This window comes from Passer domesticus, chromosome 6, assembly GCF_036417665.1.
Source record: "Passer domesticus isolate bPasDom1 chromosome 6, bPasDom1.hap1, whole genome shotgun sequence".
NCBI lineage: Eukaryota > Metazoa > Chordata > Aves > Passeriformes > Passeridae > Passer > Passer domesticus.
Genome location: NC_087479.1, coordinates 73,053,809 through 73,196,653, shown reverse-complemented (window position 1 = coordinate 73,196,653; position 142,845 = coordinate 73,053,809). Strand labels below are relative to the sequence as shown.

Sequence of the window (142,845 nt, the reverse complement as noted above, 5' to 3'; positions counted from 1 at the left end):
CTGTCAGTGTTGTCTTGGTTTACTGCATTGTTTATTTCATCTTTTTATTTGTTTCCCTAATAAAGAACTGTTGTTCCTGCTCCCATATCTTTGCCTGAGAGCCCCTTAATTCCAAATTTATAACAATTCAGAGGAATGGGGTTTACATTTTAGATTTCAGGACAGGCTCCTACCTTCCTTGGCAGACACCGGTCTTTCCAAACCAAGACAGGGAGTGACATGAATCTCTGCTTAATAACTGGTTTTGCTTTAACACAGTTACTTTGAAATCACTTCCTAGTATATTATATATGATATGATATGATATGATATGATATGATATGATATGATATGATATGATATGATATAATATAATATAATATAATATAATATAATATAATATAATATAATATAATATAATATAATATAATATAATATAATATAATATAATATAATATGAGTTACAGCTGTTATACCTAGGAGCAAATTTTTCTGATTAAGATAATATTGTTTAATCATTACCATAAGAGATAATATATATTTATAGAAATAGCTCTGGTCTGCCGTCTTTAATCCCATGGGACAAAGTCTATAAAGCTTTCCTTCCACCTTTATAATTCTTTACATACAAAATCTTGAAAGTCTGGGACGGGGATTGGAAGCAGCTACTCCAAAGCTCCTCTCACAAGAAGGATTTTAGAAAGCTTGGAGGTCCTTGCAGGTGTTTGGGGAACTGTGGGGGCTATTGGGGGTCCAGTTTACTTCCCGATTAACAGAAGATAACTGCCCTGCCTCTGACAGATGGCAAATAGAATACACACATTGTTTTTCAATCCAGAACAACAGGATTTCAAATTAATAGAATGTAACATAACATTGCTGAAATCTAACAATAATGAAGTTTAACTTTGCTTAATCTTGTCAACCCTGAATTTGCATTAAGTTAAACATCATAGAATTAAAAATTAATATCCTTAAATGTTATACATACAAAAAAATTTAACTTATTCTGATGCTACTAAGGGAAATAAGGCACTGAAAAAGTTGAACAATCTGAGATGGAAATAACAGCATGAAGGATTTACTGGAGGGATTAAAAGGATGTGATAAGTATGTCAGGTTTTTATGTAATTTAGTTTTGAGAGAAACCCATGGAAGCTACAAATTTTAGGCAAGCATGAATTTACAAAGACTTTTTAAAGTGCAGTTTTATTGAAAGAAACAACAATGTGGAATTTGGCAAACTGCCCAGCAAACCAGCAGCTTCTTGAAATTGTATTTAGTGTGATTCCAGATGGTAAATTTACCAGCATTTCTGTTAAAGTGCCTCTGGCCAGTGCCGTGGTGGGGGGGCCTGGCGGAGCCGCGCCGGGGGCTCGGGGGAACCGCGCCAGGAGCAGCCGAGCCACGCACCCCAAACCGCCCGCGGCTCCCCCTCCTGCCCCAGAGCCTGTGAATGTGCCTCCATGCCAGAGGAAAGGGGCAGGAGATCCCCCAGTGCATCCCCAGCAGGACGGCATCAGCAGCGGGGTTGTCCTGCAGCCAGGGCCGTGCTGGGCTGGGAGATGGAGCAGGAGAGAGGGGGAAGGGGGCACTGACTTCCTCCTCACCTGCCTGAGTGTCTTGGGGCATCTTTCTCTTCCTTGCAGCCTTCTCCTCCATTGGGCCAATATTTGGGAATGGGAAATCCTGGTTTGGGGAAAAACAAGGGATGAGCACAGTGTGTCTGAAAGGCCTCTGCCCAAGTCCATTTCTAGAAGTCACCTGATATCAATAAAAACCTTCAAAAAGCAAAAGTGAATCAAAAAAAGCCACCAGGAGTGTTTCATTTCCATTCTCATCCCTCTGGGGTTCTGGTGGTCCCCTCTCTCATGGCTGCCAAGGATCCCAGAGCACCTGGGGATCCCCCCTCTCCAGGGTCCTGCTTAGGGATGCTGCGGGGTTTTGGGGTCCCAGGGTCCCTCTCTCCAGCCTCCCCCCAGTCCAGGCACTTGGGGCTCTCTCCTCTCCCCATCGCCCTGTCCTGGTTTAGGGCAAATTTGGGAGAAAACCTCCAAAAGGCATTTCCTCTGGAAAGCAAATTCAAGCAGCCTCTTCCCCAATCAGTTTGGGAAAAGATTTCCTTGGAGAAAAGTGGAAAAACCCTGTTTATTTAACAGACAAAGCATTCACGAGCACAGCAAATGACCAATATTAAACAATAAAACCTCTTGCCGCTCCAAAAGAGATGACAAACTCAGAAAATCCCTCTGTGGGCTGTAGCTCTGCTCACTCAGTCTCTTATCAGTCTCTTCTCAGTTTCTCCAGCACTGGAAATGCTGTGGACCAGGCTCGGACCAATGGGCCACAGGTGGAGCTGCCAGTGCTCTTCTGGATGTTCAGAGCAGGTTTAAACAGCTCTAAAGTAAAAGAAAAACCACAGTCCAGGGCACTTATCTGCCTTAGAGAACTAAAAACTAACTAAAACCAAAGGAGAGTCCTGTCTTGCTGTCTGTCTGTCCAGCAGCCAGAATATGGAGGAGTGCAGTTTCTTAAAAAACTTGCTCACTTCCTCCCTCCCTTCGGTCTCAGAACCAGCCTTAAAGGTGCAGAACTCATTTCTGGGCTAAAGACATGAAGAGGGTATGAGCATGATCCCAGGTTCAGCCCTTCTGGGGGTTTGGGGGTGTCTCTGTCCCTCTGACCTCAATGATGTTTGGGTGCGGTCACATCAGGGCTGAGAGGGACAGAGACCCCCCCCGGGCTCCCCAGGGATGAGAAGGTCAGAGAGACCCCCCAGCCCCAAGCACCCTCAGCGGTGAGAGGGACACAGAGCCCCTGGTCCCCAGCCCTGCACAAGCATTCCCTGAGGCCAACGGGATGGAGAGACCCCCGAGCATCACCCAGGGCAAGGGGACAGAGACCCCTGAGCATCCCCTGGGCTGAGAGGGACAGAGACTGCCCTGAGCATCCCCTGGCACAGGAGTGACAGGGAGGGAAACCCCCCCAGGCATTCCCTGGAGTGAGAATGATGGAAACCCCCTGTGGAATGGCATGGGGTGACAGGGACAGGAACAGCCCCCACAAGCCCCTCCCAAGCATCCCCCAGGGCAAAAGGCACAGAGACCCCTTGAGCATCCCGTGGGGACTGGACAAAATAAACTAGGCAGAAATCAAATTCAACTCTGCATAAACCACTTTCATGAATATTTGATTTTCCCACAAGTCGCATGTCATGAAAACGCAAACCAATCCCAAGCATTAATAAACTGGCAATAGAAGCAAGTGTGTGAAAATTCCAAGTTCCATCGGTTCCTGCACAGTTCCAGTTCAGCTGCTGGCAGGTTCCCATAAAAGAAAAGTGGAAATTCAGCCCAGTACAGATTATTAAAAGCAAGAGAAAGCTTTGTGTAACTATCACAAAGGTGACAGGGATGAAGAGAATAATGATTCTCACATTTGGCAAAGCCCCTAAGCCTGTGAATTTGGGAGTGATTCAGGAAGTTAGCTACCTTAGCTGGGCTTCCTGTGGCACTTTAGCAGCCTTGTGTTCCTCACCTTGGGGTGAATGAAACTTGTCAGCCTCACTGGTAATATTTGTTCACTTTTCTCCAGTGATTTGAACAAACTTTCCAAGGAATGACAACAAAATATTTTCTTTACACTGGCCACACACAACAGCCATTTTCTGCATCAGTTTTCCCATAAGTTGCTCAGTGGAAGCTGCATCCAAGTTTCCAAGGGTTCCTCCGGAAAGAAAGAGCCACAAGCTCCTCAGAGGAGGGAACCATGCTGTTGTCGAAGGCACTTGGGGTCAGAGAACAGTGCCCTGAACTCACTGTGCCAAAATAATGTTGCAATCTGGTTAATAAAATTGTTTGAGAGATACCTCTGCCCCAATTAAGGTGCTAATGAGACCAAATTTAAAGTAGATTTTATTGACTGTAAATGTGAGGTAAAGAGAGAGAGATGAAAAGAACGAGAAAATGGGGGAGAGCAAGAGACAGGGACAGAGAGTTTCACTTGGGTGCGGCAAGTGTGACATTGTCCCCTGTGTGCATGGCCTTCTCGGGGTGGGGGTTTTACACCTGAGCCAGTTTGGGTAAGGGGGGTGGTGTTCACCCCCCAGCAGGGATTACCCCACTGTTTCAGGTTGCAGTGCAATATGTAACCAAATGCATGTTTTCCATCATCATCTTTACAAACTGTTATAAACAGGCGGGGCAGTGTTCTTTATCTCTTCCATGACTCAGCCCTGATAACGCCCTCCAGGGGCTATCTTCTGTGAATGGGCCATTGAGTGTCCCTGCAGGACTGATAAAATGACATCATCCCATTGTGGGATGCTCTGCCCAGGGGGAGGAGCCAAGCATTCCTACCTGGATATAAGCTGAGGCTTACAGCCCCAGGAGCACCTTGCCTACTGGATTCCCAGAGGACAAGAGCTCCATAGGCACCACTGGACTTTCAGAGGAAGACCAGACCCTTCTCCAGGATCACTGCTTCGACGGAATCAAGTTCATCACTGCAACAGGACTGCAGCCACCATTTAATGGGACTGCTACCAGCACCCTGACCAACAGGGCGTCAGCTTACATCCTGACTCTGCCCATTTAAGGCAGTGTTTCTGTATCATTGCCTTGATCTCAATTTTCTTGTTAAATTGTAATTCTGGCTTAAAATCTCCCCCTGGTTTGACCTCAAACCAGTACAAAACTCAATGCACTCATCCCTTGTTTTCCTCCCAAAACAGAATTTCACATCCCAAACCCACTGCCAGATGGAGGAGAAGGCTGCAAGGAAGGGGAAGATGCCCCGAGACACTCAAGCAGGTGAGGAGGAAGTCAGGGCCCCTTTCCTTATTTCTCCTGCTCCATCTCCCAGACCAGCATAGCCCAAGGCTGCAGGACAGCCCCACTGCCAATGCTGTCCTGCCAGAGATGCACTGGGGGGATTTCCTTTCCCTTCCCTCTGGCACGGAAGCAAATCCCATCCTCTCCATGCCCTGTCTTCCTCAGACAACCAGCTGATAATAGAGACCAGGGAGGACAAATCCCCATGGCAGAACCTCGTGGAAGAGGCAGATTTGAGCGGCTCCATGGCACAGGAATCTAACAAGGAGGAAAATTCCCTGAGATCCCACAGGAGGAGGGGCTTCAAACCCAGCCCAGGGTGCTCTGAGGAGGAAAGACCCACCCTGAACCAGGAAGGTGGACAGAGCTTCAGGCAGGGATCGGAGCTGGTGGTCCATAAGCAGATTCATGATGGGGAGAAGCCCTACAAGTGCTTGGAGTGTGGGAAGAGCTTCAGGAAGAGCAGCACCCTGATCTGCCACCAGATGATCCACACTGGGGAATGGGCCTACGAATGTGGGGAGTGTGGGAAGGGCTTCAGCTACAGATTCACCCTTGTGACCCACCAGCGCATCCACACTGGGGAGAGGCTCTATGAATGTCCTGAGTGTCAGAAGAGATTTCAGACCCGCTCCAATCTCCTCAGGACCAAAGGATTCACACTGATGAGAGGCCCTTCCTCTGCCCCGACTGCAGGAAGGGCTTCAAGCAAAACTCCCACCTCGTCACCCACCTCTCCACTGGAGAGAGGCCCTACAAGTGCTGCACCTGTCAGAAGAGGTTTCACACCTGCTCAAATCTCTGCCTACAAGAGTGGATTCACACAGAGGAGAGGCCCTTCTGCTGCCCTGACTGTGGGAAGGGCTTCAAGAACAACTTCACCCTCATCACCCACCATTGCATCCACACTGGGGAGAGGCCCTACGAGTGTCCCGTGTGGAAAGAGCTTCACCCAGAGCTCTCACTTGACCAGACACCAATGGAGTCACTGGTAAGGGAAGCCCTGCAAATTCCCCAACTGCAGGGAGAGCTCCATGCACTGCTGCAGCTTCATCCCCCATTGGATTACCCATGCTGGTCAGAGCCCTGGTGATCCATGTTCCCAGTGATCCATGCTGGGAAGACACCTGTCCCTCCTCCTGCCCCTGAAGATGGCATGATGTGGGATTGATGAACATGAGGTTGTGGCCATGGCCGTGACATTCCATTCACTCCCACCTCAGGTCATTGCCACAGGCAGGAAAGGGACTCTCTCTCTCCCCTTGAGGAGAAGGGTGTTCTTTCCAGGCAGGAGGAAATTGTGTCCGGGAAGAGACAGTCAGCTGAGTTGTAGTTTTCCATTTCTCTTGTCCCTTTTGTTATGAATATTGTTGCTGTTCCTGTTTGTTCCTGATCTTGTTGCTGCTCCCAATAAATTGTTCCTATCCTAGCCCAGGATCTTTGCCTTCTGTGCTTTCCATGGGAGGCAGGAGGGCAGCAATCGGCAGCGCGGTTTTAGGGGCAGCAGGAAATTGGGGAATCCCATTCCTGAGCCCTGCCCTGTGGAAACCAAGCATACCAGCTGGTCCCAGTCCTGGCTGCCATGCTAAGGATCAGATTAGTCACAGGCCCTCAGAGGGGTTCCATGGTGACTTTCCAAGAGTCTCCAGGCTGTTCAAAAGCTGGAATGTCACAGACAGAGACAAGGGCTCCATGGAGACCTCCCCGGGGTTTCTGGGGATGGTAAAGAGCTTCTGTGGTCAGAGACAGTCACAGTCAGAGGATGTCACATGGTGACATCCCAGGAGACCTTGGGCTGCAAAGGCACTGATCTGTCACAGGCACTCACAGGGGCTCCACGATGACATCCCAGGAGTCCCCAGGCTGCCAAAGAGCCGGTGTGTCCCAGACACTCCCAGGGGTTCCTGTCATGTGCAGTTGGAGCTTCAGGCAAAAGCTTTAGTTCTTTATTGGAGAAACTCCTGCTGACTCATGATGTGGAGAAATGACACCCAACACACACCATGGATCCTCAAACCCCTGCAGGGCCCCTAGACTTCTAAAATTCCTTTTAATACAGGAGACTGGGATAGGTTGGATCCAATCCCAGCCCCAGACTTTTTCAAAGGTGTAAAGGTTGGACAGGTAGAATGGAACCTTAATGCAATTTGTCCCACAGGATTATCGATGGAATTCTAGATAAATTTATATAAATACAGCTCTGATTGATTCTGATCATGATTTGACAGAATGGTTTGTTTACACCACAGATTAAATTTTAAAAAAGAGAGTAATTTACTCCACAGAATAGGAGCTATAACAATTATTAGAATATAGTGATCTAGGAAGCAATTTTATGTCAACAGAGCTTGCTGGAGTTGTTGGAGCCCGTTGCAGGCAGAGCCTCCTGCTCCAGCAGGAACTGCCTTTCCTGTGCCAGGAGCAGGGCAGGTCCCGCTGCAGGAAAAGCCCCAGGCCAGCCCCAGCACAGGGAAGGGCTCGGGCACAAGGGCAGAGTGCCGTGCTGGGAGCTGTGCCAGGCAGAGCCTGAGGCACCAAAGGCACCTTGGCAGCAGCAGCTGCTTGCAGGGCATGGCCAGAAGCCTCCCTTGGCAGCCCGGCCTGGTGGCCAGCACTGCAGAGCTGCTGCCTCAGGGCTCATTTCTGCCTGGGCTCTGAAAAGCCACTTCTGCTCCAGGAGCCTGCCTGGGAAGCCATTGGCCCCAGCACCTTGGGGACAAGATATGAATGACAAAACTCTTCATGCCAGCAGAGACAAGGCAGGGGCAGAGGAAAGGGCAGAGCCAGGCCCAGGGGACAGGGCTGCCATGGTGATGGCTGTGAGGTCACTGCCCCTGCAGCAGCCTGGCTGCCCTCAGCAGACATTCTGGCCAGAAGCTTTGTGAGGGCACCCAGCACATCAGAGAACCCACACAACAGGAATTCTGTGCTTGGGGATGAGAGGGTTTCACTGGGTCAGGCTGCACAAAGCTGCTGATCTTGGAGTAGTGCTGTGATAGGGATTCCACTTCTCTGGAAAAAGTTGCTGTTTTGTGCCACTCTCATCATTGTAAAATATTTCCTCCTTTCAACAAAGTAAATCCACCCTCATTCAGTTTAGAAATATTGACTCTTGTTCTGTCACTGCAAGATTTGGAAAAAAATAACTTTGGCCACTATTTTTCCATTTTCACAGATCTTGATGAGGACCCAAAAATCTCCCAAGATGGGGTTTGGAGGCCTCATCACATAACCAGCAGGAGGAGGCTGATGGCTCTGGGCTCAGAGGTGTTGAGACTGAGGACAGAACAGGAGTTGCCTGGGAGGGATTGAAGGGTGGTTTCAGAGAGGCTGGAGTTTTTCTTCATTGTATAAAACAGAGAGAGGCACCATGTGCAGCTGGGGTGGTCCAGACTGGACACCAGGAGAAAGGAATTTCCCTGCCAGGGCAGGGCTGTGGTGCAACACATCCCCCAGAAGGAGCCTGGAGCAGCCCAAGGCTTTGTGTGGCAGGCAGAGGCAGGCAGGAGGCAGAGCTGTCAGCAAAGGAAGGGGCCAGCCAGGTGGGGCAGCGGGGGATGAGGAGCCTGCAGGGACAGAGGCCAGGGCAGGGACACCGTAGGACAGCCTGGGCTGCACAGGGCACAGGGATGGGCAGCAGCTGCCAGGCCCTGACAGAGCCACCTTGGGCAGCACTTTGGCCATGGCTGCTGGCCCTGGGCCTGAGCCAGGAGGGGACAAGTGACCCTGGCAGCCCTGGAGCCTCATGGCCTCCTTGTCCCTGCTCAGCAGCCTGGCAGGGGCTGCCCCATGGTGCTGCCCTTGGCATTGCCCATCCCCACATCCCAGAGCCCATCCCGGGAAGAGCCCTGAGCGAGGAGGGAGGGATAGGATCGGCCTGGCCAGGGGCTGGGGCTCAGGCCTTGGGCCTTTGCATTCCTGAAACACATCCAGGTTTGCTCAGCACCAGAGACACCTTTGCCTTGCTTGTCCCCAGCTGTCATGACTGCCTCCAGTGTTCTGCTCTCCCTGGAACCTGGGGACACTCTCTCAGTCCTGTCCCTCACAGGATCTATTTAAAGTACAAGAACCTTCAATAGTTCAATCTCACTTTGAGCTCTTGAGAAGTTCTTTGAGCACACTCAGAGGGACTGGGTGTGATGCAAAGAGCACCAAAGCCCCAGAGGGTCATTAAAGTCCTGGTGCTGTGTCTGTGCTGCTGAGCTGGGCCGGGCTCCTGGCCCAGAGGCAGCTCCTGGCAAGGGCAGCGCTGCAGAGAGACAGCTCTGGCCAGGAGAAGCTCAGGCAGGGCTGGGGCACTGCCAGGGCAGCTCAGGGACACGAGCAGGGCACAGCCAGAGCTGACAGGGGCTCAGCACTGGCAGGGGCTGGGGGATGTCCCAGAGGGGGCTGTGTCACAGCGGCATCTCTGGGCTCTCACAGAGCCACAGAGCAGCTGTGATGTCAGCAAGGGGCTGTGTGACAGCACAGAGTGGGCTGTGTGACATCACCGAGGGGGTTGAGACATCACAGAGCTAGCTGTGACATCACAGATGGCAGCTGTGTGACATCAGAATGAGGGTTGTGACAAAGAGTGTGACATCACAGAGCAGCTGCGTGATGTCGCAGAGAAGGCTGTGACATTACAGGGTGACTGTGATATCACAAAGCTGCTCTGTGACATCACATAGCAGCTGAATGATAACATATGGAGGCTGTGTGACATCACAGGAGGCTGTATGAAACCACAGGTAGTCTGTGACATTACAGTGTCTGTGTGACATTACAGTGTCTGTGTGACATCACAGGGGGCTGTGTGACATCACTGGGGCTGTGTGACATCACAGGTGATTGTGTGACATCACAGTATCTGTGTGACATCACAGTATCTGTGTGACATCACAGGGGCTGTGTGAGGTCACAATGTCTCTGTGACATCAGAGTGTCTGTGTGACATCACAGTGCCTATGTGACATCACAAAGGGGCTGTGTGACATCACAGGGGGCTGTGTGACATCACTGGGGCTGTGTGACGTCACAGGGAATGTGTGACATCACAGGGGTTATGTGACATCACAGGGGCTGTGTGACATCACAGGGGCAGTGTGAGGTCACTGGGGAGGTCACTCTGCCCCAGCCCCCCTCACAGCTCCCCCAGAGCAGTCCAACCCTGCTCGTGCACAGTGGGGTCCCCTGTCCCCCCGGGTCCCCCCGCCCCCGGCGCCGCAGCCTCCCCCAGAGGATGTTCCACGAGATCAACCCCAGAGCCTGACACGGGGACGGGGGGCTGGGGCTGTGGGGGTGGGAGAGGGGCACAGGGACCCCCCAGCAGTGTCTGTGTGTCCCCCAGGGCCAGGGCCTGGGCCAGGGCTCCTTCACCCTGTTATAGATACGTATTAGAATAGTGGCTTTTCTCAAATATTAAAATGGATTTTATATGTGTGGTGCTAAAGTAACTTTGTTCTAAAGACATAGTTTTTATTTCTGTTGTTAATTAAGCTTAGCGAAATGGCTGGTTGTGTTAAAATGCCTGCTTGGATGGGATAACATCCAATGAACACAGGATGAGGACACCTGTACAGATCTGCCAACTGTCAGCACTCAGCGTCTGAAGGCAGAGTGGAGCAAGGCCCAAAAACTGGAGGTGATAAGAATGGACTGAAACCACAGCCAAGGAATCTGCATGCTCTAAAAAGGTGGATCCAAGGAGGAGCCATGCCAAACAGTTCTTGGAACATGTAAACTAGTTTAGGGGAAAGTTTGCTGTGCATGAGGGTGTATGAATATGCAACAGGCTGATGTAAGGGAAAAGGTATTTAAGGGGTGTCCCCAAAGGTAACAGGGTGCTCTTGGCTGAGTGGTGTAGGTATGAGAGCAGATCATGCTCTTCTCAAAGAGGTTTCCAATCCAAAGTTACGCTAATTAATTTCTGCATTAACACACTTAATCTCCCACAGAAAGCAACCTTACCATATCATGCACGTGAGGTCACACACCAACCTCCCAGGTATCATCACAGGAGGGAACAGGGAATTACATGCATTGGCCGTGGCAATAGAGACTGCTAATGTCCCTGAGATCTTTGCCCAGGCAAAGTTGTCACACTCATTTTTCATCAAAATGTGCCTGCCCTTATCAGAATGTTCAAGCTCTCAAAAGATCAAGCAAAAGCTATTGTTGCCACATGTCTGAACTGCCAAAACTACCAGATACCATCTATGGGCATGGGAGTCAATCCCTGAGGCCTGAACAGCTGCCAGCTGTGGCAGACAGATGTGACCCACTTCCCACTTTTTCGGAAATCAAAATACATGCACGTATCGATCGATACGTTTTCAGGAGCAGTATTTGCACCAGCTCATCCAGGAGAGACCACACAGCACACCATTAAACATTTCTTCCTTGCCTTCGCTACCCTGGGAGCACCAAAGGAGATCAAGGCTGATAATGGACCTGCCTATACCTCCTGTAAGTTAAAAGAGTTCTTCAGTCTGTGGGGAATAGAACACAAGAAAGGCATACCTGCAAATCCCACAGGACAGTCCATCGTAGAAAGGACACATCAAACCCTCAAAAGAGTCCTCAATCAGCAGCGAAGAGAAACAAAAATCAAATCTCCAGTGGAAAGACTTTGCAAGGCTCTCTATGTCATCAACTTCCTGAACTGTACAACATCAGAGCCTGACCCCCCAATACTTCACCACTTTGCAAATACCACCCAAGCAAAGCTCACAGAGAAACCACCTGTGCTGGGGAAGGACCCAGAAACACATCAAATTTCTGGGCCTTTCCAGTTGATTACCTGGGGAAGAGGGGATGCCTGTGTTCTACTACCATCTGCTCCTGGATGGTACCCAGGAAAAAACATAAAACCATACCTAGGCACTGCAAAAGCCACTGCCATAAAAACTGACAAGAATTCCCCAGAGTCAAACACAAGACCTCCTCAAAACCAGACCAGTTCTGCCTGGAGACGAAGACATCGCCGAATGTCCACATACAGAAGAAAAGACCATCCCATCACAGGACAGCAGACAAAACAGAAAGCTGAACAACATTCTGCTGCAACATGTTTACTGCCAGACACAGCCTGAACACAAAATTGTTCTCTGAATTATATGTTATTACTCCTTTTTACCCTAAAAACCCATATTATTCCCCTTTCTCAACTCTTACCAAAAACCCCTAACCTTATACACACCCCCCCTCCTTAGCTTATGGAAAAAGAAAAAAAAAAAAAAAAGAAAAAAAAAAAAAAAGAAAAGAAAAAGAAAAAAGGGGAGGGGAAGGAATGGAGGAAAAGAACAAGGGAGAAAACCCTAACCCTCCCCTCCCACCATCAAGATAACAAATTTTGCTTATATTCCCTATCAGAAGCCCCATTCCTGTCCAGAGATGAAAAATGTCTCCGTTGGTGCTGTCCTCACTGCTGCATGGATGTTCCTCACGTACCGTGTGCCATCAGCTGGATTAGCCCACAGCCTGGCCACAATGTCTGGGTAACCTCAGCAAGGACATTCAAACAGGATAACATGTGCTTATCCATGGGAAGCATGGATAACCCACTTCCCACATGTCTGGTAGGAATTCCCTTCGCAGCCGATGCCTGGCCCGTCTATAACTCAGAGCTCCTCCTCACCACAGGTAAGAGACCCAACCTGGTGGGCACCTGGGACCAGTGGACAAAAATGCTGCCCAATGCTCTTGAGGAACCCCAAGAATTGGACCTGTTGGGCTCCTCCAAGGCAACATACTGTGTCAAATTTTACTTTAGACATCCAAAAAGTAATTGGCCAGAAATTGACCAGACCAAAACCAGATACGGGAAAGACACATCACCAATTAACAAAGCCTATAACCCTCCTGATTGGTGTAATTACACTGCTCGTGTGATCTCTGTATCCTCTCTCCATCCCAAAGAACTACCCAAGGGAACGTTTCTCATCTGTGGTGACTGAGGATGGGCTGGAATCCCCTCATGGCTACAGGGAGGTCCCTGTACCCTTGGAAAACTTTCTACCCTCACATCAAATATAACCTTGCTACATAACTGAAAAAAAGAAAGTGAATGAAAATGGCACAAAAGATCCTACACAGAATTTGATGAAAATTGCAACCCCAAATTATACGATTGGAACAAACCAAAAAGGATTGCTGTCTCCCTATTCCTACCATGGGTAGCTGCAGCTAAAGCCCTTGGTGAAGTGAATCACCTTGGGTGCTGGCTCAGTAAGCAAGCCAGCGCTACATCGGCTGCCCTGAGCGATCTTTGAAAGGAAGAAGAAACCACAAGACATGCACCACGTCAAAATCGAGCAGCAATTGACTTCCTGCTGCTTGCCCACGGACACGGCTGCCAAGACTTGGAAGGGATGTGCTGCTTCAATCTCTCTTCACATTGGGAATCCATCCACGCAAACATCCAGAAACTGAAGGAACTGGTGAAGGACTGAAAAGCAGAAAACAGCCCAGACTGGGTCAATGACCTTTTCAGTCAGTGGGGATGTACAGGATGGGTTGCATCTTTGGTTAAGGGAATGTTGTGGATTTTCCTTGTAATTGTAATTGTATTAGCTATGTTCTCATGCCTTTTCCATTGGTTTAAAAGAACTATAGGGAAGGCCTTTTTTCTAAATACAGAAAGTGGATTTGTAGCAGGCCTAGGGCCTGCAATGCCTCCCTGGTGTTCAGCAGCCTAAGACAGGAAATGTCTGGTCATGATGACTGGACCTAAGAATCCCCTCTTCCACCCTCGGACCCTTGCTTATCTCTCTGTAAGCCCAAAGGGCACTTTTGCCTCGACCCTCACTATTGGATTGTTTCTAAAACTCCTGTACCCTATATAAAGCCCTACTTCTGCCCAGTTCTGCAGAAGAGCTGTCCCTGAGACCTTCTCAGAAGACATCAATAAAGACATCTCTGTGGAACCTCACACAGCCTTCTCCTCTCTCTCCCTGTGTCTGCCAAAGGCACACAGCAAGCCAAGAGCTGAAATCACAAATGAGCTGAGAATCACTAAAGAGCTGATCTCAATAAAGAGCTGAGCTTGCTAAGACTGCCTGCAGCTCTGGAGCCTGCCTGAGGGGCCCGGACAGGTCGTGCTGAATTGGACTTCTCTGTCTTGGGCACCCACGGCAGCCGGGGCCGGGGAGACCCCGAAACGCCGGAGTCGCCTCAGGGACAAGGTGGGCATCGGGCACAGCTGGGACTCCATGGTCTCACACAGCTTTCCCAGCCTGAATGATTCCATTAGTCTGGGATTCTATGAAGGGATGATTCAAAAGAGATTTGAACTCCAAATCTACCATACACAAATATTACAAAGGTCAAAATTCACATGAAAGAAATTAAAGATGATTCTTTAAGATTGAAATAATCGTATGTCAATGTTGCATACAGGTAAACCCTATAAAAGAAGAGCCTTGTTACCCTTGTAAAATGATGGCTCCGGCCTGCTGCTTGGGCTAAGTACAGCTAACAGCTAGCCTGACAAGTTCCTGTGAGAAAGGAATTTGCACCTGTGAGAGGAAAGACTTCTACCCACATCTTCTATGCAGGAGACAAGAATGGAAACATCATTGGAGAGGAAAGGTTTTGACTGACACCTAGATGAGCAACTACTAACCAATGAACTGAGTTGCACTAAGTTACTAACCAATTAAAATGAAACACAATGCCTTCAGAAAACCATAGAAATATGAGCTGTGATGAAATAAATGGGCAGGAGATCTTTCTCCTTTTTAATGCCTTTATTAAGAAGAATCAGCTCAGGTGGGAAGAAATCGACGGGTTGCGCCCTCGCCGCCGCTGCTCCCAGGCGTGGCACGAAGCAGGAGGATGATGCAGTTTTGTCCGCTGGTCTGCAGGCAGAACTGGGGACTCTGTCCTCACGGGAGAGTCGTTGAGTCCTTGGTTTGTTGGTTTAGAAACCCGGGGGGTCTCTTTAATCAGTTTCTTTTCAGGTTAGGGTGAGAAATAAAAAGATTCAAGCAGGTACGGGACAATGCTCCCATCCTTAGACGTCACTTTAAGTCACTTATTGGCTCGTGATTTTAGGGGTTTTTCTTATAAAAACTGTAAAACTGTAAAAATCCAGGGTGCACTGCGTTTCTTATTTGCATGCTGTTTCTGGTGTCACTGCCCATCTCTTTACCCTGGAGGGTTTCCCTTGGTATCTTCTTGGTATGCAGCTAGCATCAGGGAAACAACCAGTTAATCACCTGCCATTAACAGGTATTTGAAAAGCTTTCCTTCGGCAGCGAAACTAAAGGAGGCTGACTCGGTCTGGCTTGGTTTTTTTAACTCTGAAACTTAAAAAAAATACAACTTTCTATTCATAACAGTTCCCCCCTATTTTTCTTTGATCAAGCTTAAGCTTGCATCAACTTATAATTTTTGGCTCATTAACATAGAATTTCCTATATTTTTTATATTGATTATACATTTCCTCAGCACTTGGGTGATCATATTTACTAAGCTTCATTACCTTTTTTGTTTTTTTCAGGTTAATTCTTTTAGAGATCCTTAGGTTATTCTGTACAGCAGATGTCACTATTTTTGTTAAACATGGAAATAAGAACAGACTAACAAGTGTACCCACAGTGAAGGTTATAGTTTTCCAACTTTTTTTGAAAATCCATAGATTATCCCACCAACTGGAATCAAGTGTAGGAGTCTTTTGATTTTGTAAATATGCTAGTTCTTTTATTTCGTTTAAAGTGTTTCTAATGACTGCTACAATTAATTTGATTTGATAAACTACTGTTTTGGTTTGGTTGAGTTGGTCATTAATATGATTAAGAGCCAATGCTGTCTGACTAGATATTACTTCCAATTCTGATTGTAGTTTCAAAATTTTGTTTAACATATATTGTTCCTTCAGTTTTGTTTTTCTCAAATCCTCATATATAGGAACTCTTAAACTTGATCCAGATTCTTTGTGTATTATAAAGACAGTTTGTTTTATAATTCTAATGATGCCACTACTAGACCAGCCTCTTGGCAATTCAGTGGATGTTGTGGTACCATTGACCCAAAACAGGCGTTTAGGGGTTTCCTGAAAGATATTAATTTTTGTCGTGCCCTCCCAATATTTAGAAATACTTTTTCCTTTTACTAGATTTACCAGGTTTGCTTCAGTAGCATCACGTTCAAAGCACCACCGGGTTTCTCCTACAGGGTGCTCTCTCAGGAGTGGCTGCCTAAAGGTGGCGGTGTTCTGGGTCATCCAATATATTTTCTTATTCTCTTGATAAAAGATCAATTGGGAGAGGTTAACACCATTGTTGTGGACTCTCAGCAAGGAGCTTACTTCTTTCTCATAGAAAGGTTGGTAGTACTCATTGCACAGCTCTCCTGGGCTCTCCAGAGCACCACCAGCAATCAGAGCCAGCACTACTACCCTTCCCAAGAGTCCGGTATGGGTCATCTTGCACAGCCTGCCCACCCGGCCTTGCCTCTTGAGGATTTTACTGAGAAGAAGTCTCCAAGTTCTTTAGAGTCTCTTGCTCCTCTGGTTAAACCTCTCTTGATCTGTCCCTGCTAATTTGGTCCCTCCTAGGGGAGCACTCTGGAGAAGATTAACCTGGGGTCTTTGGTACCAAGTTGGGACGACTTAACCAGAATTACTTATTAACAATTTTTAACTTTTACAAATTTCTTAAAACACTTCAAGACATGTTATGATTCTAAACTTTTTTCTTACGCAGTTCATCAGTCTTTTTGAATGTCAATTTTAAGTCATTTGGTCCTTTTATAATAGTATACTCAGCTGAATTAACTCCTGATGCAGTTGAATCTTGTCCTGAGTTAGAGTGTGAGGGTGGTGTAGAATCTGGTCCAATACCAGAGGGAGACACTGACGAATCTTGTCCAATGCCCGGGGGTGAGAGTGGTGTGGAATCTGGTCCAATACTAGACACTGACGAATCTTGTCCAATGCTCGGGGGTGAGACTGGTCCTTTAATTCTCGTAATGCGAGTCCAACCTTTTTCTCTGGTTCGCACAGCCGAATTAGCGATGAGGAGTATCTGAAAGGGGCCTTCAAATTTAGGCATTAATGGTCTATAATTCCAGGATTTTATTAAAATCCAATCTCCTGGGTTGATGTCGTGTGCTTTTGTATCAAGAGGGGAGGTTTGGGGGAGGTATCCTCTTTTTCTAAGTCCTTCTAGAGTTCTTCCAATTACTTCTAAATATTTCCTTGTAGCTTCTTCTCCTTCCAGGTAGTCTCCTGTGCTATAGGGCGTTAACAAGAATGGCAATCCGAACATCATTTCACAGGGTGAATCCCTATATCAGACCGGGGTCTTGTTCTGATGCGCAAGAGCGCTGGGGCAAACACTTTAGCCAATTCATTTTTGTTTCTTCGATCAATTTAGTCAATTCATTTTTGAGAGTTTTGTTCATTCGTTCCACCCTCCCAGAACTCTGGGGGTGCCACGGAGTATGCAATCTCCATTTTATTCCTAAAACTTCAATTATATTGTGCAATGTTGAGCTACAAAATGTGGACCTCGGTCTGAGTCTATGGTATTCACTATTCCGTATCTGGGGATAATGTTTTCTAAGATTACTTTTGCTACTACTTGGGCTGTTCCCCTTTTGGTTGGGAAGGCTTCTACCCAGTGAGTGAGATGATCTACTATAACTAGTAAATATTTGTATCCTTGTACTGGGGGCATTTCAGTAAAATCTATTTGTATGCTCTGGAAAGGTCTTAGAGTTAGTTCTCTCCCTCAAGGTGTTACTTTTCTCATGACTTTCTGGTTTACTTTTTGGCAAATTAAACACCCTTTTGTAATTGTTTTTGCTAGGTCATATACGCTTATGCACAGGTTATTTCTTAGGAAATACTCACATAGTCCTTGGACTCTCCAGAGGGTTAATTTCTGTAGTTCTGTTAGCACCATCCTAGCAAGTGCTTTGTTTAGAAACACCTGTCCGTCAGATATTAACCACTCCCCCATATCCTTTGATGTAACTTTAAATTTCACAAAAATATGAGTTCTTTTTTTTCTTTTTCCCTACTCCAGTGTGGTTTCTGCTTAAAAAAAACTTTTACCAGATCCTCTGGTCTTAAAGCTGCTTCCTTTGCTATCCTGATCAGCTAGCAAAGGTTTCACAACTTTAGGCTAAACAGTCTGGGGGGGGGGGGGGGGGGGGGGTCGTCCAGTTGCTCCACAGTAATAGCAGCAGCTTTCACTCAAAGGGACTCGAGGCCTCTCCATGCTTCTTGCTCTTGATAGTAGACCCCCCCACTCTTTTGTGGCCTTGTAGTGTAGGAAAGAGTTGTTTGCTCCTACACTTTCTCTGGCTATAGCAAGCATGATCTTAGCTTTGGCCTTTGCTTTTTCTTCTTCTCTCCTTAAACACACTTTCAATGCTTCCCTCAATAACTCATTAATGTCTTTTTCTTGCCAATCCTCAATCTTTTCCAGTTTTCTCCGTATATCAGGCCAAGATTTAGTAACAAAATGGAATTTTAGTAGCATTCCACCTTCGCTGGTGTCCAGGTCTGTTTTGGAGTACAATTGAAAGTTCCGCCTCAGGTGATTAAGCCAAATGGCAGGAGTTTCATCTTTCTCCTGTATACCCTCAAATGCCAGTTTTGTATTAGTTCCTTTGGGAATTGATTCTCTGATCCCCCGAATTATCGAAGACCTGTACTCCATCATGGCCTTCCTCCCTTCCTCCTGGTTAGGATTCCAATTGGGAGCCACTAGTGGCAATTTTTCTTCTCCTGATGGCACTTGGGGCCCTGGACGGTTGTCTTTTTCCCAAATTCTTGTGCTTGCAGCCCTAATCATTCGGGACTCTTCTGGGGAAAATAATATATTTAGAATGGAATTCATCTCCCCCCAAGTGTAGAAATTTGGACCTAAGAACTGATCCACTTGGTTAGCAATGCCCACGGGGTCTTCAACTCCATTCCTTAACTCCTTCTTGAATCCTCTTACCTCAGAAGCAGTTAGAGGAGCATTTACAAAACCAACACCTCCTGCTACTCCTCCCATAGGAACTTCTCTAAGGGGAAAAAGTTTCTCTGCCTTGGAGGTCTTGGATCGGGTACTACAGTATGGCCCATCTTCAGACACAAGATTGTTCACTTGAGGGGTAATAGCATTAACCTGGACCTGCTGTAAGTCAACGGCTGAACCTGGTGATAAGGGGTTACTAGATAAGGAGGAATTTGTGTCCCAGTTAGGAGGAGGTGGAGGGACTGCAGTAGGAGGGGGAGAAGAGCTTGGGTGCATGTTAGGTGGAGCTGGAGAAGGGGTGGAGCATGCAGCAGGTGTAGTCGGTATTAGTGGTGGTGCAGAAGCAGCTGAAGGAGTCGAAGGGGGTGGTGAGGGAATGGCCCCCATGGCAGCTGGGAGAAGGGCTGGATCTGCTATTTGAGGTGCTCGAAGGAGAGGGTTATAAGGTGGAGGGGCATCAGGAGGCAAGTAGTCTAGGGGGTCCCACCTTTTACCAATTTCTTTAATTCTAGCATCTCCTCTTTCATTCTCTTTTTTCTTGCTCTGCACTTTACAAATTTGCACTCCTTCTTTCTGTATAGCATTCAACCAACAAGCTATATACAATAATTCCTCAGCATCAGTATTTTCTCTAGCCGTCAGATAATTACTCAGCTGTTGACACATCCACTTGTCTTTTGTCCCACACCATGGCCATCCTCCTTGCACTTCTAATTCTGGCCACACTTCTGAACAGTAATGAATCATCTTAACTTTATCTAATCCTTCTGTGCCTTCTATAAAGTCCCATTTCTCTAATAGTTCACCTAGGGGACTGTGGGGAGGTATATTCTTCAATCTTTGGCCACTTTTTTTACTACCGCACCCTCCCATATTTTCTGCCTCTAAAGAAATCACAAAGATGTCTTTTTTTCTCTAAAGGAAATATATCTTATTTAAGAAGTCTCAACCTCCTGCCAAAACTCCAATTTCACTGAACCTTTTTGTCAGGACTTTGTTGAGACCTTCGCCTTCCCTTGCTAAGACTCAACAAACAACCAAAACATAAAAAAAATCCTCGAGGTCCTGACCTCTGAGGTTCGCCTGACCTCCTTCGTCAGGACTTAGAGAGACCTTGGCCTCCTTTGCCAAGGCTCAAACAGTCAAACCTCGAAACCCTGGTTTCTGAGGGGTGCCTGACCTCCTTTGTCAGGGCCAAACTGCCTGATATCCTAAATCCTAACTTCCTTCGTTAGGACCTGTATCAGAGCCTTTGGGATGCGTGACACTCACACAGCTATTTCCTCTGCATGCCCGGAGGGGGGTCCTCTTTACTCCTCTGGAGGCGCCTCAATCACCAGTTCCACTCGCTTCCCCCTGTTCCCGGCCGGCCCCCTCGCGGGGGTGCGGAACCGCGGTACTGAGGGGTCCTCACTCGCTTCGAGGGGCCGAGCTGCCGGCCCTCGTCTCACTCACACACACTCGCTCGCCTCCCTCTCCCGCTGCCGGATATTCTCACCTATCTGGTGCTGCTCCGTGTCACTGTCCCAAGCCGATCTTCTCTGGTCCCGATAGCCAGCTGTCCTGCAGGTCCAGGGTGGGCGGCCGTCCCAGTCCTGGTGTCCTCTTCAGGCGTGGCTATCCCAGACAAGTCCCCCAAGCTGAAATAAATGGGCAGGAGATCTTTCTCCTTTTTAATGCCTTTATTAAGAAGAATCAGCTCAGGTGGGGAGAAATCGACGGGTTGCGCCCACACCGCCGTTGCTCCCAGGCGTGGCACGAAGAAGGAGGATGATGCAGCTTTGTCCGCTGGTCTGCGGACAGAGCTGGGGACTCTGTCCTCACGGGAGAGTCGTAGAGTCCTGCTTGTTTGTTTAACACTCCGGGCTGTCTCTTTAAACAGTTTCTTTTCAGGTTAGGGTGAGAAACAAAAAAGGTCCAAGCAGGTACGGGACAATGCTCCCATCCTTAGACGTCACATAAGTCACTTGTTGGCTCGTGATTTTTAGGGGTTTTTCTTGTAAAAACTGTAAAACTGTAAAAACCCAGGGTGCACTGCATTTCTTATTTGCATGTTGTCTCTGGTGTCACTGCCCATTCTCTTTACCCTGGAGGGTTTCCCTTGGTATCTTTTTGGCAAACGGCCAGCATCAGAGGAACACTAGTTAATCACCGGCCATTAACGGGTGATTAGAAACTTTTTCTATGGCAGCGAAACCAAAGGAGTCTGACCCGGTCTGACTTGGTTTTTTTAACTCTGAAACTTAAAAAAAATTACAACTTTCTATTCATAACACTCAGTGTGCGGGGCTGGCAGCTGTGCCCCTGCCCGCTGCTGCACCCAGAGGCGGCACGGGCTCTTCTCCAGGCTGCTGTGGGCCCGAGCCGGGTGCCCATGGAGCCCCGGCGCGGCGGGGCTGCGGGGCGGCCCCGCGGCTCCCCGGGCAGCAGCCGGCCCTCTGCCCCCTGCGGAGCTCGGTGTCAGCGGCTGCTGGCCGCGCCTCAGGGCTGTGCGGGCAGGGGAGGCCGGGGCTGGGCGCAGGGAGCGCCCGCCACAGGGGCTGAGCCCGCGCCAAGCCTTCCCTGCCGCCGCTCTCTGCAGCTGGCAGAGGACACGAGCCGATCGGCCGAGCAGCTGCGCCGGGCCCTGAGCTACCTGGAGAGCCCCCAGGAGCCCCTGCGAGAGGCGGCCATCAGGTTCACGGGTGAGCCCCGAGGCCGGGCTCCCTGCCCGGCCCGCCGCAGCTCGGCCCCAGCCCCGCCCGCTGCCCCAGCAGCGCCATCCGGGCCCGGCGCCGTGGAGCCCCGCCTGGCCCGGGCGCTGCTGCCGCCCTCTGGCAGCCGTGCCCTTGGGCGGCAGCGTGCGGCAAGGGCCCGGGCTGAGCCCTGCCGGGCCAGCAGGGCGTGTGGCCGCAGCGCTGGCAGCGCCGCTGGCAGGGAGCTGTGCCGCTGCCGCCGTGACAGGCTCTGCCTTCACAGGGATGGCCGCGCGCTACCTGTCGAGGAAGAGGGAAGAGCTCCAGTTCCACAGTCAGGGTGAGTGAGGGCAGCGGGCTGGCAGCGGGGCTGCCAGGGAGAACTGCAATGCCCGGGCAGGGAGCTGCCATCCCTGTCCCGGCTGCGGTGGGCTTCGCTCCCTGTGTGCATGAGGGATGGCGTGGCCAGAGCACACAGAGCGATTGCAGGGGCACTGCTGGGGGGATTTGTGGCCAGCGTCTTGTGGCTGATCCCGTGGGCCCCTCCCCTCTTCCGGTCGATAGAAGAGCTGAGTGGGACACCCTTGATGGATGTAGTGGTTTTGCTTTGCCAATTTAGGATTTCCTGGCCAATGTGCCAATTGCTGTGGTGGGTTCAGTGCTGGTTAATCAGCAGTTCGCTCACCAGAATGTATTTACTCATTTCCCCTTTGAGACAGGATTAAGAGAAAGCCAAAGCAGGCTCGAGCCTTTAAAAGGGTATGAAGAACAATTTATTAAGAGAAACTAAAAGCAAGAGTAATAAAAGTCAAAACAAAACCTTCGCAACACTTCTCCTCCCCCTACAACCTTTTCTTTACCACTGACAATGTAAAGAGACCAAACCAAAATTTTGAGTCAGTTTACTACCTCTGCAATAGTCTTTTGTCTCTTTGCTTAAGGAGAGAAGTCCCTCTTATTAATGTTATGGAGACTTTTCCATAAGAAAACAGTTCTCTCGTGGCTCTCAATTTCCATGAATAGCAGCCACCCAGGGAAATGTGCAATGCTGAAATCACTCCCATTTTCCACAAGCTTTTCCCACAGCTGGGTTTATGTGGCATGTCAACTTATAGGGTACTGTTTTAAAGCTGAGCTGTTCGAAAGCAAAGTTCTTGTTCTCTAAAATCATCTTCATCTCTAGCAAGAGAGATCTTCTGTTCCTGGGGACACAGGATCTTCATCACTCTTCTCTCCGTCTCTGTTGAAACTTCTCAAAGAATCACAGCTACTTTAACATCTGCTGACTTTAGCATGGAGGTCTTTGCTCTATACCTACCATTTGAACACTTTTCATCTCCCCATACCTTCATGCGTTATAGGGAAAAAAGTATCATTCTCCTGTTTATGGAGGAGAATGATACTTTTTTCCCTGTAATGGGAAGAATATATAATACAGCAGAATTACAAGAGAATTTTGGCCTAAAACTAAAGGCATCTCCTCATCTTTCCCGTCTAGGACTTGACTTCTTCTTCACGGACCTCAGCCAGGCCTTGGCTGGGCCAGCAGTGTTACCTCCTTGTCGGCCAGAAGGCAAAAGAGAAAGTTCCCCGAGTTTCTTTTGTTTTTAAGATGTGTTTTTCACAGAGGCTTTTGTGTACAGCTTTCCAGATTATCAATTCCCAACGGCAGCCATTGATTGGTTTCCTAGCAGACACAGAGGAAGCTGCCAGCAGCTTCTCCCAAAACATGACGTCTGGGGTGCACAAAGCAGCACACCTTGGCAGGAGGGTCTCCTAGGATTCATGCAGATGTGGGTGCTGACTGTGGCTCTCTTCTTTGTTCCAGCCATTTCAGTCCCAAGGAAAGACACTAGTCCGTCCCACTGAAACCTGAATATTCACGCCCGGTTTGCCAGAAGAGCTGAAGAATTAGGTCCATCTTCAGGATGCGGTGAACCAGTGTCCCAAGAACAGCACCAGGAGACACTGAACAGGACACCATCTCCCATTGCCACTGGAGCTCCAGGCACAGCTGATGATTGGAACAGCTGAGCCTGTGGGAAGCTCGCATGGCTTCTGGCCTTTCCCTGCCTGTAGATACCTCCCTCCCTCCAGCCCTCAGACACTGCCCATTCCCTCTTCCCCTCCCATATCACCCCTTGTTTTTGGATTTCATTAATAAACGGTTTGGCTTCTTCACTTTGCCTGCATCCCTGTGGAGCTGAAGCAGAACAAATCCGGGGCCCTGGGACACACAGGCCCCTGCTGCCGCTCTCTGCCACGCCGTGTTTTGTGCACAGGAACGAGGGCAGGTCAGGCTGGCACGGTCCCTGTGCAGAAGCTGCAATTCCACAATCCTGTGCAGTTACAGATCTTGCTGAGCACACGGAAGGCCAGAAGTGGCACAAGGAGCCTGTGTGTCAGGAGTGAAGTCGTGTCTAAGGCTCTGCCACATTTGATCTGCTGGTGTGCACGTCAGCAAGATAATGAAGAACAGACAGTGAAGGAAGCCTTATGGTTGAACTGGTGGGAATTTGACCCTTAGGAGACAATGGATTGGTCAATCGATGGGAAGTTAACCTGTGAAAGAGGAACAACACCCAATGGAGCTGTGTTTGGCAGGGAGGTGGCATCACAAGCCATTGCAGCCTCTTCTCACGCGCTGGCCAAGCATGAGATGACGTTATAACAGGAAAAACTCCGCTCCAGAGGAGGAGATGTCAGGCCTGGTTGTGGGGTGGAGGGATGAGAGGGACAACATGCATGTCCTTCTGATGGAGGGGATGCCCTGAAGGTGGGTGGCCTGCCTGCCCCTCCCAATGAAGCACCATGCTGCATCTCCTGCTCCTGCTCAGTGGCTTTTCACCATTCCAGGGGTTGGTACATATTCTTTGCAAGAGCAGCTGATCAAACAAAACTGGATTTCCAATCACAAGTACAATTAAGTCTTTCTGCATGGGAATCCTCCAGAACCTGTGCCACCCCTGATTTTAGAAGAGCCAATCTGAGGATGCTCTGAACCCAGCTGAGAGGGATTCCATGGCAGGCATCCATGGAGAGCACAGGGGCTGGGAATGCTGGAAGTTTTCAAGAATAGCTTCCTGAAAGCACGGCAGTGCTCCATCCGTGCACAGCAGGATCAGGAAGAGGGCAGAACCAGAGACCATCCAGGCTTAACAGGCAGCTTTGGGTGTGCCCAAGAGCAAATGAAGCAGCACGGTGCCCCAGACTCGGACACGCGACCGTGCCGGTGCCCAGAGCGCTGCCAGGCAGTGCCGGGATCCCGGCTGTGGTTCTGGTCCCCACAGGTGAGGAATGGCAGTCCCAGGCTCAGCCCCAGGCAGAAAGCCAACCAGGTGAGAGCAGAGGGAGGGCACCCTCCCAGTCTCTCTTGGCCATGGCTGCAAAACAGTCCCTGCTGCTTCTTCCTCCGCCTGTGTTTGGGGTGTGCTGGTGGCAGAGGCAGCCAGCTTGTGTTCTGCGTTCCAAAGCCCGTTGGGAGCGGGCATGAAAAGTGCAGTGTGCACAGCAGAGAGTCCTGGAAGGTGCTGGCAAGAGCGTCCTGCGGGAACAGGGCTCTGGTCCCTGGCCGGGAACAGCCTGGTTTTAGTGCCGAGAGGACAGGCAGGAGTTGAGGCAAGGGAAGAGGCAGTGGGCAGCTTGTGTTTGTAGAGGGCCTGGGGCTGCACATCTGAACCTGGAAACACACTTGGGGCAATGCCAGCTAGAGCTGGAGTGCCTGTCCTGAAAGGACCTGAAGTCATTCAGCCTTGCCAGCGTTGCTTAAGGGTGTGTTGGTGTTCCCCAGGAAAGCTGCACATTTTGGGAAACGCCTTTGGAGGAAAGGGGCTTGCTTCTCAAGGAAAGTGCTTCCCAGGGAGCGCCCAGTGAGATAGGTGCAAGTTGTTCCCCTTTGGCTCTCGGTGCACCTTTCAGTCCTTGAGGCCCATTGCTCTTGGCAGAGGGGCAGAGGAAGGGAGAAGGCAGTGAAGAGCAGGTTTGGCATCTGCCTGGACCTGCTGACACCAACCCAAGCAGCTGCAGCAGGATGTGTTACCCCCTTTGCACAGAGGCATGAGCAGGAGCATCTCTGTCCAGCCATGAGCCCCAAAGCTCTCTGAGAGCTGTGAATTAAAAGGCCTTTACACACACACTTGTCACATCTTCCTCATCTGCTGTGTTTCAACTCTTGGCAATAGGCATTTGCCTCCTGCTTGGTGGGAGCTGCTGTGGCCCAGGGCCAGCACAGAGCTGGGCTGGGTGGGCCAGGCAGCGTGGAGTATATGGGCTGATCTGGGTGTGTCCCTGTCCTCAGAAAAGGCTTGCAAGGTTTGCCTCCCAAGGTTCCTACTCATTGGCCCTCCCTGTGCATCTTGCAGAGAACATGGTAGGCATTTCTGGCAGCTGGGCATCAGCAGGGCTTAAAATGGGGGCATGTTGTGGAGCAAGCCCAGCTGAGATCCCCTGAGAGGAGCCCAGTGCTCCTTGCTCCTCTCTGCTGACACGTGAGCCTTTGTCTGGTTTCGGGGTGGCCCTGGCTGTGTGAGGGGGCTGCTACGTGCACACGAGACAGCCGGTCCTGTCCCGCTGGGTGCCAGCAGTGCCTCGCAGCAGTCCTGCATCCACGTCAGGATGCTAGCCAAGAGAGGCCCTGGAAGGTGAGGCACATGATTTTAAGCTTTTGCAGATATACACAGGGGATGGCCAATGGTGTTCCCTCAGGATACAGCAGTCCTGAGGGGTCTCCCTAATTCAAAGAAATCCTCAGATAAATGCATTATCTGCTAAAAGCCCTTTTATTGAGCTGGTAGGAGGGCAGGGGTCTGCACCCTACCAAAATGCTTTTTGGCCACGTATAAATTTCAGTGGGTTGATGCAGAAATTTGATAAAAAATACCATCCATCTTTACCCTGCTGAGGTGATTGCATAGGCAGGGGGTTAGAAATACATTCTGTCAGATTCCTGTACTTGAAGCTGACGTCCAGGCGCTGGCCAGAGCGGTCTCCATGCCCTAAAGCAGCACTTCTTCCTCATGGCTTCCCTGCACAGGGCTCATTCCCTAGGTGCCCTTTGCTCTCCTGCTAGAATGTGTCTAAAGCTTTTTTCAAGTCCCTCTCCTGTCAAGTTAGGCCCACCAGGTTTTTCTCATGCTAACTGGTGCTAAGTACTTACCTGTGTCTGTGCTAAGTACTTGTTTGCTTATGTGAATTTCTTGTGCTTATGTCAAACAAAGGCCCTCTTTCATTCTCCTCTTTATCCTGATGCAAATTCTTTTGCAAGATCCTCTGGACAGTCCACAGTCGTGGTTTGGCCCGGAAATGTGTTTCTGGAAAGGTCTAAGTCGGGCCAATCAGTGGCCAAATTCAAAATTGGCATGTGATGTAGCCACTGAGGATCTGGATACGCCTCTGAGAACACACGGGGGTTAAAAGCAGGAGATTCCCAGAGAACTTCCTCTTTGGGAATCCGGCGTTGGTGAGTAGAGTCTGACCTCTCCCCTGCCCAGCTGTGCCTGGGTGGGGGAGGCCATGACGGGGAGGAGGCCGGGAGCCCCAAAAGGTGCAGAGGTGGAAGAGAACATGCAGGGGTTGATGAGACTTGAGATGTCTGGGCAGCCCCCCCCGGAGAGAGGGACAGAAATTGTGCTGGCAGCTCAGCCGGCCAGAAGCAGGGGATGCGGCAGAGAGAAGGTGCCCTGCAGATGTGGGAGTCCTTGGGCAGGCAGAAGTGAAGATTTTAACCCCTTTGTAGACTAATAGAAACCTTACAAATACTGAATCCTCCTGAATCCGAATGAGGTGAGAGAGAGATGGGAGATGAAATGGGCAAGCGTGAGGAAAGCTGGAAGAGGTGAGAAGAATCCTGGGTGGAAGAGATGATGGAGTGGCCTTGGGCTGGACTCTTTCTTGTATTGCCATGGACAGACCCGTGTTTTTTCCCTGTGACCCAGAGACTGTGTTTAGGGGGAGGCAACACCCGGGAGTCAAGAGTGAAGCAGCGGCGTGAACAGAGACGGCTGAAGGGGGGGTGAGATGCCCTCTGTCTCCACGGAGAGGAAGATCTCTGCTCATGAGGCCCCTCGGCCCCAGGGGGTGAAATGTGGGGGGGGACGGGTGTCCCGAAGTTGAGAGGCTGCTGCTTCTGGAAGTGGGTGGAGCATCTTTAAACGGGGAGCCCTAAAGGCAGTCCTGGCCCGTGTCCAGTGGTGAGAGCACTGGACATGGGGGGGAGAAGTCACGAGGGCCGATGTTCTCTGTGCGGGGCCATGGGTGACGCGGAAGCACAGGAGGTTTTAATTGTGCTTCCAGGGGAGGCCCATGAGGCAAGGGGGGACTCCTCTCTCCCTGATGGATTTGAGGGTTGATAATTTGAGTGGTGGTGAATCTGTGGAGAAAAGGGAGGGGGAGGAGGAAGGTATTTGGAAGGTTTTCATTCTTAGCTTGGTATGTGTTCCTTTCTAGATTTGTAATAAATAAATTGTTGTGTTTTTCCCTCCATCCCCGAATGGGAGCCTGCTTTGTTCTGTTCCCGGGTCACATCTCACAGCAACCATTTTGGAAATATACCCTTCATGGGGGCCCTGGCATTGTGCCAGGGTCAAACCATGACAGGGGGATTTGGGGTTTTTTGGCTGGATTTTTTGGGGAATTCGGGGTTTTCTGGGCTGGATTTTCTTGGGGGTTTTTGGGGTGCATTTTTAGGGGGATTTGGGATTTTTGGGCTGGATGTTTTTTGTTTTCAGGGGGATTTTTAGGGGGATTTGGGGTTTTTGGGGCTGGATTTTTTTGGGTTTTCTGGGCTGGATTTGGGTGTATTGGGGATGGATTTTTGGGGTGATTTTTAGGGGAATTTGGGGTTTTCTGGGCTGGATTTTGGGGGGGATTTGGGATTTTTGGGCTGGATATTTTGGGGTTTTCTGGGCTGGATTTTTGGGGGGATTTGGGTGTTTTGGGGATGGATTTTTGGGGGTATTTGGGGTTTTCTGGGGTGGATTTTTAGGGTGATTTGGGATTTTCTGGGCTGGATTTTTTGGGTTTTCTGGGCTGGATTTTTGGGGGGATTTTAGGATCAAAATTTTTTTTGTTTTCTGGGCTGGATTTTTAGGGGGATTTTGGATTTTTGAGCTGGATTTTTTGGGGTTTTTGGGCTGGATTTTTGGGGGGATTTGGGGTTTTCTGGGCTGGATTTTTTTTGAGTTTTGGGCTGGATTTTTGGAGGGATTTGGGGTTTTTTGGGCTGGATTTTTGGGGGTTTTCTGGGCTGGAATTTTTGGGGAAATTGGGGTTTTCTGGGCTGGATTTTTTTTGAGTTTTGGGCTGGATTTTTGGAGGGATTTGGGGTTTTTTGGGCTGGATTTTTGGGGGTTTTCTGGGCTGGAATTTTTGGGGAAATTGGGGTTTTCTGGGCTGGATTTTTGGAGGGATTGGGGGTTTTTTGTGCTGGATTTTTTGGGGTTTTCTGGGCTGGATTTTGGGGGGATTTGGGTTTTTTTGTGCTGGATTTTTAGGGCAATTTGGGTTTTTCTGGGTTGGATTTTAAAGGGGTTTTTTAGGGTGCATTTTTTGGGGGATTTGGGATTTTCTGGGCTGGATTTTTAGGGGAATTTGGGATTTTTGTGCTGGATTTTTTGGGGTTTTTTTAGGGTGGATTTCTAGGGGGATTTGGGGTTTTCTGGGCTGGATTTTTTGGGGTTTTTTTGGGGTCTCACCTGCAGGCCGATGGGCCCAGGGGGGCCGTTGAAGCCCCGCGTGCCCTCGTCCCCTTTGGCCCCAAAATGTCCTTGGGGTCCCCGAGCCCTCGGCTCCCCATCCGCGCCCTGGGAGGGGAAAATCGGGGGGTCAGAAACCCAAAAATCCCCCAAAAAATCCCCCAAAAAATCCCCCAAAAATCCCCCCAAAAATCCCCCAAAAAATCCCTACGAAAATCCCCGAATCCCCCCCAAAAAACCCGAATAAACAACACCCAAAATCACCCCAAAAATCCCCCCAAAAATCCCCGAATCCCCCCAAAAAACCTGAATAAACAACACCCAAAATCGCCCCCAAAATCCCCCCAAAAATCCCCAAATCCCCCCCCAAAAAACCCGAATGAACAACACCCAAAATCACCCCAAAAATCCCCCCAAAAATCCCCAAATCCCCCCCAAAAAACCTGAACAAACAACACCCAAAATCCCCCCAAAAATCCCCCCATCCCCCCCAAAAACCCCAGCAAACAACCCCCAAAATCGCCCCCAAAAACCCGAAAAAACAACCCCCAAAATCACCCCAAAAATCCCCCCAAAAATCCCAAAATTCCCCCAAAAAACCCGAATAAACAACCCCCAAAATCCCCCCAAAAATCCCCAAATCCCCCCCAAAATCCCCAGCAAACAACCCCCAAAATCGCCCCCAAAATCCCCCCAAAAATCCCCAAATCCCCCCCAAAAAACCCGAATAAACAACACCCAAAATCGCCCCCAAATTGCCCCAAAAATCCCCAAATCCCCCCCAAGATCCCCAGTAAAAAACCCCCAAAATTTGCCCCAAAATCGCCCCCAAATTGCCCCAAAAATCCCTCCCAAAACACCAAAATCCGATCAAAACCCATCCTAAAAATCTTCCCAAATCCTCCCCCCAAAAAATCCCAAATTCCCCCCAAATATTGACCCCAAAATTCCCCTAAAATCCCCAAATTCCCCCAAATTTTACCAAAATTCTTCTAAAATCCCCCAAACTTCCCCAAAATTCCTCTAAAATCCCTCAAAGTCCCTAAATTTCCCCAAATTTCCCCCAAATCCCCAAATTTCCACCCAAATTTTCCCAAAATCCCCCAAATTTCTCCCCAAAATTCCTCGAAAATCCCCCAAATTCCCCCAAATTCCCCCCAAATCTCCCAAATTTCCCCAAAATGTCGAATTTTCCCCAAAAATTGCCACTCCCCAAAAACCCCAAATTTCCCCTAAAACCCCCCAATTCCCCAATTTCCCCCCTAAAAAGTCCCATTTTTACCCCTAAAACACCAAAATTTCCCCCAAAATCCCAATTTCCCCCCAATTTTCCTTACCAAAATCTCAAATTTCCCCATTTTTCCCCCAAAATCCCCAAATTTTCCCCCAAAATGCCCCAAATTCCCCTAAAATCCCATAAATTCCCCCAAATTTTCCCAATTTTCCCCTAAAATCCCTCAAATTCCCCCAAATTTTCTCCAAAATCCTCCAAATTTTCCCCAAAATCCCTAATTTTTTTCTCCAAAATCCCCAAAATTCCCCTTAAACCCCCCAAATTCTCCCAAAATCCCAAAAATTCTTCTAAAATCACCCAAATTTCCCCCCAAATTTCCCCAAATTGCCCCAAATTGCTCCCAAATCTCTCCAACATTCTCCTAAAATCCCCAAATTCCCCCAAATCTTCCCCCAATCCCTCAAATTTCCCCAAAATCCCCAAATTTTCCCCCAAATCCCCCGAATTCCCCTAAAATCCCCCAAAATCCCCTAAAATCCCCCAAAATCCCACAAATGTTCCCAAAATTCCCTGAAAATCCCCCAAATTCCCCCAAAATTACTCTAAAATCCCCAAATTCTCCTCAATTTTCCCCAAATTTCCTCTAAAATCACCCAAATGTCCCCCAAAATCCCCCAAATTCCCCCAAATTTTCCCAAATTTCCCCAAAACTCCCAAATTTTCCCTCAAAATCCCCAAAATTTTCCCCAAATGTCTCCAAAATTCCCCTAAATCTTCCCCCAATCCCTCAAATTTCCCCAAAATGCCCAAATTTTCCCCCTAAAATCCCCCAAATCCCCCCAATTTTTCCCAAAATTCCTCTAAAGGCACCCAACTTTCCCCCCAAAATCACCAAATTTTCCCAAAATCCCCCAAATGTCCCCAAAATTCCCCTAAAATCCCCCGAATTTTCCCAAAATTCCTCTAAAATCCCTCAAAGTCCCCAGATTTCCCCCAAATCCCCAATTTTTCCCCCAAAATCCCCCAAATCTCCCCCCAAATCCCCAATTTTTTCTCTAAAATCCCCAAATTTCTCCCCAAAAATCCCCAAAATTCCACTAAAATCCCCCAAAATCCCCTAATTTTTCCCAAAATTCCTCTAAAATCCCCCAAAATCCCATTTTTTCCCAATCCCCCAATTTCCCGAATTCCCCGGAATTGGCCCCAATCTCACGGCGGCTCCGGGGGGTCCCGGCGGGCCCTGCAAAATCCCCAGGTTTGGGCTGAAATCCCCCGGTTTTGGGGTTGTTGGGTGAAATCCCCCAAATTGGGGGTTTTTTTGGGCTGAAATCCCCCGGTTTTGGGGTGAAATCCCCCGGTTTTGGGTCTTTTGGGGTGAAATCTCCCAATTTTTGGGTGAAATCCCCAAATTTTGGGTTTTTTTCGGGTGAAATCCCCCAGTTTTGGGGTTTTTTTGGGGTGAAATCCCCCAATTTAGGGTTTTTTGGGTGTGAGACCCCCCAAATTTGGATTTTTTTGGGGTGAAATCCCCCAAATTTGGGGGTTTTTGGGGTGAAATCCCCCAATTTTGGGTTTTTTTTCGGTGAAATCCCCCAATTTTGGGGTGAAACCCCCCAATTTCGGGGTTTTTTTTGGTTTTTTTTGGGGTGAAATCCCCCAATTTTGTGGTTTTTGGGGTGTTTTTGGGGTTTTTGGGGTTTTTGGTGACTCACGTGCTCCCCCTTGGCGCCTTTGGGGCCTTTGGGGCCCGGCTCGCCGCCCTCGCCCTGAGGGAAATTGGGGGAAAATTCAGGGATTTTGGGAGAAATTCTGGAAATTCGGGAAAAAATGGGAAAATTCGGGAAATTTGGGGAAATTTGGGGAAAGTGGGGAAAATTTGGGGATTTTGGGGAGGAAATTTGGGGAAAATTGGGAAAATTTGGGAATTTTTTTGGAAATTTGGGCAGAAATTGGGGGAAATTTGGGAAAATTCGAGAATGTTGGGGGGAAATTTGGGAATTTTTTGGGGAAAATGGGGGAAATGGGGAAAATTTGGGAATTTTCGGGGGAAATTTGGGAAAATTCAGGAATTTTGGGAGGCAAAGTGGGGAAAATTGGGGAAAATATGGGAAAATCTGAGAATTTTGAGCGGAAATTTGGGGAAATTTTGGGAAAATTTAGGAGGGAAATTTGGGAAAATTTGGGGAAAACTCGGGAAACTTGGGGGGAAATTTGGGAAAATTCAGGAATTTTGGGGGGAAATTGGGGAAAATTGAGGAAAATTCAGGAATTTTGGGAGGGATTTTGGGAAAATCTGGGGAAAATTTGGGGAAATTCGAGGGAAAAAATGGGAAAATTCAGGAAATTTGGGAGGGAAATTTGGGAAAATTTGGGGAAAATGGGAAAAATTCGGGAATTAGCGGGGAAATTCGGGATAATTTAGGGAAAATTCGGGAAAATTGGGGAAAATTCAGAAAATTTGGGAGGGAAAATTGGGAAAATTTGGGTAAATTCGAGAATTTTGGGGGGAATTGGGGAAAATTTGGGGAAAATTTGGGGAAAATGGGGAAAATTCAGGAATTTTGGGAGGGAAATTGGGAAAAATTTGGGGAAGAAATTTGGGAAAATTTGAGAATTTTGGGAGGGAATTTTGGGTGGAAATTGTGGGAAAATTGGGGAAATTTGGGAAGAAATTCAGAATTTTTGGGATATTTTGGGAATTTGGGAGGGAAATTGGGGGATTTTGGGGGGAAATTTGCAGATTTTTGGGAATTTTGGGGCTCCCGGGTGGATTTTTTTGGGCATTTTTTAAATTTTTTGGGCTATTTTAGGATAATTTGGGATATTTGGGCTATTTTAGGACATTTTGGGATAATTTTGGGATATTTTGGGGTCCCCACCTTGTCCCCATCATCCCTGAGACCCCCGGGGGGTCCTGAAGGGTCCCGGGGGGGATTTTTGGGGCCATTTTTGGCGATTTTGGGGCTCCCGGGTGGATTTTTGGGGAATTGTTTTGAATTTTGGGGCTCCGTGATGAAATTTTGGGGGATTTTGGGGCTTCCAGGTGATTTTTTGGGGGAATTTTTGGGTTTTTTGGGGATTTTGGGGCTCCTGGGCGGATTTGGGGCATCTCGGGGGGGAATTTTGGGGCAATTTTTGGCGATTTTGGAGCTCCCGGGTGGATTTTTTCGGGGATTTTGGGTTTTTTGGGCCATTTTGGGATAATTTTGGGACATTTTGGGATATTTTGGGGTGCCCACCTTGTCCCTGTCATCCCCGGGCCCCCCGGGGGGTCCTGGAGGGGTCCCGGGAGGGATTTTTGGGGCCATTTTTGGCGATTTTGGAGCTCCCGGGTGGATTTTTTCGGGGATTTTTTTAATTTCTTGGGCTATTTTGGGACATTTTGGGATATTTTGGGGTGCCCAGCTTGTCGCCGTCGTCGCCGGGCCCCCCGGGGGGTCCGGCGGGCCCCGGGAGCCCCACGGGCCCCTGGATCCCGTCACGCCCGGGGGCGCCCATCCCGCCTTTTTCTCCCTAAAAAAATCCAAAATTTGGGCAATTTCTCCACATTTCTGGGACTTTTTGGGCTCAATTCAAAACCCCCGCAGCGAAAAACCCCAAATTTCAACCCAACCCCCCCAATTTTACAAAAATGCCAAAAATTTATCCCAAACCCCCAAAATTTTACCCCCAAACCCCCAATTTTCCCCCAAAATCCCGAATTTTTACCCCAAAACCTCCAAAGTGGACCCAAACCACCCAAATTTGACCCAACCCCCCCAAATTTTACCCAAAACACCAAAAATTTCACCCAAAACACCAAAAATTTGACCCCAACCCCCTCAAATTGTACCCAAAATTCCCAAATTTGACCCCCCAAACCCCAAAATTCAATCCCAAAACCCCCAAATTTGACCCAAACCACCCAAATTTGACCGAAACCCAAAACTTTAAGCCCAAAACCCCCGAAATTTCACCCAAAACTCCTCAAAATTCAATCTCCAAACCCCCAAATTTCACCCCCAAACCTCCCAAAATTTGACCCCCAAAACCCCAAATTTGACCCCAAACTCCAAATTTCACCCCCAAAACTCCCAAATTGGACCCAAACCACCCAAATTTGACTGAAACCCCAGAAATTTAACCCCCAAACCTCCCCAAACCCCCCAATTTAACCAAAAATCCCTCAAAATTCAATCCCCAAACCCCCAAATTCGACCCCAAAACCCCGAAATGTCACCCCTAAACCAGACCCAAAACCCAAAAATTTCACCCCAAAACCCCTAAATTTGACCCTAGAACCCCCCAATTTCACCCCAAATTGGACCCAAACCACCCAAATTTGACCCAAACCCCAAAAATTTAACCCCAAAACCCCCCAAATTTCACCCCAAGCCCCCCAATTTTACCCAAACCACCAAAAATTTTACCCCAAATTTGACCCAAAATTCCCACATTTGGTCCCAAAACCTCCAAGTTGGACCCCAAACTCCCCCAATTTTACCCCAAATGTGTCCCAAAACCCCAAAATTTAACCCCAAACCCCAAATTCGCTCCCAGAACACCAAAATTTAACCCCAAATTTAACCCAAAAAGCCCCCAAATTTTCCCCCAAAAATCCCCAAATTCCTCCCCCAAACCCCTCCCAGAACTCCCAGAATTCCCGGAATTTTGGGAATTCCCAAAAAATGGGAACCTCAGCCTCCCCAAAGCCCCCAAACCCCCAAGTTTCTTCCCCAAATCCCCCCCAAATCCTCAAATCCCCCCCCAAACCCCCAAATTTTCCCCCAAAATCCCCAAATTTCACCTCCCAACCCCTCCCAGGATTTCCAAAATTCCCGGATTTTTGGGAATTTTGGGCTCACCAGGACCCCAAACCCCCCAAATTCCCCCCCAAACTCCCAAATTTCCTCCCCAAACCCCCAAAGTTCCCCCCCCAAAATCTCCAAATTTCCCCCAAATCCCCAAAATTTCACCCCCAAACCCCTCCCAGAATTCTCGAAATTCCGGGAATTTTGGGAATTTTGGGTTCATCAGGACCCCCAAGCCCCCAAATTTCCCCCCAAATCCCCAAATTTTCCCCCAAAATTTCCCCAAAATTTCCCCAAATCCCCCAAAATTTCCCCCCAAAACCCTCCCAGAAATCCCAGAATTCTCGGAATTTTGGGAATTTTGGGAATTCTGGGGCTCACTAAGACCCCCCAACCCCCCAAATTAACCCCCAAACCTTCAAATTTCCCCCAAATTTCCCCCCAAATTCCCCAAATTTTCCCCAAAATCCTCAAATTCCCCCCAAAATTCCCCAGATCCCTCCCAGAACTCCCAAATTCCCGGAATTTTGTGAATTTTGGGGAATTTTGGGGAATTTTGGGGCTCACCAGGACCCCCAACCCCCCAAATTTCCCCCCCAAAATCCCCAATTTTTCCCCCAAATCCCCCCTAAACTCCCAAATTTTCCCCAAAATCCCAAAATTTTTGCCCAAAACCCCCAAATTTTCCCCAAATTCCTCAAATTTCCCCCCCAAATTCCCAAAATTCCCCCCAAAATCCCCAAATTTTCCCCAAATTTCCCCCCAAACCCCTCCCAGAACTCCCAAATTCCCGGGATTTTGTGAATTTTGGGGATTTCGGGGCTCAGCGGGACCCCCAAACCCCCCCAAATTCCCCCCAAAATCCCCAAGTTTCTTCCCCAAATCCCCCCCAAATCCTCAAATTTTCCCCAAAATTCCTCCCCCCAGACCCCTCCCAGAACTCCCAAATTCCTGGAATTTTGGGAATTTTGGGGATTTTGGGAATTTCGGGGCTCACCGGGACCCCCAAACTCCCCCAAATTTCCCCCCAAATCCCCAAATTCCCCCCAAAATCCCCCAAATTTTCCCCCCAGACCCCTCCCAGAACTCCCAAATTCCCGGAATTTTGGGGATTTTGGTGAATTTTGGGAATTTTGGGATTTTTGTGCTCACCGGGCCGCCTTTGTCTCCGGGGCGGCCGGGGGGACCCACGGGACCCCCTAGGCCCGGGGGGCCCCGAGAGCCCGGCGAGCCCTGGGGGGGAAAATAAAAATCAAATTTGGGGTGAAAAACGGGAAATTTGGGGGAAAATGGGGAAAAAAATGGGAAAAAATGGGTAAAAATGGGGGGAAATCGCTGGAATTTGGGGCTGGGGGAGCCACGGGACCCCCAGAGCTGGGGAGCCCCGAGAGCCTGGGGAGCCCTGGGGGGGAAAAATGGAACAAATTCAAATCAAATTTGGGGTGAAAAACGGGAAATTTGGGAAAAAAAGGGAAAAAATGGGAAAAATCTGGAAATTCTGGGAGAAAATCCCGAAATTTGGGGAAAAGAATGGGGGGAAATGGGGAAAAAATGGGGGGGAAATTGGACAAAAAAAATTCCCGAATTTCTGGGAGAAAATCCTGAAATTTTTGGGAAAAATGGAAAAAAAAAGGGGGAAAAATGGGGAAAAATCGGGAAAAATCCAGAAATTTGAGGGGAAACTTGAGGGGAAAATCCTAAAATTTGGGGGAAAATGGTTAAAAAAATGGGGGGAAGATTGGAGAAAAAAAAATCCTGAATTTCTGGGGGAAATCCCAAAATTTGGGGGAAAATGGGGAAAAATTGGAGAAAAAATTCCTGAATCTCTGGGAGAAAATTCTGAAATTTTGGGAAAAAATTGGGGGAAAATCCTGAAATTTGAGGGGAAATGGAGGAAAAAAAATCCTGAAATTTGGGGAAAATGGGAACAAATGGGGGGGGGGGGAGGAATTGGAGAAAAAAAAAATCCCAAATTTCTGGGAGAAAATCCTGAAATTTTGGGAAAAAATGGTTAAAAATGATGGGGGAATGGATAAAAAAATCCTGAATTTTGGGGGGGAAATTTGTAGAATTTTGGGTGAATCAAAGGGATTTTTGGGGTAAATCCATTAAATTTTAGCGGGGGGAGCCCTGGGAGGTAAAAAAAAAATCCCAAATTTGGGGGGGAAAGGGAGAAATTTGGGAAAAATGGGGAAGAATGGGAAAAATCCTGAATTTTGGGGGAAAATATGGAAATTTCCTGGGGGGAATCCCAAATTTCTGGGGAAAAAAATGGAATTTTGGGGGGGAAATGGAGGGAAATTTGGAATTTTGGGGGGAAAATTGTGAAATTTGAGGGGAAAAGGGAGGAAAAATGAGGAATTTGGGGCAAAAAGGAGGAAATTTGGGGAAATGTGGCAGAAATTTGGGAATTTTTTGAGGAAAAGGAGGAATTTGGGGGAAAAGGGAAATCTGGGGAAAATTTGGGAATTTTCGGGGAAAAGGAGGGAAAAAGGGGAAATTGGGGGAAATTTGGGAATTCTGGGGAGAAAAAGGAGGAATTTTGGGGGAATTTGGGAATCTTTTTGGGGAAAAGGAGGAATTTGGGGGAAAAGGGAAATTTTGGGGAAATTTGGGAATTTTTGAGGGGAAAAAAGGAAGAATTTTGGGGGAAATTTGGGAATTTTGGGAAAAAAGGAGGAATTTTTTGGGGAAATTGGGAAATTTGGGGGAAATTTGGGAATTTTGGGGGGAAAAGGAGGGAAAAAAGGGGAAATTAAGGGAAAAATGAGGATTTTGGGGCGAAAAGGAGAAATTTTGGGGGAAAATCAGGAAATTTTTTTGGGAAAAGGAGGAATTTGGGGGGGAAAGGGAAATTGGGGGAAATTTGGGAATTTTGGGGGGAAAAGGGACAGAAAAAAGGGGAAATTTGGGATTATGGGGGAAAAGGGAGGAATTTTGGGGGGGAAAGGGAAATTTGGGGGAAATTTGGGAATTCTGGGGGGAAAAGGAGAATCTTGGGGGAAATTGGGAATTTTTGGAAAAAAAGGAGGAATTTTTTGGGGAAAAAGGGAAATTTGGGAATTTTGGAGGGAAAAAGGACGGGAAAAAGGAGGAATTTTGGGGGGAAATTGGGAATTTTTGGGGGGAAATAAAGGAGGAATTTTGAGGGGAAAAAAGGGGGGAATTTGGGGATAAATTCTGGATTTTTTGGGGTAAAATGGGGAATATTCGGTCACTCACCGCCGGCCCCGGGGTCCCCGCGGGGCCCCCCCCGCCTGAAAGGGAAATTCCAACATTTTTTGGGGGGGATTTGGGGAAATTTGGGGAATTTTTGGGGAATTTTTGGGAATTTTTTGGGAATTTTTGGTGATTTTTTTGGGAATTATTTGGGATTTTTGGGGGGGATTTGGGGAATTTTGGGGGTGGATTTGAGGGATTTTTTAGGTGGATTTGGGGGATTATTTGGGGATTTTTGGGGTGGATTTGGGGGATTTTGGGGTGGATTTTTGGGGTGGATTTGGGGCATTTTTTGGCTGGATTTTTGGGATGGATTTTGAGGAATTTTTTAGGTGGATTTGGGGCATATTTGGGGATTTTTGGGGTGGATTTTGGGGATTTTTTGGGGTGGGTTTGGGGCATTTTTGCAGTGGGTTTGGGAATTTTTGGGGTGGATTTGGGGCAATTTTTGGAGGGGATTTTTGGGGTGGATTTGGGGGATTTTTGGGGTGGATTTTTGGAGTGGATTTGGGGGATTCTTGGGCTGGATTTGGGGATTTTGGAGAGGATTTTGGGGAGAATTTTTGGGGTGGATTTTGGGAGGATTTTTTGGCAGATTTTGGGGGAGGATTTTGGGGAATTTTGGGGGAATTTTGGGGGAATTTTGGGGAGAATTTTTTGGGTTTTGGGAGGATTTGAGGGGAATTTTTGGGGAAGATTTTGGGGTTTTGGGGAATTTTGGGGAGGATTTTGGGGACTGATTTTTGGGGGATTTTGGTTGATTTTTGGGGGGAATTTTGGGAGTTTTGGGGGATTTTCAAGGAAATTTGGGGGAATTTTGAGAAGATTTTTGGGAGGATTTTGGAAAGATTTTGAGGAAAATTTTTGGGGTTTTGGGGAGGATTTTGGGAGGATTTTTGGGGGATTTTGGGGATGATTTTTGGGGGGGATTTTGGGGGGATTTTTGGAGAAGATTTGGGAGATTTTGGGGAATTTTGGGGGAATTTAGGGGAAATTTTTAGGTTGTTGGGGAGATTTTGGGGAGGATTTAGGGGAATTTTTGGGGAATATTTTGGGGGGATTTGCATTTTTTGGGGGAATTTTTTTGGGTGAATTTTTGGGGAATTTGGGGAGGATTTTTTGGGGCACTTTGGGAGAATTTTTTGGGTTTTGGAGGATTTTTGGGCAGGATTTTGGGAAGGATTTTTGGGGAATTTTGGGAAAATTTTGGGGAAAATTTTGGTGGGAATTTTGGTGAGGATTTTTGGGGTCTTTTGGTGGGATTTGGGATTTTTGGGAGGATTTCGGGGGAATTTTGGGGAGAATTTTTGAGATTTTGGGGGCATTTTGGGGAGGATTTTGGGGAAGATTTGTGGGATTTTGGGGGGAATTTGGAGAGAATTTTGAGGGAATTTTGGGGAATTTTGGTGGATTTTTGGGGGATTTTCAAGGGAATTTGGGGGGATTTTGAGAAGATTTTGGGGAGGATTTTGGGGAGAATTTTTGGGATTTTGGGAGGATTTTTGGGAGGATTTTGGGAGGATTTTGGGAGGATTTTGGGAGGGTTTTGGGGAATTTGGGGAAGATTTTGGGAAGATTTTTTGGGAGGATTTGGAGGAGGATTTTGGGGGCATTTTGGAGGATTTTGGGAAGGATTTTTGGGGTGATTTTGGAGGATTTTTGGGTGATTTTGGAGGATTTTTGGGGTTTTTGGGGAGGATTTTTGGGGGGATTTTGGGGGAGGATTTTGGGGGAATTGGGAGGATTTTGGGAAGGATTTTTGGGGGGATTTTTCAGGGATTTTGGGGAGGATTTTTGGGATTTTGGGGAGGGATTCTGAAAGGATTTTGTGGGGATTTTTGGGGAGAATTTTGGGAAGATTTTGGGGAGAATTTTAGGGGATTTTGAGGGAATTTTGGGGAGGATTTTGGGGCAGATTTGGGGATTTTTGGGGTGAATTTTGGCCTTTTTGGGTCACTCACGGCGTCTCCTCTCTGCCCGGAGTGCCCGGGGATCCCGTCCTTGCCAGAGGGGCCCTGCAGGAACCAAAAATTTGGAGTTTTCCCTCAAATTTGGGATTTTTTCCCAAATTTTGGGGTGGTTCCCCATTTTTGTGGGGAATTTCCCCTTTTTTTTTTATTTTCCCCCATTTTTCCCCATTTTTTGTTATTTTTACACCAATTTTTTAGGGTTTTTTTCTCCCTTTTTTGCTCAAATTTTGGGAATTTTCTCCTTTTTTTTCAAATTTTGCTATTTATTTCCCGCCATTGTTTTAGACTTTTGTCCCAAAATTTGGGTTTTTTCCCCATTTTTGTTGGTTTTTCCTCCATTTTTCTATTTTTTTTTCCAAATTTTTGGGGTTTCCCCCATTTGTGGTGGGGTTTTATTCCAAATTTTGCTGCTTTTACCCAAATTTTGGGGTTTTCTCCACGGAATTCTGGGATTTTCTCCTAAATTTGGGATTTCTCCCCACATTTGATTGGTTTTTTCCCAGAAAATTTTGGAATTATTCCAAGATTTTGGGATTTTCACAATTTTTGGTTGTTTTCCCCCAGATTTTGGGTATTTTTTTTTCAATATTTTGGCTTTTTTTTCCCTAAAAACCCCTCAATTTCAGGGGCTTTCCCCCAAATTTTTGGGGATTTTCACCTAAATTTTTTAATTGTCCCTCCCCTTTTTGTGCTTTCCCCCAATTTTTTTACCAATTTTTACCATTTTTTCTCTAACTTTCAGAGATTTTCCCAAAATTTTTGGGATTTTTTCCCCCCAAATTTCAGGATTTCCCCACAAGTTTTGTGGTTTATTTCCAAATTCTCTTGGATTTTTTCCCCCAAATTTTGGGATTTTTTCCCAAATTTTCCTTTTTTCGCCTTTCCCCCCCCAAATTTCATGTGTTTTCCCCAATTTTCATCTTTTTTACCAAAATTATGAAGTTTTTATTGGGGTTGTCCCCAAATTTTCAGAATTTCCCAATTTTTAGTGTTTCTTTTCCTCCTTTTTTATGTTTTTATTGCCAATTTCTGGCCTTCCCCCACATTTTTGAGATTTTTTTTCCCCCTTTTTTTTTTTTTTTTTTTTCCCCTCCAAATTTGAATAATTTGAATTTTTCCCACAATTTTTATTTTTTTCCCCATTTTTGGTGGGGTTTTTTCCCCAATTTTTTGGCCAATTTTTTGGTGGTTTTTCACATTTTTTTTGGTGCTTTCCCCAAATTTTGAGGTTTTTACCCAAAATTTGGATTTCCCCCCCATTTTTATTGGTGCTTTTCCCCATTTTTTTTTCCAAATTTCACGGGTTTTTTCCCAAAATTTGTAATTTTTTCCCCCATTTTGTTGGCGTTTTTCTCCCCAAAGTTTGTGTTTCCCCCAAATTTCAGGTTTTTTTCCCTAAAATTTGGGATTTCCCCCCAATTTTTGGTGTTTTTCCCCAAATTTCAGGGTTTTCTCCCAAAATTTGGGATTTCCCCCCCAATTTTTGGTGTTTTTTCCCATTTTTGGTGCTTTCCCCAAATTTCACAGGTTTTTTCCCAAAATTTGGATTTTTTGCCCCATTTTGTTGATATTTTTTCTCCCCAGAGCTTATGTTTTCCCCACATTTCAGGTTTTTCCCCCAAATTTGGGATTTTTTTCCCAATTTTTTTGTGGTTTTTCCCCATTTTTTTGGTTTTTTCCCCCAAATTTTGAGTTTTTTTCCCAAAATTTGGCATTTCCCCCCAATATTTGGTGTTTTTTCCCATTTTTTTGACGTTTCCCCCAAATTTCAAGTTTTTTTCCCAAAATTTGGGATTCCCCCCTTTTTCTTTTATTTTTTTCCCCATTTTTGGGGTGTTTTCCCCAAATTTTGAGGTATTTCCCCAAAATTTGGGATTTCCCCCCAATTTTTGGTGTTTTTTTCCCCATTTTTTGGGGTTTTTTCTCCAAATTTCAGGGTTTTTTTCCCCAAAATTTGACATTCCCCCCCATTTTTTAATTATTTTCCCAATTTTTTGGGGTGTTTTCCCCAAATTTTGAGGTTTTTCCCAAAATGTGGGTTTTTCACCCCATTTTCGGTACTCACGGGGGGTCCCTTGGGGCCGGGGAAGCCGCCGGGGCCTTGGGGGCCGGGGGTGCCCTGGGGGGGGGAGGGGAGGGTGAAAAATCCCCCAGATTCCACCCAAAATCCCAAAATTCCCCCAAAAATTCCCCAAAAATTCCCAAATTCCCCAAAATCTCCCCCAAAAATCCCCAAATTCTCCCCAAATCCCCCCAAAATTCCCCAAATTCCCCAAATTCCCCCAAATCCCACCTTGGCTCCGGGGTTCCCGGTGGCTCCCCAGTAAATAATCTAATTTGGATAGAAAATCTTCTGGTGCAGCCTTTGATGAATACACATCTGTGAGCAGAAGTGTAATTTCTGGCTTTGCTCAGGATGGTTTGTAAATCCAAGCCATAAAACCACAGTGTCTCCCTGCACCTTCAGCCAGCCGTAAATGGGAGCGCAGATTTCAGAAGCAGAGCGGTGAAAGTGCAGCACGCAGTTTCCAATTTCAAACATTGATCATGAGGCTACTACCGTTTCATGGAGTCTACTCATAAACACACTTTGTTCTTTGTAGAAATACTTTACTTTTAAGATCGTAGCCATGGGGGGAGTAAAAGGGATCTCAAGAGGTTGAGCAGTGACAAGCCCTATGGGACAACGTGGCCATCACTGGACCTTCCTTCCTAACTGCTAGTTCAGCAGTCAGTCCTTTGGAATTTTGTGTTCTTAGTTCATACCACTGAGCGGGTACTCTACTATTTTTTCATAAAAATCGCAAAGATCATTATTACCAAATTGCTGGTTTTGCTGCCAGCTGGCCTGATGATCCACACCTCTTTTTAAAAACTAATTGCTCATGTCCTGGTGGGTACATACGTGACCGTTCCTTTGGGATGTTAGACAAAGACTGTATTTTAAAGCTGTATAAAACATACAGTGATGATTTTCTTAAATTTTGGTTTTTTGATGGAGAGGATGAGATTTATCTAAAAATACACTATGCCTCTTGCTCACTATGAGATGTTACTGAGTAATCATTTTAATACAAGAGCATAGTATTAGTAATCCATATGAGTTATTACATTTCTCACAGAATTCTGCAGCCATGTTTATGTTCTTGCTTGGCATGCTGACTTTTGTTATAATTATTTCTGGAGTAAATAGCACTGACCTGTTTGCTATGGACGATTTCTGCACAGTGTGCTTGTGAAAGAGTAACATGAATGCAACTTACTTTCTTCCTTCTTCCTTCCTTTCAGCCAATCTGAATGAGAACAGCTGCTGACAAACTGTAGTGCATTTCTCTTCTATGGGATGGAGAGATTCATGTCTCACGTGTTGCTTCATTGGTTGGTTGCTATGAACATGCCAAGTAAGATAAGCAAATTGAGAAATATTTTTAATTGCACCAACTTTTATTCCTAGATGTGTCCTATTGTATCATTACCACAATATTGATGTTGGCAATTAAGGGCTTTTTTTCTAGATCCAGGGTTTTTAGTCAGAGAACCTTTGTATTATGTAGGTTTTATTCTGTTGCACAGCTTTGTTGTAAATCCTCACAAATAAGCTTCTTCACTTCCATGTGTTGGAATTTCTTAGGTTTCAAAAATTAAGTCAATATGTAATGGTTTTCTCAGTAAACCATCTCATTTTCTTTGGAATTTATTATGGGTTGCAAGGTATTTTTTAATGGTAAGAACAACCTCTGCAGTGCCACTTCAAGTGTCAAAATTCCTAAGTCTCTGCTGAGGCAAGCAAGAATTGTCCATCATGGCTAGGTTAATGCTGAAGGATTACTCTGATATTACAGAGCATTTGTAGACTCTGTAAGGTCTCTGTACCCTCTGTAGAGAGTATTTTGTATCTGTTTCTTCACAACTAATTAGTCTCTCTGTTGTGGCATAAGGCTTAGATTCAGGACTGATTTTTAAGATTAACAATCTTCATTTCTCCTACAGTTTTCCTTGCACAACTGGAAGAGTCTTGATGGCAGAGTTGTGCTGAATTTGTCAGGGTAGCTATATTGTGTTGGCATGTGAAAGTGAGGACAGTACACATCAGATTGTGAAGCCCTGTAGAGCAACAGGAAGCTTCTTCACGAAGCTTTGATTTTAAAAGTGATTTAAATATCTATATGTAAATAATACAGGAAATAAGAAAATATGTTTTCTCTGTATTGATGGATCATGTCTCAGGATGGTGTTTCAGATATCCATAGACCAGATATTTACTGGTCTGGCAACTTTTGGAAAGTTGTTAAACCTTACCCTTTTTCCTACTCTTAAAATATGTCAGGATTAATTCTGTCTGAGATTTCTGAAAGTTCTAACCTAGACCAAATATTATGAAGTATTCGGATTGGCCATTTACATGATGAAATAAAATATATAATTGCTAAATCTGAGCATGAGACCAGGCTGACAAAGAGAATGCAGTGGTTCAGCAAATCCTGAAATGCAAGATTATGATTACAAATTAACCTTGCTTTATGTGGGGTGTAATTTGGGAAAGTCTAGTGAGAGATATTATACTTCAGGGAAAATAACCAGTTAATCATTAATAGGTTAAGGTATGACTGCTTAAGGGGCAGAGTTACAGAGCAGATCTCTTGTGATCAAGAGATTGATCACAAATTAAGCAACGTACCCTTGTTAGTGTGAAAAAACCCCCAAGGTGTGTATAGGGGTAGCTGTGCAGGAGTGTTACATGCAAGCTGTGTGAAATAATTTCCCATTCTACACAGTATTCTGAAGGTCTTAGCTGGAGAAAAATAGCAACCACATGGAAAAAGTTACTGCTGGAGACCATTGGGAGTGGTCAAAAGGCTGCACTACAGATTTCGTGCTCAGTTTTATTAATAAACATGTATGCATTGATATGTTTATATGCATTTAAAACATGCTTTCAGAGAAGAGACTGACGTATTGAGAGGAGATATGATAGAAGTTTTAAGTGTGTCAAAGACTTTCCAGGCAGAGAAGTAATTTCCTTCTCATCTGCTTGGGATAGGAGAATAAGTAACAGATTTAAGCTACAACAAATGAAACAGAAGGCAAAACCTTTCAATTCTGAGAGGATTCTGAGTTGTTTCACTGGAGACTTTTAAGGAGAATAAAGCATATTAGGGATATAACTTGGTTGTAAGTTCTGAAGAGGAGCTGTAGTGCAAAAAAATTTCTATGCCTGTATACCATAAACTCTTCCAAGAGTTCATAACTACACAGTTGTGTCACACAGGTCATTGACTGCAGTAGGATGGTATGTGGACTTCCTTGCCAATTATGCTAATGTGGCATAGGGAAAAAAACCCTGCAAAACACTATGGAAAAATGTAGCAAAATTACATGAAATAATGTAGCATTACTATTAGTGTACTTTTACATAATACTTGACAATTGCAGCTTAAATATGTGGATTTTATACTAGTGGTTCAGACTGTGTTCAAGAAAGTAATTAATTTACAAAAGGCCTGATTTACTTAAATTATTATGGTGGGTGTTATTATCAGTGCAAACACCATTGCTATATTTTTTTCTAGAATGCCGTTTGGTGTTTCTTCTTGATCTGGTAAGATCACAGCAAAGTTACCAAAGAATTGCAAACTCTGATTCCCACAAAAGGTAGGTAAAGTCAATTTCAGTAAAGTCCGTAATAAAGTAGATTATTTCAAATGAAAGTTAAAATTTTGAGTTGTGAATATTATCCTTTACCTCTGCAAGAAAAAGAGCCTCTTTATAAAGAAGGACTATAAAGGACTATTATAAAGGACTAAATAGGATGAAAGCTCTGTTAGAAGGCAATGATAAGAAAATATGACACAGAAACCTTGCTACATTATGTATACCTCACAAGTCTGAGAACAAGATTCTCAAAATGTTCTAATTGAATATATAAAATTTTCCTTTGACAGATAAACCTCTGAGGGTTCATACATGGAAAAATTTAACAATCAGATTTTTATTTTAAAAATTATTATAACATGTAAAATAAACGGTTCCGAATTTTTAATATTAACTGCAGGGGTTTTTAATCTTGAAAAGCATTTCAGTATTTTCATTGCTTTTAAGTTGGCAGGTGGTAGAGTTTACATTCTTTTATTGCATGTCCATTATAAATTCTTGACAGGTGCCACAGTGTCCTAATTTTATTTATTAATTATGTAGACCATGCTGATTTTTCAGAAAACCTGATTATACTCTTGAGGGACGAGACACCTTGCAGAGGGATGTAGATAGATGGGAGCATTGGGCAGTTGACAGTGACATTAAATTTAGCAAGAGCAAATGACAGACTCTTCACTGGTGACAAAGTAATGCTGGACACAAGTGTAAATCTGGAGAGGGACAGCCGGAGAGCAGCCCTGCAGAAAGGCACTTGAGGCTGAGCCAGCACCGTGCCTGGGCAGCAACTGAGCAAAGCACATCCTATGGACATAAGTATCTCTTGACTTTTCTAATTATTCATTCCATAAAAAAGAAATAGAAAAAAACCTAAAAAATACTTTTTAATTAGTGCAACAATGCATAAGGTAAATCTAGTTGTCTGTGAAATAGGTTATACACATATCTACATATGGAAATATGCAGATATGTGAGTGTATAAACAAACTCATGGTATTTTTATATCCTTTTTGATCCCAGCCATTTCCTAAAGTAAACTGAAACACAATTCCTTAAACTAGTTTTTCAAACTCAAAAGTTTTGAAGTCTCAGTTCAACAGTTTAGTGAATTTATCAATAAGAGTTACATGTCTAAGTCCAAAAGCTGAAAATTGAGAATAACATTAATTTTAAAAATGGGTCACATAAACTCCATAGACAATCAGATAGCATCTCCCCAAAAGATTGCAGAAAACTTTCATTATCATCTTTTGATAAAGTTACTATAAAAAGCAGGTCTGAATAAAACCAAACTGCAACCTTCTATTTGCTGCAGTTTCAACCTTAAGAGTATCACTCCCCTTTTATAACTAAAATAATTTTGCTGAAGATGCTTACTGAAATATTCAGCAGTAAAAACTCAAATCACCCATTGCATGTGATTTGCTTTTAAGCCTTCGAATCAACACCACACTTATGACAAAGAACAAGACTTCAGTTCCTGCAATATTTTATGTCTAAACATGTCTTTTCACACCTGATTCTCAATTTTTTTACTGTCTTATAAAAGATATTCTGCAGTGTTTTGTAAATGTTAGGGTCTTACTACTCCTTTCAGATTTCCAAAGATGTCCAGATCTACAATAATATGACAATAGAGTAAATCCCATGGTAAAATTGCATAATTTAAAAATGTTGAGAGATTACCTGAATTCATTGTATTAAATTCAAAGTGACATACGAATGTTGGAAAGCACTTGATGATCGGCATAAAAGAAAATGCACTCTTGTGGGAACTCAGTACATCACTCTGGATGTCCAGAGCTACCGAGACAACCCTTGGGGGGCTCGGAGGCCCTGGAATGTTGCCAAAAGTACCTGGTGGCTTGACTTAGATCCTTTTAAAGAAATGACACCTGAAGGTGAGGAGATGAGAGAATTTCAGGTCTGAATGGTGAGGGGATGTTATTCACTTGCTGGAACTTAAGTTAGAATGCACTGTACAGGGGGGTTTTATGTGTTGTACAGGGGAGTCTGGAATTCTGTGCATGGATCAGGAGTCCCAAGATGGAGGGATTTGGGCGTGCCCTGTCCTTCTTCTTTCTTCTCCTTGGCATCCATGTTCAGGATGATGTTGGCACGTGTGGATTTGGTTCACAGAAAGAGTACACTTGCCAACAAGGGCAGAAAGTATTGGGAAGTAAAGGTAAATATCTAATACGTAGTTTTCACTATAAAAGAGACAACCGCCTCGTGGGCGGGAGAGAGTGCCTTTGGCTGTCTTGCTGATCAGACCTCGGCTGGACAGACAGAAAATCTTTGTAGATAAGAAATAATAAACTCGACTGAAGACCTAAAAGCAAGAGTCCAGACTCCTTCTTCGAGAGCGCGGCCTACCCAGAACCACTTTTTCCCGTGCTGGGGCAGAGACAAGCGACAGCCGACCCCAGCAGAGGGTGCCCAGCAGAGGAGCTGCCGTGCTGGAGCACAGCACGGAGGGGAAAGCCCCAGAGCCTTGGGCTGAGGAATGCACTGGCAGAGGGACAGCAAAGGTGCAGGGCCTCATGGCATCCCTGCCTGCTGCCAGCCCAGCCGCGGCTCACTGGCCTCACCCTGGAGCAGGAGTTGGGGCCCCTCTGCTCACTCCCTCCTTGGCAGAGATTGTGCTGGGGCTGGCATTCAGCCCTGAGCAGCCTCAGCCTGAGGCATCACAGCCAGCCCTGGGCTGCTGTGAGCCAGGGAAACAGGCTGGGCTCCCAGCCCTGCCCAGCCCAGCAGGGCCTCTCACTCACCCGTCTGCAGGGGCTGCACCATTGTCACCTCGTAGGGCTCCACTGGGGAGCTGCTTTCCTGGGGACCCCCGTCCTCCTCCCAGGCCACCCTGGGCTGGCTCGGGGCTCTCCTCTCCATGATTTGGTAGAAAAGAAAAGTCTGGTAGCGGAGAAAGGGGAAATAAGAATCGTTTGGGAAAATCCTCAGCACCACGGGGCTGCTGAAGAAGCAGGGAAACTCTCGAGCTTGTGTGTAGAGGCTCCTGGCCAGCTCTGTATTCCCAAACTATCCTCTTCTCTCCCTGTCCAGCTGGACACTGACCACAGGGGCAGCAGTGTGGTGTCACAAAGGGCTCCCCTGTGACACAGCACCTGCCCCCAGAAATGGATCCAGGTAACCATTGACATGGAACCTGCCCCCAGCAACGGGCCAGGGACCCGGGCAGGGAGGCTCTGAGTGTCCCTGGGGGCATGGGCACAGCTCAGTCCTGGGCACACAAAGTGCTCCCAATGGACTTCCAGGCCCCCTTTGCCCTCCTGTCCCCTCCGCACATCCCTGGTGCCCTCCAGCATGCCCCAGAGCCCTGTGTGCAGACACCCCCACATGCCCCCAGGATGTCCCTGCGTGAAAAACAAGGTTCACTCTCCTGTAAATAATTCAAAGTTTAATAAAGGACAAGAGGAGACAAAGACAAGAAAGCAAAGATTTACAGCTGGGTGCATCTTGGCACTTAGCCAAGAGCACACCTGCTATTTTGGAAAAACCCTTTAGATACCAAGCAAGATGGAGGTTTTAGGGCAGAGACAGGTTGTTCTTCTTTACCTTCTTCCTTCTTCTCCATGCGTTTGGGTGGTCTTTTATAATTAGACAGAACAGTCCACACTGTGGGCTTTGAGGGATTAGTTATTGGGTTAAAAGGGAAAATAATTTAGGTGTCATTTCTTAATTGGATAGTTTAGCCTTAAAAGACCTTGTAACAAGAGATAGTTAGCCATTTTGTGCCTTGCTAATGAAAGACTGCAGAACTCATGGCTGTGAGGCTGTCACATTGATAAGAAATAATAAACACCTGAGTCTGAACGCGAACTATCGTCTCAAGTGTCTTCATTTCTGACCTTGACATAGGTAGAAAAAGGGAGCTGAAAACTGGCAGCAAGCCATTGCAGGTGTATTTGATCTTCTCGGTGGCAAGCACAGCAGCCAACCCGGTCTTGCCCTCTTTTTCCCTTGTCACTTCCTTTTTACTAATTTCCAGGCAAATAATTTTTGACATTCCTTAACTCTTTCCCACTGTTCCTCAGGTATCTCCCATTCAACAGGCACTAATAATTCCCATCTACAAAGCAATGTTATTATTTCAGTTGTTTTGAGTTCTGTCTGGATAGGGGCTAGACTTGGTGCTTGACATTTCATGCAATGAGAGTCCGTTTTTTTTGAACTACAATACGAATGTTTTCCACAATTTAAACATTTACATATAACCTAGCTAGCATATCTGGTATTGGGATGAATCAGACAGGGTATACGATATGCCTCTGATAGAAGTTGTAATTCTTTTTCTTCCTATAAGTCACAGGCTAAGGCCAGAATATGAGAACTCTCTGTCTGAACCAGTCCTGATGCTCCTGTTTGAAGAGGAAGGATTCCTCCCCAGGGAGGTGTCACGAAACCTGTCCAGCAGCCGGTGCTGCTGCGGCCGTGGGGCAGAGCGGGTGCGGAAGGCGGGTCCGGGGCGGGAGCGGAGGAGGAGCGGGAGGAAGGGCAGGGAGAGGGGAAGGGGAGGAGCAGGAAGGCGAGGAGCACGAAGAGGAGCGGTCCGAGGAGGAGCAGCAGTGGCAGGAGCATTGCGGGGCTCCACGGCAAGCCCGCTGAGCCCGCAGTGAAATAAATGGGCAGGAGATCTTTCTCCTTTTTAATGCCTTTATTAAGAAGAATCAGCTCAGGTGGGGAGAAATCGACGGGTTGCGCTCTCGCCGTCGCCGCTCCCAGGCGTGGCACGAAGGAGGAGGATGATGCAGTTTTGTCCGCTGGTCTGCAGACAGAACTGGGGACTCTGTCCTCATGGGAGAGTCGTTGAGTCCTTGGTTTGTTGGTTTAGAAACCCGGGGGGTCTCTTTAATCAGTTTCTTTTCAGGTTAGGGTGAGAAATAAAAAGATTCAAGCAGGTACGGGACAATGCTCCCATCCTTAGACGTCACTTTAAGTCACTTGTTGGCTCGTGATTTTAGGGGTTTTTCTTATAAAAACTGTAAAACTGTAAAAACCCAGGGTGCAATGCATTTGTCATTTGCATGTTGTCTCTGGTGTCACTGCCTATTCTTCTTTACCCTGGAGGGTTTCCCTTGGTATCTCCTTGGCATACGGCTAGCATCAGGGAAACAATCAGTTAATCACCTGCCATTAACTGGTGATTAAGGGCTTTTCTTCCGCAGGGAACCTAAAGGAGTCTGACCGGGTCTGGCTTGGTTTTTTTTAACTCTGAAACTTAAAAAAAATACAACTTTCTATTCATAACACGCAGCTCGGCTGGCCCTGGCAGCATCGCATTGCCCTGCGTGCCGCGGGTGAGCGCGGAGGGGAAGCTCGCCCCGAGCCGATCGCGGCAGCTCCGGGAGGGATTTTTGGGGGGCGAAAGAAGGGAGGTTGGAGGGGTTGGGGTCTCGCGGAATCCGGAGTCGCGTCCCAAATATATTTCGGTTTTGCTGGGAGCGGTATTTTTTCTTCCTATGACGAGGGGACATTTTTGGATGTGGCCGGAGTGCAGAGCTGAGCTGTGAATGGCCCTGAGTGCCTGGGGTGGGGGGATGCTGGAGAAGGGGACCCTGGGACACCTGGGAGCCGCGCTCGAATTGGTATAAAATTTCAATAGTCAATCCGGATTTTATTTTTTATGACTTTTATTTTAAAGCAAGCAAGCAAGCAGCGCTGGGTGGTCGGGGAGTCACCGCTCCACTCACGGCACACACCACTTACAAGTTCGGTAAAGTATATATAGTGTTTTTAAGCCTACAAAGCATTTTCCAATGTGCTCGGTTAGTCCAAATCAGCAAATATCAATAAGCTGGAATACGCAATTTCATAATCTTTCCAGGTGGTCCTTGGCTTCCTGTCCTTCCTGTGGTCATCTGGAGGGAGGCCTTACACTGGTGTCTGCTACCTGATTTTATCAAGTTGTTATAGGTAAAAAATTGATCCAGCCAATTTAATAAAAATAAAAACAGAATTTATTCACAACCAATATACAGTCCTGACAGCCAACAATCAAGGAACAGCACCGACCCCGGGATCTGAGCTGGGCGAACACGGAGTCCGAGCTCGCCAGCAGTGAATCCCCAATGTTCACAAAGAGAGCCTGGTAGAGCCGGCTTAAATACAGTTTTTCTAGCCCGAGGCAGAGTCTCTTGTCTTCCATTCAGGACTCTCATCTTTTTTCAGGTTTTCTCATATTCATGTGGTTTTATTTCTCCGTGCAAAAGTCTAACAAAGCTCGTCCAGGAATCCATGTACTTTTGCTGCCGAGTTCCTGGAATGTGTATTTCAGATGTAAGTTTCTGATGGCTCAGGTTATGTAGGTCAGACATCTTCATGGGCCATCATGGCTGGGTGGCTCCTGGTTCATTCTAGAGGGAACACCCATCTCCTGTCTCAGCCAGTCTTTGTCATGTGTTAATTTGGATTCCTTTCCTCTGCTGCCAGCTGTGGTTTCCTCACTCCCTGTAGCAATCCCTTGTCTCTGGCTAGTGTGCCCTTCATGACTTGTTTGATTAGAAATCCTACTATATCCTATATAACACTCATACCACATCTGACAGAATACTCATAATGTACGAATTATCAATATACACATACACATATAGTCTCAATCAGCACGAATTGCCAAAATACACCTAACAATCCCTCCCCTTCTTCATAAACACATTAAGTTGTGCTGTTTTTCTAAAAATGTTCATGTGTACATCTTTCTAGCCTTTTAAAAATTTTCCCTTAGAACCTTTAGCTACTTGGTGCTTATGTGAGTTTACTGTTAGGATGGAAATACATGGAGTATACTCTTCTACTTCATTATATTCTTTTCCTTCCCTGCTGATGCAAATTGTTGTAATCACCCTTTTGTTTTTGAAATCTTTGCATTATCGCATTTGAGAAGCTGCTCTGGAGCTAAACTCTCACTTTTCTAGGGCTATTTTTCTGCTGATATGAGCCTTCCACAAATCCAGCAGTTGGATTGTTCCACCCTCTTCTTCTTTATTTCTGAGTCCTGTCGTCTTAACTCTTGAGCTACCTGCTTTATTTTGCTCTCTGGATCCACCCCATCTTTATTCTTCAAAAAACAAAAAGTCCTATCATATTGCAGACAAGCCCTGTCATCATGATCTTCAAGAAGGTCAAGAATAACTGGCTCATTCTTGAGGGATAGCCTCTTTTCATATTTCAAATTCTTTCTTACCCAGTATGTTTTCTTCTTATCACACACCTTTTCAGGCGATTATGATCGTAACATAGTTTGTTAACTTGGAAATAAGCTACAAACTCCATTATTCCCCCAGTCTACATGGTGTGATTACACGTATCACAAATAGGGATGGATATCTGTTCAATATTCCTCTTATAAATTTTATGCATGGGTGTTTCTGACTTTTTGCTTTTTGCATATAACATATTATTTTTCCATTCTAGTCACATATACTGAGTACTATTTAAGGTACTGTACCCACTTTTCTTACCCTTGCTGCTGCAGTCTGCTGGGGCTGGGTATGCTGAAGTCTCTGTCTCTGCTTGTCCTCTCAGGACAATCTGCAAACATTGCCTGCACTCATTACCAGGACTCTGCCTCTCCATGCTGGACAAATTTTCCAGGTGTGAACCAGCTGTGCTGCACATGGTTAGACTCAGGCCCATCAGGATCCCCATATTTGTATTCTTCTGCTTCTGCTTACGCCCACTGGGTTGCAGCCAGCAGCAAGGTCAGACCATCTTCTCAGCAGCAAGAATATTCTTTTGGGGTCCCATACCCGGACCAAGCCACATACTTCATTTTAAAGATGCCCCATCTTGATAGTTGAACTGCATCAGTTCTGCAGGGTACTGTGTTCAATCTCTGGTACTCGATTGTTAGAATTTGAGCTTGCGAATTTACTTTTTCCCTCTGTCCTGTTCTGAAACAAGTGATGCCACTCCAGGGAATCCAATTCTATTATGCCTAATTCAGTAGTGATTTCTAAGATACAGCTAGTCAGATACTGTTCTTCCTCTGTATCCCTTGTACATAAACCTCTTGGTCTATATCCAAGTGTGTGTAACCTAGACTTAGTGACAGCATTCACATTTAAAATAGATGCATGTGCAACCAGTCACTGTGCAACTTACCTGATCTTTTTCAGTCATTTACTTGGCTTTTCTCTTTTACTTTTAATTTGGTGCTTACTAAATATCCAACAGTTTTTGTCGTACTTTAACCTATTTTAATTTTACTTTCAATGTTTCTTATAACTTCAATCTAGTTTGTATCTTATATACCCAGTCTTTCCAGATTTTTCACTAATCACATTACTTGTTTTATTATATTCTTTACAGTATCTTCTAACTATTCAATATACTTAAAACAACTTCATGAATAATACTCATAGTTCCAAAGAAAAGATTTTACTTCTCGTAGCAATCTGTTTTTACAACTTACAACCTTAGGTATTAACATGCATAAACACAGACTCATTTACTTATAAAACAATAGGTGTTTTCCACACTTTAAAATTACTATATGGACATTAATTATGATGGGATTCTTTTGATTTTTTGTGTAACCTTGTGGCAAATAATTTATCAAAGAATATTTTAAAAATTGAAAACAGGAAAAGAATGGGAAGATTTCATCTCACTTGTGCAAGAGAAGTTAGTTTAAGAGCAGTTTAGTTGCTTAGCTTACAGTTTGGCAATTTACTAGGCCTACAATGTCTATTGAACTTGTAAATTGAGTCGTTTAGGAGATAAAGGCCTGGATGTCTCTTTTGTGATTCAAACAAAGGGCTCAGCTCTGCCTTTGGGAGTCTTTAATAGGGAGCTTTTCTAGCTCCCAGAAGAAGTTTAAAGTTTTACAACATTTAATAAAAACATAGTAACTTGATGCAACTACAACTTTTCTCAGAGGATGACAGTATTGTTTCAGATCACACTACAGTTCTTAAACTTATAATTGCTTCATCTTAAAAACGCATCTAAACTTTTAAAACTTCCACCCAATGTAACTTTTCTTAATTTCACACATTGAATGTGATGTTTTAAATCTTTCTCTTCTCTTTAAGCACAAATATATATATATATATATATATATATATTTTAACCAATATACTACTAGTTTACTTTAAAGCACTGTAATCATAATAAATACAGCACAAATTTAACACTTACAGACAGAGACTGGTTAAACACATATTTTATGCACATATCAATTATAAGCTCCAAGACTCATTTGGACTTCAAACATACAAATCTGGCTGATTTACTTTAGAGCTGCTAGTTCTGTTAAACTTTTGTCCAAACTTTTAAAGCTGCATATAATTCACAGACTTGAGCAGACACTTAAGGATCTTGATCTTTACAATATTCTAAACGTCTTCTTAGCCTAGCCTTTTTGTGGTAACACAATAATTTACTTTCAACACTTCTGAAAACTTCTAAAACTTCTAAATTTTTTTTAAAAAACTTCTCAAGACTTTCAAAACTCCAAGCAAATTTCCAAAAATTTTTTAATCTGCAAAAGTGCATCAATCTTTCTCAACTAGTCTCTCTTAAAAACTTTTTTTCAAAGTTGTACACCATCTCTATAGGTATGCACATAATTAAGGAGATACACTTCAATACTCCTTTCTTCTAGGAAAGAAATTTTGCTATTTTTCTCTAATAACACCTCTAGATCTTTTCTTAACACATTGAAACTTAGTTTGGAAATTGATAAGGTATTTATTCTTTTATATTTTGGTGTCTCTCTTAATTGCAACACTTTTAATAATAGGAACTTCAAATTCTTTTCCTTTTTCTATTTCTGTAGGGACTTTTCATGTTTCACATCTTCCTGGTATTTCTATAATACATGTTTTCTTTGCACTAAGATCAAAAACTTTGCTAATGTGAGCCTCTTGAGATATGAGCTGTGTCTACTGGCACTTCTTCCTTCTCTCTTTTTCTTGAATTCAACTTATTAGGAGGAGCAGATGGTCTTACAGCCTCCTCCACAGGCTGGGCAAGGGAGGTAAATTGTCACAGGACTCCCAAGTCTTATTTTTGATTTTCAGCTTTAACCCTTGATTCTGACTCATCTTGTCCATTTTAACCTATTAGTAGTAAGTTTCTCATAAAGGAATTTTACCTTCTCACTATACCCTTCAATCCAGTGCCTGCAATACCTTAGAAGTTTCAGCAGCTGTCTGATCTCTCTTTTTGTCTGTGGGAGGGTAAAGCAACAATTCTTGCTACTCTTTCAGGGTCTAATTTATTTTTCCTTTTTATTAACCAATGTCCCAGATATTTAACTTCAGGTTCAGTAAACTGTAACTTAGATTTTGAAATTTTTAGGCCCTTATCTTTTAAGAAGTTTAATGATGTTATGGTACTTGCTTTTACATCTTTCTCTTTAGGATTAGCCACTAAGAGGTTATCTACATATTGTAATAATTTTGTCCCTTCTATTTGCACAAATTGATTTAATAATTGTTCAAGAGCCTGACCAAACAGATTTGGTGAATCTACAAACTCTTGAGGCAAAGATGCCTACTTGAATTGCTGCTTTTTATTTGTCTTTGGGTCGCAGCATTTCTGTAAATTTTGATTGGGAATAATCTTGTACTAGCATAGTCCCATAATCTGGCATAGTCCCCTTCCTCTTTATTTTGCAAATTCTTACCACCCACGTGATGATGTAAAGCTTGGCAAGTCCATCTTTTTGAAGGTGCTAAACACAGGCTAGATTAGATGTTTTCTAATTTCCTCATCTCCCCCTGTTTCTACGCAATAATGTATCATTAGTTCTTTGGATCTTATTTGTCTCTTGGGGCAGTTCGCTTAGTGTTCTAGCATCCACCTCAACGCACTATTTCTCGGAATTTCAGGTAGACTGTTCTCCTGTTCTTTTTCAGGTTTGCTCTGAGTATTTCCCTGAATCTTGCTCTTTTTTTTGCTCCATTTCACAAGCTCTTCCTAAAGTTCCCTTAATGTACGTACCTTTTTCTGAGCTGAAAGGAATTCCTAGAAAAACTTTTTTACTGGTACTGTGTCTAAGTTCTGATCCCCTTTTGAAAAAATATTACCAGTCTACTAGACACACAGCGAACCAGTCTGTGGATTTTCGGCTGGTAATGAGCTCTTGTTCTTATCTTTTCTTTTACCTGGATTTCTTTTTCCCCCATGCTGGAGAACTTACCTTCCCCTTTCTGATCCTGCCCGTAATCGATCCCCCGAGCTCCCCGAGTTTCAGGTTTTTTTGTCTGAAAATGATTTTTTGTCTGCTTCCCCCTCGACCGACCACTTTCCTCTCGGAAGAGTGGAACTATGATCCTGGGGTCCACACTCGCTTCGTGACAGTGCCACGTCTCATGACTTCATGACTTGTTTGATTAGAAATCATACTATATCCTATATAACACTCATACCACGTCTGACAGAATACTCAAAATGTACGAATTATCAATATACACATACACATATAGTCTCAATCAGCACAAATTACCAAAATATACGTAACAAAATGCATCAGGCTTTTTATTATACATAAGCATTTAGTTGCTTTGTTGTAATATCTCTTAGCTTTAGCACAAGTTCCTCTATTTTATTCTAAGCATCAGTCCTCTTGCTACTTCCTGTCTTTTACTCTACTATACTTCTTTTGTTTTGATGCTTTATTTGGCCATTTGGTCAGAAAGTTTCAGAACCTTTCTTTGTGTCTATTTTGGGTACAGCAGATAGAAACATTTGCTGATTCCATTGCCAATTGACACAAATCACAAAAACATTTTTCATAATCCTCCCCTTTATCTTATTGATTCATGTCTTTGCTTCAAATTGAGCTAATACTGTTTGAGTTTCAGTTTTATTTGGTTCTGCTTTGCCCTTGACTGTCATAAGGGAGAGAGTTTTTTCTCCTGTGGTTGTTATTTTAGGGTTTATGGGCATTGCTGAAATCTGCATTCCCTGGATCACTGAATGCATTAACCTAATAAAGCATGGAATCAAACATGGTATAAACAATAGGCCTAATGCAGAAGAAAGCAACGTGAACCCTAATGTTTTCCACCAGGCACCTTCAAACAAATTATTCCGTGAATTGTCAGTTAATGTGGAATTCCATTATTGCACTGGAACATGTGCAACTTGTTTAATTTTGTCTACCAAATGTGTAACAGCCTCTCCATTATCATCAGTCTCTAAACAGCACTCAGATGTACTAGATTTTCCACAAAACTCCCTTTCTTCAGCTCATAAGTAATCTGGGGCTAGCCTATTCTGATATACTGCTGCTCTGGTCTGGCTTAGTTGTCTAGCTACAAGCTTCAATGCCTCTGATGTTTGATTAAGAGTAATTTCTACACTGGCCTGTAATCTACTAATTTGCTTAAGCATATAAATAGGGGTTCTATAACCCCAGCTGCCATGCTGAGCCCAGGAGGCAGGATCACAGTAATCTGTGATCCATTGGGAAGTCCATTCTTCATTTTTCCAGGTCTGTTTTCCTCCTATTTCAGTTTGTTTCCTTCTGCACAGAGTTTCCTAAAGAGATTGTCCCAAATATTCACCTTTGCTCTTTGGTAGCAAAAAGAATGCAGGTTGTATAATTGCAATTGTACAGGTACTTCTCCACCTCTTTGATAATTCATCATATGCCCTTTTACCACATATCCAAAATAATCCATTTGAAGCTTTCCAATTTTCAGCCTTCTGCCCCTGATTTTCCCAGTATCCCTTAAGATCTTTTACCTCCTCTAAAGGATTGGCATGTGTTACACTTTTCCAGCAGACAGTTCCACTGGTACAATTGATGGAGCAATAACCTGTTGGTGGTTTTGGGCACCAGGTTGTAAAAGTGGAGTTGGTGGTATATATCAACTTGCAGGAGGTATGTCCTACATACGTAGTATAATTGTTTCCTTTCCTAGAAATACAAATTTGGCCTACTGCTTCATGAGTCAATATTTACCCCTGAGGTTGAATTTCATTAAATCTTTGTGTCGTGTTCCATAATATCAACTGATCAGGTCCAACCCCTTCTCCCCTCCACGGCCATTGCTTGGTCATTTGGGATCCCCACCAACCCAACAGTTAGTCACATTTAATTCCTTAACTACTTTTTGCATCAGATCAATAAACAAATTTTTTTCCTCACATGGGGAGGTCCCAATCCCTGAGTCTTTTCTTAATATTTCATACAGGTCACTTCCTGCTCTTGTTCTTTTTGGTTTGAATTTCCCCTAAATGCTTTGTGATGTTTTTCACTAACTCTTCCTTGAATTTATCTTGTATTCCCCCTTTATTTGAGTATCCCCATGTTCTGCCTTTGGGAAAAGAGAAGAATGGTTCTCCCTGGTGACAAAATTGATAGTTTCCAGGTGCCCATCCTCCCACTCCTGAATCTGTTGCTACCCAGTAACTCTTTTCTCCTGTTGTACAAGTTTCAAGTTGTCCTGGCCCATCACATCCTGCATTAATATGAGTGTGTGCTCGGGCCATGGTCCAGCCATACTTTACATTTTGGTCGCACTTCAAGCAGGGATTGGTTTCCCATTCCCTGGAAGACCCAACAGTACCAGAAGGCCCCAAAGTTTTATTGTCCCTCTTCCTCCTTGGCCTCCCGGGGTGCTCCCAGCAGTGAGGGGTACCATCTTCTCTGAAGCAAGGATATTCTTCAGGGGTTCCGTGTGAGCTTTCCTGCATTCCGTGCCGTTTCTTAAATACTTCCCAGTTCTTTGCTTTGGCTGGCTCGGATCTGCAAAGGACTCGATTACGTTTGCAACGCTCAATCTTTTTAATGTTTGCCTCACTTGATAGTCCCCCTCTCAATCCGTATTTCCACAACATCCACCACTCATAAGAATCTAGTTTTAATGTTCCTTTCTCTAGTCTCTTTTATAAAAAATATATTCAGATAAAATCTGTTCAATGTGTTTACACTCTGGACACAACCCACTTGGAGAATTACCCCTGTGACAATGATAACACCACCTCTCCTTCCAATAGTTGCATTCAGTGCTTACAAAGGGATAGCAATTACAGTCCTTTTCAATACAGGTTATTTTATCTCCCGGCATCTCTTGAGAACATGGCATCCCATATAACATCTTGCATGGGGAGATCCTATGCTCTGAGTTTGGCATTGTTCAAATATTTAACAACGCCAGTGGTAAATACTCGGTAAATACTGGATTAATGCTTAATCCAAGATAGCTTTTTTTTAATCATTAGTTTTGCCTGCTGATGCTTTAGGGTCTGGTTCATTCTTTCAACTCTCCCCAAACTCTGAGGGTGCCAAGGGGTGTAGTATTCCCAAGAGATCCCTAGAGCTTTCATTACTTTTAACACTTTTGAGGTAAGTGGGAACCCTGATCTGAATCAATCTCTCTAAGCATACCAAATCATGGAATTATTTCTTCTAAAATAATCTTTGTAACAAAATGTGCTGTTGTTTGTGTTGCAGAGTAAGTCTCTACCCAATGAGTTAATTGGACTACTATTACTAACAAATACTTATATCTTCCCATTCTCTGTGGTTTGGTAAAATTCACTTGTATCTTTTCAAAAGGCCTATAGGAATTTTTTCTCCCTCCCTTTGAGGTCTGTCTAGATGTCTTCTTGTTAATTTTCTGGCAAATAATGCATCCTTGTGTCTTCTGTTTTGCTATATCAAATATTCTTATACACTCAAAAATCTTTAAAAAGTGGGCACTTAGTGCTCATGTTTCCCAATGAGTTCATGAATGTAACTGGGGAATTATTCTTTTAACATTACTTTTAGATAGCATTTCTCTACCATCTGGTAAAAGCCACTTATGCCCTTCTAGCTTAGCCCTTAGTTCCTCCATCTCTTGTATTTCCTGTGAGATACAGCATTTTTGTTACTTTGTATCATCCTCACTTTTATTCAAATGATTTAAAAACAGAGGTAAGCATACTGCTGCCCTTTGTGCTTCTGCATCAGCCAAATTATTGCCATGAGTCCCATAATCTGTTCCCCTCTGATGTCCTCTTACATGGACAGCAGCTATCACTGATGGACCCCTCAAAGCTTCTGATACTCTTATGGGAATGACTGGATTACTTATTTCTATCTTAACGGGTCCAATCTTCAGCTTTCCTGTTTCCCCTTTATGGTGCCACACTTTTGGATTAATTTTGTCTTCATCTTCTGACATTAAGGTATAAAACTGTACCTGTAGTTCTCCTTGTTTCACTTCTAAATTTATTCCTAAAGCTGTAATTAAATTTCTTCCTAGCATATTATTGTCTGCTTCTGGTACCAATAACAAATCATTCAAACAAATCTTATTTTCTGATTCAATTTCAACATTTTCAAGTATGGGTACTTTAAATGGTTCCCCTTTTGCTGCCACAACTAGAGCAATTTCTTAAGTAATTTTACCCCCTTTGAGGAGGTGCTGTATAGTTGATCTTTCTGCTCCAGTGTCCACTGAAAAGGTAACTTCTTCCCCTTGGGAACCTATTTTTAGTTCTATCAAGAGCTCTTTTGATGATCTGGTCCTCAAGATGTACAGCCCCTGACACCCCTATTTGTCTTCTTCAGACTTTTTTTTTTCCTCCCATCTTTTTGTTGTTGCTTACAGCTTCGCTTTGTCTTCTCCTTCCTCACTAATAGCAATGATAATCTGCAGGACCATCTCTGGGGTTTCGCATTTGGGGAAGTTTCTTATAATCTCCCCTAGGTCTTTGTCCTTCTGTTCTAGACGCTTTCTTTTCCCCCCTTCTGAGTTTCCCTCACAGCTGCTACAAATATCTTGGCTTTTGCCTTTTGTGTTTCTTCACCTTTCCTCACGTACACCTTTTGGTCTTCCCACAATAGCTCTTGGAGACCCCAGTCCTGCCAATCCTCTCATTTCTCTAGCCTTTTTTTTTTTTTTTTTTAATATGTCTCCCTATAATTTTGCCACAAATGGAGTTTTAAGCAATGCTGCTCCTACTGGTGAATCTGGATCTGCTCCTGAATACATTTGCAGGCTCTTTCTGAGCCTCTCAAGCCAATCTGTAGGTGTTTCATCTTTTTCTTGGTGCACGCAGAAAGCCTTGTTAATATTTTGCCCTCGAGGTACAGCATTCTGTATCCCTTGTATAATGATATCTCCAAGGTCCCTCACATTTTGTCTGTCCTGCTCGTTCTGATTAGGCCATTTTTGATCCCCACGTGGACCCTGCTGGTGTCTCCTTTCCCAGTCTCTCATTCCTGCTTGCCTAATCATTTCCCTTTCCTTACAGTAGTAAATAGTATTCCTAATATAGCTTGAAGCTCATCCCAGGTGTAGGTATTTGGCCCTAAAAATTGGTCTAACCTCTCAGAAACCCCTAAAGGGTATTCCAAGCAGCCTCCCCATTTCCTTTTTAAATTCTCTTACATCCGCATTATGAAGTGGGACTGTTACAGACGCTATTCCCCTATCATTTCTTCCCATAAGTACTTCTCTCAAGGGGAATAGTCTCTTCTTTTGATCTTTCTCCTCCCCGCTAGAATTATTTTCCTAGCGTCGTTCTCTCCTCTTGCTCCGAGTCCTACTAGATGGTGATGATAGGGGTGGAGTCATCGAGCTCCGTGGCCTCTCAGGGGAGGAGAGAGTTTCCTGCCCTTGATAGGGAGGGGGCAAATTGTCTAATGGTTCCCAAGGTTTTTCTTTTTCCTCTGCCTTTCTCCTTTTTTTAGTTTTCAGGGGGTATAATGTTATCACTGCAGAGAAACCCCCCCCCCGCCGCTCAAAAGTGCCACATAATCACTTTCCTCCTGATCAAAGGGTTCCTTACTATTTACATAAAGATTTAAAGCTTGACACATCCAATCATGAAAGGACCCAGCACTGGCCAATATAAATGATCAGGCCTAATTTCTTCCTTAGTCCACTCTACCATGCAATAATGGACCATCTCTTCTTTACTTTTTCCCTTCCTAGAGGGCATTGCATCCCAATGTGCAGTTGTTAACCCCAGGGGGCTGTCCAGGGGTATCTCTGGTTATTCACTCCCTTTCTCGTTTTTAGAGCCTCTCTGGGGGCCCCATAACCTTGAGCCTCTCTTGGGGCCCTTTGAGCCTCTCTGGGGGCTTGTTGAACCTCCCTGGGGGTTCCTTGAGCCAGAGGTCTTACTGTTCCCCTGAGCCATCGTGAGCAGTGTCTCACAGCACTCGCTTTGTCCCTTCACTGGCCGAGCCCTCGCGGGGTGATGGAAGCACGGATAGAAGGACTCCTCGATGGCTCCGCGATAATATTGCGTCTCACTCACTCACTTTCACTCAGACACTGCCGTGTCCACCCAACCAAATGATACTCACAGCCCGCTGCTCTTGTCTGGATCTTCATGCACTGGAATTGCAGGTGATTTAAACTGCAGTTCTCAGGGAGCTCAGTTCCTTGCTTGCTTTCTTTACCAGGTTTGTGGTCCCATTAGCTCCTGGGCTATTGGCTTCTATGGATCACAAAAGTGGGGTGTTCCTGCAGTAGCCTCAGTCCGAGAGATCCCAGGGCATCAGGTCGGCGTCACCAAATTGATATAAAATCTTAATAGTCAATCCGGATTTTATTTCTATATCTTTTATTTTAAAGAAAGCAAACCAGCAGCTCCCACCTGATCACATTTTCCAATGAGCTCAGTTAGTCCAAATCAGCAAATATCAATAAGCTGGGATCCGCAGTTTCATAATCTTTCCAGGTGGTCATTGATTCCTATCCTTCTTGTGGTCATCTGGAGGGAGGCCTTACACTGGTGTCTGCTACATGATTTGGTCAAGTGCATCAAGCTTTTTTTATACATAAGCATTTAGTTGCTTTGTTGCAGTATCTCTTAGCTTTACAACAACTACCTATATTCTATTCCAAGCATCAGTCATCTTGCAACCTCATTTCTTTACTATACTTCTTTTATTTCAATGCTTTATTTGGCTATTTGGTCAAAAAGTTCCAAAACCTTTCTTAGTGTCTATTTTCGACTCAGCAGATAGAAACATTTGCTGATTCCATTGCCAATTGACACGAATCACAAAAACATTTGTCACAGAATCAGGGGAGGATGAGCCGTGGGACCCCCAAAAGCTCCTCAGCATGGCTGAGCAGGACCCGGGAGTGGGGGATGCCCAGGACCCACAGGCCCCCCAGCAGCTCTGAGAAGAGGGACCCCTATAACCCCAAAGGACCCTGGAAACAGGGAACTCCTAGGAGAGTTTTTGGACTTAATGAATTTTGGAGGTTTCTCTGGCCACCAGAATGCTGGTGACTTCTAGAGATGGACTTGGCCAGTGGACCTTCAAAGCCAATGCACTCACATCTTGTTTTTCCCCAAATCAGGATTTCCCATTCCCAGACCTTATCTGGATGGAGGAGAAGGCTGTGAGGAAGGGGAAGGTGCTCCAGGACACTGAGGCAGGTGAGGAAGAAATCACTGCCCCTTTCTCCCTCTCTCCTGCTCCATCTCCCAGCCCAGCATGGCCCCTGGCTGCAGGACAACCCTGCTGCCAACGCTGTCCTGCTGGGGATGGACTGGGGGGATCTCCTTCTCCTTCCCTCTGGCACAGAGGCAAATCCCACCCTCTCCTTGTCATTCTCCCACAGATAATGAGCTGAGGATGAAGACCAGGGAGGGCAAATCCCTGCGGCAGAACCTCGTTGAAGAGGCCGTTTTGAGCAGCTCCATGGCACAGGAATCCAATTGGGAGGAAAAGCCCTGGAGATCCCGCAGGAGGAGGGGCTCCAAACCCAGCCCAGGATGCTCTGAGGGGGAAAGACCCAGCCTGTGCCAGGAAGGCAGCCAGAGATCTGGCCAGAACTCTGAAGTGGTGGCCAATGAGCAGCTTGATGATGGCAAGAAGCCCCACCAGTGCTTGGAGTGTGGGAAGAGTTTTCTCACGAGCTCCCTCCTGGTCCGCCACCAGATGGTGCACACTGGGGAATGGCCCTACGAGTGTGGGGAGTGTGGGAAGAGCTTCAGGATCAGCTTCCACCTGATCATCCACCAGAGGACCCACACTGGGGAACGGCCCTATGAGTGTGGGGAATGTGGACAGAGGTTCCGGAGCAGCTCCCACCTGATTGTCCACCAGAGGATCCACACTGGGGAACGGCCCTATGAGTGTGGGGAATGTGGACAGAGCTTCAGGATCAGCTCCCACCTGATCATCCACCAGAGGACCCACACCGGGGAACGGCCCTAAGAGTGTGGGGAATGTGGAAAGACCTTCAGGATGAGCTCCAACCTGAAACTCCACCAGAGGATCCACAGTGGGGAACGGCCCTATAAATGTGGAGAATGTGGGAAAGGCTTCAGGAGGAGCTCCAGCCTGAAACTCCACCAGATGACCCACACTGGGATACGACCCTACGTGTGTGGGGAGTGTGGGAAGGGCTTCCGTGACAGCTCTCGCCTGATCATCCACCAGACAATGCACACTGAGGAATGTCCCTACACATGCTCAGAATGTGGGAAGAGCTTCATTGAGAACTCCAGGCTGATTATGCACCAGAGGATCCACACTGGGGAGAGGCCCTACGAGTGCGAGGAATGTGGGAAAAGCTTCATCCAGAGCTGCCATCTGATTTTGCACCAGAGGATCCACACTGGGGAGAGGCCCTACAAGTGTGGGGAATGTGGAAAAAGCTTCAGGCAGAGCTCCGCCCTAAATGCCCACCAGAGGATCCACACTGGGGAGAAGCACTATGAGTGTCCTGAGTGTGGGGAGAGGTTTCAGAGCAGATACCGTCTCCTCAAGCATCAGCAGATTCACACAGAATAGAGGCCCTTCCGCTGCCCCGACTGCGGGAGGGGCTTTAAGAGAAACTCCACCCTCATCACCCACCAGCGGATCCACGTTGGGGAGGGGCCCTAACATTGTTCCAAGTGTGGGAAGCGATTCTCCCAGAACTCTACTATGACCCAGCACCAAGGGAGGCAGCAGTAAGGGAAGCCCTACAAGTGCCCCGTGTGCAGGAAGAGCTTTGAGCGCTGCTCCAGCTCCATCCCCCACTGGAGGACCCCCATTGGATGGTCCACGATGACCCTCGTTGGGCAGAGACTTGGTGATCCATAGTCCTGGTGATCCATGTTGGGAAGAAACCTGGCTGGTCATCTCCACATCTTCCTGGCTCACCTTGGGCACTTGGGATACAGCCAGAGAAAAATCCATTGGGATGCAAACCGACAGCAGAATTTCATAGGGGACAGCACAGTTTTTTACTTTCCACCCCAAAAAAATCTCACCTTTTGCATCCAATCATTTCTTCAGGTGGCATCAAGGAATACCGGATGGTGTTGGAGGTCTTTTCCAATCAAAATCATTCCATGATTCCAATTCTCTCTGGCCCATAGGCATTTTTCACAGCCAAATGGTGATGGACTGGAGCAAAACCACAAGATTTTGGAGACAGTGGAGTGGAAATTCCTCTAGAAAAGGTTCTACCCACCCAGGCACATGGATACTCAGCCAGCATGGACACGTAAATTCTTTTATTTTGGCTTTCATTTTCCTTTATTTTTCTTCATCCCTTCACTCAAACAAAGGCATTTAACTAAGATATGGATGGTGACATTGGGGGACATGGGTGGGGATGGGGATGGGGACATGGACAAGGACGTGGGTGTGGACATGGCTGTGGATGGCAATATTGGGCATGGGGGGGGGGTGTCACAGATATAGATGGGGACATGGAGCTATATGGCCATGGATGAGGACAAGGGGACAAGGCAATGGGTTGACATGTCCATGCCATGAGGTGTCCCATGACCAAGGACACCACATCCCCACCACCACCACGATACTGTCCCCTTCATGCTCCCGTTTATTCCCTGCTCTTTCCCTGGCTGTGACACCTCCCTTGCAGGATGTCCCCATGTCCAGGTGACCTGTGTCCCTCAGCCACTCCCAGTGGCTCCAGCAGCAGCCAGAGCCCGTCCTCAGCACGCAGGATCAGCTCGGGCTTGCGACGCGGGGGTGGCCTCGCCGTGTCCCTCCGCAACACAAACCGGGACAGTGTCAGTGCCACTGCCACCTTCATCTCAGCCATGGCAAAGCTCTGCCCGATGCAGTTCCTGCCACCACATCCCCACTGTCAGTGTCACCCCACTGTGAACCCAGCCAGGGATGGGGGTGGCACCTGGGGACGCTCCTGTCCCCACTCCACCACATACCTGGGGCCAGCAGAGAAGGGGATGAAGGACGACGGGGACCGTCCCTTGCTGTTCTCCAGGCTGAACCTCAGAGGGTTGAACACCTGGGGTGACACCAACACAGTCACACTGAGGGGACACAGCTGTCACCACCATGGTGACAGGGACACCTCACAGGGCAGCCCTACCTCAGGCTCAGGCCAAAGGTCTGGGTTGTGGTGCGTCCCGTAGATGCTCATCAGGCAGATAACTCCTGGTGGGATGGGAATGGCCACTTTAGGGACAGCAGGTGAGGGCGGCTGGTGACACTGGGGACATCCTGGCCGTGCCATACCCTTGGGAATGGCACAGCCATCGTGCAGAGGGATGTCCTCGGTGCAGCCCTGGGACACAGCAGTGACAGGAGGGTGCAGCCACAGGCATTGGCATTGGGAGCGATGGCAAAGCACAGAAATCCTTTCACATTGTGGCCTTGAACCCTTGAAATAACAGGGTTGGGTTTCTCCTGAAGGAAATCTTAGTGAATCCTGTCAAACTGATCATTGGATTCCTGTGTTCCACAGCAGTTTTCTTGAACTGTCCCTTCACTGACTCCATTGCCACTCAGAGCCCATTGACAGAGTTCTGCCCCCCCCCAGGGTGGGCCCTCCAAGGGAATCCCATTCCTCTCAACATTAGTTGAGAACATTTCCAACAATTAGTTACAATGAGTATTTTGGCTGCTTTGACCTTTAAGTTTTCTAAGAATTTTATGACCAATCCCTGGGTGAAACTTAAGAGGTCTTTCTGGTCATCTTGGAGCCAACTGCTGTCTTACTTAAGTGTCTTAAGTATTTTTCTGCACTCCAATGTATAGATTGGTGCTCTCTAGTATTTCTCTCATCATTTTTTGGGAACTATTACTTGTCCAGAAGGGCTGACTGCCTATGCACCAGGGTGAAGTCTAGCTTATGATGCTTCACTTAACTGACCATCCTTTGCACCATATTCCAGCCTAACAGCTGCTACACTGATCTCTTGCTGTGGAACCAAAATGTGGATGCCTTTTTCTGCAGCCTCTTTAGCTGCCCTGTCAGCCAAGTCATTTCCCTATTTTGGCCCTATTTTACTTTGTGTTTGGCCCTATTTGTCTGGTGTGTTCTACAGTGCAGAATTGCAACTTCAGCTGGTTTATGTACCGCTTCCAGCAGGTGTAATATTTGTGTGCCGTGTTTGATCGATGAACCTCGTGCTGATAACAAACCTCTCTCTCCAGACTGCCCCATGGGCAAGGACTACACAAAAAACATACTTAGAATCCATCCAGGTGATCAATTTCTTTCTTTCTCAGTTCCCACACCCTGCTGAGAGCAACCAGTTTGGTCTTCTGCGCTGGAACACCTGATGTTAGAGCCTTGTATTTAACTCCTTTGTTCAGCCTAGTCACTGCAAACCCAGATGTGTTTTCCCTTGTGAACAAAGCTACTTCTGTCCATGTATAGCTCCCAGTCTGGGTTCTCCATCGGGCTCTCCTTCAAGTCCGGCTGGCTGGAATCAACTCCTTTGGTTGCTTGCAGGCAATCATGTTCTGGAATACTTTGGAGGCCAACAGAAACACAGCTGGATTAACAACAGAGGTGGTTCTGAGGGTCCATTAGTTCCACTTGGTACCTGAGCAATTGGCTGGTGTCTTGGTTTGGAAAGATAGCTTTGTGCTAAGGAAGGCAGGAGCCTCCCCTGAAATGGAAAAATGTAAACCCCCTCCCTCCGAATTGTTATAAATTTGAAATTAAGGTGCTCTCAGGCAAAGATATGGGAGCAAGAATAACAGTTCTTTATTAGGGAAGAAAATAAAAAGATAAAATAAACAATGCAGTAAAACAAAACAACACTGACAGAGTCAGAGCACAACCTGACACTCTGTGGGTCAGGGTGTTGGTAGCAGTCCAATTGGAATGGTGGCTGCACTCCTCCTGGAGTGTCAGGTGTGGTTCTGTTGGAGCAGTGATCCTGTAGCAAAGGGTGGAGTCTTCCTCTGAAGATCCAGTAGAAACAGCTGTTGCTCTGGGAAATCCAGTGGAGAAGCTGTCTTGCTGTCCCAAAAATCTCAGATTCTATCCAGGTAGGAATGCTTGGCTCCTCCCTCTGGGCAGAGCATCTCCCAATGAGATGATGTAATTCTATTAGTAACACTCAATGGCTCATTAACAGCAGGTGTCTCCCTGGAGGGAGGATTGGTTTGTGGAAGAGATAAAGAAAAACTGCCCAATTAACAGAAGATAACTGCCACACTTTTAACAGATGGCAAATAGAATACATCTTGCCTAGCAGTCTGGGACAGCTGGGGACAGACAGTGGCCTCCCTTTTGTTCCCAGCCCCGGGGTACCGACTGTGGTACACAGCTGTCAGGCCTTGTCCCAGAGGCAATCTAGGAGCTTCCTGAATTGACAGCACTGTAGCTGTGACTGCTCACAAGCAGCTGAGCCATCCTTGGCACAAGTGAATAATTCAAAAGAGCTTGTGGGATCTGGCAAGCCTAAGCTGGAGCCCTCATCAGTGCTTTCTTGTTTGAATGAAGCGGCATTCCCAAAACTTCATCTCTGCATTCAATTTTCACACTAAGTTTCCTACTAATAAAGGTTTCGGAGATATAGACAAGTACAAGAATTGATGGGTTATGCATAATTTTCCCAGTTTGAATTTGTTGAAGGAATTGGAGGAATGTGTCTTTACAAACTGTGAGTCTGCCTCTAGATAAAAGCAGATACTGGCAGGTGAAAGAAGCAACAGGAGGAACCACACATTTCAGAGGAATGCTACTAATTGACACAGACTGCTGATTATCCAAGACCATGTTAAATCCCTGGACTTAGAAAAGAAGAACAGAGGTGCAAAGAAAAAGAGGGGTGCATATTAGGAGGGGGATATGTATTGGGTGATTTGGGGAGTCTGTACCTCTCAAGTACCTGAGCCAATGGGGAAAGACAGAGGGTGATCTGGATGGGAAAATAGTATTGAAAAGGAGGCTGTGTCCTCAAAAAATTGGAGAGACCCCAGGGTAAACGTGTCATGGCCTCTCCCTTTATTAGAATAAAGTTACAGGACCCTTTTGTCTCCTTTTTGGACATAAACCTCTGGCACTGTGAAGTTTGCATTGCACAGCTGGCTTGAAAAACGGGTGTGTTTCACCAGTCCCAGTGGTACTGACAGTTGTGATGGAATCATCACTTCCCTTGCAGGGTATTTCACACAAAATAGCCAGCTCCTGTGCCTACCAAAACTCCCAGTTTTTCCTTTCCCAGTGTGGCTGTTACCAAAGGCTCTGCTGGGGATGAAACCTCTGGTCCCCTTCACAAGTACCCAGCTATTGCCATGAGGGGGTTTGGAGAAGTCCTGGGTTTTAGGTGAGGACACTTCTGCTTCCAATGTCCATCTTTTTTACAATATGTGCATAGATTTGTTCCCCATCTTTCTAATGAAGGTCGAGGAACTGAACCCCTTCCCCTGCCACGAGACCCACTCCCCCCTTCCTGGGAGCAGCAGTCCTTTGCTGATTCCTTTTTCTTCAGCTGGAATTATTTTCTATTTAGTCACTTCCAGCTGGTTTTCCGTGGATTTGTATGTGCTGCCCATGCAATGTCAAGCAGTTTACCCATATCAAAAGCATCTGTTTCCTGGATTTCCTGTAGTTTTGTTCAAATATCACAAAGGACTATGCTATGCAAATAAGAGCCAGACGACTTTTACCTTCCTCCTGAACTTTCTTTTACCTTTATTGCTTTCTAATCTGTGCCTGCAGCCAGCCTTCTTAGCCCTCTCTGCACTGGGCTTTACAACTGCATTTAAACCTTCTTTCTCTTGCTAACCTAAATGCGTAGAGCAGATGTGTCCAATGCTACACATACAACATCAAGACTTAGGGATTTTCTCTTTATTTTCCTTCTCTAAAGCCTAAAAAAAGGATCTGAAGGTGCTACATTAATATCACAATACTTTTGCTATTCAGGGTGATTTCTCAAAATGAGAAACATTTCAGTTTACATGACTTAATTTAATTTTGTTCTCAATGCAAGAATAACATCAGTTGGAGCAGAATATTATTGTCCCACCACCCATTGCTCGCTGTCATTTTCACCAGCCCGTTCCATCCTTCCACCTTTCCAGAGGCCAGTCTATCACAGGGGATGTCATAAATCCACTCAGTGCCTCCCTCTTGGCCAGGTGTCTGTAAGGTTGTTTTGGAAATGAGTCCCACACTGTGATTAAATTCTTTCATGGGGCACCATGTGCCCATAACACTCATTTTCCAAGCCCAGAACAGTGTCCCAGGCAGTGACATGGGACACAGGCTCTGTCTGCAGTCATCCAGCCGTTGTTCTCACCACCACAGGCATGCAGCACTTGCCCTGGTGGGTTTGGGGTATAGTCAGTCTGCCAGGCCTCCCCATACACGTATTCCAGCTCTCCCTAAACAGGTTTTTGATTTGGGAGATCAAAACTCTTTCATTTGAAATTTGTGAACCCAAATCCTCCCTAAATTAGTGTTTCTCAGCTCCCTAAATTAGTGTTTCAGACAGCAAAATATGCTCACACTCATCTGGGACTCAACCTCCCCTTCACTGACTTCGGTGTCTTCATGTTACTCCTCTACGTGCCTGCACTTTGTACTTTTCTCTCACTTGAGGGAGGATGGAAGCACTGAAAGAGTTAATATCTTTCTTGGGGCCTGCAGATGGTTCCGTGACCCCGGCCAGGCTCGGTCCTTGCGGCCAGAGCTGTTTTACCATGGAGGTTTCTGCAGCGGCTGCGCTGGGGCTGTGTCAGGATGGGCCGCGCTGGGGCAGGGCCAGGATCTCAGCAGCCAGGCCAGAACACAGCAGCAGCACGGCCGGGGCCCATGGCTTCTCCTCCCCCTGCCCGGGGCTTGCGGGTGAACCCCAAGGGTGGCAGAATCTTGGTGGAGCCGGCCCGGCCCGGGGCTGCTCCTGGGGCCCGGCGGATCCTGGCTGGGCCCAGGCTGGCGGCGGGGCAGGGCTCGGTAGCGCCCAGGTGTTGGAAACCGCAGCCATGGCCCGGCCCGGCCTCGGCCCCGCGGCCTCCCCTGCCCTGCCCGGCAGCCGATGGGGCCTGGGGGGCTCCCTGGGAAGGGGCCCGGCCCCACGGCAGGAGCCGTCCGGCCCGGCCCGGCTGAGACGGGGGCTGGGCCAGCCTTGTTACCTCTTTGCCAGACAGAAGGGAAAGAGACCCTCCCAGGCTTTCTCATCTTTAATGTGTGTCTTCACAGAGGCATTTACAGGTTCCTCAGTGGTTTAACAGACTGTCAATTCTCAAAGCTAATTACTGATTTTTTTTTTTCCAGAGACAGAGGAAACTACTAGCAGCTTCTTTTAGAACATCACTTCCATGATGCAAAAGCACCACAACATCACAGAACACAGAGCTCCTTTGTCCATATGTAGTGGTCATGGGCCCAAGGCCTCAAAACCCTTCCTTGGAAGAACTCTGGGTGCTCTCCAAGGTATTTCCAAATGAAAACCTTCAGCTCCTAGTCTAAGGAAATCACCAGAGGACAGGGCCAGCCTGACCTTTCTGTCCTGGCTACTTTTGGCTGGGAGCAATCTATGTATATACAGAATTGAGGAGGCCAAATTTTAGTTTTTGCCATGGCTCTTGGACATGAAAGCTGGTTCTTTTCCGTAGGAAGTAAGGAAGAGAGCCCCACTGTTTCCCAGGTGGATGAGAGGTTACCACCAAAGGCTAAGGGCAGCCAGAGCTGGCAGGTTTTGTTCTGGGAGATACTTTTGCATACAGGAAATATTTTAGGGAGAGTACCAATTTTGGCAATGGGCATCTGAAAAGGTAGATGGTTCTATTCCATAGCAAGGAAAGCATGGAGCCCCAGTGCTCCAGGAGCTGATGAGAGGCAGCCCTTGACATCCCAAGATCAGCCAGACCTGTCAGGTGGCCCCTGGGAGGCCAAGCCAGCCAGACCTGCTCCATGTGCCCTCGGTTCCATGGGGCCCCACAGGGTCCCAATGGTCCCTTGCTTCCATGAGGCACTGAGGTGCCATAATGTCACCCCCTTGGTGACACAGAGCCCTGAAGGGTCAGAATGATCTCCATGGTTCCATCAGGTCCCACAGAGTCATAATGATCTCTGGGTTGCATGAAGCCCTGCTGTGTCACCACGGCCCCTTGGTTCCATGGGCTCCAGTGGTGCCACAATGATCCCCTTGGTTTCATGAGGTCCCCACAGTGTCCCAGTGATCTCCATGGGAAGGAAAGAACCCAGCCCCAGTGTTGCAGGGGCAGTCACCAGAGGCCAAGCCAGCCAGACTTGATGGTACTGGCAGATTATGCCTGGGAGCAGCCCTTGGGTATAGGGAATTTTACAGGTGGAATCCCAATTTCAGACATGGATACCTGGGGAAGAAGGACAGTTCTTTTCCGTAGGAAGGAAAGCACGGAACACCGGGGTTTGAGGGGCAGATGAAAGGCAGCCATCAGAGGCCTAGGCCAGCTGGACGTCTCTATCCTGGTAGCTTTTGCCTAAAAGCAAATCTTGGATAGAGGGAATTTTGGAGGTGGAATCCAAATTTTAGCCATTTCTGCATAGATAAGAAGGGCAGTTCTCTTCCATAGGAAGGAAAGTGCAGATTCCAAGGGTTTCAAAGGCAGAACAGGAGAGAGATGGCTCCTGGGAGGCCAAGCCAGCCAGACCTGTTTGTCCTGGCAGCTTTTGTCAGGAGGAATCCTTGGATACAAGGAATTTGGGAAGAAGAATCCCTTTTTTGACCATGGACCCCTGGAGAAGAGGGATGGTTCTTTTCCACAGGAAGAAAAGCCCAGAGCCCCAGTGTTTGGAAAGCAAAACACTGGCTGAGAGGCAACCCCCAAGAGGACAAGGCAGCCAGACCTGTCTGTCCTGGCAGCTTTCACTGAGGGGCAATCCTTGGATGTATGGAGCTTTGGAGGTAGAATCCTGTTTTTGGCCTTGGGCACCTGGTCAAGATTTATGGGTTTTTCCCATTGGAAAGAAAAGCACAAAGTCCAAGTGTCCTGGAAGATGAGAGGTGGCCACCCATGGGCCAAGCCAGCCAGACATCTCTCTCCTGGCACCTTTCATCTAGGGGCTATCCTTGGATATAGAACATTTCGGAGGTGGAATCTCAATTTAGGCCATGGGTGCCTGGCCAGGAAGGAGAATTCTTTTCATTAGGAAGGAAAGCACAGAGCCCCAGTGTTTCTGAGGAAGATGAGTGACAGCCCTCAGGAAGCCAAGGCCAGCCAGACTTGTCACTCCTGGCAGCTTTGGTCTGGAAGCTATCCTTGCCTATAGGGAATGCTGGAGGCTGATGCCCAATTTTGGCCATGGGTGCCTGGTCGAGATGGATGTTTTTTTTCCCATAAGAAAGAAAAGCACATGGTCCCAGGGTTTCAAAGGCAGATGGGAGATGGCCCCTGGGGGGCCAAGGCAGCCAGATCTGTCTTTCCTGGCAGATTTCATCTGGGAACAATCTTTGCATATAAGGTAATTTGGCAAGGAATCCCAGTTTTGGCAATGGGCCCCTGGAGGAAAAGGACATTTCTCTCTCACAGGAAGGAAAGCCCAGAGCCCCAGTGCTTCAGGGACAGATGAGAAGCAGCCCGCAACATGCCAAGGTCAGCTAGACCTGTCAGGTGGTCCCCAGGAGGCCCAGCCAGCCAGACCTGTTCCCTGTTCCCTTGGTTTCGTGGGACCCCACAGTGTCCCAATGGTCTCCTTGGTTCCATGAGGCCCTGGAGTGTCACAATGTTCCCCTTGCTTCTGCAGTGTCACAATGGCCCTGTGCTTCCATGAGGCCTTGCAATATCACAATGGCTTTGTGGTTCCACAAAGCCCTGATGTGTCACCATGGCTCCTTGGCTCAATGCGCCTTCGCTATGTCACAATGGCTCCTCTGTGACACTACAGGATCCACAAGGTCACCATGGACCCTTGGTTCCTTGGCACCTCCGAGTTTCACAGTGGTCTCCTTGATTCTATGAGGCATCACAGTGTCACATGGCCCTTTGGTTCCATGAGGTTTTGTAGTGTCACCGTGGTCACTGTCAGAGGCTGCATGAGATCAATGTCCCGAGACGCCTTGGGATGCTCGGAATGCCCATGTGGGGCCAGGGCCGGGTCAGGCCTTGGCTTGTGGTGGGACAGAGCCCCGCCCCCAGCCCTGGCACAGCTGTCAATCACAGAACAGAGGTGCAATCACACGCTAGCAGCTGCTGCCTGCCCTGACTCTGATTGGCCAAGCCACTGGCAGTCCCACCTCAGGGGCGGACCCATGAAGGCCCAGGGGGTTAAAAGCCAGAGCACGAGGCCAGCCCATGCTCTGGATCCTTCCTTCTGCTGGGGTTTCTCTGTCAGCGATGCTGGAACCTGAACAGCTGGTACCTATGTGCGTGTCTTTCTATAGATCTGTCTTTCTGTTGTTCCCTGTTTCTTGTCCTTCTAATCCTAATTATTTGGAACATTTTTTGGGTAACTTAGCATCTCAAGGGTTCAATGTTTTTAGGTTAAATGTGTGGGAATCCAGAGCACAGGGAATATTTCTCTGTCTGCTTTGAGGGGTCCTGACCCCCAGAGAAACACTGCCTTTAACATTCGTCCATTGAGAGGACTTCCATGACTTTGAGATAGATTAGAATTCACCAAAGTGTGAAATAGGTAATATAGAGTAGTATAGTATGTTACTTGGGTGAGAAATTTAGGTTTTGGGATTTTTAGTATGGTGTAGATAGGAAGCAAGATGCAGGAATTTGGTTATAGTCCCTGTCTTCTTCTTCTTCTTCATCTGCTCCATTTTCTGCAGTGTTGGTGACAGAGGATGACTGGTCAAGGCAAGCACAGTGGAGAGGTTACGTGGACTGTCCAGGGATGAGTTCTTGGTAGGTAAGTAAAAATAATGCATGCCTTAAGAATTAATTGGATGAGACAACTTTAAAAGACCTTGAAACTGTATATTTTGGGACCATTTTGCAGTGCTTTTCCTGCACGCTGAGCCTGGTCTGCACAGCATGCAAAACTTTAGATAAGATAAAAGTAAAGAAGAAGCTGAAGACCAAAAAAGTCCTGTGCATTTCCTTTTCCCTGGCACAGAACTACTACAGGAGGGTTTCCCCCATCCTGGGAGCCCCCAGAAGGGCCCAATGTAAAACAAACATTAATAACTGGTGCCCTGACAATGTTTGTAATAAGTTGTTTTTTCCATAAAGTTGTTTACTGCAGGGTCTTGTCTTCATTAGCCGAGCATGTGAAATGTGTTGGTGAAATGACCAATGAGGTCCACTAGTAGCAAACCAAGGTATAAAAGAAGAGGATTGAATAAACTGGTAGATTTCCGCCCTTAGCCTTCTGAGTCTGTGTCATCTCTGACTCAATGGTGACTTTTTGGGATCTGTGGGGGATATTGGGGATCTTTTCCGTACCTCGAAACCCAACAGGAGTCTCTCCAATAAACTTTGCCTGAAGCTCCCACTGTGCCCATGACAGGAACCCCTGGGAGTGTCTGTCACATCCTGGCTCTTTAGCAGCCTGGGGACTCCTGGGATGTCACCGTGGAACCCCCGTGAGTGCCTGTGACAGATCAGTGCCTTTGCAGCCCAAGGTGCCCTGGGATGTCACCATGGAATGGCTGTAACTGCCTCTGACCACAGGGCCTTTACCATCCCCAGAAACCTCTGGGAGGTGTCCATGGATCCCCTGTCTGCCTGTGACATTCCAGCTCTTGAACAGCCTGGAGACTCTTGGAAAGTCCCCATGGAACCCCTCTGAGGGCCTGTGACAAATCTGATCCTTAGCAGGCAACCATCACCTGGACCCTGTTGCTATGTGTCATGGGATCCCAGATCCACAGAATTGGCTGAGCTGGGAGGGACCCATCAGGATCCTGGAGTCCAACTGCGGGCCCTGCACAGGACACCCCAACAATGCCAGCTTGGGCCTGGCAGCGCTGGCCAAATGCTTCTGGAGCTCAGAGAGCCCTGGAGCTGGGAGCCTTCCCTGGGGAGCCTGGGCAGTGCCCCAGCAGCCTCTGGGGAAAAACCTTTTTCTGAGATCCAATCTCAGCCTGCCCTGACTCAGCTGCAGCCGTTCCCTCCAGTCCTGTCCCTGGGCACCAGAGGGAAAGAGGTTCCCACAGCCCCAGCCAGGGACCCGGTCCAAAGGCTGTTGCCTTGGCCACTAGGGCTGGGACCAGCTGGGATGCTTGGTTTCCACAGTCTGGAGTTCAGGAATGGGATTCCCCAATGTCCTGCTCCTACTAAAACCGTGTTGCCGCTCGCTGCCCCCCCACCTCCCATGGAAAGCACAAAAGGCAAAGATCCATGGCTGGGAAAAAAAACAATTTATTGGGAAAAGCAATGTGATTACATCGGGGCACAAAGTCCTTATGTTGCAGTCATGCCTCTCGCAAGGCTCCCCTTACCGGTGACTCCGCAGGTGTCTGGTGAAGTTAGAGCTGTCTGAGAAGCTCTTCCCACACTGGGGACACTCGTAGGGCCTCTCCCCAGTGTGGATGCGCCGGTGGGTGACGAGGTGGGAGTTTTGCTTGAAGCCCTTGCCACAGACAGGGCAGCGGAAGGGCCTCTCCTCTGTGTGAATTCGCTCATGCAAAAGGAGATGGGACCTGGCGTGAAACCTCTTACCACATGTGGGGCAGTCATAGGGAAGCTCTCCAGTGTGGATGCGCTGATGGCTGAGGAGATTGGAGCTGGTGTGAAACCTCTTCTGGCACTCGGGACACTCATAGGGCCTCTCCCCACTGTGGATGCGTTGGTGGTTCATGAGTTGAGATCTCCGGCTGCAGCCCTTCCCACATTCCCCACACTTGTAGGGCCATTCCCCAGTGTGGATCATCTGGTGGCAGATCAGGGTGCTGCTCTGCCTGAAGCTCTTCCCACACTCCAAGCACTTGTGGGGCTTCTCTCCATCATGAAGCTGCTCCTGGACCATCAGTGACGAGCTCTGGCTGAAGCTTTGCCCACCTTCTTGGCACTCGGTGCGTCTTTCCTTTTCAGAGCACCCTGGGCTGGGTTTGGAGTCCCTCCTCCTGTGGGATCTCTGCGGCTTTTCTTCCCCATTGTATTCCTGTGCTGTGGAGCCACTCAAAATGGCCTCTGCTACAAGGTTGTGCCATGGGGCTTTGTCCTCACTGGTCTCCATCCCCTGCTCCTTCTCTGGGGGAGCAAGGACAAGGAGAGGATGGGATTTGCCTCCATGCCAGAGAGAAGGGGAAAGAGATTCCCCCAGTGCATCCCTGGCAGGACGGCATGGCCAGTGTTGCTGTCCTGCAGCCGGGGGCCATGCTGGGCTAGGAGATGGAGCAAAGAAAAGGGGGAAAGGGGCACTGACTTCCTCCTCACCTGCCTGCATGTCCCAGGACATCTTCCTCTTCCTCACAACCTCCTCCTCCATCTGGCAAAGGTTTTGGGATGGGAAATTCTGGTTTGGGAGGAAAACAAGAGATGAGTACACGGAGTTTTGTACTGGTTTCAAGGCAAACCACAGGGAGAGTCTAAGTGAGAGTTACAATTTAAAAAGAAAATGTAGATCAAGACAATGATACAGAAACACTGCCTTAAACCGACAGAGTCAGGATATAACCTGGCACCCTGTTGATCAGGGTGCTGGTAGCAGTCCCACTAAATGGTGGCTGCAGTCCTGTTGCAGTGATGATCGTGATTCTGTCGAAGCAGTGATCCTGTAGAAGGGTCTGGTCTTCCTCTGAAGGTCCAGTGGTGCTTATGGAGCTCTTGTCCTCTGGGAATCCAGTAGGCAAGGTGCTCCTGGGGCTGTAAGCCTCAGCTTATATCCAGGTAGGAATGCGTGGCTCCTCCCCCTGGGCGGAGCATCCCACAATGGGATGATGTCATTTTACCAGTCCTGCAGAGACACTCAATGGCCCATTCACAGAAGATAGCCTCTGGGGATGTTATCAGGGCTGAGTCATGGAAGAGAAAAAGAACACTGCCCCGCCTGTTTATAACAGTTTCTAAAGGTGGTGATGGAAAACATGCATTTGGTTACATATTGCACTGCAACCTGAAACAGTGGGGTAATCCCTGCTGGGGGGGTGAGCACCACTCCCCTTACCCGAACTGGCTCAGGTGTAAAACCCTCACCCTGGGAAAGCCACACACACAGGGGACAATGTCACACTTGCCTCACCCCATGGGAGGTCTCTGTCCCTGTACCTCCCTTGTTCTCCCCTGCTTTTCTCCTTCTTTCCATCTCTCTCTCTACCTCACATTTCCTGTTCAATACTATCCACTTTGGATTTGGTCTCATTAGCACCTTAACTGGGAAAGAGGCATCTCTCTAACAATTTTCTTAAACAGATTGTGACATTATTTTGGCACAGTGAGTTTAGGCACTGTTGTCTGACCCTAAGTGCCTTTGACAACAGCATATTTCCCTCCTCTGAGGTGGTTGTGGTTCTGTCTGAGGAAGTCTTGCAAAATTGGACGGCGCTTCTTCTGAGGGACTTGTGGGAGAACTGATGAGGAAAATGGCTGCTGTGGCTGGCCATTGTAACAAAAATATTTTGTTGTCCTCCCTTGAAAATTTTATTAAAATCACTGGAGGAAAGGGAGCAAATGATACCAGCAAGACTGACAAGATTCATTCACCCCAACATGATGAATGCAAGGCTGCTAGAAGTTCCACAGGAAGCCTAGCTCAAGTAGCTAAATTCCTAAATTAGTCCTGAATTCACAGGCTTGGAGACTTTGCCACATGTGAAAATCATAAGTGTCTTCGTCCCTGTCACCTTTGTCACAGGTATACAGAGTTTTTCCTTCCTTTTAATAATCTTGGGCCAAATTTCCATCTTTTTTTTTTTTTTGGAACCTGCCAGCTGCCAAGCTGGAGCTGTGCAGGAACCGATGAAACTTGGAATTGTCACAGAATTGCTCTTATTGGCAGTTTATTAATGTTTGGGATTTGTTTACATTTCCATCAGAAGTGACTTGTGGCAAGAGCAAATGTTCCTCAAGGCATTTAACGTGGTGTTAAGTTTGATTTCTGCCAAGTTGATTTTGTCCAGTGCCCAGGGGATGCTTGAGGCATGCTTGGGAGGGGCTTGGGGGGATTTTGTCCCTGTCCCTGTCACCCCAGGCCATTCCTGAGGTGGTCTCCATCATTCTCATCCCAGGGAATGCCTGGGGGTCTCCCTCACTCTCACCCTCTGGCATGGGGTGCTCGGGGCAGTCTCTGTCCCTCTCAGCCCAGGAGATGCTCGGGGGTCTCTGTCCCCTTGTCCTGGGGGATTCTCAGGGGTCTCCATCCCTCTGGCCTCAGGGAATGCTTGTGCAGGGCTGGAGACCAGGGGCTTTGTGTCCCTCTCACTGCTGAGAGTGCTTCTGGCTGGGGGGGCTCTCCGACCTTCTCATCCCTGGGGAGGCTGTGGGGAGGTCTCTGTCCCTCTCAGCCCTGGTGTGACCCCTGCCCAAACATCATCGGGGTCAGAGGGACAGAGACACCCCCAAACCCCCAGAAGGGCTCGACCTGGAATCATGCTCATACCCTCTTCATCTGTTTAGCCCAGAAATGAGTTCTGCACCTTTAAGGCAGGTTCTGAGAGCAAAGGGAGGGAGGAAGAAGCGAGCAGTTTGTTTTACAAACTGCACTCACTCCTCCACATTCCAGCTCCTGGAGGGACAGATGGTGGGATAGGGCTCTCCTTGGGTTTTAGGCTTTTTTTAGCTCTCTGAGGCAGACAAGTTCCCTGGACTGTGATATTTCTTTTTCTTTGGAGCTGTTTTAACCTGCTCTGGACTGAACACCCAGAAGGGCACCTGAAGCTCATAACTGTGGCCCACTGGGCCGAGCCTGGGCTGTGGCTTTTCCAGTGATGGAGGAACTGATAAGAGACAGATAAGAGACTGATAAGAGAATGAGTGAGGTGAGCTACAGCCCAGGGAGGGACTTGCTGAGTTTGTCATCTCTTTAGGAGTGGCAAGAGGTTTTGTGGTTTAATATTGGTCATCTGCTCTGCTCGTGAATTCTTTGCCTGTTAAATAATCAGGTTTTTTCTACTTTTCTCCAAGGAAATCTTTTCCCGAACTGGTTGGTGGAGGGGCCGCTTGAATTTGCTTTCTAGTGGAATCCCCTTTTTGAGGTTTTCTCCCAAATTTGCCCTAAACCAGGATAGGGCAGTGGGGAGAGGAGAGAGCCCTAAGTAACTGGATTGGGTGGAGACTGGAGACGGGGACCCTGGGACCCCGAAACCCCCCAGCATCCCTAAGCAGGACCCTGGAGAGGGGGGATCCCCAGGAGCTATGGGATCTTTGGCAGCCATGAGAGGGGGGTCCACCAGAACCCCAGAGAGATGAGACTGGAATTGGGACATTCTTGGTGGCTTTTTTTAGATTCACTTTTGCTTTTTGAAGGTTTTCATGGACAGCAGGTGACTTCTAGATATGGACTTGGGTGGAAGACCTTCAGCCTTTCTGTGCTCATCCCTTTTTTTTCCCCAAAGCAGGTTTTCCCACTACCAAACCTTGGCCCAATGGAAGAGAATGCTGCAAGGAAGCAAAAGATGCCCGAGACACTCAGGCAAGTGAGGAGGAAGTCAGTGCCCCCTTCCCCCTCTCTCCTGCTCCATCTCCCAGACCAGCATGGCCCCCGGCTGCAGGACAACCCACTGCCAACGCTGTCCTGCTGGGGATGCACTGGGGGATCTCCTGCCCCTTCCCTCTGGCACGGAGGCACATTCACAGGCTCTGGGGCAGGAGGAGGTACCATGGGTGGTTTGGGGTGCGTGGCTCGGCTGCTCCTGGCGCGGTTCCCCTGAGCCACCAGCATGGCTCCGCCAGGCCCCCCCACCAAGGCGCTTGCTGGAGGTTCTTTAGCAGAAATGCTGGTAAATTTACCATCTGGAATTACACTAAATACAATTTCAAGAAGCTTCTGGTTTGCTGGGCAGTTTGCCGAATTACACATTGTTGTTTCTTTCAGTAAAACTTCACTTTAAAAGGTCTTAGTAAATTTATGCTTGCATAAAATTTGTGGCTACCATGGGCTTCTCTCAAAACTAAATTACATAAAATCATGACACATTTATTACATCCTTTTAATCCCTCCAGTAAATACATCATGCTGTTATTTCATTCACAGATTGTTCAACTTTTTCAGTGCCTTATTTCTATTAATAGCATCAGAATAAGTTAAATTTTGTTGTATGTATAACTTCTAATGATATTAATTTTTGATTCTGTGATGTTTAATTTAATGTAAATTCAGGGTTGACAAAATTAAGCAAAGTTGAACATTATTGTTAGATTTGAGCCATGTTAAGTTACATTCTATTAATTTGAAATCCTGTTGTTCTGGATTGACAGATAATGTGTGTATTGTATTTGCCATCTGTCAGAGGTAGGGCAGTTGTCTTCTGCTAATTGGGCAGGTTTTTTATCTCTTCAACAAATCAATCCTCCCTCCAGGGAGATATCTTTTGTTAATGGGCCATTGAGTGTAACTGCAGGACTGATAAAAATTACATCATCCCACTGTGAGGTGCTCTGCCCAGAGGGAGGAGACATGCATTGCAGACATGGTGAGGCTGGGGGTGAGGAGCAGCTTGTCCAAACAGGGTCAGCCCTCAAGGGGCTCATTCTTCTCCATGCCCAGACCTCCCAAGGAGACATTCAGCATCAAGATCGCCTGGGGAATGCTTCTATCAGCTCTTCTCTGAACTGGAACATAAAAAAAATACTTGATTAAAGAAAAAAAAACATAATGAGGCATACTTTGAAATCTTTCATCCTTAAAGGGACTCTAGACTGACTCCAATCAGCTGCACAAGCCATGGACACATGAAGAGCACCTAAGAAAGGTCCATCAAGAGCTTTCTGTGTTTTGACGATCCCCACGGTGGATTTGGGGCTGAGTCTGGGACCCTGACACACTGAGTGAAGGCTGAAGAAGCTGCTCAAGGAGTCAGCAGCAAAACTCCAAGTTCCCTGGAGCATGGCTGGGCCCCACTGAGGGCAGGGAATGCCAAGGGCTCCCCAGGGACTGCTGAGAGCAGATCCTTGAGGCCAGGAGTGGAGGGAGCCCAAGGCTCTGGGCAGGGAACTGCAATGCTGAGCAAGGCCTGAGCTGGCTGGGGGAAGCAGAAAGGCCAAGCCCTGAGCCCAGCCTGGGCCAGCAGGGCCTGTCCCTCACGGGTGGCTCGGGACTCTCTGTGGGGCAGGGGGATGTGAGAGGCAGCAAGGACAAATGCCATAAACCTGTGTGACCTTCCAGATCCTCATGGAACCAAGGGGCCAGTGGGACACTGTGGGAAGTTGTGGAACCAAGGTAATCATTGTGGCACTGTTGGGGCCCATGGAATCAAGGAGCCAGTGGGACACTCTGGGGCCTCATGGAAACAAGAGGCCATTGTGAGCCTGCAGGGCCAGAACACTGAAATGCTGGGGGGAACAAAAGGCTCCTTTCCTTGGGTTTGGTGCACAGGAGAAACACCAGATATTCTCAACATGGCCAGATGCAAAGAATATTCTTGGAAGGAAGGGACCCACAAGGATCATCAATTCCAGCTCTTGAGTGAATGGCCGACACAGGGATTGAACCCACAGCCTTGGTGATACCAGCACCATGCTCTAACCAGCTGAGCTAAGAGGTCAAAATGGCACAAATTTTACTGGCAAAATATAAACAAACAAGAAACTTTGGCAAAGAGTTTAATACAACATCCACTTCAACATAAAACTCTTACCATAGCATTAACTTCACTTAGCCCATTTACCTAAAAATTCTTAACACTTAAGGTGTTAAGATACCCAAAAACATTCCAGGTAAGTGGGATTAGATGGAGAAGAAATAGAGAAAAACAGAACGACAGAAAATCTATAAGAAGACAGACACATAGGTACCAACTGATCAGGTTCCAGCATCGCTGACAGAGGAAACCCAGGATCCAGAGCATGGGCTGGCCTCGTGCTCCGGCTTTTAACCCCCCGGGCCTTCATGGGTCCGCCCCTGGGGTGGGACTGCCAGTGGCTTGTCCAATCAGAGTCAGGGATGGCACCAGCTTTTAGTGTGTGATTGATTGACGGCTGGACCAATTAGAGCTGGAATAGCAAGGCCCCTGCTGTGTGACTGACAGCTCTGCCAGGGCTGGGGGCGGGGCTCTGTCCCCTCACAAACCAAGGCCTCACCCGGGCCTGGCCCCACACGGGCATTCCAAGCATCCCAAGGTGTCTCGGGACATCGATCTCATCCAGCCTCTGACAGAGACCGCAGGGACACTACAAAACCTCATGGAACCAAGGGGCCATGGTGACACTGTGGTGCCTCATAGAATCAAGGAGACTATTGTGAAACTCTGGGGCCCCAAGGAGCCAAGGGTCCATGGTGACCTTGTGGATCCTGTAGTGTCACAGAAAAGCCATTGTGACACAGCGAGGGCACAGGGAGCTGAGGGGCCATGGTGACACATCAGGGCTTTGTGGAACCACAAAGCCATTGTGATATTGCAAGGCCTCATGGAAGCACAGGGCCATTGTGACACTGCAGAAGCAAGGGGAACATTGTGACACTCCAGGGCCTCATGGAACCAAGGAGACCATTGGGACACTGTGGGGTCCCACGAAACCAAGGGAACAGGGAACAGGTCTGGCTGGCTGGGCCTCCTGGGGACCACCTGACAGGTCTAGCTGACCTTGGCATGTCGAGGGCGGCTTCTCATCTGTCCCTGAAGCACTGGGGCTCTGGGCTTTCCTTCCTGTGAGAGAGAAATGTCCTTTTCCTCCAGGGGCCCATTGCCAAAACTGGGATTCCTTGCCAAATTACCTTATATGCAAAGATTGTTCCCAGATGAAATCTGCCAGGAAAGACAGATCTGGCTGCCTTGGCCCCCCAGGGGCCATCTCCCATCTGCCTTTGAAACCCTGGGACCATGTGCTTTTCTTTCTTATGGGAAAAAAAACATCCATCTCGACCAGGCACCCATGGCCAAAATTGGGCATCAGCCTCCAGCATTCCCTATAGGCAAGGATAGCTTCCAGACCAAAGCTGCCAGGAGTGACAAGTCTGGCTGGCCTTGGCTTCCTGAGGGCTGTCACTCATCTTCCTCAGAAACACTGGGGCTCTGTGCTTTCCTTCCTAATGAAAAGAATTCTCCTTCCTGGCCAGGCACCCATGGCCTAAATTGAGATTCCACCTCTGTCCTGGTTTAGGGCAAGTTTGGGAGATAACCCCCAAAGGGGCTTCTCTACAAAAGCAGATTCAATTGCCCCTCCCCCCTCCAATCGGTTCGGGAGAAAATATCTCCTTGGAGAAAAGTGGAAAGAAACCTGTTTATTAAACAATAGAAACCAAACAATATTAAACAATAAACAATAAAACAATATTAAACAATCCAAGGAAAAACAAACTCAGAACAGTCCCCTCCCCGGGCTGCAGCTCGGCTCACTCAGTCTTTGATCAGTCTCTCTGGTGCTGGAAACGCCGTGGCCCAGGCCCGGCCAGGGGCCACAGGTGGAGCTGCCGGTGCTCTTCTGGGTGTTCAGTCAAGAGCAGGCTTGAACAGGTCCAAGAAAAAAAGGAAAAAATCACAATCCGGAGAACTTCTTTGCCTCAGCTAGCTAAAACTAACTAAAAGCAAGAAAAAGGGAAAAAGGAGCTCTGTCCTGCTGTCTGTCCATCCGCAGACAACACAGTCCAGGAGCAGGAATGTGGAGGAGTGAGAGCAGTCTGAAAACAAACTGCGCGCTTCTTCCCTGCCCTCCTCACTGTCTGGAAGAGAGTCTTAAAGGTGTAAAACTTATTATTCAGTATAAACAGAACAAGACGATTGGGGATAAAAGCATCATATAGTCAACCCAGGACCACCTCCAAAATGCCCTATGGCCAAGGATAGCCCCTAGATGAAAGCTGCCAGGAGAGATGGGTGTGGCTTGGCTTGGCCTGAGGGTGGCCACCTCTCATCTTCTTCCAGGACACTTGGACTTCACATTCTCTTTCCTATAGGAAAAAAAACCATCCATCTTGAGCAGGTGCCCATGGCCTAAACTGGGATTGCACCTCCAAAACTCCGTACATCCAAGGATTTCTCCCCAGTGAAAGCTGCCAGAACAGACAGGTCTGGCTGCCCTTGGCCTCTTGGGGGCTGCCTCTCACCTGCTTTCCAAACACTGGGGCTCTGGGCTTTCCTTCATATGGAAAATAATTATATTTCTTCTCATGGTGTGTGTGGTCAAAATAGAGATTCCTCTTCCCAAATTCCATATATCCAAGGATTCCTCCTGACAAAAGCTGCCAGGACAAACAGGTCTTGCTGGCTTGGCCTCCCAGGAGCCACCGCTCTCCTTTTCTGCCTTTGGAACATTGGGCTCTATGCTTTCCATCCTATGGAAAAGAACTGTCCTTCTTGTCTACACAGAAATGGCCGAAACTGGGATTCCACCTCCCAAATTCCCTATATCCAAGAGTTGCTTTTAGGCAAAAGCTTCTAGGACAGAGAGGTCTTGCTGGCCTAGACCTCTGATGGCTGCCTTTCATCTGCCCCTGATACACCAGTGTTCCATGGTTTCCATCCTGTGGAAAAGAGCCGTCATTGTCATCCAGGTGTCCATGTCTGAAATTAGGATTCCACCTGGAAAAAGCTGTATATCCAAGGGTTGCTCCCAGGCAAAATCTGCCAGTACCATCAAGTCTGGCTGGCCTTGGCCTCTGGTGACTGCCCCTGCAACACTGGGGCTGGGTTTTTTCCTTCCCATGGAGATCACTGGAACACTGTGGGGACCTCATGAAACCAAGGGGATCATTGTGGCACCACTGGAGCCCATGGAACCAAGGGGCCATGGTGACACAATGGGGCTTCATGCAACCCAGAGACCATTATGACTCTGTGGTGCCTGATGGAACCATGCAGAGCATCACGACCCTTCAGGGCTCTGTGTCACCAAGGGGGTGACATTATGGCACCTCAGTGCCTCATGTAAGCAAGGGACCATGTGGACACTATGGGGCCCCATGGAACAGAGAGAACATGGAAGAGGTCTGGCTGGCTTGGCCTCCCAGCGGCCACCTGACAGGTCTGGCTGACCTTGGCATGTCGAGGGCTTCACATCTGCCCCTGCAACACTGGGGTTCTGTGCTTTCCTTGCTATGGAAAAGAACCATCCCTCCTTTCAGATGCCCATTGCCAAAATTAGTACTCTCCCTAAAAATTTTCCTATAGGCAAGGATATCTCCCAGAAAAAACCTGCCATCTCTGGCTGGCCTTGGCCTCTGGTGGTAACCTCTCATCTGCCCAGGAAACAGAGGGGCTCTGTTCCTTCATTCCTATGAAAAAGAACCGGCCTTCATATCTAGGAGCTGTGGCCAAAATTAGAATTTGGCCTCCCAAATTCCTTATGTACAAGGATTTCTCCCAGACAAAAGTAGCCAGGACAGACAGGTCAGGCTGGCCCTGTCCTCTGGTGATTTTCTTAGACTTAGATGAATATTTTCATTTGAAAAAACCTTGGAGAGGGCGCAGAGATCTCCCAAGGAGGGGTTTTGAGGCCTTGGGCCCATGACCACTACATATGGACAAAGGAGCTCTGTGTTCTGTGATGTTGTGGTGCTTTTGCATCATGGAAGTGATGTTCTAAAAGAAGCTGCTAGCAGTTTCCTCTGTCTCTGGAAAAAAAAAAACAGTAATTAGCTCTGAGAATTGACAGTGTGTTAAACCACTGAGGAACCTGTAAATGCCTCTGTGAAGACACATGTTAAAGACGAGAAAGCCTGGGAGGGTCTCTTTCCCTTCTGTCTGGCAAAGAGGTAACAAGGCTGGCCCAGCCCCCGTCTCAGACGGGCCGGGCCGGACGGCTCCTGCCGTGGGGCCGGGCCCCTTCCCAGGGAGCCCCCCAGGCCCCATCGGCTGCCGGGCAGGGCAGGGGAGGACACGGGGCCGAGACTGGGCCGGGCCATGGCTGCGGTTTCCAACACCTGGGCGCTGCCGAGCCCTGCCCCGCCGCCAGCCCGGGCCGAGCCAGGATCCGCCGGGCCCCAGGAGCAGCCCCGGGCCGGGCCGGCTCGGCCAAGATTCTGCCACCTTTGGGGTTCACTCGCAGCCCCCGGGCAGGGGGAGGAGAAGCCATGGGCCCCGGCCGTGCTGCTGCTGTGCTCTGGCCTGGCTGCTGAGATCCTGGCCCTGCCCCAGCGCGGCCCATCCTGACACAGCCCCAGTGCAGCTGCTGCAGAAACCTCCATGGTAAAACAGCTCTGGCCACAAGGACCGAGCCTGGCCGGGGTCACAGAACCATCTGCAGACCCCAGGAGAGATATTAACTCTTTCAGTGCTTCCATCCTCCCTCGAATGAGAGGAAAGTACAAAGTGCAGGCACACTGAGGAGCAACATGAAGACACCAAGGTCAGTGAGGAGAAGTTGAGTCCCAGATGGGAGGGATGAGGAGGTGCCTTGAACTTGGGGCTGAAATCCTCTTGTAAAGCTATGGAGAAGGATGTAATTGATACATCAGACTCTCTTTTTCCATATAATGCTTTAAAATCTATGGGGAGATGACTTGTTCAGCAAAGGCCTCCATGCTAAAGGAAGCAAATGTTGAAGTAACTGTGATCCCTTGAGAATTTTGTACAGAGAAAGAGAGCAGAGTGATGAGACCCTGTGCCCTCAGGGAGAGAAGAAGAAGATCTCTGTTCTCAGAGATGAAGATGATTTCAGAAATGGATGAAGAGAACCTCTGCTCCTAAACAGCTCATCTTTAAACTAATAACCCATAAGCTGACATGGCCCATAAACACAGCTGTGTGAAAAGCTGTGAAAAAATGGGAGGCACTTCACGATTACAGATTTTTCTGGGCAGCTTCTACTCATTGTAATTGAAGGCACGAGAATACTCTTTTGTTATGAAGAGATCTCCATAGCATGAAAGAGAGACTCCTCTCCTTAAGTGAACTGAAGAAAAACTATTATAGAGATGGTAAACTGACTGAAAATTTTAGGTTTTCTCTCTACATTGTCAATAAGAAAGAAAAGGTTGTAGGGAGAAGTGTTCTGAAAGTTTTGTTCTGATTCTTATTACTCTATTTTTTAGTTACTATTAATAAACTTTACTTTATACTCTTAATAAACTTTACTTTATACTCTTTTAAAGTTTAGTGCCTACTTTGTCTTTCTCCTAATCCTATCACACAGCATGAAATGAGTAAGAATATTCTAGTGAGTGCACTGGTAATTAGCCAACACTGAATCTCGCTGAGGGCAGGACAAGGGGCTGACAGTGCCCAGCCTGGCTGGGGCTGTGCCAGATGGCCCCAGGGCCTCAGGACAAGGTGTCTCCTCCCAGCCCTTGGTGGCACAGACCCTGCTGTGCCCCCAGGGCACCAAGACTTGGCTTCTCTTTTTCCCCACCTGTCATCAGTGCCTCCAGTTCTCTGCTCTGCCTGGGGCCTGGGGACATTTCCTCAGTCGAGTCCCTCAGTGGGACCCATTAAAAGTCCAAGAAACTTTGGAGTTGGATTCTGCCTTGGAGTTCTGGAGAGGTTTCTTCAGCTGCCTCTCAGGGACTGATGTTCAGGGCCTCAGCACAAATCCCCAGAGGGTCATTCAAGTCCTTGTGCTGTGTCTGTGCTGCTGAGCTGGGCTGGCCTCCTGGGTGCAAATCTGTGCCACAGCCTCTGGCAGTTCCCTGAATGTCCCACGGGGAAGGGCAGAACTGCCACACCTGAGGAAATGCTGCTGGGTTTGCCATAGGAGCCGTGAGTGTCCTTGGCACAAGGGGGTGCTGAGACCTTGCCCAGAGACCTTGAGAGAGGGTGAGACATTCAGGGATCCCTCTGCTCTGGGCAGGGTCTGTTTTATACCAGGGTGACCCGAGAGTGTGACTGTGCTCTGATTGCAGCCAAAGGTGCAAAGCCAGGGCAATTGGGAACAAGCCCATCCAGCCCCTCACCTTCCCTCAGCCACAGGGAATCCTTTGCCTCTCTCATCTCTCAGTAGCAAACTCTGAGTGCAGCAGGAATGCTGCAGTTTTCTGACCTCAGCAATCCAGCAATGATGTTTTAAAACAACTCCTAAAACCAACTCCTGACATTCTTTAGAAGTGTGAGTGCAGATGGTACCAATTCATTCTCCATTAGGAGTGATATCCCTGACAAATCCTGAATATCCAGCCTTGTCCCTCTTCCACATGGCCACAAACTCGGGGCAGCAGGGCAGGGATGGCTCCTCAAGAGCCCCCCCTGCATAGGCCTGGCTACTCCTAGCACACTCAGCCAGCACAACTGGACCTCAGGCAGGGACCTGGGTGAAGGTTTTCCCAAAGCAGGAACAAGGGTGGGTGAGTCCCAGCAGGACACTCTGCAGGGAATGGTCCAGGTTTGGCTCAAAGCAGCCTCTCCTGACTGGTCACTGTCCTTTCTCCATCAACAGGTCCCCCTGTGCAGCCCCAGCAAATGTCCAACAGCAGCTCCATCAGCCACTTCCTCCTGCTGGCATGGGCAGACATGCGGCAGCTGCAGCTCCTGCACTTCTGCCTCTTGCTGGGCATCTCCCTGGCTGCCCTCCTGGGCAACGGCCTCATCATCAGCGCTGCAGCCTGCGGCCACCACCTGCACACGCCCATGTTCTTCTTCCTGCTCAACCTGGCCCTCAGCCACCTGGGCTCCATCTGCACCACTGTCCCCAAAGCCATGCACAATTCCCTCTGGGACACCACCACCGTCTCCTACACAGGATGCACTGCACAGCTCTTTTTCTCTCTGTTCTTCTTCTCAGCAGAGTTTTCCCTCCTGACCATCATGTGCTATGACTGCTCCATGTCCATCTGCAAAGCCCTGCACTACGGGACCCTCCTGGGCAGCAGAACTTGTGCCCACATGGCAGCAGCTGCCTAGGCCAGCGCCTTTCTCTATTCACTGCTGCACACAGCCAATATATTTTCCCTGCCTCTGTGCCGTGGCAATGCCCTGTGCCAGTTCTTCTGTGAAATCCCCCAGATCCTCAAGCTCTCTTGCTCACACTCCAAACTCAAGAAACTTGGTCTTCTTGCTGCTAGTGCCTGTTTAGGATTTTCTTGTTTTGTGTTCATTGTTTTCTCCTGTGTGCAGATCTTCAGGGCTGTGCTGAGGATCCCCTCTGAGCAGGGACGGCAAAAAGCCTTTTCCACCTGCCTTCCTCACTTGGCTATGGTCTCCCTGTTTTTCAGCACTGGTCATTTTTGCTCATCTGAAGCCGCCCTCCATCTCCTCTACATCTCTGGAACTGGTGGTGTCTTTTCTGTACTTGGTGGTGCTTCCAGCCCTGAACCCCCTCATCTACAGCCTGAGGAACCAGGAGCTCAAGGCTGAAATGTGGACACTGATGACTGGATGCTTTCAGGAACATTAAACTGCTGGCCAATTTCTGCAAATCACTTGTAATAAAAATCAGCTTTGATACTTGTTGTTCGTTTCATTTTGTATGTTCTTTTCCTGTTTTAATTTTTTCACATTGTCCACAAAGAAATGTCATTGTTTGTGCCATATCTCATTTTGTTTCTCTTCAACTTGCCTGTGGCCACAGACTGTGTCAATGAGGGGCTGTGCTCTTGGGAGCTTTAAAGGAACTAAAGGATCTCCCAGCAAAGTTTTCTGCAGAGATGCCCTTTTGTTGCCTTCTCTGGAGCTGCAGCAGCAATATCTGTGTGCAGAGCTGGGGGCAGATCAGTGCTGGCACAACTGCCCTGCTGCTGCTGGCCACACCATTCTTGATCCATGCCAGGAACCATTTGCCTTCTTGGCCACCTGGGCACACTGCTGCCTCATGTCCAGCCTGCTGTCCCTCAGTCCCTGCAGGTCCCTTTCTGCCTGGCTGCTCTCCAGCCACTCTGTCCCCAGGCTGTAGCGCTGCAGGGGTTGTTGTGGCCGAAGTGCAGGACCCAGCACTGGGACTTGTTCAACCTCACCTTGCTGGATTTGGCCCCTGGATCCAGCCTGTCCAGGGCCCTGTGCAGAGCCCTCCTACCCTCCAGCACATCAACACTCACACCCAGCATGGTGTCATCTGCAAAGATGTCCTTGGCTCCATGTGGCCTCTAAGTGTCACAATGGCTCTTAGGTTACACCAGACCCTGCACTGTCACAGTGGTCGCCTTGTTTCAATGAGACCATGCAGAGCAACAATGCTCTCCTTGGTTCCATGGGGCCCCAAAATATGACAAAGGACTCATTGTTTTCATGGGACTTCACAGTGTCACAATGTTCTAATTTGTGCTGCAGTTTCACAGTGGCCCCTTGGTTCCATGGGGCCCCAGGGTGTCACAATAGCCCCATGGTTGCACGAGGTCCCACACTGTCACCATGGTGTCTATGGTTCCACAAGTCCCCTTAGTGTCACAATGGACTCCTTGATTCCGTGAGGCCACACAATGTCACAATGTTCTTCCAGATCCCTTGAGGCCCCTTAGTTTCACAGTGGCCCTTGGTTACACAGGATCCTGCAGTGTCACAATGTCCCCTTGGTTCCAATGAGTCCCTGCAGTGTCAGAATGGCCCCTTGGTTCTGCTGGGCCCTGGAGTGTCCCAATGGTCTCCTTGGTTTCTCAGTGTCAAAATGGTGAAACCCCTTGGGTACACAAGGCCTTGCAGTGTCACAATGGCCTCTATGATTCCACAAGGACCCAGAGCGTCACAGTGCACTCCCTGGTTCCATTTGGCCCCACAGCACCATAATGGACCCCTGGTTTTATGGGGCTGCACAGTGTCACCATGGTCCCCTCAGTTCCTTGGGGAACTAAAGCCCTGCAGTGTCACAATGTTTCCTTGCTTCCCCAGAATGTCCCAATCATCAGAAAATGACAGAATCAAAGAGGCTGGAAAAGACCTTTGGGATCCGCAAGTCCCACCAACGCCCTAATACTGCATTGTCACCCAGACCATGGAGAGGAACATGCCACTGGAGAGGGACAATGACTCTGCCACCTCCCCCCGGCCTGCCCATTCCAATTCCCAATCACCCTTTCTGTGAAGAACTTCTTCCTACTGTCCAGCCTAAACCTCCCCTGGTGCAGCTTAAGGCTGTGTCTTCCTGTCCTGCCCTCCAGCAGATCCACACTCTCAACCAGCTTGGTGTCATTTGCAAATTTGGTGATGGTGGACTCGATCCCCTCACCCAGATCATCAGTGAAGATGTTAAACAGGACTGGGACCAACACAGATCCCTGGGGGACATCATCAGTGACTGGACACCAGCTGGGTGCAGCACCATCCCCACCACTCTCTGGGCCCAGCCTCCAGCCAGCTCTTAAATCTCCCAGCAAGGAGGGAACCTGCCCAAGCCATGGGCTACAGCTTTTCCAGGGAATGCTGTCAGAGACAGTGTCAAAGGTCTTGCTGAAATCCAGATAGGCAACATCCACAGCCTTTCCTGCATCCACATGTCACTGACCTGGTCATAAAAGGAGAGACCAAGTTGGTCAGGCAGGACCTGCCACCCCTAAATCCACGCTGGCTGGCTCTGCTCCCTCGGCCATCCTGTGCGTGCCCTGTGATGGCTCTCAAGGTGCTCTGTTCCATAACCTTACCAGGCACCCAGGTCAGGCTGACAGGCGTGGAGTTCCCCAGATCCTCCTTCCAGCCCTTCTTGGGGATGGGCTCACACTGGCACCTCCACTCCTCTGGGACCTCCCTGCTGAGCCAGGACTGATGGTAAATGATGGAGAGCAGTTTGGGGAGCTCATCCACCAGCTCCCTCATCCCCCTGGGATGAATCCCATCTGATCCCAGAGACACCTGTGAGCACCTGAGTGGCTCAGCAGGTCCCCAGCTGCTTCCTCCTGGATTACAGGGGCTGTTCTGCTGCCTGTGCCCATCTACCAGCTCAGGAGAACACTTGTCCTGAGGGCAACCTGTCATAATATTGAAAATTGAGACAAACAAGATATTAAGTAGTTCAGCCTTTTCCTTGTCTTTAATTCCTATATTCTCCACTGCATCCAATAAAGAGTAGAAGTTCTCCTTCTCCCTTTGCTATAAATTTTTTTATAAATACTTTTTTTTTTTTTCAGAAGCCACCACGTTAAGTTCTAATTGAGTTTTCGCCTCTCTAATTTTCTTTCTGTATAACTTAACGTCAACCTTTAATACTTCCTGAGTTGCTGTTCCTTTTTATACCTGACTTCCCACAAAAGTGCCATGGGCAGTCAGGCCAGTCATTTTCCTCACCAGCTCATCTTTGCCACACTGTGACAGGCTGCTCCTTCACCCTTAAGATTGTTTTCATGAAATGTGTCCATCCTGCCTGGACCCCTTTGTTTTTAAGGGCTGTTTCCCTTAAAAAAAAAATCAGGACCTGATTCAGTACTCCCCAAATCAGCATCCTAAACAGACCAAACTCTGCCCTTCCTAATTCCAGTGCAGAAGTTTTGTTGCTGCCTCTCCTTCTTTCACAGAATATTAAATACTTGATTATTTCATGGTCACTGAGCTCCAGGCAGCCTCCAAGCCCCACATCTGCCACCAGCCCTTCTCTGTTTGTGAACAGCAGGAGACAGAGCTTTCCTTGGCACTGGGAGTGTTACCAAAAATTCGGTAAAACAGAAAACTCCTTAACCCCAATGTAGCATTAAGAAGCAGCATTCTTTATTCAGCCAGATGAACAGGGGAGAGCTCCTCCCAAAGCCCTGCATGCTGAGCACAGGAAAGTTTCTGTTTATTTTCTGTATTTTGTACACACATTCATTGATTGTTCTGGACTAAACACACATATGATAATCATTTCCCTGAAATCATTAACATATTTCACCTCCCCTTTACCCATGTATTCTGTCCTGGGAGTCTCTTTGGTGGTCCCTGGTTGTCGTGGACCCCAAGGTTCCAGTGGGCCTGGCTGAGCTGGCAGGACACTGAGGCTGCTGAACTTCAAGTTCCCCTCCTCACACAATTGTGTGGTTTCCATAGGCCTGGGGTTTTGGGGAACAAGCTCCTGGTGTGAGCTCACCTGGTGTAGACAATTGATCATCTGGGAACATGAGGTCATAGAGTGGGCTGTGACATCACAGAGTGCGTTAGGTGAGGTTACCAAGAATTATTACATCATAGACTGCCTCTGTGACATCACATAACTCGCTGTGACATCACAGGGCAGAGGTCTGACGTCACAGAGCAGACTATGACATCACACAGTTGGCTGTGACATCAGAGACCAGCTGTCTGACACTGGAGAATGAGCTGTGACATCACAGAGCAGTCTGTGACATCCCAGAGGGGCTGTGTGACATCCCAGGAGGGCTGTGTGAGGTCACTGGGTTGCTCACACCACCCCAGCTCCCCCTCACAGTTTCTCCCAACAAGTCCAATGCTGTTCATGCCCAGCAGGGTCCCTGTCCTCCGGTATCCCCCCAGTTCACCTGGAGCCACAGCCTCCACCAAAGGATGTTCCACAGGATCCAGCCCAGAGGTGACATGGGGACAAGGGGCCAGGGCAGTGTGACCAGGACATCAACGACATGGATTATCCAGGTCACTGTGGCCTGGGTTGGGTTCCCCAGGGCAGGAAAGCTGTCTGGCAGCTGGAGCAGAGTTAGGAAAGGGCCTCCAAGGTGGGGCTGGAGTCCTTGGGCTGTGAGCAGAGGCTGAGGGAGCTGGGCTTGTCCAGCCCAGAGCAGGGAAGGCTGACGGGCTCCTCATCCCAGCCTGGCAGTGCCAGCCAGGAGGTGATGGAGAACACAGAGCCAGGCTCTTCACCGGGGGCCTGATGGGAGACAAAAGCCAATGGGTGGAAGGGGAAAGAGGGGAGATCAGCCATGATGGGAGGAGATAAAATGAGTCAGGCTGGTTTCAGCATTTTCTCAACACCAAAAGCAGCCTGACCTCCCTTCTCCATCCACCACTGACAGCTTTGCCAATCAGGAATTGTTTGAACTGTTTTGCCCCCACTCCAGGATGAGCATTCTGATTCAAAACCTTAATTGTGTTTATATCTCTCACAGACCCACACTTGTCTAAAGTCAATTTTAGTATGGAAATCACCTGTGGATGGTGAACTCATCAGATGCTGCAGGGATATTGCACATAGCTCAGGGAAGAGCGTGAGTGTTATTAAATGGTATCCTGTTCAACTATGGTCTGTTGACCATGAAGAGAAACTTTCTGTGCCTCTGAGTCTCACCTGTTCCTGACCCCCAAAGGACACAAACCTGATGAGTTGTGATTCCCACTCCAGTGGTGGCACTTACAGCTCCCTCCGTAGCCAGAGCAGAGCTCCCTTGTCCCAGAAAGTCCCTGGCAATGCAGGGATGAAGGAAAGAGGACAGGCTGTGGGGATCAGGGACAGGGCACAGACAAGGATCTGGGGTGGTTGTGAGCCCAGGGCATGACCCGGCTCTTGGCCTTGGTGAACCTCATCCAATTGTCCTGGGCCCATGGCTCCAGCCTGTCCAGATCCCTCTGCAGAGCTTCCTGCCCTCCAGCACAGCCACACTCCCACCCAGCTTGGGCTCACCTGGGAACTGACTGAGGGTGCCCTCGATGGCCTCATCCAGATCAGCAATAAAGAGATTTCACTGACCTGGCCCCAGTCCTGAGCCCTGGGGACACCCCTGGATATGACTCCATTCCTCAGGTGTTCTGAGCGCCAGGGGTTGGATGAGGGAAATGGTGGGGAGGGTGTGTGGACAAAATCTGATTAATTGTCAGCAATAAAGGGTCCTGATTTCATATCTATCCAGACTGCATTAGGACGTGCTGGGGGTCATTATCAACTGGGGATTGCTAATATCAATTAATAAATAGGGGAAGAAAACTTAACAGGAGAAAACAATCCTCTTGGCATTGTTTTCAATATAGTATATTCACTTTGAATACACTTATGAAATCTGTCTAATTATACACAGAAGAATTGAAAACTTAGATTATTCCCAGAAGCTTTTCTTGCTTGGGTGTATTGAACAAATATTTATGAGCTTTTCTCACTGAATTCCTGAAATGAAGAGCTCAAGAAAGAAGAAGGCCTCTGGAGCAGTGAAATTCATCAGCAACCTCCAAGTGGCTGAGGATCCATCCCCATGAGAGCAGCAAGGAACAGAAATGGGCACAGCTTTGTGGCTGCCCCAGCTTTGGGATGGGCCCTGGGCCTGGAGCAGGAGCAGCTCTTGAGGGCCCCAAGGCCGGGGCTCTTGTGCTGCTCTGGGCACATGGGATGGCAGCAGCGGCTGCAGAGCTCTCAGTACCTGAGCCAGAGGGGAGCAGGGCAGCCAGGGAGCCTCCTTTGGCCTTGGCCCAGCACCTTCCGCCATGGCTGGGGCTGAGTCCTGTGTGAGCTGCAGCTGCTGCTGTGCCCTTGTCAGGGGCTGAGGCTGTGGGGCCAGTGGCCAGAGCAGCCTGGCCTGAGCAGAGCTGTGGGGCCAGAGCCGGCTGGGCTGGGCTGGGGAGAGGCCCCTGGTGCTGCCCAGAGCTCAGGGCAGCTGGCAGAGCTTGCAGGGAGCTGGGCTGGGCTCAGAGAGCCTGCCCCAGAAACCATCAGTGTCCATCTCAGCCTGGCTGAGCATGCAGGGGTCAAGAAGAGAACCCCGGGGTCCGCAAGTTCTCTGTGTGGGAGCTGAGCTTGTGACCCCCTGAGGCCTCCCAAGTGCTGAGGCTACACCTCCAGCTCCAAAGTAGATGCGACAGATGGGAGCAGAGACAAATAATTTTCTGTTGGGATTCTTTCTTGTGTTTGCTTATACAGGTGACCTGTATCCATATGTAGATGAGGTGTTTTGTGTCAGATAATACAGGTAAAGTGATAAGAATGATATTTTTAGCTGAAAATAATATTTCATGCATAATACACAATGAGAAGAAAATGACACATACGATCAGAAGAGTATCTGAATTTTTCAGAGGATGAGACTCATTGATATTCCAGCAGTCATACCTGCTGAAATACTTTCCTCAGGGCTTCCTTAAGATGCGAGGTGACTGCCAGAAGCCAAGGCCAGCCAGAGCTCTCTGTCCTGGCAGCTGTTGTTTGGGAGAACCCTTGAATATAGGGAATTTTTCAGGGGGAGTATCAATTTTGTCCATGGGTGTCAGAACCCAGGACATCTCTCTGGATGCCCTGGATGTCTCAAAACCCTGGCAGGGGCTCGGAGACCCTGGCAGGAAGCCAAAGACACCTGGAAATGCGATCTTAATTCATGGAGCAAATTGCCAACCTGATATGAAGAATTACAGGCCACAAAAGTTTAAGTAGCATAGTAGTAGCAATCACAGGGTGAAGGGAAAAATTTTGGAGCACTGTACAGGGGAGTTTTCAACCTTGTACAGGGGGGTTTGGAATCCTGTACATGGGGGTCAGGAGTCCCAAGATGGAGGGATTTGGGTGTGCCCTGTCCTTCTTCTTTCTTCTCCTTGGCATCCATGTTCAGGATGATGTTGGCATGTGTGGATTGGTTCATGGTGAAGGTACACTTGCCAACAAGGGTGAAAAGTATTGGAAATTGAAGGTAAATATCTAATACGTGGTTTTCACTATAAAAGAGACAACCGCCCTGTGGGCAGGAGAGAGTACCCTTGGCTGTCTTGCTGATCAGACCTTGGCTGGACAGACAGAAAAAGTTTGTAGACAAGGAACAATAAACTCCACTGAAGACCGAAAAGCAAGAGTCCAGACTCCTTCTTCAAAGTGCGGCCTGCCCAGAACCACCTTTTCCCGTGTTGGGGTAGAGACAAGTAACAGCCAACCCCAACAGTCAGTTCTAAACTCTTTTATAGTCCTTTTGAATGGGGGAAGGGGGCACATTTCAAAATAGTCTATTGAGAAAGGGTACAAAAAGTCCATCAATAGTCCATCAGCAGCAGGCATCGTAGGTAAGAACCATTGTCTTCTTGGTCCACTGGTCACTTGCAAAACTTTCTTTGGTCCCCACGCACACCTTCCCTCACCCTACGGTAGGGATTTCAGTCTCATTCTTTAGGGAAGAAGAGGGAGCTTTTCCATGTAGGGGTCGCATGTCTCAGTCCTTGAGAGGAAAACCCTCTTCCACCTCAGTCCATCTGTCACGGTGGTTGATGTACGGTGAATGGAGGGTCTTTTAGTGGTGACCTCCGGGAAGGTAATTCCAGAGAGAAAGTCCAGCCAAGTCAGGAGGGTGAAGAAGTTCCAGGACTAGCGTTGTTAGGTGATGCAAGCAAAGGAGAGCACACTGCCCCTTCTCGGGTGCAGTGTTCCATGAGTTGAGCAAACACACCCATAGACAATAATTTGGCTTGGTGGACCAGTCAGACCTGGATTTTCAGAACAGGGTCTTTTCCTTTCCCTGGTGGTCTTGGATTTCATGACGATCGAGAGGCAAAAAATGAGGGAAGTTTCAGACAGACACTCACACGCTGTGAAGAGACATGAGAGGTGCAGAATAAGTGCGAGGCCAGGCACGTGCTCGGTGGTGTGGGGCGACCCGCCCGCCAGCGTCCCAGCAGTTGGTGAAATACCACTACTCTGATCATTTTTTCACTTACCCAGTGAGCCTGAGGGGGGCTCTCGCTTCTGGTGCCAAGCGGCTGGCATGTGCCGGCCACGACCCGCTCTGGTGACAGCAGCAGGTGGGGAATTTGACTGGGGCGGTACACCTGTCAAAGCGTAACGCAGGTGTCCTAAGGTGAGTTCAGGGAGGATGGAAACCTCCCGTGGAGCAGAAGGGCAAAAGTTTGCTTGATCTTGATTTTCAGTACGAATACAGACCGTGAAAGCAGGGCCTCACAATCCTTCTGACTTTCTGGGTTTTAAGGAGGAGGTGTCAGAAAAGTTACCACAGGGATAACTGGCTTGTGGCAGACAAGCGTTTATAGCGATGTCACATTTTGATCCTTCAATGTTGGCTCTTCCTATCATTGTGAAGCAGAATTCACCAAAGAGTGGATTGTTCACACAGTAATAGGGAACGTGAGCTGGGTTTAGACTGTTGTGAGAGAGGTTAGTTTTACCCTACTGACGATGTGTTGTTGCAATAGTAATCCTGCTCAGTATGACAGGAACCGCAGGTTCAGACCCCTGGTGCGTGCGCTTGGCTAAGGAGCCACTGGCGTGAGGCTATCATCTGCAGGCTTATGACTGAATGCCTCTAAGTCAGAATCCCGCCTAGACGTAGCGATACCGCAGCGCCGCTGGCGCCTCGGTGGGCTCGCGACAGCCGGCCACCCGCCTGTCTGTGGGCAGGCCCGGTGAGGAGCATCACTCGTGGTTGGGACTGAAGGGGCGGACGGATGCAGCACCGCCTCTCCCCCGTCGCATATTGCATGATCATGAGGCACCCGGCGCTAAATCATTGGTAGACGAGCTAATTCCGGGTCAGGGTTTGGTACGTAGCAGAGCAGCTCCCTTGCTGCAATCTATTGAGAATCAGCCCTTGACACAAGTTTAAAACCTTGAGTATCTCAAAGCATTAATGAGCCCCACTGAGTGTCAGTACAAAGCTCTCAAGGGACTCCTAAAAGCAGATAATTGGAGGCCATGATTGCACAAACCTCTCCCAGAGTCTGTATCAAAGGAGAAACACCAAGTACCACAAAATAACTGAAGTACCCTGAAGGATTAATAACCCCACTGAGTGTTGTTACTGACAAAGCCTCTCCAGGGACTAATTACAACAGATAATTGGAGGCCATGATTGCACAAACCTCTCACAGACTCCAAGGCAAAAGCCAAACCCAAAGTCCTTTGAAGAACCTGCAGTCTCTGGGAGCATTCAGGAGCCCCCAGGGCCATTGCTGAGCAAGGCTCCCCAGGGACTCCTTCCAGCAGATCCTTGAGGCCACTGGGATGTGGGCTAGGGGGGATGCTGAGGGCAGGACAAGGGGCTGACAGTGCCCAGCCTGGCTGGGGCTGTGCCAGGAGGCCCCAGGGCCTCAGGACAAGGTGTCTCCTCCCAGCCCTTGGTGGCACAGACCCTGCTGCTGTGCCCCAGGTCACCAAGACTTGGCTTCTCTTTGCTCCCCACCTGCCATCAGTGCCTCCAGTTCTCTGCTCTGCCTGGGGCCTGGGGACACCTTCTCAGTTGTGTGCCTCAGTGGGACCCATTAAAAGTCCAAGAAACTTTGGAGTTGGATTCTGACGTGGAGTTCTGGAGAGGTTTCTTCAGCTCCCTCTCACAAAGAGATGCTCAGAGTCTCAGCACAAATCCCCAGAAGGTCATTAAAGCCCTTGTGCTGTGTCTGTGCTGCTGAGTCGGGCTGGGCTCCTGGGACAGAGGCAGCTCCTGCTAAGCAAGCAGAGCTTCAAAAGCACATTTCTCTTGATGAGCAGCTCTTCTGCCAGCCCAGCAGGGCTGGGGCACTGCCTGCAGCCAGCCCCGGCACAGCCCAGAGGCACAGAGAGCTTGAATCAGTCAGGGCTGGGAAGGTGCTGAGAAGTGCCTGGGGCAGAATCACTGCCAGCCCTTGGCACAGGAACCTCTGGCTGCAGGACAATGCAGCTGCAGCTCCTGGAGCCATGTGCTAAAGCTGGAACATCCCAATGCCTACAGACTCTGTGAGTACATCTCTGAGTATTTCTGCTGCAGGGGTGGTGAAATGCTCATGAAGCTCTGACATGCTGAGCGGTTCTGATCAGTCATCAAATATTTCCAAGACAAGGATTGTAATAAAAATGAGGAAATTTTTTAAGACTTTGTGTTCAGATTCCTACTACTGGAGAGTGCAAGAGAGTGGGGATGAATCCCTACTATTGGATTGTGGCATGGAGGGGGGATAAATATTAATGGATGATTATGAATTATTAGTTGTGAATTTTGACACGTGCTTGAAACATTTAAAGTGTTACTTTTAGTGACCAGCAGGCTCACAGGAGATCCCTATTGTACCTTCAGCCACTCTGACCATGGACAGCAGCAGCATCCCCTTTGCTGGACTCATCATGCTCAGTCTGAGCTGTCCTTTTTCCAAGCTGCAGCCAGTGCCCTGCAAAGAGACAGGGTTCTGTCAGGCCAAGGAGAGTGCGCAGAGATTTGGGGTCTGTGAGTGCTGGTAGGGAGGGATCAAGCACAGGGAAACACATGCAGGAGGAAAATCTGCAGGAAACAGAGAGAAGATCAGGGAAGGAGAGAAAACAAAACCAAGCAATGCTGTGGCAGGGAGAGTTTAGAGATGTCCACAGGATCCGTTCCAGTGCAGCCCCTCCCTCTGAACAAGCCCCCTCCCTCCTGTCCCCCAGCCAAGCCTCTGCCCTCAGGGCCGGGGCTCCAAGGCGTGAAGCCCCTCCTGTGCAGGCAGAGCTGCAGCAGAGCCGTGGGGCAGCTCTGCAGCCCCGGGCCCAGTTCCCTCTGCAGAGCACAGGGCTGGGAGCAGCTGCCCGGCCCTGGGGGCTCTGGGAGGGGGCACAGCTAGCTCAGGGTGACGCTGTGCCCAGTGCCCGGCTCTGGGCAATGCTGTCAGTGCAGCCAGGCAAGGAGCTGCATCTCCCTTCATCCAATGCCAGCATAAGGACACTTGGGAGTCCCTCTGAGATTTCAGTCCAAGCTGGGAGCTTCAATCCAGGGTGCAAACCTGTCCTAGAGCATCTCTGAGTGATAAGATCCATGGAGAAAGACAGAGGTGTTCTGGCACTTGCAGTATTGCATTTTATTTAAATGGTATGCTCTGTCTCACCCCTCAAAATGTATGATATATCCCAAGCCTGTGGTCCTGCTCTGAACCATCATGTATCTCACAGAAAGAGAAAAAGACGAGAAAAAAATGCAGAGAAGCACACACACAGCTACCAACTACCAGATTCCAGCGGTGTTCAGATGGAAATGCCAAGAGGAGGTAGGGTCAAGATGTGTGCTTGCCTTGTGGTCAGCCTTCAATACCCCTTTGTCTTCCTCGGCCCTTTCCCCAGGTGGGACTTGGGCTCATTTGGTCACTCAGGAGCTGGGCTGGGGCTCCAGAGGTGGCTGTGGAGCATTGCCTGTGCTGTGCCAGGGACTGGCAGCCACTGCTGGGCTGGGATAGAGGCTCTGGGGGGATTGGGGTTGCAGGGCAGGGCAGTGCTGGGGTTCCAGGGCAGGGCAGGGCTGGACCTGCCCCTTCCTCCCCCACACATGAAATATTTTGAGCCAACAATCTCCTCCAGTCTGTCACAGTAGGGAATGTTGGAGGTGAAATCCCAAATTTGGCCATGGACACCTGGCTGAGAAGGACAGTCGTTTTCCATAGGAAGGAAAGCACAGAACCCCAGTGTTTGGAAGGCAGGTGAGAACCTCAGTAGGCCAAGGCCAGCCAGACTTGTCAGGAATGACAGATTTTGTCTGGGAGCAGACTTTGGATTTAGTGAATATTAGAGGTGGAATCCCAGTCTTAGCCATGGGTGCCTGGAGAAGAAGGACAGTTCTTTCCATAGTAAGGAAAGCATGGAACCTTCCCCAGTGTTTTGGGGACAGATGGGAAGTGACCCTTGTGAAACCGCTGCCAGCCACACTTGTCCTGGCAATACTCCTATGGGAGCAATCCCTAGATATAACAAATTTGATTATGACATTCCAATTGTGTCCATGGATGCCTGGAGGAAGAGGAGAGCTCTTTTCCATAGGAAGGAAAGCTCAGAGCTCCATTGTTTGAACAGCAGATGAGTAGAGACCCTCAACATGCCAAGGTCAGCTGTCAGGCAGCCCCTGAGAGGCCAAACCAGCCAGACCTGTTCCATGTTCCCTTGGTTCCATAGGGCCCTAAAGTGTTACAATGGCCCCTTGGTTTCATGGGTCCCTGCAGTGTCACAATGGTCTCTGTGGTTCCCCAGGCCCCACAATGACACATGACTCCTCTGTTCCACAAGCCCTGATGTGTCACAATGGACCTTTGGACCCTGGGGGTTTGTGGTGTCACAATGGTCTCCTTTGGCTCCACAGTGGCACAATGGACCACTGATGACACAAGGCCCCACAATGTCACAATGGACCTTTGGTTCCATGAGCCCTGCAGTGTCACAAAGGCCACTTGGTTTCACAAGGACCCAGAGTATCACAGTGATCCTCTTGTTTCTGTGGAGACACCCCAGGGTCACAATGGTCTCACTGGTTCCATGAGGCCTCAGAGTGTCACAATGCTTTGATTATTCCATGGGACCTCATAGTGTCACAATGGTCTCCATGATAACATGAGAACCCTCAGTGTCACAATGGCCCCTTGGTTCCATGACACCTCAAAGTGTCATAATGGTCTCCACAGTTCCATAAGGCCCTGTGGTGTCACAAGGGACCCTTGGTTTGATGGGGCCACACAGTGTCACAATGATCCCTACATTCCATGGAGCCACACAGTGTCAGTACTGTCCCCTTGGTTCCATGAGGCTCAGCAATGTCACAGTGCTCTCCACGATCAACATCACAGTGCTCTCCATGATTCCATGAGACCCCCTCAGTGTCACAATGGTCCCTTGGTCTCACAGGGCCCCACAGTGTCACCATGGTCCCTTGGTTCCATGGGCCCTGTGCTGCTGCATTCCCCCCTCCCCTTCTCAGGCCGTCCTGCCAGCTCAGAAATGCTCCTTGGGCCTCGACCTTGGCCAACAGCCCCTGGGCTCAGCTCCTCTGCAGCTCAGCACAAACACTGTCTGCTCCAGGCTCTGCTGCTTCCCAAACAGCTCCTGGTTTCTGGAGGAGCAGCCCTGGGAACGGTTTGTGTTCCCTCAGTGGCACAACATCCCTGTTCTCACAGTGCCAAAGAAAGCTGTTGATGCCAAGTGCGGCCAGGATGAACCATTGCTGTGACTGCAGCCCCTCTCTTGGGGCCCTACAAACAGCGCTCCAAAAGGAGCCCCTTGGAGCTCTCCTGGGCCAGTGACTCCCTCTGAGTGAGGCCTCTCCCAGCCAGGAACTCTCCTGTTTGCTGCACTCCAGGATCCCTGAACAACGAGGGAGCCTGGGCCGATCCCCCCACTCCTCCAGGCTCAACCCTTCACCCGCTGGGGAGATGCCAAAGCATCCACAGGGAGCATTTCCTGCCCTCAGGGGAATTTGTCACAGGTGCCTTGCACTGACTCTTTGTGTCTGTGTGCACACAGGAGTGCCTGTGCTGGGGAAATGTGGCAGAAATGCTGCTCTCGGAGGGGTTGGACTGTCTTGGATAGCTGACTCAGTCAGGCCTGTAAGTCAGGTTAAGCCACGAGGTCTAAGCTAAATTAAATGTTGCTAAGAGTTGTTCTTTTGCTAAGTTGTTAAGTTATAAGCTAAGTTAAATATTGTTGTTATTCCTCTGTTAAATTGCTAAGTCATATTTAAACTAACTTATAATGACCTATAAGTCATTATAAGTTAGGTAAAATACTGTTAAGTGCTGTTCTTTTGCTAAACTCTGATGTGTAAGGTATCAGTTGAGGTTAAGGTATAAGTTATGTCCTGTTAACTTTGAGCTCTCTTAACCTTTTGGGCTGTATTCCTTTTATCCTTGTCCTCACTGTCCTTATGTCATGCACACACACACACACGCGCACACACACACAGGGACTGTTCATGGTTCATTTCTGGTTTGACGCCTGAATTTGATTTGGTTTTGTTGTTGCTTTGTTTCCTTGATGTGCCTGAAGTATCCAGTCAGGAGCAGAGTGACTCTTGCCAAGGAACTTTGTGGTGCTGTCACTTAATATTAAATCTGGTTGCTGCTGATCCCTTGCAGGGATTTTTTCAGCACTCTCAAGCCCTTGTTCCTAACAGGGTGAAGGAGTCCTGGCCCAGGCTCTGGCCATAGGGGACACTGCCAGGGGGTCCCTGTCCCCCTGTCCCACCCCCCATGGCCCCGGCCCCCCATCCCCGTGTCAGGCTCTGGGGTTGATCTCGTGGAACATCCTCTGGGGGAGGGGGAGGCTGCGGCACCAGGGGGGCGACACCCAGGGGGACAGGGGACCCCGCTGTGCACGAGCAGTGTTGGACTGCTCTGGGGGAACTGTGAGAGGGGCTGGGGCAGAGTGACCTCCCCAGTGACCTCACACAGCCCCTGTGATGTCACACAGCCCCTGTGATGTCACAGAGTCAGGTCTATGATGTCACCCTGTTATGTTATACAGCAGTGCTGTGATGTTGTAGAAGACTGTGACGTCACAAAATCGCCCTGTGATGTCACAATATGTTCCGTGATGTCACAGCCTACTCTATGATGTTACACAGACACCTGGTGATGTCACAACCAATGCTCTGATGCCACAGAGCCACCCTCCATGATTGCAGAGTTTGCTCAATGGCCTCATATCCTATTTTGTGATGTCACAGCCAGTTCTGTGATGTCACAACTCCTTCAGTGGTGTCACAAAACCCTCAAGAACTCAGTTAGATTGAAACACTGAAGTTTCTTATACTTTGAAGAGATCCCTGTCAGGGACACAACTGAGAAAGTGTCCCCACCTTCCAGTCAGAGCAGAACACTGGAGGCAGTGATGACAGCTGGGGACAAACAAGGCAAAGGTGTCTCTGGTGCTGAACAAACCTGGATGTGTTTCAGGAATGCAAAGGCCCAAGGCCTGAGCCCCAGCCCCTGGCCAAGCACATCTTGTCCCTCCCTCATTGCTCAGGGCTCTTCCCGGGATGGGCACTGGGATGTGGGGATGTGCAATGGGCAGGACCATGGGGCAGCCCCTGCCAGGCTGCTGAGCAGGGACAAGGAGGCAATGAGGCCCCAGGCCTGCAAGGGTCACTTGTCTCCTCCTGCCTCATGCCCAGGGCCAGCAGCCACGGCCAAAGTGCTGCCCAAGTTGGCTCTGTCAGGGCTTTTCTTCTCCCAGGCAGCTTTAGGACACGCAACATGGAGAAGCCAGAGCACACTCTCAGCTTTGCGCAGTCCCGCAGAAGAATCCTGTGTGTGAAGCAGCCTGGGAACAGGGTTTGGTGTCAGGGGAGGGGAACTCAGAGCCCTTTCCTGCCTTGTGGGCTGAGGCTCTGAATTTCCAATGGCCCTGCAGCTGCCAAAGGGGCCTTTTTGGCTCAGCTGAGAACAGTTCTGCTGAGATCCTCTCCTAAACCTGCTTTTCCTGCAAATGTGCCCAATGAATCATCATTTTTTGCAGCCCCAGGTGTTGTGTGAACACAGGTATGACAAGTGAAGAATGGAACAGCTCTTCTGGAGGGGAGTTATCTTTTTCTTGTTTTGGTTTTCTTTTTGTTTTCTTTTTTTGTTGTTTGTTTGTTTGATTTGGGGTTTTTGTTCCTTGGTTTTTTTTGGCTTGCTTTTTTGTTTTGGTTGGTTGTTTGTTTCCTTGGGTGATGGGCTTTTTTTGTTTTCATATGGTTTTGTTTGATTTTTTGTCAGTTTTCTTTGACTTTTTGGGTTTTTTAAGCAACTCCCCCTGTCAGCTCTGGGCAGAGCTCTGTAACTGTGTCTGGCACTTGTCTGTGGCACTGTGCAGGTGGCCAGGGGGACCTTCCCTGAGCTGTGTGCAGAGGAATCCACATCAGCCCAGGCTGGGCTGGGCAGTGGCCGCTCAGTTCCATGGACTGGACGCGGCTCTGGACGCTTCCCTTGGAGCGTCTGCAGGGAGGGAACGCTGGGGCTGTCACTGCTGGGGTGTCACACACAGGGGAACGCTGGGGCTGTCACCGCTGGGGTGTCACAGACAGGGGAACGCTGGGGCTGCTCTGCTCCTGCCCTGTCCCCAACAGCTCTGCCAGTGCCTGGAGGGGACACAAAGGCTGAGCCAAAAGGTGACAGTTGCAGAAGGGGCTGAGCTGGCAGGGGCCTATTGGGATCACTGAGTCACAGAATCACAGAATTACTGGTTTGGAAGAGATCTTCAAGATCATTGAGTCCAACCCAGCCCTAACAGCATCTCAACTAAACCACGACACCGAATGCCACATCCTGCCTTTTATAAACACATCCAAAGATGATGACTCTACCACCTCCCAGGGCAAACCAATCCAATTCTTTATCACCCTTTCTGCAAAACCCTTTTTCCTAATATCCAACCTATATTTCTCTTGGTGCAGTTTAAGACTGTGTTCTCTGGTTCTGTCAGTAGTTGCCTGGAGTAAGAGATCAACTCCCACCTGACTACAACCACATTTCAGGAACCTGTAGAGAGTCATAAGGTCAACTCTGAGTCTCCTTTTATCCAGTCTAAACAACCCCAGCTCCCTCAGTCATTCCTCACAGGACTCGTGTTCCAAGACCCTCACCGACCTTGTTGCCCTTCTCTGGACATGCTCCAGCCCCTCCATGTCCTGCCTAAATTTGGGGACCCAGAACTGGACACAGCACTCGAGGTATGGTGCCAGTACAGGGGAAGAATGCCAAGTACACCAGTGCCAAGTACAGGGGAAGAATGACCTCCCTGCTGCTGCTGGCCACACCATTCCTGATCCAGGCCAGGAGCCATTGACCTTCTTGGCCACCAGGGCACACTACTGCCTCATGTTCAGCCGGCTGTCAAGCAGTACCCCCACGTCCCTTTCTGCCTGGCCACTGTCCAGCCACAATGTCCCCAGCCTCTATCATTGCAGGGGGTTATTGAGACCAAAATGCAGGACTTGGGACGTGGAGTTATTAAACTTCATCTTATTGAACTCTGCCAATCCATCCAACCATTCCAGGTGTCCCTGCAGAGCCCTCCTACCCTCCAGCAGACGGACACATGCTCCCAGCTCAGTGTCATCTTCAGATTTACTAATGAAAGACTCAATCCCCTCATCCATGTCATCAATAAAAACAATTGAACAGCCCTGGCCCCAGCGCAGAGCCCTGAGGGACAGCACTGGTGCCTGGCTGCCAGCTGGATGCAGCAGTGCTCACCAGCACTCTCTGGGCCGGCCATGCAGCCAGTTCTGAACCCAGCACAGAGTGCTCCTGTCCCAGCCCTGGGCTGCAGCTTCTCCAGGAGTGTGCTGTGGGAGACAGTGCCAAAGGCCTTGCTGGAGTCCAAATAGACACATCCACAGCCTCTCCTGCATCCACCAGGAGGGTCACCTGGTCATAAAAGGAGACCAGCTTGGTCAAACACGACCTACCCCTCCTGAACCCATGCTGGCTGGGTCTGATACCCTGGCCATGCTGGAAGTGCTGGCTGATGACACTCAGTATAAACTGTTCCATTTCCTCACTGGGTACTGAGGTCAGACTGACTGGCCTGTAATTACCTGGATCCTCCTTCCCACCCTTGTTGTGAATGGGAGTCACATTGGGCAGCTTCCAGTTATCTGGAACCTCAGCTGTGAGCCAGGACTCCTGGTAAATGATGGAGAGCAGCTTGGCAAGCTCATCTGCCAACTCCCTCATCGCCCTGGGATGAGGGATGGGATCCCATCTGGTCTCATGGATTTATGAATACCCAAGCAGCTCAGCAGTTCTTTGACTGCCTTCTCCTGGATAATGGGGGCCCATTCTGCTCCCTGATACCATCAACCAACCCAAGAGGGAAGTTTCCCTGAAGGCAAGTCATCTTCCCACTAAAGAGTGAGGCAAAAAAGGCATTAAGCACCTCTGTCTTCTCCTCAGCTGCAGTTACCAAATTCCCTCCTGCATCTAATAAAGAACAAGGTTGGTCTTATGCTTCCTTTTATCGTTAATATATTTGTAAAATCATTTTCTATTATTCTTTACTGAAGTCACTATTCTAAGTTCAAACTGAGATTTGGCTTCCCTAATTTTCCTTCTTCATTCTCTCCCGAGAGACCTGACCCTGGTTCCGAAGAGGATTCCTCCTCCTTTTATTCTTAAGTTCCTTGAAAACCTCCTTGCCCATCCAGGCTGCACGTTTGCCTCTTCGCCTCATCTTTCAGCACACAGGGACAGTCTGTTCCTATGCCCTCAAGATCTCTGTTTTGAAGCACGTCCACTTTTCCTGAACACCTTTGCTTTTAAGGACTGCTTCCCAAGGAACTCTTTGAATAAACCTCCTAAATAGGCCACAGTCTGCCCTCTGAAAGTCCAGTATAAAAGTCTTGTTGATGTTCCTCCTGACTTCACCAGATACCAAGAACTCTGTAACTTCATGATCACTCTGCCCCAAGTGGCCGCCAACCACCACATCTCCCACCAGCCCATCTCTGCAAAAAACCAGATCTAACATAGTCCATCCCCTGGTCGGCCCACCCACCAGCTGTGACAAAAAGTTGTCCTCCACACACTCTAAAAATTTCCTGGACTGCCTCTTTTCAGTTTTATTAAGTTCCCAGCAAATGTCTAGCAAGTTGAAGTCACCTACAAGAACAAAGGCTGATGATCCAGAAACATTCTCTAGCTGCTTATAGAATGAGTTGTCTACCTCTTCTTCCTGGCTGGGTGGATGATAACAGACTCCCAGTAGGATGTCAGCCTTGTTGGCCTTCCCCCTAATTCTCACCCACAGGTATTCAACTCCATCCTCATTAGTTTCAATACCTGTGGTGTCCAAAGCCTCCCTAAGATAAAGGGCCACCCCTTCCACCCCTTCTCCCTTTCCCATCTCTTCTGAAGAACTTGTAGCCATCCAGTGCAGTACTCTAGCCATGTGAGTCATCCCACCAAGTTTCTGTGGTGGGAATTACATCACAGCTCTGCTGTTGGACCATGGCCTCCAGCTCTTCCTGTTTGTTACCCATGCTGTGTGCACTGGTATCCATGCACCTCAGCTGGGCTGCTGATTTCACCCCTAACTCAGGCTTACCACCCTTGGGCCTGCTTCCGGACAGCCCAGCTGCATCCACTTCCCCCTTCAGACCTAGTTTAAAGCCCTCTAAACAAGTTCTACCAGTTCATGAACTAAAAACCGTAATGAGCAAAAGCCCTTAACAGAGAGATGGAGCCCATCTGGTTCCAGCAGGTGCTGTAAAAGTTGCCCCATGACCAAAGATTCCAAAATTCTGCTGATACCACCAAACCTTGAGCCACTTGTTGATGATGTCAGCTCTCCTACGGCTTTCACAGTTTTTTTCAGAGACCAAAGGGACTGAGGAAAAGACTACCTGTGCCCCTGTCCTATCAACCACTTGTCCCAGTGCCCTAAAGTCCCTTTTAATTGCCTTGACACTCCTCTTTTCAGTCTCATCACTGCCAGCCTGGAGTATCAGCAGTGGCTAATAATGAGAGGGCTGAATCAGCCCAGGCAGTCTCTCAGTGATATCCCATACCCAAGCCCCAGGGAGGCAGCAGACCTCTCTGTAGTGTGGGTACAATCCACATTTGGGGCCCTCTGTTCCCCTCAGAAGGGAGTCACCCCCCATGATTACACTTTTTTTCCTTTTTGATGTTAGAGGTTGTTATCCTCACAGATGAATCATAATTGGGAGGCTCACTGGGCAGATAATTTTCTTCTAAATCATCTGGCTGACTCTCCAGATCCAGGGGCTCATACCTGTTCTGAAGTGGCACCTGGCCTGGGAGTGGGGGTCAGGAGGAATTTTTATTATTACCTCCTTGAGTAGGTACCCATTCCCATTCCCCTTCATCTACCAGGTGCCCCTCTATTGCCTGACAGTGAGAGGCATAAAAGACAGTGGGAACCAAGGAGAGCATTGCTGCACTCCCAGACCTCATGGAACCAAGGATCCATTGTGACACTGTGGGGCCCAAGGATCCAAGGGACTTTGAGACACCAATGGGTTCCATGGAACCAAAGGAACATTGTGACACGGGGAGGCCTCATGGAATCATGGAGACCATGTGACACTCTGGGGCCTCAGGGAACTGTGGTGACAACAAGTTGGCCAGGAGTGTGGATCTACTGGAGGGTAGGAGGGCTCTGCAGAGGGCCCTGCACAGGCTGGATCCAGGGACCAAATCCAACAAGGTGAGATTTAACAAGTCCAAGTGCTGGGTTCTGCACTTTGGCCACAACAACCCCTGCAGCACTACAGGCTGGGGACAGAGTGGCTGGACAGCAGCCAGGCAGAAAGGGACCTGCAGGGACTGAGGGACAGCAGGCTGGACATGAGGCAGCAGTGTGCCCAGGTGACCAAGAAGGCCAATGGCTCCTGAACTGGATCAGGAATGATGTGGCCAGCAGGAGCAGGGCAGTGATTCTTCCCGTGTGCTGGGCACTGGTTGGGCAGCACCTTGAGTGCTGTGTCCAGTTCTGGGCCCCCAATTTAGGAAGGACATGGAGGAGCTGGAGCGTGTCCAGAGAAGGGCAGCAAGGCTGGTGAGGGGTCTGGAGTACAATTGCTGTGAGGAGTGGCTGAGGGAGCTGGGGTTGTTTATCCTGGAGAAGAGGAGGCTCAGGGGAGACAAGGCGGTGTCAGGGCACAGATGGACTTGATGATCTCCAAGGACTTCTCCAACCTTGCTGATTCTGGGATTCTCTGAAACCACCCTTGAAGCAGTTGCAGGATGAGCCCTGGGCCTCCTCCTCAGAAGCTCCAGCAGCCCAGGTCCCTCAGCTTCTCCTCCCAGCCCCAAAGCCCATCCTGTCAGTGCTGCAGAGCCTCTGCAGCTCCTCCTCATTGCCCAGAACAGGGAGCTCCACAGGCAGACACAGCAGCCCAGATGTGCCCCCCTGGCCTGGGCTGCCTCTGGCAAGGGAGCAGCACCAGGCACTGCAGGAGCCTGCAGACAATTCCTGCAGCACTTGGAGGATGATCCTGCTCCCCAAGGGACGTTCCCATGGTGCCAAGTCAGGAACTGCAATGGGGAGTGGGGCCAGAGAGGAAAGGGCAAACAGGGATGGGCTGTTTGCAGGGGAGGGAACAGGGGTGGCAAAAGGAAGAAATCTGTGGCAGGAAGAGTGAAGAAAGCAAAGGGTAACCAAAGGAAATGCTTGTGGCAGTTTGGGGCTGGCTGTCAGGCAGCCCTGGCTCTGAGCAACAGCGTCTGCAGTGGCACAGGAAACTCCCAGCTCAAGGGAACAAACTTTCTGTCTGACTGCAGAGGCCAGGACAAAGCTGAGTGGTTTCCCTGGAGTCCCCCAGCCCTTGCTGGCCCCAGGGGCTGATGCCATTTGTGCTCCCTCAGGTTCATGTCCCCACAGCAGCAGCATGGGGGTGCTCCTGCCTGCTCTGTGCAATGCAAACAGGGGCTCCTGAGCCAGTGCTGCCGTGGCTGTGCCTGCAAGGATGCGGCACCTCTGTGAGCTGGGGGAGAGGCCAGGGCTGCAGAGGGGGGATGTTGTTGGCAGCTCCATCAGGATGCTCTGGGATGCTGCCCTGGGCTGTGCAGCGCCCTGGGGATGGATCAGCCCCTGCTCTGCTGCTCCTTCCCGTCTCCCCCAGGGCCCTTGCAGAGCCCCAGCCATGCTGTTTGCCCCCAGCCTGCCCACGGCCATCCTGGAGCTGCTCAGCCTGGGGCTTTTCTGTGCTAAGCATTGGCCTGGCCATGTTCTTGAGAGAGCCTGGGCAAGGAGCCTGCAGCCCCCAGGGCCTGGCCTGAGGCGTCAGCGCTGCCCCAGCAGTGCCCATGGCCTGTCCCTGCTGCAGCCCCGGCACTGCCACCCCCAGGACTGTGCCCGGCCCCGAGAGCACTCAGGCCCTGCAGCAACACCAGGGCCACCACGGCAGCGGGGCAGGGCCACGGCAGCAGCACTGGCAACACCAAGTGCTGCTGCTGCTGGGCACAGCTGCTGTGCCAGCACTGATCTGCCCCCAACTCTGCGCACAGACATTGCTGCTGCAGTTCCAGAGAAGGCAACAAAAGGGCATCTCTGCAGGAAACTTTGCTGGGAGATCCTTTAGTTTGTTTCAAGCCACTGAGAGCGGAGCCCCTCATTGATACACTCTGTGGCCACAGGGAAGGTGGAGAGAAACAAAATGAGAAGTAGCACAGACAATGGCATTTCTTTGTGGACAATATGAAAAAAAGTAAAAGAAAGAAAACCTTTAAAATTAAACCAGCAAGAAGTATCAAATATTACTTTTATTACAAGTGATTTGCAGAAATTGGCCTGCACTTGAATATTTCTGGAACCATCCGGTCATCAGTCTCCACACTGCAGCCTTGAGCTCCTGGCTCCTCAGGCTGTAGATGAGGGGAATAAGAGCTGGAGGCAACGAGTACAGAACTGACAGTACCAGATCCATGGGTGGGGAGGAGATGGAATGGGGCTTCATGTAGGAAAATATACCAGTGCTGAAGAACAGGGAGACTGCAGCCAGGTGAGAGAGGCAGGTGAAAAGGCTTTGTGCTGTCCCTGCTCAGAGGGGATCCTCAGCACGGCCCTGAAGATCTGCACATAGGAGAAAACAATGAACACAAAACAGCTGGAAGTTAAACACACAGTAACAGAAAGATGCCAAAGTTCCCTGAGGGAGGATTTGGAGCAGGAGAGCTTGAGGATCTGGGGGATTTCACAGAAGAAGTGGCACAGGGCATTGCCATGGCACAGGAGCAGAGAAAATGTATTGGCTGTGTGCATGAGAGCAGTGAGAAAGCCAGAGGTCCAGGCAGCTGCTGCCATGTGGGCACAAGTTCTGCTGCCCAGGAGGGTCCCGTAGTGCAGGGGTTTGCAGATGGACATGGAGCAGTCGTAGCACATGATGGTCAGGAGGGAAAACTCTGCTGAGAAGAAGAACATAATTAAAAAGATCTGTGCAGCACATCCTTTGTGGGAGATGTTCCTGGTGTCTCAGAGGGAATTGTGCATGGCTTTGGGGACAGTGGTGCAGATGGAGCCCAGGTGGCTGAGGGCCAGGTTGAGCAGGAAGAAGAACATGGGCGTGTGCAGGTGGTGGCCGCAGGCTGCAGCGCTGATGATGAGGCCGTTGCCCAGGAGGGCAGCCAGGGAGATGCCCAGCAAGAGGCAGAAGTGCAGGAGCTGCAGCTGCCACGTGTCTGCCCATGCCAGCAGGAGGAAGTGGCTGATGGAGCTGCTGTTGGACATTTGTGGTGCCTTGGCGTGGGGATCTGTATAAAATGTAATCATGAAGTAGTTAAGGTTTGGAGAGGACTCTAAATATCCTAGCACAGCTTGGGGGCACTTTTCCCCCACTGCCTGCCCAGTGCTCTGCTGCCTGGAGCTGTCTCTGCCAGCAGCTGCTTCCCTGTGCCCAGGGCTGGGCCCTGCCAGTGCTGCCAGAGCCCAGCCCAGCTCTGGGGGCTCAGCTCTGCTTTGCAGACCTCTCCCAGCTCTGGCACTGCCGAGGGGCAGCTCTGGCTCTGCAGGCTCTGATGGCAATATCAGAGCAACCCTGAGGATGGTGGAAAAGCAACACTGATGCTGCCTGTGAGGTGCCCTGTGCTGATTCCTGTCACTGAATGTTTTAGTAAGATCTGAGAAAAATATTTTTATTTTTTCCCAAACTTAACTGAGAGATTAATGTCTGTGGGAAGTTTCCTATCCAGACAACCCCTACCACTAGATTAAAAAAGCAGGATTTTTCGTTCTATGCAGCCCCTTCCTTGCTCTGCTCCCTTTATCATCTAACTGTAAATGTTCTGCAGTTGAATGCCATTTTTGGAGCAGTCCTGAACAGTGCAGCATCCTCACCACCCCGGGAGAACAATTGCAAGCCTTACCAGCTGTCTCCTTCCACTCAGATCTTGTGCCCCAGTGCTGGGAGCAGCTGCCAGGGCTGGCTGAGAGCTGTCCCTGGCAGGCAGCAGAGTCCCTGCCCCAGCACAGCGCCCTGGGCTGCAGGAGCCTGCTCTGCAGGACAGCCCTGGGCACCCCTGGCTGCTCTGCACAAGAGAGAATCTGAGAATGTACTCACAGAGTCTGCAGGCATTGGGATGTTCCAGCTTTAGGAGATGGCTCCAGGAGCTGCAGCTGCATTGTCCTGCAGCCAGAGGTTCCTGTGCCAAGGGCTGGCAGTGATTCTGCCCCAGGCACTTCTCAGCACCTTCCCAGCCCTGACTGATTCAAGCTCTCTGTGCCTCTGGGCTGTGCCCGGGCTGGCTGCAGGCAGTGCCCCAGCCCTGCTGGGCTGGCAGAAGAGCTGCTCCTCAAGAGAAATGTGCTTTTGAAGCTCTTCTTGCTGACCAGGAGCTGCCTCTGTGCCAGGAGCTCAGCTCAGCTCAGCAGCACAGACACAGAACAAGGACTTGAATGACCCTCTGGGGCTTTGTGCTCAGGCCCTGAACATCAGTCCCTCAGAGGCAGCTGCAGAAACCTCTCCAGAACTCCAAGTTAGAATCCAACTCCAAAGTTTCTTGGTCTTTTAATGGGTCCCTCTAAGGGACACAACTGAGAAAGTGTCCCCAGGCCCCAGGCAGAGCAGAGAACTGGAGGCAGTGATGACAGGTGGGAGCAAAGAGAAGCCAAGTCTTGGTGACCTGGGGCACAGCAGCAGGGTCTGTGCCACCAAGGGCTGGGAGGAGACACCTTGTCCTGAGGCCCTGGGGCCTCCTGGCACAGCCCCAGCCAGGCTGGGCACTGTCAGCCCCTTGTCCTGCCCTCAGCATCCCCCCCATAGCCCACATCCCAGTGGCCTCAAGGATCTGCTGGAAGGAGTCCCTGGGGAGCCTTGCTCACCAATGGCCCTGGGGGCTCCTGAATGCTCCCAGGGACTGCAGGTTTTTCAAAGGACTGTGGGTTTGGCTTTTGTCTTGGAGTCTCTGAGAGTTTTGTGCAATCATGGCCTCCAATTATCTGCTGTAATTAGTCCCTGGAGAGGCTTTGTCAGTAACAGCATCCAGTGGGGCTCATTAATGCTTCAAGGTACTTCAGTTATTTTAAGGTACTTGGTGCTTCCCTTTTGATACAGACTCTGTGAGAGGTTTGTGCAATCATGGCCTCCAATTATCTGCTTTAATGAGTCCCTTGAGAGCTTTGTACTGACATTCCTTGCGGCTCATTAGTGGTTTGAAATGCTCAAGGTTTTTAGGTTCTTTGGATTTTCTGTTCCACACTGAGTCCCTGAGAAGCTTTTTGTGCCATCCTGGCCTCCAATTCTCTCCTCTATGGCGTGCATTAAGAGCTTGTGTTGGGGGTGGACCTCAGTGGGACCCATTCATGCTTTGAGACACTTTGGGTGTTTCCTCTGGCTTGGACTCCTGGAAAGGTTTGTGCACTCTCCTCTCAGACCCTGAGGTTCCAGGGCTCATCTCCAAATTCATCATGGGGCTCATCAGAATCAGGCAAGTTCTGACAAACCATGGCTCTGCCTTGATTTCCCTTTGTTCTCATGCAGTTCATCAGGAATGTTTCTGTAGTGTTTTTTCTCTCCAATTTGAGATTTCTTGGCCAATGCATCAATTAGCGTGGTGGGCTCAATGTTGGCCAATTACCAATGCACTCACTAGAATATTCTTACTCATTTCCTGCTGTGAGACAGGATTAGGAGAAAGGCAAAGTTGGCTCAAAACTTTAAAAGGGTATAAAGAAAGGTTTATTAATACTAACTAAAAGAAAGTGTAATAAGAATCAGAACAAAACTTTTGGAACACTTTTCTTTCCCTACAACCTTTTCTTTCTTACTGACAATGTAAAGAGACAAAACCTAATATTTTCAGTTTACCTTCTCTAGAGTAGTCTTCCTTCAGTTCATGTAGGGAGAGGAGTTTCTCTTTCTTGCTATGGAGACTTCTCCATAAGAAAAGAGTTCTCTTGTGGCTCTCAATTTCCATTAATAGCAGCCACCTGGAAAATCTGCAATCATGAAGTCCCTCCCATTTTTGACAGCTTTTCCCACAGTTGTGTTTATGGGCCATGTCAACTAATGGGGTATTAGTTTAAAGATGAGCTGTTTAAGAGCAAATGTTCTCTTCATCTATTTCTGAAATCATCTTCATCTCTGAGAACAGTGGTTTTCTTCTTCTCCCTATGAGGGCACAGGGTCTCATCACTCTGCTCTGTCTGTTCAAACTTCACATGGGAACACAGCTACTTCAACATTTGCTTACTTTACCATGGAGGTCTTTCCTGAACAAGTCATCTTCCCATCCTTTTCAATGTGTTATAGGGAAAAAGAGAGTCTGATGTATCAATTACATCCTTCTCTATAGCTTCACAAGAGGATTTCAGTCCCAAGGTTATGGCATTTCCTCATCCCTCCCATCCGGGACTCAACGTCCCCTTCACTGACCTCGGTGTCTTCATGTTGCTCCTCTGTGTGCCTGCACTTTGTCCTTTTCTCTTACTCGAGGGAGGATGGAAGCACTGAAAGAGTTAATATCTCACCCAGGACCTGCAGATGGTTCCGTGACCCCGGCCGGGCTCGGTCCTTGCGGCCAGAGCTGTTTTACCATGGAGGTTTCTGCAGTGGCTGCGCTGGGGCTGTGTCAGGATGGGCCGCGCTGGGGCAGGGCCAGGATCTCAGCAGCCAGGCCAGAGCACAGCAGCAGCACGGCCGGGGCCCATGGCTTCTCCTCCCCCTGCCCGGGGGCTGCGGGTGAACCCCAAGGGTGGCAGAATCTTGGCCCAGCTGGCCCGGCCCGGGGCTGCTCCTGGGGCCCGGCGGATCCTGGCTGGGCCCGGGCTGGCGGCGGGGCAGGGCTCGGTAGCGCCCAGGTGTTGGAAACCGCAGCCATGGCCCGGCCCGGCCTCGGCCTCCCCTGCCCTGCCCGGCAGCCGATGGGGCCTGGGGGGCTCCCTGGGAAGGGTCCGGCCCCACGGCAGGAGCCGTCCGGCCCAGCCCAGCTGAGACAGGGGCTGGGCCAGCCTTGTTACCTCTTTGCCAGACAGAAGGGAAAGAGACCCTCCCAGGCTTTCTTGTCTTTAACGTGTGTCTTCACAGAGCCGTGTACAGCTTCCTTAGTGGTTTAACAGATTGTCAATTCTCAAAGCTAATTACTGATTGGGTGTTTTTGACAGACATGGAGGAAACTGCTAGCAGCTTCTTTTCGGACATCCCTTCCATGATGCAATACCACCACAACAGCACAGAGCACAGAGCTCCTTTGTCCATATGTAGTGGTCATGGGCCCAAGGTTTCAGAACCCCTCCTTGGGAGATCTCCGGGCCCTCTCCAAGGTGTTTTCAAACGGAAACATTCAGCTCATGGTCTAAGAAAATCACCAGAGGGCAGGGCCAGCCTGACCTGTCTGTTCTGGTTACTTTTGTCTGGGAGCAATCTTTGCATATACAGAATTTGGGAGGCCAAATTCTAATTTTGGCCATGGGCCGTGGGCATGAAAATGGGTTCTTTTCCTAAGGAATGAAGGAACAGAGCTCCATTGTTTCAGGGGCAGATGAGAGCTGACCACCACAGGCCAAGGCATGAGAGATGCCCTTGCATATTGGAAAATTTTTTAGGGAAAGTATCAGTTTTGCCAATGGGCATCTGAAAAGAGGGATGGTTCTTTTCATAGCAAGGAAAGCATGGAGCCCCAGTGCTCCAGGAGCTGATGAGAGGCAGCCCTTGACATCCCAAGATCAGCCAGACCTATCAGGTGGCCCCTGGGAGGCCAAGCCAGCCAGACCTGCTCCATGTTCCCTTGGTTCGATGGGGCCCTGATGTGTCATAATGTCCCCTTGGTGACACGAGGTCATGAAGGGTGCTCATGATCTCCATGGTTCCATCAGGTCCCACAGAGTCATAATGATCTCTGGGTTGCATGAAGCCCCGCTGTGTCACCACAGCCCCTTTGTTCCATGGGCTCCAGTGGTGCCACAATGATCCCCTTTTTTTCGTGAGGTCCCCACAGTGTCCCAGTGATCTCCATGGGAAGGAAAGAACCGACCCCCAGTGTTGCAGGGGCAGTCACCAGAGGCCAAGGCTTGATGGTACTGGCAGATTTTGCCTGGAAGCAACCCTTGGATATACAGAATTTTACAGGTGGAATCCCAGTTTCAGACATGGACACCTGGGGGAGAAGCACAGTTGTTTTCCATAGGAAGGAAAGCACAGAACAGAGGTGTTTCCAGGGCAGATGAAAGGCAGCCATCAGAGGCCTAGGACAGCCAGACCTCTCTGTCCTGGTAGCTTTTGTCTGAAAGCAACCCTTGGATATAGCAAATTTGGGAGGTGGAATCCAAATTTAGGCCATTTCTGTGTAGATAAGAAGGATGGTTCTTTTCCATGGGAAGGAAAGCACAGAGCCCAAGAGTTTCAAAGGCAGAAGAGGAGAGAGGTGGCTCTCGGGAGGCCAAGCCAGCCAGACCTGTTTGTCCTGGCAGCTTTTGTCATGGAGGAATCCTTGGATATATGGAATTTGGGAGGAAGAATCTCAATTTTGTGCACAGGCACCTTGAGAAGAAGGATGGTACTTTTCCATTGGAAGGAAATCACCAACCCAATGTGTTTGGTAAGCAGGTGAGAGGCAGCCCCCAAGAGGCCAAGGGCAGCCAGACCTGTCTGTCCTGGCATCTTTCATTGGGGGAAAATCCTTGGATGTATGGAGCTCTTGAGATGGAATCCCAGATTTGACCATGGGCACCTGGTCAAGATGAATGGGGGTTTTTTTGTACTGGAAAAAAAGTGTGAAGTCCAAGTGTTCTGGAAGAAGATGAGATGTGGCCACCCTTAGGCCAAGCCAGTCAGACCTGTCTCTGCTGGCACCTTTTGTCTAGGGGCTACCCTTGGCCATAGGGCACTTTGGATGTGGAATCTCAATTTTGGCCGTGGGCACCTGGACAGGAAGAAGAGTTCTTTTCATTACGAAGGAAAGCACAAAGCCCCAGTGTTTTAGAGGCAGATGAGTAGCAGCCCTCAGGAAGCCAAGGCCAGCCACACTTGTCAGTCCTGGCAGCTTTTGTCTGGGAGTTATCCTTGGATACAGGGAATGCTGGAGGCAGATGCCCAATTTTAGCCATGGGTGCCTGGTCGAGATGGATTTTTTTCCCATAAGAAAAAAAATCACATGGTCCCAGTGTTTCAAAGTCAGATGAGAGGTGGTTCCTGGATGGCCAAGGCAGCCAGAGCTGTCACTCCTGGCAGATTTCATCTGGGAACAATCTTTGCATATAAGGAAATTTGGAGGAGGAATCCCAGTTTTGACAATGGGCCCCTGGAGGACAAGGACAGTTCTCTCCCATAGGAAGGAAAGCCCAGAGCCCCAGTGCTGCAGGGGCAGATGAGAAGCAGCCCTCGACATGCCAAGGTCAGCTGGACCTGTCAGGTGATCCCCAGGAGGCCCAGCCAGCCAGACCTGTTCCCTGTTCCCTTGGTTTTGTGGGACCCCACAGTGTCCCAATGGTCTCCTTGGTCCCCTTCCTTCTGCAGTGTCACAATGGCCCCGTGCTTCCATGAGACCTTGCAATGTCACAATGGCTTTGTGCTCCCACAAAGCCCTGATGTGTCACCAGGGCCCCTCGGCTCCATGTGCCCTCACTGTGTCACAATGCCTCCTCCATGACACTGGGCTCCACAAAGTCACCATGGACCCTTGGCTCCTTGGGGCCTCTGAGTTTCACAAAGGAGACAGTCCTGGATTGCCAAACAGATTGTATTCTCTTTGCCATCTGTATGGCAGTTGTCTTCTGTTAAGTGGGAAGTTTTCCTTATCTCTTCCACACCCACTCCTTCCTCAGGGCAGACATCTGCTGATAACAGGCTATTGAATGTCACTGCATGACTGATAAGAACTACAGCATCCCATTGTGAGATGATCTGCCCAGAGGGGAGAACCAAGCATTCCTACCAGATATAATCTTAAAAATTCTGGAACACCAACATGGCTTTCTCCACTGGATTTCCCAGAGGAACAGCTGCTGCCTCTTCCACTGGATCTTCAGAGGAAGACTACACCTTTCTACAGGATCCCTGCTCAAACAGAACCGCACCTGACACTCCAGGAGGAGTGCAGCCATATTTCCAATTGGACTGCTACCAACACCGTGACCAGCAGGGTGTCAGGTTGTGTTCTGACTCTGTCAGTGTTGTCTTGCTTTACTGCATTGTTTATTTTATCTTTTTATTTGTTTCCCTAATAAAGAACTGTTATTCCTGCTCCCATATTTTTTCCTGAGAGCCCCTTAATTTCAAATTTATAACAATTCAGAGGGAGGGAGTTTACATTTTACATTTTATTAGAGGCTCCAGCCTTCCTTAGCAGACACCTGTCTTTTCAAACCAACACAGGGAGTGACATCAATCTCTGCTTAATAACTGGTTTTACTTTAACACAGTTACTTTGAAATCACTTCCTAGTATATTACATAATATGATATATGAAAATATAATATGATATAATATGATATGATATAATATGATATGATATGATATGATATGATATAATATAATATAATATAATATAATATAATATAATATAATATAATATAATATAATATAATATAATATAATATAATATAATATAATATAATATAATATAATATAATATAATGTAATATAATATAATATGTTACAGTTGTTATACCTAGGAGCAAATTCTTCTGATTAAGATAATATTGTCTAATCATTACCATAATAGATAATATATATTTATAGAAACAGCTGTGGTTTGCCATCCTTAATCCTGTGGGACAAATTCTAGAAAGGTTTCATTCCACCTTTATAATTCCTTACATACAAAATCTTGAAAGTCTGGGACTGGGATTGGATACATCTGCTTCAAGGCTCCTCTCACAAGAAGGAGTTTAGAAAGCTTGGAGGTCCTTGCAGGTGTTTGGGATCTGTGGGAGCCATTGGGGGTCCAATTTACTGCCCAATTAACAGAAGATAACTGCCCTACCTCTGACAGATGGCAAATAGAATACATATGTTTTCTTTCAATCCAGAACAGCGGGATTTCAAATTAATAAAATGTAATTTAACATTGCTCAAATCTAACACTAATGAAGTTTAACTTTGCTTAGTCTTATCAACCCTGAATTTGCATTAAATTAAACATCATAGAATCAAAAATGGATATCCTTAAAAGTTATACATACAACAAAATATAACTTATTCTGATGCCATTAATAGAAATAAGGCACTGACAAGTTGAACAATCTGTGATTGAAATAACAGCATGATGGATTTACTGGAGGGATTAAGAGGATGTAATTAAGTGTGTCATGATTTTATGTAAATTAGTTTTGAGGGAAGGCCATGGTAGCAACAAATTTTATGCAAGCGTGAATTTGCTAAGACCTTTTAAAGTGAAGTTTTATTGAAAGAAACAACAATGTGGAATTTGGCAAACTGCCCAGCAAACCAGCAGCTTCTGGAAATCGTATTTAGTGTGATTCCAGATGGTCAATTTACCAGCATTTCTGTTAAATAACCTCCGGCCAGTGCCATGGTGGGGGAGCCTGGCGGAGCCGCACCGGGGGCTCGGGGGAACTGCGCCAGGAGCAGCCGAGCCACGCACCCCAAACTGCCCGCGGTTCCCCCTCCTGCCCCAGAGCCTGTGAATGTGCCTCCATGCCAGAGGAAAGGGGCAGGAGATCCCCCAGTGCATCCCCAGCAGGACGGCATCAGCAGCGGGGTTGTCCTGCAGCCGGGGCCATGCTGGGCTGGGAGATGGAGCAGGAGAGAGGGGGAAGGGGGCACTGACTTCCTCCTCACCTGTCTGTGTGTCTCAGGGCATTTTTGCTTCCTTGCAGCATTCTCTTCCATTGGGCCAAGGTTTGGTAATGGGAAAACCTGCTTTGGGGAAAAACAAGGGATGAGCACAGAGAGGCTGAAGGTCTTCCACCCAAGTCCATCTCTAGAAGTCACCTGCTGTCCATGAAAACCTTCAAAAAACAAAAGTGAATCTAAAAAAAAGCCACCACGAGTGTCCCAATTCCAGTCTCATCCCTCTGGGGTTCTGGTGGTCCCCTCTCTCATGGCTGCCAAGGATCCCAGAGCACCTGGGGATCCCCCCTCTCCAGGGTCCTGCTTAGGGATGCTGGGGGGTTTCGGGGTCCCAGACTCCCTCTCTCCAGCCTCCCCCCAGTCCAGGCACTTGGGGCTCTCTCCTCTCTCCACCACCCTGTCCTAGTTTAGGGCAAATTTGGGAGAAAACCTCCAAAAGGGGTTTCCTCTAGAAAGCAAATTCAAGCAGCATCTCCCCCAGTTAGTTTGGGGAAAGATTTCCTTGGAGAAAAGTGGAAAAACCTGGTTATTTAACAGGCAAGGAATTCACGAGTAGAGCAGATGACCAATATTAAACAACAAAACCTCTTGCTGCTCCAAAAGAGATGACAAACTCAGAAAGTCCCTCTGTGGGCTGTAGCTCCACTCACTCAGTCTCTTATCAGTTTCTCCAGCACTGGAAATGCCGTGGACCAGGCTTGGCCCAATGGGCCACAGGTGGAGCTGCCAGTGCTCTTCTGGATATTGAGAGCAGGTTTAAACAGCTCTAAAGTAAAAGAAAAACCACAGTCCAGGGCACTTATCTGCCTCAGAGAGCTAAAAACTAACTAAAACCAATGGAGAGCCCTGTCCTGCTATCTGTCTGTCCAGGAGCCAGAATATGGAGGAGTGCAGTTTCTTAAAAAACCTGCTCACTTCCTCCCTGCCTTCGCTCTCAGAACCTGCCTTAAAGGTGCAGAACTCATTTCTGGGCTAAACAGAAAAATGGGGGTATGAGCATGATCCCAGGTTCAGCCCTTCTGGGGGTTTGGGGGTGTCTCTGTCCCTCTGACCCCAATGATGTTTGGGCAGGGGTCACACCAGGGCTGAGAGGGACAGAGACCCCCCCACAGCCTCCCCAGGGATGAGAAGGTCAGAGAGCCCCCCCAGGCCTGAACACCCTCAGCGGTGAGAGGGACACAGAGCCCCTGGTCCCCAGCCCTGCACAAGCATTCCCTGAGGCCAACGGGATGGAGAGACCCCCGAGCAACCACCAGGGTGAGGGGACAGAGACCCCCGAGCATCCCCTGGGCTGAGAGGGACAGACTGGGCCAAGCACCCCCTGGCACAGGGATGAGAGGGAGGGAGACCCCCCAGGCATTCCCTTGGGTGAGAATGATGGAAACTCCCTGGGGAATGGCCTGGGGTGACAGGGACAAGGACAAAATTCCCCCCAAGCCCCTCCCAAGCATTACCCAGGGCAAGAGGCACAGAGACCCCTCAAGCATGCCCTGGGCACTGGACAAAATAGATTTGGCAGAAATCAAACTTAACACTACATTAAATGCCTTGAGGAATATTTGCTCTTCCCACAACTCACTTGTGATGGAAATGACAACAAAACCCAAACATTAATAAACCAACAATAGAAGCAATTCTGTGGCAATTCCAAGTTTCATCGGTTCAGCTCAGCTGCTGGCAGGTGCCGATAAAAGAAACGTGGAAATTTGGATCAATACAGACTATTAAAAGGAAGAGAAAGCTCCGTGTAGCTGTCACAGTAGTGATAGGGATGAAGAGAAAATGTATCCTCACATGTGGGAAGGCCTCGAAGCCTGTGAATTCAGGGATTATTTGGGAATTTACCTCATGGAGCTGGGCTCCTTGTGGGACTTTCAGCAGCCTTGTGCTCCTCACCTTGGGGTAAATGAACCTTGTCAGTCTCGCTGGTAACATTTGCTCTCTTTCCTCCAGTGATTTTAATGAACTTTTCAAGGAAGGACAAGAAAATATTTTCTTTACACTGGCCACCCACAAAAGCCATTTTCCTCATCAGTTCTCCCATGAGTCACTCAGAGGAAGCTGCGTCCAGATTTCCAAGAGTTCCTGCAGAAAGACCCACAACCTCCTCCTCTGAGGGAACCATGCTGTTGTCAAAGGCACTTGGGGTCAGAGAACAGTGCCCTGAACTTACTGTGCCAAAATAATGTCACAATCTGGTTAAGAAAATTGTTAAAGAGATGCCTCTTTCCCAGTTAAGGTGCTAATGAGACCAAATCCAAAGTGGATGGTATTGAACAGGAAATGTGAGGTAGAGAGAGATGGAAAGAGAAAGGGGGAGAAAACAAGGGAGTGACAGGGACAGAGACATCCCCTGGTGCAGGGCAAGTGTGACATTGTCCCCTGTGTGAGTGGCCTTCCCGGAGTGGGGGTTTGACACCTGAGCCAGTTTGGGTAAGGGAGGTGGTTTCACCCCCCAGCAGGGATTACCCCACTGTTTCAGGTTACAGTGTCAGATGTAACCAAGTGCATGTTTTCCATCACCATGTTGACAAACTGTAATAAACAGGCGGGGCAGTGTTCTTTATCTCTTCCATGACTCAGCCCTGATAACGCTCTCCAGGGGCTATCTTCTGTGAATGGGCCATTGAGTGTCCCTGCAGGACTGGTAAAATGACATCATCCCATTGTGGGATGCTCTGCCCAGGGGGAGGAGCCAAGCATTCCTACCTGGATATAAACTGAGCCTTGCAGCACCAGGAGCACCTTGGCTACTGGATTCCCAGAGGACAAGAGCTCCATAAGCACCACTGGACCTTCAGAGGAAGACCAGACCATTCTACAGGATCACGGCTTCGACAGAATCACGTTCATCACTGCAACAGGACTGCAGCCACCATTTAATGGGACTGCTACCAGCACCCTGACCAACAGGGTGCCAGGTTATATCCTGACTGTGTCAGTTTAAGGCAGTGTTTCTGTTTCATTGCTTTGATCTTAATTTTCTTATTAAATTGTAATTCTGGCTTAGAATCTCCACCTGGTTTACCTTGAAACCCGTACAAAACTTGATGTATTCATCCCTTTTTTTTTTCTCCCAGACCAGGTTTTCCCATTCCCAAACCTTAGCCAGATGGAGGGGGATGCTGCGAGGAAGAGGAAGATGCCCCAGGACACCCCGGCAGGTGAGGAGGAAGTCAGTGCCCCTTTCTCCCTCTCTCCTGCTGCATCTCCCAGCTCAGCATGGCCCGTGGCTGCAGGACAACCCCTCTGCCTTGGCCATCCTGCTGGGGATGCACTGGGGGTGTCTCGTTCCCTTTCCCTCTGGCACAGAGGCAAAGCCCATCCACTCCTTGTCCTTCATCCCCCAGACAAGGTGCTGAGGATGGAGACCGGAGATGACAAATCTTCACAGCAGAACCTCGTGGAAGAAGCTGTTTTGAAGGACTCCATGGCACAGGAATCGAACAGGGAGGTAAAGCCCAAGAGATCCCACAGGATGAGGGCCTGCAAACCCAGCCCAGGGTGCTCTGAGGAGGAAAGACCCACCCTGTGCCAGGAAGGTGGACAGAGCTTCAGCCAGAGCTCGGAGCTGATGGTCCATGAGGAGCTTCATGATGGGGAGAAGCCCTACAAGTGCTTGGAGTGTGGGAAGAGCTTCAGGCAGAGCAGCACCCTGATCAGCCACCAGATGATCCACACCGGGGAATGGCCCTACGAGTGTGGGGAGTGTGGGAAGGGCTTCAGCTACAGATCCACCCTTGTGACCCACCAACGCATCCACACTGGGGAGAGGCCCTACGAGTGTCCCCAGTGTCAGAAGAGGTTTCACACCAGCTCCAATCTCCTCCTGCATGAGCGGATTCACACTGATGAGAGGCCCTTCCGCTGCCTGGACTGTGGGAAGGGCTTCAAGTACAACTCCCACCTCGTCACCCACCGGCGCATCCACACTGGGGAAAGGCCCTACGAGTGTTCCCAGTGTGGGAAGAGCTTCACCAACAGTTCTAACTTAACCAGACACCAACAGAGGCACCTGTAAGTGAAGCCCTGTAAATGCCCCAACTGCAGGGAGAGCTTCGTGCCTGGCTCCATCTTCATACCCAATTGGAGGATCCACACTGGGAAGAGACCTGTGTTCCATGTTCACTGTAATCCATGCTGGGAAGACGCCTGTCCCTTTTCCTGCCCCTGCCAATGACATGATGTGGGATCAATGAACATGAGGTTCTGGCCAGGGCCATGTCATTAGATCCACTCCCTCCTCAGGTCATTGCCAGAGGCAGGAAAGGGTCTCTCTCTCCCTGAGGAGAAGAGTATCCTTGCCAGGTAGGCGGAAATATGTGGCCAGGATGACCCAGTGAGTTGTGTTTCGGTTTTCCCTGTAAATAGTTTTTCTTTTCCCTTTTGTTAGCAGTATTGTTCTGTTCCTGTTTGTTCTTTATCTCGTTGCTGTTCCCAATAAATTGTTCTTATCCCAGCCTTTGGGATATTTGCCTATTGTGCATTCCATGGGAGACAGGAGGGCAGAGAGCAGCAGCGTGGTTTTAGCTGGAGCAGGAATCTGAGGAATCCCATTCCTAAACCCCAGCCAGTGGAAACCGAGCATCCCAGCTGGTCCCAGCCCTGGTGGCCATGGCAACAGCCTTGGGAGCGGGTCCCTGGCTGGGGCTGTGGGAATCTCTTCCCTCTGGTGCCCAGGGACAGGACTGGAGGGAACGGCTGCAGCTGAGTCCCGGCAGGCTCAGGTTGGATCTCAGGAAAAGGTTTTTCCCCAGAGGCTGCTGGGGCACTGCCCAGGCTCCCCAGGGAAGGCTCCCAGCTCCAGGGCTCTCTGAGCTCCAGAAGCATTTGGCCAGCGCTGCCAGGTCCAGGCTGGCATTGTTGGGGTGTCCTGTGCAGGGCCAGCAGTTGGACTCCAGGATCCTGATGGGTCCCTCCCAGATCAGCCAATTCTGTGGATCTGGGATCCCATGACCCTGGGGATGGGGCTGCCAATGGTTGCCATGGCAACGGGCTCTGGCTGCAGGCCTGAGCTGGTGTCCATGGCAACCACCCCTGGCCTGGGGTGTGCATGGAGCTGCCAAGGGACTGAGCATGGCAACAGGGGGCTGGGGATGGTTACCATGGAAACTGACCATAGCAACAGGGGGCTGGGGATGGTTGCCCGCTAAAGATCAGATCTGTCAGAGGCCTTCAGAGGGGTTCCATGGGGACTTTCCAAGAGTCTCCAGGCTCTTCAACAGCTGGAATGTCACAGGCAGAGACAGGGACTCCATGGACACCTCCCAGGGGTTTCTGGGGATGGTAAAGGGCCCTGTGCTCAGAGGCAGTCACAGCCATTCCATGGTGACATCCCAGGGGACCTTGGGCTGCAAAGGCACCAATCTGTCACAGGCACTGACTGGGGCTCCACAGTGACATCCCAGGAGTCCCCAGGCTGCCAAAGTGCTGGGATGTCCCAGAAGCACTCAGAGGGGTTCCTGTCATGTGCACAGTTGGAGCTTCAGGCAATGTTTATTGGAAAAGCTCCTGTTAGGACACAGCATGCAGAGAGGATCCCTAATAGCCCCACAGATCCCCAAATGTCACCGTTGAGTCAGAGATGGCACAGACTCAGACCAGAAAGCTAAGGGCTAAAGGCCACCTGTCTATGCAATCCTCTTCTTTTATACCTTGGTTTGCTACAGGTGGACCTCATTGGTCATTTAGTCAACACATTACACATGATTGGCTAATTAAGACAATATCCTTCAGTAAACAACTTTATGGAGAAAAACCAACTTACTATACACACCACCTGTGGATAGATTCAATTCTTTCCCCCCAGCTCCCTAAAAGTTCCCTGACCAATTCATTGGAAACTTATCTTGCTTTCTCTGTCTCTCACCACACTGTCATATCCACACCCAAATACCCCTAAGGACCTCCAGGCTTTCTAAATTCTTTCTGTGAGAACAGCCATGGAGCAGCTGATCCAGTCTCATCTCCAGAATTTTCAAGCCTTCATGTGTAAATAATTATCAAAGTGGAATCTAACCTTTATAGAATTTGTCCCCCAGGATTAAGGATAGCAAACCAGAGATATTTATATAAATATCTACCATGGTAATGATGAGACAAAATTATCTTAATTAGAAATATTTACACCAAGATATAAGAGCTGTTACATATTTTATTATTTAGAGCACTCGGAAGTGATTTCTAAGCAACTGGATTAAAACAAAACCAGTAATTAAGCAGAGATTGATGTCACTGCCCTAGACCAATGACCGTGGGCAAATCCCTTTGGTTCAACCTGGAGACGTGATCTTGAGGTGTGTCCCCACTTCAGGGTAGAATTTCCACACATCCCAAGAAAAGAAATGTCAGGAGATGCTACCAATAAAATTTGGGTCAGGACTTTTCCAGTCCGAAGTGCTGGCCTGTCAACCAGATGTGCCCAGGTTGGGCCAGCTCAGCAGCTCTGCAGAAGCTTTCAGTGGTGTCACTTGGTTGTTCCTTTCTCCAGGAATTTTTCCATCTCTGCCACAGCTTCAGCTCCCTCTGAGGATATTGAACTTCAGGATGGAGGAGTCAGGCTGGTTCCAGCTTTATTCACCCCAAAATCAGCAGGACCCTCCTCCTTTATTTCCCACTGGGGCTTTGCAAACGGCCTGGCTGGGGTTGTTGGAGCCCATTGCAGGCAGAGCCTCCTGCTCCAGCAGGAACTGCCTTTCCTGTGCCAGGAGCAGGGCAGGTCCCGCTGCAGGAAAAGCCCCAGGCCAGCCCCAGCACAGGGAAGGGCTCGGGCACAAGGGCAGAGTGCCGTGCTGGGAGCTGTGCCAGGCAGAGCCTGAGGCACCAAAGGCACCTTGGCAGCAGCAGCTGCTTGCAGGCCATGGCCAGAAGCCTCCCTTGGCAGCCCGGCCTGGTGGCCAGCACTGCAGAGCTGCTGCCTCAGGGCTCATTTCTGCCTGGGCTCTGAAAAGCCACTTCTGCTCCAGGAGCCTGCCTGGGAAGCCATTGGCCCCAGCACCTTGGGGACAAGATATGAATGACAAAACTCTTCATGCCAGCAGAGACAAGGCAGGGGCAGAGGAAAAGGGAGAGCCAGGCCCAGGGGACAGGGCTGCCATGGTGATGGCTGTGAGGTCACTGCCCCTGCAGCAGCCTGGCTGCCCTCAGCAGACATTCTGGCCAGAAGCTTTGTGAGGGCACCCAGCACATCAGAGAACCCACACAACAGCAATTCCGTCCTCGGGGATGAGAGAGTTTCACTGGGTCAGGTTGCACAAAGTTCCTCCTCTTGGAGCATTCCTGGGATGGGGAATCCACTTCTCTGGAAAAACATTTGCAGTTTTGTGCAATTCTCATAGTTATAAAATATTTCCTCCTTCTAAGAAATGTAAATCCGCCCTCATTCAGTTCAGAGACATTGACCCTTGTTCTGTCACTGCAAGATTTGGGAGAAAACAACCTTGACCATTATTTTTCCATTTTCACATACTTTGGAGAGGACACAAAAATCTCCCAAAATGGGGTTTGGAGGCCTCATCACATAACAAGCAGGTAGAAGCACACGGCTCTGTGATCAATGCTGTGGAAACAGGACAGAACAGGAATAGCCTGGGAGGAATTGAAGGGTGGTGTCAGAGAGGCTGGAGCTTTTCTTCATAGAGAATATAAGCACGAGAAGGCAATAATGGCACCAAGGGCAGCTGAGGAAGCCCGAAGTGGACACCAGGAGAAAGGAATTTCCCTGCCAGGGCAGGGCTGTGGTGCAACATGTCCCCCAGAAGGAGCCTGGAGCAGCCCAAGGCTTTGTGTGGGCAGGCAGAGGCAGGCAGGAGGCAGAGCTGTCAGCAAAGGAAGGGGCCAGCCAGGTGGGACAGCCAGGGGATGACGACAGCCTGCAGGGACAGAGACACAGGGCAGGGACACCGTAGGACAGCCTGGGCTGCACAGGGCACAGGGATGGGCAGCAGCTGCAGGCCCTGACAGAGCCAACTTAGGCAGCACTTTGGCCATGGCAGATACAAAGAGCACCAAAGCCCCAGAGGGCCATTGAAGTCCTGGTGCTGTGTCTGTGCTGCTGAGCTGGGCCGGGCTCCTGGCCCAGAGGCAGCTCCTGGCAAGGGCAGCGCTGCAGAGAGACAGCTCTGGACAGGAGCAGCTCCTGGGCACAGCCCAGCAGGGCTGGGGCACTGCCAGGGCAGCTCAGGGACACCAGCAGGGCACAGCCAGAGCTGACAGGGGCTCAGCACTGGCAGGGGCTGGGGGATGTCCCAGAGGGGGCTGTGTCACAGCGGCACCTCTGTGGCTGTGTCATAGAGGCACAGAGCAGCTGTGATGCCAGAAAGGAGCTGTGTGACATCACAGAGTTTGTTGTGTGAGGTTGTCAAGCAGCTACAGCATCATAGAGGGGATTCTTTGACATAACAGAGCAGCTGTGACGTCATGACATGGCTGTATGATATCATAGAGAAGGCTGTGAGATCAAATTGCGTGCTGTGACATTACAGAGTGGCAGTATGACATCACAGAGAGGGTTTTGTGACATCACTGAGGGGGTTGTGACATCTCACAGCTGTGACATCATAGAGTAGGGTGTGAAGCTATGGAGCAGACTTTGCCATCATAGAGGGTGGCTCTGTGACATCAGAGATTGGGTTGTGACATCATTAGATGGCTGTGTAACATCATAGAGCAGGCTGTGACATCACAGAACAGACTGTGACCTCACATGGTGACTTTGTGACATCTCAGAGTCTTCTGTGACATCACAGTGCAGCTGCATGACACTCCAGGTTGACATCCCTTAGTTGGTTCTGTGGCATCACAAGGGTGCTGTGTGACGTTATAGGGGGCTCAGTGACATCACAGGAGGCTGTCTGACATCACAGAGATGGCTGTGTGACATCACAGATGCTCTGTGACATCACATGGTCTGTGTGACATCACAGGGGCTGTGTGAGGTCACTGGGGAGGTCACTCTGCTCCAGCCCCCCCTCACAGTTTCCCCCAGAGCAGTCCAACCCTGCTCGTGCACAGCGGGGTCCCCTGTCCCCCCGGGTCCCCCCGCCCCCGGTGCCGCAGCCTCCCCCAGAGGATGTTCCACGAGATCGACCCCAGAGCCTGACACGGGGACGGGGGGCCAGGGCCATGGGGGTGGGAAAGGGGGACAGGGACCCCCCTTGGCAGCGTCCTCGTGTCCCCCAGGGCCAGAGCCTGGGCCAGGGCTCCTTCACCCTGCTACAAACGAAAGCTTGAGAAAAAATCCCCAGCAACGGATCAGCAAAAATCAGATTTAATATTAAGTGACAGCACCACAAAGTTCTTTGGCAAGTGACATTCTTGACTGGACACTTCAGGCACAACAAAGAAACAAAGTATCAACAAAACCAAACAAAATCCAGCCAATCAAACCAGAAATGAACCAAGAACTGTCTCTTTGTGCGTGTGTGACACAAGGACAGTGAGAGCAAGGATAAAAGGAATAGGGCCAAAAAGCTGAACAGGGCTCAAACTGAACAGGACTTAACTTATACCTTAACCTTAACTGATACCTTAAACTTCACAAATTTAGCAAAAGAACAGCACTTAATAGTATTTAAGCTAAGTTAAAACCTATGACTTAGCATTTTAAAAGAGGAATAACACTTAACAATATTTAACTTAGCTTATAACTTGTATTAAACTTAGCCTAAGAACAACTCTTAGCAGCATTTAACTTAGCAAAAACTCATGACTTAATCTCAATTACAGGCCTGACTAAGTCAGCTATCCAAGGCACTCCAACCCCTCCGAGAGCAGCATTTCTGCCACATTTCCCCAGCACAGGCACTCCTGTGTGCACACAGACACAAAGAGTCAGTGCAAGGCACCTGTGAGAAATTCCCCTGAGGGCAGGAAATGCTCCCTGTGGATCCTTTGGCATCTCCCCAGCGGGTGAAGGGTTGAGCCTGGAGGAGTGGGGGGATCGGCCCAGGCTCCCTCGTTGTTCAGGATCCCCGAGTGCAGCAAATGGGAGAGTTCCCGGCTGGGAGAGGCCCCACTCAGAGGGAGTCGCTGGCCCAGGAGAGCTCCAAGGGGCTCCTTTTGCAGTGCTGTTTGTAGGGCCCCAAGAGAGGGGCTGCAGTCACAGCAATGGTTCATCCTGGCCGCACTTGGCATCAACAGCTTTCTTTGGCACTGTGAGAACAGGGATGTTGTGCCACTGAGGGAACAAAACCAGTTCCCAGGGCTGCTTCTACAGCAACCAGGAGCTGGTTGGGCACAGCAGTGCCTGGAGCAGACAGTGTTTGTGCTGAGCTGCAGAGGAGCTGAGCCCAGAGGCTGTTGGCCAAGGCCGAGGCCCAAGGAGCATTTCTGAGCTGGCAGGGCGGCCTGAGAAGGGGAGGGGGGAATGCAGCAGCACAGGGCCCATGGAATGCATGGACCATTGTGACACCGTGAGGCCCTGTGACACCAAGGGACCATTGTGACACTGTGGGGCCCTGTGAGACCAAGGGACCATTGTTACACCATGGGGCTTCATGGAATCATGGAGAGCACTGTGATATTTCGCTCGCCTCATGGAACAGGGGGACCATACTAAAGCTGTATGGTTCCATGGAAGGTAGGGACCATTGTGACACTGTGAGGACCCATCTACAGAGGGTCCATTGTGACACCAAGTCTCATAGAACTGTGGAGACCATTATGATGCATTGGAGGGGTCATGGAACCAAAAGACCATTGTGACACAGTTGATGAGTTCTCCTTAGAAGTTCTGGTTGTAGATGCGAGGAGAAATGAGGTTAGAAATGGTAGGTAACAACCTGTCCCTCATGATTCTGTCTTGCCACAGACGACAAAAGCAACAGCCGTCTCTCCCCTGGCTCCTTCTGCTCTTGGACAAGAAGCCAAAAAGGAGCAAAGTGAGCAGGACAACCACATGCGTCCAGCTGTGCTCACAGCACAGCCCCATCATTCCAAGAGACTAAGTGCCAGTTGTGGGTGCTGCTGCCTTTAGTGCAAAGCAGAGGTGCAAGTTTCTGAGGAGCCAGCACTTTGTGTTACTGGCCGAGGATGCTGAGTGCTGGAGTCCTGCAGGATGTAGCCATTTCCTGTGGGCAGTGACAGCTCAAAATTGGCCTTTAACCTGTCATGCTGAGGCACCGAAGAGCTGGGGGCTCTGGATGACCCTTTGGCTGCCTGACTCAGTGAAGCTCTATCTCTGGGCTTCTGCAGTGCTTTGGCCAAGGGCACACATGGCAGTGCTGGAGATCCCAGGGCTATGTTGGTTTTTCCATCGTGGAAAGGTGTGGTTGGCTTGTGGAAGTGTTCTGCAGTATTCCTGAGGAGTTCTTCACTCGTACAGACTCTTTTGGCCCAGCTGTCTTTTGGCTTTTGATAAGCTGCAAGGAGATGACTGCGCTGTCCCTGAAGCTGTGGGGGGCCATTTCTGTCCCGTGTGGCCAAGGAAAGGAACCACGCAGTTGCGAAGCCTTCTTGTCAGGCAAAAGGCAGAAGCGGCAAGTTTCTGTGGATCTGTTTCGCGGTGAAGTCTGCAGCTTTGGAAAGTGCCTTGGAGCCTGGAGTGAGGGTGAAGCTGCAAGTCCTTGAGTGCTGTCTTGTGTTGCTCTGCACAGGAGGGACGTGTTGAAATGGAGGATACAGTATTTGAAGTCAGATGGGCAACTTTGTGCCTGGCGAGCTACGTGGGCCAAAAGGAGCCAGGGGTGCTGCCCGTCCAGAGCAGCTGAACGTGAGGCAGCGTGTGGCCAGGTGGCCAAGAAGGCCAAGGGCAGGGTGGCCTGTGTCAGCAGCAGAGGGGCAGCAGGAGCAGGGCACTGAGTGTCGCCTGTGCTGGGCAGCGCTGCAGCCACAGCTGCAGTGAGTGCTGTGTGCAGTTGTGGCCCCTGTGAAGCAGAACGTCACTGAGGGGCTGGAGCGGGTGCAGAGAAGGACACGGGAGCTGGGCAAGGGTGTGGAACACAAGCCCAGTGACGAGGTGCTGAGGGAGCTTTAGCCTGGGCAACGGGAGGCTCATGAGGGGACCTTCAGCTTCTACTCTCTCCACTGAACTATTTTAGCCACTTTTTGTAGTTACTTTTTCCCCCCTTTTTTTTAACTGCTGTTTTGTCTTTGCTTGGAGAATGAGGTTTCTTCATTTTTTTTTTTTCCCATCCATGCTGCTTTTCCTCATTATTTTCTGCCCTTTTACAGGACTGGTACTGGTTCTGCTAGAATTTTAATTTCTAAGGTGTCACTGCTGTAGAATGAAATAGTTTTGCATGACAAGACATCATTCAGTGCTAGCACCTTGGTGCAGATGAAACTGTGTATTTCTTGGCCAGCCAGTATGGCATTTGAGATCACTTTCAGGTTATCAACGCCTGTGGCTTTTTGCAGCCCAGGGAATCAATTTGTTTTGTGTTCGGGAATTGAGCAGGATATCAACGGCCTTTCATTCCAACTGGTCCTCAGAGATCAGAGGGGCTGGGAGGGGCTGGGCAGCATTTCTGATTACAGCCACTTCAGCAGTGTCAGTGTGGTTGAGTCCAAGAGAAGAACTTGCTCAAGCACAGATGCAGAAAGAGTGCAGTTCTCAGTGCAATGCTCTGGGTCAGATCATTTTCCATAAGTACCTACAAGCTCCAGATTCCCCAAGAGTGTGGTTTATTGAAGCAACAGGACAGCAATCTCAGGATTGCTGCTGAGTGGGGGCACTGCCTACCAAGTTTTGATGTGAGAGAGGACAGTAAAGACAGATTATAGTAGTGAGATCTACCTGTCTGTCTGTCTGTCTGTCTATCTATCTATCTATGTAACTTTTACATAATTGAATCTTCCCATCTCTGGCCCAAGGATGTTGGAGGTGCAAACCTCACCTAAAGCATCCCTTTCAGGAGAGGATTAGAGACATGTTCCGTGTACCAGTTCTGAACAGGCAGAGATGTTTCCCCCTCCAGATATGGGTTTTTTCCCCTCAAAGCTGTTTTCTTCCTCTGGCCTCTTCTGCCCTGAAGTCCCCACTTAATTTTTTTAATTTCTGCTTGTCCTAGTTAGGTGGAACAATTCCATGGTTAGGTGCTGTTTGGTGACTCTGGTCATACATGCATTACACGACACATGGTTTCCTTCACTGGCATCCCCAGGGGTGTGTAAGTGCATTTGTTAATTGGGCCTTATGAGAGTCTCTGTTACTGCTGGTCAGAATTCTCAGTTGACAAAAGAGGGAGAAAAAACACCTTGGTCCTCTTCCATATACTGAGGTGGCTGTAGAGGCTCTGTGACATACATCAAAGTATCTTTGCACGCATCCCTATCTCCTGAATGACCAGGATTTCTAACAAGAGTGTAGATGTCAGGAAGGCAGGATTGCTGGTGCAGGCCTGAGGAGAACGTGAACTGCACACTGAAGTGTCTCTCACAAGGAGTGAGCTCAGCCAGGAAGCCACCTGCAGAGCCAGGATGGAGCTGTGGGACAGGGCTGGGTGTCAGTCACTACTGAAAGACAAAGAGGACATGGCAGGAGCAGAGGGAGGCACTCACCAGAGCCTTGAGGAATGCCACACCTTCCCTGTCAGCTGCCTGAGAGGCTGTTGGAGCTTCAGTGCCAGATGGCCCCTGATTGTAGTGCCAGGGTCACTTTGGAATCTGTGCCTCCCCACGGGCAGAGAATGACCCAGGAGAGCATCGGCACAGTGCCTTGGGAATGTGTGAGCCCATCAGCCTTTGAGTCTTGGCTCACAAATATCACACAGGAAGTCGAAACCCATCGTCTCTTGCTTTCTGTGCAGGTTCTTGTACAGAAAGAGCAGGAGCAGACTGCTTTATCAGAGATGCCATGCCAGGCTCAGGGAGAGCTGTTCCCAGCCCGAGAGCAGGAAGAGCAGCTCAGGCAGCAGGTGGAAGAGCCACAGCAGAATGGCCAGGTAAGCCTGACTGGCCAGGTGACAGAGGGAAGGGCAGGAAGAGGGGCATAAAATTGAGCTCTTGGGACTGAGGAGGCCAGGAGTCCCACAGGCACTGAAAGCACAGAGCCTTGGAATCTGCAGAGATCAGCACTGGGACAGGAGGTTTGCAGTGGAAGCAGAGGTGGGTAGGGAAGCAGAAAGACGTGGCTGAATAGATGTGATTTTGAGGCTGCAAGAGGAAAAAGCTGAGCCTGATGGCAGCTCCCAGTCACTTGCTCTGCATTTGTGTGTACAGAACATCAAGGCAGAGCCACAAGCAGAGCTGCCTGAAGCTCAGAGTGCCATCATGGCAGTGAAGAGAAAGAACAAGGAAGACATGAGAAGAATTCAAGAGAAGATGAGTCTCCATCAGCACAGGGGTGACCAACAAAACCAGGTGAGAGAAAGAATGGCAGCCACTCCACTCATGAAACTTCCTCTCCATTGTTGTTTACAAACCATCAAGGAAGATGTGCAGGCAGAGCTGCAGGAATCTGAGGCTAGGAACAAGGCAAGGGAGAAGAGGCTGGAAGAAGAAATGAAAATCATCAGAGAGAAAGTTAATCACCTCCCTCAGGCTCTACAAAAGCAAGGGAGTGAAGGAGGGACAGCCACTGCAGTCACCAAACTGATGCTTTCTGCCCTTCTTGCCTTTCAGTGCAGAGCAGCAGGGAGTGGGGCTGTGCCTCTGAGTGCCATCCTGCTCTAGTATATATCACAGTTACTCTGAAGGACATTTCCTGCTGTGCTGGATCTCAAGTGCTGCCCTGGACAGTGGGACTTGTTCTTTGGCTTTTGGCCAGCAATCATCCAAATTGATTCCTGCTGGCATGTTCCTGCTCTCTCTGTTTCTTTACAGGGGAACATGGTGACCCAGATGGAGGACTGAAACAAGCTGTCTGTATCCCTTGTAAATCTGTTCTTTCCCTTTGCTCACAGTCAATGACTCTTGGCTGACAGGGACAAGCTGTAGTCTCTGATTGCTTTGTTCTCTGACTTGAGGTGCAAGTGTTGACATCTCACCTGGCAGACCGCAAAGACTTCCAGAAAACAACGGGCAATGAAGGGCCCCAAGGTTGGTGTGAGGCACAGGAACTGTCCCCACCAGAAGTGCTACAGGTTCAGCACACCTCCATGGGCTCTGGCACTAAACCTGCTGCTGCAGCAGCGTTACCTGGGGGAATTTATTCTGTTGAACCTGGGAATTCGAGCTGGGGCAGTTTGTTCATCTCCAGGTCTGACAGCAGCATGGCTGCTCCGAAACCGGAGATTGAGAAGTACCTGGAGATACTGGGTTAGTGTGGCGTATTTCTTGTCTGAGGGACAGTGTACTCTGTGCAGGTGTCAGCAGAGCTGTACCAAATGCTCCTCCTGAGTCTGGTGTCCCACTGGGGACATTCAGGACTCCCCAGAGGAAGTGCTGTGCTCTGAGGCAGCGAGGGAGCGCTCTGGGTGTTCCTGCTGCCTCTGAGGGCAGCTTGGACTGGCTTGGCTTTGCCTGAGCTTCCCTCTCTGCTAAAGGCTGAAGCAGCAATTGTTCTTGAACCAGATGAAGGCTGTGGACTAGCAAATCATCTGGACAAGTCCTGTGTGCTAGTGGCCAAACTGAACACAATTTTTAGCTTCTTAAATTCTCCTTAGATTCCTGACTCCCAAATAGTCATCAGAGCAAACAAACCTCACAGAAGTTGACTGGTTTTGGAGTTTTGTCTTTTTGGCTGGGGATTTATTTTTGTCATTTTGGTTGGGGGGAAGGGTTGTTGTTTTGTTTTGCTTATTTTTGTGGGGTTTGTTTGTTTGTTTTCTTTTGGTTTGTTTTTGCTATTGTGGTTGTTACTATTGTTACCCAGCTGACCACAAAGGGCTCACAGTCCCTGACAGTGGGGCTGCCTTTTGTATCTCCTGGAAGCTCGGATCTCTGCTTAAAACTGAGCATCTTCTATTTTGTTTCCCTCGGAGAGAATGGTGACCATGGAAAACCCTGTGATTAAATACACAGAAAGGGGACGTATTGGCAGCGGGTGAGTCCAAACGCAGTTACTTCTGCACAACCATGGGCCAGGAGTTTTTCTGGTGGAAATGTCTACCCAGCATGAAGTCAGGCCAGCTGGAAACGTCTTCACACACTGGGGATAGATTGTCCCATCTCTCAGTGCTGCTCAGAATTTGTGAGTGTGCTCAGAGTGCTTTGTCAGAGACATCTTCATGCTGCCGAGGTCTTGCCTGCATCAAGGAGCAGGACCTGGAAGATCTCCTTGTCTCTCAAGTGTGGGACAGCTCTGTGTTAATTTCTTTAGCATTTCTGTATGTCTCACAATCATACTGACACACTAATGAAAAAAGAAGAATCTTGCTTGCCTGAAAGGGCAACCCCCTTATCAAAGCTGTCAGATAACAGTTCTCAGGAACATTTATTTCCCATGGTTTGCTGAAGGAAATAATCTGTGGTTAGGATAGGAACCACACAGTTTAGAAACTGAAACCCAAGATGAAAGAACAAACTCCCTTTAGGAGCTGAGGCAGTGAACCCCAGTGCTTCAGGAACAGGCCCAGTGCCCATGCACTTGAGAGGAAAATGCATCATCTGCCTTCTGGCAGAGCCCTCCTGCATCCTGCAGGTTCTGGGCATTTGCAGGAGACATCTCCTGTGTGGGCTGGCTTTCACTCCAAGAGCTAAACAGCTTCTCATTTCCCTGCTTCTCTTTTGTTTCTAGGTCTTTTGGAGATGTGGTTAGAGCACTCAAGAATGCCACAGGAGGAGAGAGAAATGTCAACAGCCCTGTGTTTTTTGTCTATAATGTCATTATTTTCATGAAAACATGCATTCCCATCTCCACATTTTTGTGTTTCTAATTATTCATATACCAAAATACTTCTTTTTTAACTCTTTATTTATTGCAATTGGTAATTTTTATGTCCTCGTTCTTAAAAGAAATCCACAAGCCATTTTAGCCTCTGGCTCTCAAAGGTCGTTTCCTACCTGTCTGCTTTAAATCAGGGCTACAATTCTTTAATGGAATTGAGACAGGTCCAGGAAATGCACACCAGGCACACCAGTGATTCCTCTTGTAGAATGTCATGGCCCTGTCATAAGCCTCTTTTCTTTTCTTTTCTTACCCACCCCCCCAACCCCCCCCCCCCCCCCATCAGCTCAACATTTAGTTGCAAACTTAAACAAGATGAGCAAAATAACAACATAACAATGCTGTTGTGGGCCTTTGGGATCACCCTTGCTGATCTTTCTGCTTTTTCAGTTGAGCAAGGCTCTGATCCAGGCAAAGAGATTGCACTTAGTGACACAGAACCATTTGGCTGGAACTCTGCTGATTTCTAGTAACAGCTGGAGGCCTGGATCTCCACAGGATGCTTTGGCTGTCCCAGGCTTTGTTGGCTTTTAGCTGCAAATACCACTGCCCTTGCTTTCTTATCCAGACATACCATGGCTTGGCAAAAACTGCCCAGTGGGCCATATTCCAAAGGCAGTTTGGGCTGGAGTTTGTGAAGGAAGGAGACCCTTATCCAATTCCAAACCACATTAAAAAAATTTGTAAAAGAGAACTTCCCATCCTTAACAAACAACTGACAATTCAGAAGTGGACACAGAACTTATTTACAGAATGAAAAGGAAGGGAATTTTCCAATGGAGCTGTGGGTTCTGTAGTTTTTATTCTGACTCCCACTCACAGATAGCACTGGAGAAAGTCATGTCTTCTGCCTGCCATGAATTGCTTGGCTGCAACCATCAGAGGCATCAGGCTGGAGACAGGCTCGGCTGATGTTAGGAACAGGAGCTGCCCCAAGGAGAAAAAAAATGAATGAACTTGTACCTCCCAAACCCATCTCCCCACAGGCTCCAGCAGGATTCCTTTGGTTCTCAGAAATACACAGATATAGGGCTGAGAAGACCATTTGGATCTATGTGATCATGCCCAAGACCACGCTCATGCTGTTTGGGTTTTGCCATTTTTCTTTTCTATGTTTTCTGTATTCTTTGCACATATATTTGTAGCTCTGTAAGCTACTCTATTAGTGACTAGTTTTCCCAGTACTTTTCCACGGCCTTTCCCTAAGCAGAAAGACAAACTTCCAGAGCTCCAAGCACTACTGGGGGGGAGGTAGAAGGCCCCAGTGCTATCTTGGTTCTTCCTGGGACAGACCCCTCCAGACAGCTGGTGAAGTCACCATCCCTGCAAGTGCTTAAAAAAAGACTGGATGTGGCACTAGGTGCCGTGGTTTAGTTGAGGTGTTAGGGCATGGGCTGGACTCCATGATCTTGAAGGTGTCTTCCAACCCAGTGATTCTGTGATTCTGTGACTGAGGGAGCTTTCCCTGCAGCCCTGGAAAGGGCTCCGGGAGCCCTTGGCCAAGGATGGGGGATCAGGGCTCAGGGAAAAGCAGCAACGGGCTCAAGGCGAAGGCGAGAGGGCAGAGCTGCCACAGCGTGGCCCAGCAAGAGCCTCATCTGCTCCTCCTCAGGCCGCGCCATCCGCGCTGCCGTTTGCGGCGCCGGCGGCTCCTCTCACTGCGGGGCTCCAGCGCGTCCCGGGGGCCGGGCCCGTCCTCTTCGGGAAGCGCCGGAGCCTCGGAGGCGAGCGGCTGCTGCTGCGGCCGGGCGGGGAGAGCTGCGGCCGCGGCCCCGGGCACGGCGAGCTGCCGCTATGGCCGGCTCCTGCCGCGGCTCCTGCCCGGCGGGCACAGACACGGCCGAGGGCTGCCCGGGAGCTCCGTGCCGGTCCGCAGCGGGCCCGGCCGGGCTGCTGCTCTCCGCGGCCTCTGCCCGCCGCTGCCGGCCCCGCCGCGCTCCCGCTGCCTCTGCCGCAGCCGGGCCCACACGGGAGGCGGCACATTCCGGCCGGCTCGCAAAAGCCCTGCCCGCAAACCCCCCGCATGGCCTCGGCTCAGGCACAGGCTGCCGGCGTCCTCGCAGCTGCGAGCCGGGCCTGGCCGCTGCCGGCCTCGGGCAGAGCTCCCGCCTGTGTCTCCATGGCCGCGGCTGCTCGGCACAGCGGGCTGAGCACAGCCAGCGCCAGGAGCAGCTCTTCACGGGCCCGGGCTCCGGGCACTCCGAGCTGCAGGCAGCACAGAAAAGGGCTCTTTGTTTCACCTCTTCTTTCAGCGCTGCTAAGAATGTAGGCTGCAGCAAGCTGAGAACACCAGAGCACGGAGCCCTTTGCAGGCAGGGCTGTGTCTGCTGGAGGGGCAGAGGGAGCCCAGCAGGGATCAGACACAAACCAGCAGGGCACTGAGGAGCCCCTGTGGTGGCAGTGAGCAGCTCCGGGCTCTGGGTCCTGCTGGTGGCATTTTCTATTGAGCCATCTCCAAGGTCTTCTCTTGTGCTCTGTATTTCTAAGTGTCTTCCCTCTTGCTTCTTGGTTTTGCTTGTCTTCTGCACCTTCATTTCTCCAAATTTTCCTACCCTGTCAGCAGCAACCCCCATCCACAAGTGGCTATGAAATATGAACCAAGCAGCTGGCATCAGCAATGTGTAGAATCCAATGGCTCAGGAATTCTTATGTCAGGGCCCTATCTGTGCCTTATGCTTGTCAGCACCTCCTTCTCTGTGCAAAAACTAGTGATGAGTGGAGGTTTTTTCCTAAGAGCTCCTGAGAAGCAAATGATGTGCTGGGATTCTCATGAGTGGATCCATGAAGTTCAT

The 142,845-nt window shown here is 48.7% G+C and overlaps 4 long non-coding RNA genes and 1 pseudogene across 7 annotated transcripts; 3 read left to right on the top strand and 2 right to left on the bottom strand.

Annotated features, from left to right (window-relative positions):
* Nucleotides 1–26,203: 26,203 nt before the first annotated feature.
* On the bottom strand, nucleotides 26,204–29,504 carry LOC135304026 (uncharacterized). Its single transcript, XR_010365463.1, has 2 exons — nucleotides 29,136–29,504; nucleotides 26,204–27,811 (listed from the first exon to the last, which is right to left on the bottom strand). It is a non-coding gene; the product is annotated as an uncharacterized LOC135304026 (long non-coding RNA).
* Nucleotides 29,505–39,712: 10,208 nt separating this feature from the next.
* LOC135304015 (uncharacterized) lies at nucleotides 39,713–49,087 on the bottom strand. Of its 4 annotated transcripts, XR_010365448.1 has the most exons (5): nucleotides 48,772–49,087; nucleotides 43,612–43,734; nucleotides 42,642–42,809; nucleotides 42,414–42,467; nucleotides 39,713–40,393 (listed from the first exon to the last, which is right to left on the bottom strand). It is a non-coding gene; the product is annotated as an uncharacterized LOC135304015 (long non-coding RNA). The 4 variants fall into 4 exon arrangements; XR_010365447.1 differs by lacking the exon at nucleotides 42,414–42,467; XR_010365449.1 differs by lacking the exons at nucleotides 39,713–40,393; nucleotides 42,414–42,467 and having other exon boundaries at nucleotides 42,587–43,297.
* LOC135304025 (uncharacterized) lies at nucleotides 43,653–47,014 on the top strand. The gene is made up of 3 exons (XR_010365462.1): nucleotides 43,653–43,749; nucleotides 45,919–46,000; nucleotides 46,544–47,014. It is a non-coding gene; the product is annotated as an uncharacterized LOC135304025 (long non-coding RNA).
* Nucleotides 49,088–51,525: 2,438 nt separating the features above from the next.
* Nucleotides 51,526–127,346, top strand: LOC135304012 (zinc finger protein 271-like; annotated as a pseudogene).
* LOC135304021 (uncharacterized) lies at nucleotides 111,359–121,721 on the top strand. The gene is made up of 2 exons (XR_010365458.1): nucleotides 111,359–111,746; nucleotides 121,296–121,721. It is a non-coding gene; the product is annotated as an uncharacterized LOC135304021 (long non-coding RNA).
* Nucleotides 127,347–142,845: the final 15,499 nt, after the last annotated feature.